The 111,799-nt window shown below is 40.3% G+C and overlaps 1 protein-coding gene and 1 pseudogene across 4 annotated transcripts; both read right to left on the bottom strand.

The window, feature by feature from the left end:
- Positions 1 to 885: 885 nt before the first annotated feature.
- YEATS2 (YEATS domain containing 2) lies at positions 886 to 104,953 on the bottom strand. 4 transcript variants are annotated; one of them, XM_047787542.1, is made up of 31 exons: positions 104,758 to 104,953; positions 85,538 to 85,655; positions 83,704 to 83,801; positions 83,126 to 83,218; positions 77,166 to 77,411; positions 74,696 to 74,811; positions 63,488 to 63,649; positions 59,527 to 59,638; positions 55,106 to 55,150; positions 52,571 to 52,751; positions 51,393 to 51,635; positions 49,768 to 49,926; positions 47,962 to 48,065; positions 46,239 to 46,346; positions 45,608 to 45,790; positions 34,933 to 35,191; positions 32,404 to 32,565; positions 30,685 to 30,902; positions 29,777 to 29,935; positions 26,301 to 26,477; positions 23,085 to 23,271; positions 18,532 to 18,660; positions 17,711 to 17,809; positions 11,846 to 11,948; positions 10,589 to 10,662; positions 9,118 to 9,197; positions 8,220 to 8,421; positions 5,877 to 6,103; positions 4,985 to 5,059; positions 4,073 to 4,146; positions 886 to 2,644 (listed from the first exon to the last, which is right to left on the bottom strand). In XM_047787542.1, exons 2-31 carry the CDS (start codon positions 85,635 to 85,637, stop codon positions 2,536 to 2,538), a joined length of 4,284 nt encoding a protein of 1,427 aa, XP_047643498.1. In that variant the 5' UTR covers positions 85,638 to 85,655; positions 104,758 to 104,953; the 3' UTR covers positions 886 to 2,535. The 4 variants fall into 4 exon arrangements, with proteins under 4 accessions (XP_047643498.1, XP_047643522.1, XP_047643515.1 ...); XM_047787566.1 differs by having other exon boundaries at positions 51,393 to 51,632; XM_047787559.1 differs by lacking the exon at positions 104,758 to 104,953 and adding an exon at positions 104,514 to 104,677.
- Positions 42,306 to 44,891, bottom strand: LOC125131239 (proliferation-associated protein 2G4-like; annotated as a pseudogene).
- Positions 104,954 to 111,799: the final 6,846 nt, after the last annotated feature.

Raw genomic sequence — 111,799 nt, 5'->3', positions numbered from 1 at the left:
CCCATTACAAATACTAATACTTCCATACCTGTAATAACTCCAGGATTTTAGGTCAAACTCCCAAAATCAGCTGCTGAGAACACCATGGCCCTGTGCCCATCCTGGGGCAGACAGCGGACCTTACCCTTGAGCAAGGTCAGCCCCATTGGCCCCATCGGTCAGGAAGAGGGCGTCTCCAATTAAGGTACTGCCTGTGACACTAGGCTGTCTGTCCTGTGGCTGCTGAAACAAATAACATTCAGGAAGGGGGGCTAAGCAATGGCCCCTCTCCTCCTCCTTTCAGACCACTCAACTCCCTAAAGACGGACACTAATCAAGTCTGGTCCCAAAAGAGCCACATATCTGGACTGTGTCACATGTCATTCTCTCCGCAGGACTTCTTACCTTTCAAGAACCAAAGCTATCAAAGCCTTCGGTTCTTATTAAGGGTGGCTATAAACAGTAGTCATTTCTGAACTATTTCTGCACTTTCTGTAACTTTTTAGCCACTGTGACAGCAGCTGGTCCCAACAGGACTGGGTCACTAGAGTAATTCTTTGAGGCCTCAGCACAGACCCCTTCTCTCTTGCCACTCAAACCAGGGTGTTTCTTGGTTAGACAACAGGAGCTTTGAGGTCTGGGCTTGACTTTGAGGGGGCTCTGAGCTCGTTAGGTAGTTCTCCATTGCCCCAAAGCTGTCAGAAATCACTATGTCCACACATCTTCCAAATTTTCTGCAGATTTTTATATATCTGTAATCCTTTATTTTATTTAGCTGCAAATTCTTTTTGGAAAGAAGTGGAAGAATTCATTTAAATAAACACCTTTACCTCTGCCCCATCCCAGCTCTTTGTAACCTAACGTAAGAAAAACACTACCCAAGTGCAGTGCTCCAAACTCAGAAAATCCCATCGCAAATAGTCAAAGATTTATTGTAGGTATTTTTGTTCCACAATTATGTTACACATTATGATACAAATACATTGCAAACATTGACATATATGGGGACTATTATACTATTTTTTTTTTTTTGCAAAAAGATAATTTCTTGGGGTTATTCATATCTGTAATAACAATCTGTAATATGGATCAAATCTTCCATCCTGCAGATCCGAGTCACAGTCCACTGCTGAATGAATTTTTACACTTATCCATTAACCTTGTCTGGAGTATTGATATATAGAAGATCTGAGCCTTTTTAGCAACACTATTTTATTACTAAGCCAGGGCCCTCCCTCTCCCTTACTGAACAGACAGATCCTCCTGCACCTGCCCTCCTCAGATGCTGCATAAAAAGGACAGGCTTCTGGTCACTGCCTCCCTGCCTTTTCCCGACTCAAACATCTAGAGGATTCATGAAAACACGGATTATCCTGCTTGGGTAAGTTTCTCTGACTCTGACTCATAGGGTTTCAAATTCTCTTGGAGCAGATTCCTAACTGAGAATAAATTCTTAACTTCCACACAGACTGTCAGAAAGATCGGGGCAGAGGTTCTTTAATGAAACTGGACATCACACAGGGTGCTGCTAACCTTCCTTCTTCTGTCCATGCCTGCTTCCTGAGAGGGGCTCTGCTTCTGACACAATTCGTTCTGCTTCCCAGCACTGACATCCCTGTCAGCTTCAGCAGTCATTTCTCTACCTTTAAGGCACTCAAAGGGTTTGTCTGAAACACTTCTTGGGAAAGACTCCTTGACAGAGAAGAGGAGGACACCAAAATGACTGATGGGCTGCTCCCCACTGGCCTCTCCACACAGATTTGGCTGCGGAAGCTCCGGCAGACGGTGCAAATGGTGTGAAACCAGCTCTCCGCCCGGCAGCACTCGAGGCTTGTGTACGTCTGCAGAGTGTCTGGGATTGGTGGGTGTGTCTACTACTAACAAAGTAAGACCTTTCCTGGTTGTAGTCAAACCTCTTCCTGACCTGTGCTGGGTTCTGCCCATCCCTTGACAGTGCTCTGAGGCTGGGTGCAGTAATTCTCTTGTGCTCCAGGAAATTCTGCCCAGCTTCAGCCTCCCAGGCCTGGGTGTTCTCCACACAGCCTCACCACTTCCTGAGCTGACTCCCGAGGGCTGAGTGTGGATTCTCCTCACCACAGCCACTGCTGAGTGTGAAGCCTGACCCTCCTTCCAGATGTTACCAGCTGCCTATAACCCCAGCCCACAGGATGGGTGGAATCTCTAGCTTGCAAGACCCCTTTTCCACCTCATGCAAGGAGTCTCGGGTCCAAGGTTGCCCCTTGGAAAACACCCAGAGGAGAGAAGGGCCTGGTATACATGGCCTGCCCCACTCTGAGACTGACGGAGTGTGCACGGTGAACAAAAGCCAGCTGCCAGAGCGTGCACCCACTCTCGTCTTCACTCTGCAATCAGGAAACAGACTTCTGTCCTAAAGGGATCTGACCTGGGACTGACGCTCTGGTGGTGTTAGGTGGAGCCAACAGTTTGGTGGCCATGATATTCTGACGCACAGAGAATGACCTGCTCTCCCAAACAGAAGAGTCATCACAGTTCGAGGCTTTGAATCCTGCTTTCCTAGGGCCTTCTTCGTTCCATTCATTGATCTTCATTCAGAATCCCCATATGTTTATTTGTGAGGAAGTCCAGAAAAGGAATGTTACAAATGGCCTGGTGAATATTACTCACTGTAATTTCTTTGGGAATCCTGGTCCAAAAAACAAAGATATGAGGAGTGATTCTCTCTCTACATAATTTAATCAGTTAAGCTACCAAAAGGACCATCTGTGTACAGGCCCTAACAGGCGGGGATAATGATGGTTTGGTGCTACTCTGGGGATGGGGAGCGGCCAGGTGCTTCTCTTCCTCCCTTTCTCTTCTTTCCCACTAATTCCTTTGACTCTGGTGAGATGTGACCTCTTCACAGCCAGCTCTATTTAGGGCTCAAATGGGACTTCCCACTCATAGGCAGGAGACAGATTTCAAGAAGTTGATTGAATGATTAAGGAAAAACAAACCAACAAAAAAAGACTTTGAGGACTGAGAAAAGATAAAGGAAGTAAAGTGGAGCGCAGAACAGAACGATACTATAATTCAGTCTTGGCCAGTAAAAACGGAGTCAAAGCACCATAGAACACAAGGGCCACATTTCCCGTCCCTTGGAAAGATGGGAGATGGCGTTATGCTGGGGTGTGATGTTCGTGTTCTTATCAAAAGCAGTCAGGTCACTCTGTGTCTCCACAGCTGGGACCATGGAGGTGAGCAGGGGGCCAGAGGCACTCAGCCCACTCTCAGATTTCAAGTAGGACAACAAGCAGCATTACTGGAACTCCTCTGTCCCCTGCTTTTCATAAAGGACTCTCTAGACTGCCCCATGTGTTATGTTCCTGTCCAGTCTGACCTAATAATATTCCTCTGATTCAGGCCTCCTCATGTCTTTGGGTACGCTGTTAAAATTCTATTAATTTATGGCAGCCTTTACATGCAATGGAATACAGTTAATGTGTTTCCTTTGAAGGGAACGACCAAATGTAGAACAAAGGCCTGTATACCATTCTGTCAGGGCCCAGGAAAAGAGCAAAATGCAGAGTCCCAATCAATGACAATGAGAGAGGCTGCAAAGAGCAGTGGTGAGCTTGCAGGCTTTAGGGCCAATGAGATCTAAGTTTAAATCTAGGTTCTATCATGTACTTGGCTAGGAAAGCCAAACAAGATAACCCTTCAGAACCTGGGTTCCCGATTTTTAAAAAAGGGAGCATGAGTTCTGCAATGATAAACAAATTAGGTAATATATGCAAGTACCTGGCCCCAAGTCTAACATGAAGTGGACACTGCTGTTACCTTTAACTGCAAAGGGCTGGTATTTACTCAACCTTGTAACATACCAGAGGCCAACTGAACAGTGTCTAAGCAGTGGAGATGGGGAAGTTATAGAGCTGGGGCAGCGGGGAGGCACAACCAAGAAATTCTCCCAAAACCATCAAGCAGACCCGCCTCAGTCTGGCTCTGAGAATGTCCCCAGCCCTGACACCCCTACCTCCCACTGGACTGATTTAGGTACAAAACATCTTTGTGGGCAACTAACTGTCCGGAAATATCTGTGAGCCCAACGCCACTGATTAAAGAGGTACGGTACCTGTTGTGAGATGCTGCCTGGTATCCAACCGCCAAAGCCTGTCTCAGGATGTCACTGACCAGCTGCTCCGTCGCCTACGACAGAAGATGCTGTTACTCTCAAAATGGCCATCTGCTTGCTGGCAAGAAAGGATGCAGCTGACCCCATCCCAAACCCTAACAACTGTATCTAAGGACCAAAAGTCCCTAAGGAAAAATTAAAGGTTCAAATAATAGATTACAAACAGTAGGCCACAGTGATAGAGACCATGACTCTGAGAAATTCTGAATGATCAGAAATTATGTCCAACTATAGTTTTCATAGTCAGATATTATTTTTGTTTGCTTTTTCCTGCCTGCATCATGCACAAGTTCCTGGGCCAGAGAGTGTAACCTGAGCCACAACAGTGATGACGCTGAGTCCTTAACTACTTGGCCACTAGGGAACTCCAAACACAAACTCTTGATGTTGATGCTTTGACATTCAGAGGAACTACAATTTGGTTCGTTTAAAAATCAGAAGAAAAAAAAAAAATCTTTGGAGTTCCCATTGTGGCTTACTGGAAACGAACCTGACTAGTATCCATGAGGATGCGGGTTTGATCCCTGGCCCTGCTCAGTGGGTTAAGGTTCCGGTGTTGCCATGAACTGTGGTTTCGGTCACAGACACGCTCAGATCCTGAGTTGCTGTGGCTGTGGCTGGCAACTACAGCTCTGTTCAATCCCTAGTGTGGGAACTTCCACATGCCACAGGTGCGGCCCTAAAAAGCAGGGAAAAAAAGAATCTTAAAGCCTGTCTGTCATCTTTGTTCTACTTCTGTCCTTGTCCCTTACTCAAGGCAGCCTGAGATCCAAACTGTCCTGCCCGGCCGGCCCCTCACTGCTTCAGCCCCTGGGGCAGTTCACAGCCCCTCCGCTGCCCATAGGCACCCACCTTTAAAATCATGTCCTCCACCACCGATGCATACACATTCCTGTGAAGTGCCACAGGCTGCAAGGTGATTCCAATCTGGAAGAGCAGAAGGAAGCCATTTGTTCCTACTTCTACATTAAAAACAAGCACATTCCTCTGATATGCAAGGATATCTGGGTGGAAGAATAACCCTCCAAACATTCTAGATAAAACTCATGGAGAAGAAACACAGAATATAGCAACTGGAACCATTTGCTGTTCGGTCACTCCATGTTTCTGAGGGATTGTTAAAAATGCTATCATAATCCTGCTCTTACTCCCCAAATCTACTTGCTGGGAGAACACAGGATTTGCCATGAATTCTGATGGTGGGGGTCAACACATTGTAAAGCCTGGAATCGGACTCTGAGGCCCTACTTGCAAAAGGTGGTGAAGGGATTATTGGAAACTGCCCCGTTTTTCATTTGCTCTTGTAAGTGTAAGCAAACACTGAGGCACGGCCGAGTTCCCTCACGGGTGGGCTGGTAATTCTCTGCTGTCCCGTAAGGGCAGTGGGTGCCACATCCACACCCAGGCAGGGCACCTGGGAGCTTTAGCAATGTCAGGGAAAGCTCATTATGACACACCTCATGAGGGACAGGTGCTTCTACTGAGGCAAACGAGAGACAAGATGAAAAGTAAAAAACTGCCTGTATCTAGCTGCCTTTGCTTCGATTCCACGTTCAAGGAGCAACATCTACAATGTAATTCGTGTTCTTGCCTCAGGGCCCTGATGTGGGAAGGCAGGTGCTCAGAGCAGAGCCTGGGTTTACTGGCAGAAGGAGACCACACATCTACTTCAGCAGAATGTCTGCTGTCGGTTCTAAGGCCAAACCTGGTGAGGGATCCAGCAGCACAGGCCTCAGCCCCCTACCTTCTGTGTGATGTCACCAATAAATTCAGAGCCTGGCGTTGGTGGCAGGTAGAATTTCATTTCTTCCTGTTTCTCTTCCTGTTCCTTTTTGATGTTTATCTTTAGTGGCTCCGAGAGGCTGAGGATGTCCACTTCCTCCTCATTCTCCGGCTCGCTCTTCTGAAACTGCTGCAGGTCTTCCAGTTTCCGGCAGAGGTTGTCAGCAGAGGAGAATGATGATGGGCACTCTAAATGAGAGGTGATCAGTCTTACGGCAGCTGTGGTGACAAAAGAGAGGGACTTCCCCTCCCCAAAAGACCAACAGCCTGAGAGCCAGAGAAGAAGGGTATCAAGGAAGCTGACCTTCTTTCCAGTTCTGAAATTCTACGGATCTATAATTATGAGAACTAGGAAGTCATAAGGCAGACAAGCAGCAAGACAGGCATCTTGTGTAAAGGTAGATGTGATGATGTTAAGGGCAACCTAAGTCAAAGCAGCACACAATTCTGACTTACGCCACCAAAAATGAGGTCATCTTCCCACCCCACGGAGTTTCTTTTTTTCAAATTTTAAATCTGAACAATTTAAAATGCATAATGGAGAAATTATAAGTCACCCCTCTTGTCACTGCTCAGAGATAAGTACTATTAACATTTTAGTGTATACCATGCATCCAATCTTTAATAAGTTGATTTATACAAAGCCCAACAAAGAGTATTATAACTGTAAAGCCAGGGGAGCTCCCATCGTGGCTCAGCGGAAATAAATCCAACCAGTATCCACCAGGATGTGGGTGTGATCCCTCAGTGGGCCAAGCATCTGGTGTAGCTGTGGCTGTGGTGTGGACCAGCAGCTATAGCTCTGATTCAACCCTTAGTCTGGGAACCTCCATATGCCATGGGTGTGGCCCTAAAAAAGCCAAAAAAAAAAAAAAAAGAACTGTAAAGCCTGGAGGGGCTCTGGGAATCTTCTAGGGCACACCTTTCACTTTATGGCTAAGTAACAAGAGGTCCAGAGCAGCTACACGAGGGGGTTAAGGGTACCCCGCAGGGTGGTGGCAGAGCATCCAGCTCCTGGCATCCTGTGCTACTGTAGGCCGGGCACTCACAGGTTAATCAGCCACAGTAATAGAAGCCCTGGGCCGGTTCTGCGTATACTACCGGTGAAGCACAGAAGTACGGACATGGTCTCTGCTTGCCAAAGAGCTTAGATATGTAAGTCTGACAAACCCTTAAGGTTCTGACATTAGATGTCACTGCAGATAAGACAAAAGAGAGGTCGCCTTGCCTTTGGGCTCTCAGAAAAGTTTCATGGAGAAAATGGGACTTAAGTCTTAAAGGCCCCCCTGTGTTTCTAGTTCTCCCAGACTGGGGGAATGGAGCGCCTATTTTTCTGTAGAAATGGGGTTGAGAAGAGAAAACAACCCTTCTTATTCTTTAAGGTGAAACTCAAAATATTCTCCCCACGTTTGTTTTATGCATAGCTCCCCCTTGACACCTGCCCACTTAGAGCTCTGTTATTTGTATCTTTATCATAAAACAATTCATTTTATCTGCAACAGGGAGTTCCCATTGTGGCTCAGGGGAAACCAACCTGACCAGTATCCATGAGAATGTGTGTTTGACCCCTGGCCTCACTCAGTGGGTTAACGATCCAGTGTTGCTGCGAGTTGTGGTGTAGGTCACAGACATGGCTCGGATCTGGCATGGCTATGGCTGTGGTGTAGGCTGGCAGCTGCAGCTCCCATTCAACCCTCTACCCTGCGAACTTCTATATGTCAAGAGTGAGGCCCTAAAAAAAAGCTTTTTATCTGCAACATTATTAGCTGTTCACACCTGTGCCTCCAACACTTCCTAGCTAGGTTTTGGAGAGAAAGTAACAGATAAGACCTCATCTCCATCTTTAAGGAGGCTGCAAAGACTTGTCTATGTGGGGGGTGAATATAAGGTCACAAAGGAAGAAGTTACTTCTACCTGGAGGAAAGGAAGTGGTCAGGAAAGTCTTCCAAGGAGAAATGATGCTGAGGAGGGGGAGCTCCTGAACGAAAGGTGTGTGTCTGGTGCATGCCATGGGCTGGAACATGCCTGGCCGGGACACAGCACTTGGGACACTTGGGCACAAGTAGTTCTGTAGGGGGTGTCCTGGGGGGCAGGTGGGACACACGGCCAGAGGTTAGCAAAGGCTCCTGTTTTCCAAGGCAGCTCCTGGAGTCCTTGGGTCCCTTCACTTCAGCTCAAGGACAGAGCACTTGAAAATTGCTGGGGCTGATGAGGCCCAAGAACTGTGGAGGCTGAGAGATGAGTGCGTGTAACATGGAAAAACCTCTCGGCCGTGGTGATGCTCTGAGTCTCCCGTGACACTTACCTGGCTCACTGTCGATCTGGGTCAGCACATCCTCAATTGAATCCCCTTCACTCCTCAGGCTCTCAGGGTCAGGTGGGGTGTAGCCGTGGCAGCGACACCAGTGAGCAATGTGCTTGGTTTTAAGGGGAGTCAGGTGGTGAAACCGTGGATTCTTTTCCAGTATTTCTTGTAAGACTTTTCGCATTGTCATTGCTCTTTGCCACTTAAAAAAAAATTGGGGAAGTGGGAAGGGAAACCATAATCAAATTCTTCCACTTTAGAAGTACGTTTAAATAAATCACCCAATTGTAAATTACCATGCTAACTTGTTAGAATCATTTTTTTCTAAGGAAAAAAAACCAAAAAACAATGGTGTTACTCCTCGGTCAAAAAAAAAAAAGTAAAAGAACTTCTGCCCAATGCTTATGAAATAAAACTAATATTCCTAGGTTTGGCCTTTTAAAGTTTTTTACTTGGTGTCTACCCATGGTCTCCTACTTCCCCTCCCTCTCCAGCCTCCTCCAATCCCATTGCTGACGTTTTCAAGGCTTCCTAAGCATGCCTCTGTATAAGCTGCTTCCTCTTATAACCCCACTGTCTGGCATTGTGGCTCCCATAGTGTAAGTACTCAATAAGTATTTAAGTTTAATGTATATAATTCTTTTACCAATTTTTAGAAATTTTTACCAATGCAGAAGAAAGTAGATCTTTCAAAGACTAGCTTATTCTTTGAAGAATAAGATTTTTAACTAAGGAAAAAGTTCTACCATCATATACTCAACAAAACATGCTGCAAATGTGATCACTCTTCCATATGACAAGGTTTATGGGAGCAGCCAGAATACACATGTGCTTTGGTTATTTTCTCCCATGGGCTCTCATGGTGGCCTGCACATCAAAGAGGCAGACATGGGATTACCTCAGCAGCTCTCCTCTTCCCAATGTTCCAGCCATAATACTGTTCCACAGATTTTGCAGAAAAGCAGCTGGCATCTTCACCTAGAATGTACATATCAGCAAACTTTGAATAGAGTTATGATTTAAATAAAATCTTATTTGCTGGAGGCATGTCCAAAAGTTTCCTTACATCGCTTTATTGGATTTATTCATTACTGGGCAAGTTCAGATGCAACATAACACAGAAGGCCTTCTCCTTAAAAGAGAAGGCATCTCAGTTGTGTGTACGCAAAACATCACCCCTTCTTGGAAGACCAACTTCCCTGGTAGAGAAAGCTTTATGGCAGTACTGTCTATTAAAATAAGTGGAAATTGCATTCATTGGAAGCGGGAGACCTGAGATCTAGCCCTGGCCTCACCATTAACTAAGATGCCTACATCATCTCTCTTGCCTTCAGTTTCCTTAACTGTAAAAATAAGACCGCAAGGAAAGATGGTTCCTGAATTGCCTTTCAGCTCTAATGCTCTCTATCTGTATCTAAATTTTTTAAAAAGAGAAAAAATTTTTTTTCTGCTGGGGTAGAAAAATCACTGAAAATTTACTTTGAGCTACTTCAAAATGACCCCTTGAACTTGGAGAAAAAGAAGAAATAATTTCTTTGCTATTACAGCTGGAAAAAAAAAAAGTTGGATAGTCTCTACTTGGCCTATCATTTTCATATTCCCATGAATATAAAATGTAACCTGCTTCATCCCTTCCCTCTAGATCAATGTTCACAGAGATCCTGCCTGAGAGCAGGCACCTGCATAGCCACAGGCTGTGGGTCATGCCCTTGGTGAGGGCTACTGACCTTGTCAGAGACATTGGGGCTGAGAAGCAAACTTCAGTTTTGCTAACAATGGGCAGTGAGAGAGCATATTTCACTGCTGGAGGACTTGAGAGTTGTGCATCTCTACAGAGTGAGTGACAGTGAGTATGAGATGGAAGATCAATGAATCAAATAAAACTGGGTTGGTCTCCTGCCTCACAACCCATAGCTAGTCATCTTGAGCAAGTTACTCAACCTTTCTTATCTTTAGTTTTTTCATCTGTAAAATGCAGATGACACCATGTATCCCATGAGAGACTATGATTAAGTAGGACAGCAAATGTAATAAGCCTGCAGAGTCTGGCACAGTGCAGGCAAATGCAATTTCTTTCCTTATTAATAAACATTAAAAACAAATGTAACTTTATATTCAGAAAATAATTATGATTTATGTACAACAAATGCTGATCAAACACAGAGAAATCAGTAAAAGACTAACCTACTGACCATGATATTGTGAATTCTAAAACCCTGCTGCATATAAGCTACAGCTGTAGCTAAAACCCCCTAAAATAACTACCATGTCAGTATTAATTACAACACCTAGAGATTCAAGTTGACTCAATACTCCAAGTAGTTCACAGCTTTAAAAAAAATGCATCCATATATTCAGTATCGTCTTACTTTTTGCAGTGATTAATGGGATCTTCTTTACTATTGCTGTTAAGAGCTGCTGGACAGTCTCTAAATGGTCTATCCTGAGAAGGATAAAGAAAATTAAAACAGGAATAACATAGCAGTTTGAAACTCTATATATGTGTGTGTGTGTACATAAATTTATGTATATAGTTCCCCTTTCCAAGGGAATTAAAATTTAAACCAATTATATTAACATGTCCTTCTTTCTATACAAAGGCTTTTTATGAACCAAAAGGATTCAATGCTTAAAAACAAAAAGTCAAGAATAACCAGGAATGATAAATTATGCAAAACTGACATTTTATTACCTCTATATTTTAAAATTAAATAGCTGTGTAATCTTTTTTTTTTTGGTCTTTTTAGGGCTGCACCCCTGGCATATGGAAGTTCCCAGGCTAGGGGTTGAATCAGAGCTGCAGCCGCTAGCCTACGCCACAGCCTCAGCCATGCCAGATCCTGAGCCATGTCTGTGACCTACATACACCACAGCTCACAGCAACGCCAGATCCTTAACCCACTGAGTGAGGCCAGGGACTAAACCCATGTCCTCGTGGATACTAGTCAGATTTGTTTCTGCTGAGCCATGACAGGAACTCCAATAGCCATGTAATCTTTTTGCAATGTGACTGTCAATAAAACAGAGAATTCTGTCATACAAATGCCTATCTTAGGTGACAGCATGCACTGTAATAACTCTCTCATACAAATGTGGCTAAGATTCTACTGTTCCCAGCAGTTTGAGAGATACTTCAAAATATGCAGTCAGAGGTAGGTTCTCAATTCAGAAATTAGAACATTTCAAGGAGTATTTTTAGAAGAGGCACTGAGTATGCACAGGCCATGAAAAGGCAGCTGTTTAAGATCAGACAGGTGTGTGGAAACTCAGACAGAGAATATACACACCTGAGGAATTACGTCATAAGACATTTCATATGCAAAGTTTCAGCAGAGATACACAGTGGCAAGCTCAAATGGAGAGAGATCTGTAAATCCACCTGAGGCTGCTGAGGCAACAGATTAAGCGCAGCTCCAAGGTCACATCAATGTGGTCAACAAAGACCCCTGAGCTATGTAGCAAGCAGTGATACTTGTTCACTGCACATGGGGGCTTTCCACCCAACAAGGGGCTTAACTCACACACACAAATGGACACACACACAGCTGTGAGAGGGATGGTTTTTTTTTAAAGTATCATAAAAACATGGAAAGCACAACTCTCTTAGAAAGGACTGAAATAATTACTTAATGACATAGCTTCCCAGCTCAGAACTTTCTTCTGTTTTCACTGATGTCTGACCATCCTGAGAGAGGCAGCTTGGCCCAGACGTTTCTGGTTCAGTCTTCACTACAAGGGAAGAGCAACAATGAGAGAGCTGTTAGGGTTCAATGATGGAAGGACATGTGCAGGCTGAAACAAAAGCTCTTCCATGGGACTCAGTGAGGAAATTGCTGCAGCAGCTGCTGAGGGGCACGGCCAGGGCACTGAGAGGCACCTACCGTCACGGGATCAGCAGACAAGGGGAGAACTGTCAGCCTGGGTCTCATGACAAGGCGGGGCAATAAAATGGCTTTTTAGATATTTCTCAGAGGACCAGCCACACTGCTGCGAGAGATCACACAAACACACATGCGCGCACACTTGAACAATGCTGGCCTGTCCTAAGTTCTGATAGCCTTTTGGATATCCTCTCTCCAGCTAAGCTTATCAACTTTTAGCATTATCTCAGTGTCCTGAGACACAGGGCAAAAAGCAAAAATTAGATCTGTTGTGTTTGGAAAAAGCCAAGCTGATCACATGAGGCTTTAGTATCACCAAATCTACTGACAGGAGACAGTGATGTCTCAGCAGCATGTGTCTTCCTTTACTTCCACAGTCATCTTTGATCAAAATACCACGACCACACACTCACTGCTTCTACATCAGCTTTCCCCGGCCCTCAGTCTCTTCCCTCACAACACATCTTGTATATGAGCATCAGAAAAACTTTAAAGCACCCTTTAAAGTGACATTTTCCTACTCAACATCCTTAAGTAGTTTCCTATAAACAAGGATCTACAAATGAGATCTACTAGTATATCTTCCCCTTTTGAAATGATGCATAACTTGCACAAAATGCACAAATATTAAGGGTACTGTTTGATAAATTTTACCTATGTACACACCCATGCCCCCACCACTCCAATCAAGACACAGAATATTTCCAGTCCTCAACCAGGCTCCCTTAGGCTTTTGAGGTTCCTCCCTGCCAAAGATAACACCTTGGTCCACTTAAAATTTCATATGACTGGAATCATACCGTGCACACCTTTTTGCATCAGTATCTTTTTAGTGATCAAGAATGATAATGTGGGAGTTCCCTGGTGGCCTAGCAGTTAAGGATCCGGTACTGTCACTGCTTTGGCAAAGGTTCGATCCCTGGCCTGGGAACTTCCAGGTGCAGCCAAAAAAACCCCAACTGATCAAACAAACAAAACCAAAAAACAATGTAACAGAACTGTTTGTATATTTCTTTGGGCGGACATAAGCATACATCTCCTAGAAATGTATTTGCTGGAACATAGGGCAGATATATGTTTAACTTTATTAGAAACCACCAAACTGATTTCCAAAGTGACTACATCAATTTGTAGTCCTAGAGCAGTGTATGTGAGTTCCAATTGCTTCATATCCTTGCCAACACTTTGTAATGTGAATTCTATTAATTTTGGTGATAGAAGAGTATCTCACTGTGGCTTTAACATGCATTTCTCCTTGATGACTGATGAGGCTGAACAACTTTATATTTCCTTATGAGGTATTTCAACATCTTGTTCTGGGGAGTTCCCGTCGTGGCGCAGTGGTTGACGAATCCGACTAGGAACCATGAGGTTGCGGGTTCGGTCCCTGCCCTTGCTCAGTGGGTTAATGATCCGGCGTTGCCGTGAGCTGTGGTGTAGGTCGCAGATGCTGCTTGGATCCTGCGTTGCTGTGGCTCTGGCATAGGCTGGCAGCTACAACTCTGATTCGACCCCTAGCCTGGGAACCTCCATATGCCACGGGAGCGGCCAAAGAAATGGAAAAAACACACATACACACAGACACAAAAATCTTGTTCTGTGAAATACCTATTTATATTTCTTGCTCTTTTAAAAAAACTAGTGTCAGTCTTTTACATATTGATTTTTAGGTCTGTATATATTCTGAATGGAACTCCTTTGTCAGATGTATCTACTACCAAAATCTCCCAGGATGTGGCCCGACCTTGACTTTCAAATTTGTCCCTCTAATAAAGTGAGGTTCCCAGTGTTAACAAAGTCCAATTTATCAATATTTTCTTTTATGGCTAATTTCTTATGTATTTTGTTTACAAAATATCTCTGCCTACGGTTATGAAGATAATATTTTCATATTCTCTTCTAGAAGCTTTATTGTTTTACCTTTCACATTTATGTCTATGATCCAACACAAATTAATTTTTGTTTATGGTGAAAGGTAGGAGCCAGGGTTTGCTGTTTCCCCAAATGGGTACATCCAATTAATCTAGCACTAGTTATTGAAAAGAACATCCTTTCCCTAGCGAGTTTGTCATGAAATCAGGTGACCCTATATGTGTGAGTCTATTTCTGGGCTCTCTTTTCTGTTCAACTATTCTGTCTATTCCTTAAAATTAAAAAAAAAAAAAAACTATACAAATTTTAAAGGTTATTTTCCATTTACAGTTATTACAAAAGATTGGCTGTACTCTCTGTATCAACACATCCTGAGCCTATCTTACACCCAACAGTTTGTACCTCCTACTCCCTCATCCTATATTCTGTCTATTCTTGAAACAGGACTATATACACCATCTCAATGGCTGTAGCTTTATAGTATATAGTAACTATCTATGTATCTAACTATCTAGATAATAGTGGCCAAAGTCTCCTGGCTTTTTGCTCTTCAAAAATATCTCGGCTGCTCTAGGCCTTTGCATTTCTTTTTTTTTTTTTGTCTTTTTGTCTTTTTTGTTGTTGTTGTTGTTGCTATTTCTTGGGCCGCTCCCGCGGCATATGGAGGTTCCCAGGCTAGGGGTCGAATTGGAGCTGTAGCCACCGGCCTACGCCAGAGCCACAGCAACACTGGATCCGAGCCGCGTCTGCAACCTACACCACAGCTCACGGCAACGCCGGATCGTTAACCCACTGAGCAAGGGCAGGGACCGAACCCGCAACCTCATGGTTCCTAGTCGGATTCGTTAACCACTGTGCCACGACGGGAACTCCTGCATTTCCATATACATTTTAGACTTAGCTTGTCAATTTCCACACAAACACAAGAACACTGTAGAGATTCACTGTAGGGACTGGAACTGTACTGAATCTATGCCATTTTGGGGAAGAGAATAACATATCAGGTCTTTCAATAAATTAATATACTTTTTTTTAATTTGTCGTATTTGTAATGGTATATCCTTCCATTTAGTTAGGTCTTAAAATTCTCTCAGAAATGTTCAGTAGGTTGTTAGTAGTTAATTTCTATATAGAAATCAAAACGGTTTCTGAATGAATACTGACTTGTATTGAACGGATCTTGCTAATTTCACTATGAATACCACCTCTTCTTCCCCCAATACTCAGTGATTCCAAGACATCAAGAAATAGAAGGGAGGCCTTAGGAAAAGTTCAGATACTCCAGTTCTATTAGGTGTACATATACTCACTTTAATCTGGCACTCAAAAAATTACAAAATTCTGTTAATTAGCATTTCTATATTGGGGCAGCTAGTCTAATGGAGAAATAAGAACATATGCTCTCAAAAACGTATACACAATAGCCCTAAACTAGAAACAACCCTAATGTCCACTAACAGGAGAAGGGATAAACAAGTTACGGTAAAAATCCATACACCCCTACTATGAGGAATTACTCAACAACGACATGGTTGAATCTGAAAAACATTACAGTGAGTGAATGATTTCATTCACTCATTAGAAGAATGCACATGCTTCCATCCACATAAAGTTAAAACACAGACCCAACTAATTTATCGTAACAGATATCAGACAGTGGCTGAGAACTGACTGGAAGGGGGCACAAGGTGATGGAAATTTCTATAGCTTGAATGGAATGTTGCTTTTTGGGTTTACATATTTGTCAAAACTCATCAAATAGTGTGCTTAGTATCTTTGCATTTCACTATACAAAATTTTACCTCAATTAACATCAAAACAGAGATGCTCTGGCTTCAGTCCAAAATTAAGTGACTCAGAATCTGTATGAAGAAGGCCTATGGTATATACCTATTACTGAGGAGAAATGCTGGTCTAGATTAATATTGATTCTTTCATCAGCTATCTTTTGATCAGGGATTGGCACACTCTTCCTGTAAGGAACTCATTAGTAAACATTTTAAGCTTTGTGAGTGATATGGTCTCAGCTGGAACTACCAACTCTGAGAGTGCAATAAACCCAAAGACAATATGTAAATGAACGGGCATGGCCATGTGCCAACGAAACCTTGTTTAAAAAACAAGCAGCAGACTGAAGTCAGCCAACCCTTGCTTTAGATGGTCATGCTGTGAATTCCAAATCTATTTCTTCTCAAGACTGTTATGAGAGATCCTGGCATGCCTGAAAAGCGGAAGTATTTCAAATGCTGACTGCATGACTTTCCAGTTTTTTAGACTTGGGAAGTATAGACTTACTATCTCCAAACTTCAGTACCCTCATTTGAAAAATGGGAATAATAACTATCCTAAAGTTATTAGGATAATCAGTGATTTTTATACCTAAGTAGCTGGCATGGTGCCTGGCACAATTTAGGCTCTTAAACATGGTAATTATCATTATTGTAACCGACGTTATAGATGGCAAAATGTATTGTTCTAACTCACTAGACTATCTCCATCTACTCAACAGTCAGAAATATCCCCATTGCCAGGTGCCAACATCTGGCCCTACCTACAGCTACTTTTACAAATATACACCATAGATGAGACCCTTTAATTGGTCTGTTTCCCCAAACAAATCCTCTTAGTCTTTGTCTCTACTGCTCCCTTAATCTGGCATGACCCTTGACCACTCCACAGCTGAAAATGCTTCACTCTTTTCCAAATTACAGTTGATTTACAATGTCGTGCTAATTTCTGCTGTATAGCAAAGTGACTTATACACATATATACATTCTTTTAAAAAATATTATTATTATTATTATTATTTGCTTTTTATGGCCACAACCACAGCATATGGAGGTTCCCAGACTAGGGGTTCAATCCAAGCTACAGCTGCCGACCTACACCAGAGCCACAGCAATGCAGAATCTGAGCCGTGTCTGTGACCTACCTCACAGCTCACAGCAATGCCAGGTCCTTAACCCACCAAGTGAGGCCCGGGATCAAAGTCACAACCTCATGGTTCCTAGGAGGATTCATTTCTGCTGTGCTGTGATAGGAACTCCAAAACTTTTTATTATTATTTTAAAAACATTTTTGGCTGCAACATGCAGCCGCTTGATGTGGGATCTCAGTTCCCAGAGCAGGGACTAAACCTGGGCCTCAGCAGTGAAAGCACCGAGTCCCAGCCACTAGACCACCAGGGAATTCTTTATACATTATTTCTTCTTTTTTTGGCTGTGCCTGTGGCATGTGGAAGTTCCTGGGTCAGGGATTGAACCCGAAACTCAACAGTCACAAGCCGGGTCCTTAACTGCCAGGCCACCAGGGAACACCTATATATTCTTTTTTATATTCCTTTCCATTATGGTTTATCCCAGGAGACTGGATATAGTTCCCTGTGCTATGCAACAGGACCTTGTTGCTGAAAATGCTTCACTCTTAAAGTCCAGGTTATAATCTGTGTCTCAAACAAAGTCCTACCCACTTCCACATTCCCTGACCAGACATCCTAGATTGAAATTATTTCAGCATTCATTTTCCAGATCAATCACTGCATGTGGTCTACTGCTACTCTCTTCTTGGAGGGCTAAAATTAAGCTTTATACACCTCTGTATTTCCCTCAACGTCAAGTCTACACGTAAATACGTATTTTTGAAGTGACTGATTGATAGATGCTTTAATTCAAGGGATTCAGATTACAGTAATGTCTTACATAAAACTTCTGGGCAAATATACTGTGAGAAACTACATACCTTTTGTAACAGTGGCTGGAGCAGAGCTGGGGACAACTGGAGCTGGGGTGGCTGCGGGCACAATGGCAGGTGATTTGCTGGCAGAAAATGATTGAACCACTTCAGGCAAAAAGGAGGGGAAGATTGAAGAAACAGAAATTATTTTAATGAAAATAATCTAACTCCCACTTGATAGTCCCAGTGTAGACTACTAGCACAAAAACAATCCCAGTGTAACAGAAATGGTAAGGTCCTTTGAAAATACAGTGATCAACAAGACGGGCTGTTTCCTATCAGTGCCAGGGTTACTGAGCTGTTATCTTCAACTGTGGAAATGGGAGCCTGTTACTAAACTCAGAAAATAAAAATCCAATTAACCTGCACTCTCATAAATGCTTAAAATGTTCCTCCTTACTACTCAACTGCAGAAACGGCAGTTATTTTTAAATTTTTTTTCTACTTAGGGCCGCACCCTTGGCATATGGAGGTTCCCAGGCTAGAGGTCGAATCGGAGCTGCAGCTGCTGGCCTATACCACAGCCACAGCAATGTGGGATCCCAGCCTCATCTGCAACCTACACCACAGCTCAGAGCAACACCAGATCCTTAACCTGCTGAGCAAGGCCAAGGACCAAACCCGAAACCTCATGGTTCCTAGTCGGGTTCGTTTCTGCTGCTCCATGACAGGAACTCTGAATGGGCAGTTATTTAGAAGCTAATGGATACTGGGTTCTACTTTCAGCCCTGGTGCTGGTGCCAGGGAGTGTACACAAGGGAGGAGCAGCCACCAAGTGATGGAATACAGACCTTCCCCCCAGACAGACCAGAGACAAGCACACGCACCTTTATTCACAGGCATCAGTATAGTCTGCACACCTCCAGATGTGTTTACACTGAGTGGTTTGAGCTGGCTGGGGATCGTCAGGACAGCCTGCTGGGGATTGGATTGACTGGAGTGAATCTTTAACAATCCTAAAATAAGTTGGAAGATAAGGCCAAGCTGAAGATCAGATGCTTCCTTAAAGTTTCTGCCCTCTATAGCATTCATATTTTCTCACAGGACAATTACCCTTTCAATAAAGAAAGAGCTGGAAACATGAGGCAGCAGACGTCTGAATAAAACAGTGATGTGACAATAATGATTTAGTTCTACCCTGCAATCCTAACATAATACAGAAATTCCCGGAAAAGCAGAAATAACAGAAAAAAGTCACCCAGAGTCCTACTGTAGAGACAAACAGTATCAACATTTTGAGATAGCTCTTTTCCATGTCTGTTTTTTATGACAATGTATCTGTTCTGTATATAACTGTGATACATATAAACTGGACGTAAAATTTTGTATTTTGATTTGGACAATTGTCATTTTCCTACTTAAAAACCTTCTCTGGCTGTGGACTGCCTAAAGAATATTTCCAAAATACCTCAAAGCATTCAGTGTCCATTTTAATCTGGTCTTAATTTTTCTGTATCTCCTTCACAACATCCTTATATATCTAATATTTCATCTGCCTACTCACCATACCTTCTAATTTCCTATCTCTGTGCAGCCCTTATTTTTCAAACCAGATAATCTCCACTTATTTTAGAAAGGGTCACACTGTCTCATTTTCCTTTAAAGACCAAGCTCCACACTCCCATTTCCATTACAAAGCTCTTCTAGGCATTCAAAGGGCCAATTAAAAAAAAAAAAAAGACAAAAGGAGAGTACACAAGACAAATCCATGCTATAACCTAACAACTACTTAAAACAGCATCAGAGGCTAAAGATACTTTAAGACACTGGAATACAGTTGGCCTTAAATTAACAAGAAAATCTTTCTTTAGAATAAATGAATGCTAGATGGGTCAAAGAGTACTTGCTTACTGAGATGTGCCCTCAAGAGTACAATAATAGCTTGGTTTCTTCCTACTTTAAAATTTCTTATTTCTATCAAATATTACAGGCTTATATCAGTTGAAAAGTAAAAAGTGCTAAAAGGCATATAACTAAAAACAGCCATCCTTTGCTCCACCGTCCTGTCCTTATCTAGTTCCCCAGTGGCATCCACTTTCAACCTTTTTGGTATTGTAATATTTATCTCAGCCTATTTTAAAAGGATGTGTATGTACAATGTAGGCCTTGATTCATTCTGATGTAACATTCTGATGTTATACAGTGACTTAATATTAGGGTAGATAAACATTTTAAGGCACTGATACCCTCCAGTCCCTCTTCTCCAATAGTATTTTCTTTTGATACAAAGAATATCATGATACAATGACTCCATTTCATTTTCTGGAGTTAATTTCCTTCTTTTTCACTTGCTTAGTTTTCTTCCAACATTTTACAAAAGCCCTCTCACATCCTTCAAAAAAATGCTATAAACCATCCCTTCATACAATTCTCTACACAGTCCAATCTCCTAAATAATTTACAGTTCCATTTTTCAAATAAGACCTACCCTTCCTGGGGTGCTCAATCTGCTCCAATTTGGGCTGTTCTTTTCTAGGCCTTTTGCAAAGCACTCATCCAGGAAGCATCCTGCACAGTTACCCTGGGAATTCCCTTTGGCTTCTTTCTTTTTGTCTTTTTAGGGCTCCATGTGTGGCATATGGAAGTTCCCAGGCTAGGGCTTGAACTGGAGTTGCAGCTGCCAGCCTACACCACAGCCACAGCAAGGCAGGATCTGAGCTGCATCTGCGACCTACACCACGGCTTAGGGCAATGCTGGATCCTCAACCCACAGAGCGAGGCCATGGGTATTAGCTGGGTTTACCGCTGAGCCACAACAGGAACTCCCTAATTTCTGTTTTCTTTCTGGAACTGCTTTTAGCCTAATGTTGCCAGGCCTCCTGAATGCATTGTCCAATTTCCTTAGTGTCTACTTCTTGGTCAGTCCCTGCTTCCACCTTGTGCCCTACAGTTTAGTCTAATGCTGTAGCCAGTGGTCCTGTTAAAAGGTAAGGAACACCACATCACCCCTTAATAGAAGACCCTCCAGCGGCTTCCCTTCAAGTAAAAATTGGGTGTTCTGACAATGACCTACCAAGGCCCTGTATGACCTGGCCCGCATCCCACAGACTTTCCCTCCTAGTGCTCTTTCCTTTGCTCACTCTGCTCCAGTTACAATGGCGACTTTGTTCAAAACAGTTTATAATGCACACAAAAATTTTAATTGAAAAATTAAAGGTTATACCTCAATTAAAAAAAAGAATACACATACAATTAGTCAGTAGGAAATAGTTTGATTCGCTTATGAAAATATAATACGGAAAGTTTCATCACCAGTTATTTTAAGAAACTACAAGTTAAAGCAGGGAGACTTCATTTATTGTGCTTTAAAAATCAGAAAAAAGAGAGGGCATTCATTTCTTATAATAATTACTCCTATTTCTACAATGTCTACTTCAGTGCTAACACAGTACCTCCAAACAGTTAGTACAGAACAAGCACTCCTCACATAAAAACTTGGTTAATTTTAACTGGGAGGGGGAAATCATGGGAAAAATAAACCAGGCTTAATCTGTTGGTCTCTAACCACCCCAAATGCAAATAAAATACAGGGTCTTGTTTTGGAGTCTTGTATGGAATGCAGTGATAATAACAGTAACAATAAGAATATCCACAATATTTATCCAAAGACACTAAGGTATGTTTGTTCATGTGCGTGTATGTATGTTAGCAATACTCAGTTCTTTTTCCCCTGTATACCAGTGCCAGTTGGTAGACTGTTATTAATCTGCAACAAGGCACTATAGATATTAAGAGCATTCAAAAACTTCTGTAGGAGTTCCCGTTGTGGCTCAGTGGAAATGAATCCGACTAGGAACCATGAGGTTGCAGGTTCGAGCCCTGGTCTCGCTCAGTGGGTTAAGGATCTGGCATTGCTGTGAGCTGTGGTGTAGGTCACAGGTGCAGCTCGGATCTGGCATTGCTGTGGCTGTGGCGTAGGCCGGTGGCAACAGCTCCAATTCGACCCCTAGCCTGGGAACCTCCATATGCCACGAGTACGGCCCTAAAAGGACAAAAAGACAAACAAAACAAAACAAAAAAACAACTTCTGTAACATTTTGACTTTGCTGTGATATTTTTATTACATTTTACAGAAGTATCTGTCTGTACTGGATTGTAGAAAAACAAAACTGACCTTTCAAGGTTGAGAAGTAATGCTGTATATTAGATTAGATAATGCTGTATATTAGATTGGCATGTGTGACAGCATGTAATCAAACACATTATTATTTGTGACAAAATATGAATACTCATATCAAGTAGTATAACTAGCTCGTCAGGAGTTCCCCATCATGGCTCAACGGTTAGCAAACCCAACTAGCAACCCTGGGAACCGCCATATACCTGCTGCAAGTACGGCCCTAAAAAGACAAAAAGACCAGAATAAATAAATAAATAGCCTGCCAATGGAGATCAGATTTTGCCCTAAAGTTACTTACGGGTGAAAATAACAGCAAACGCATGTTTGGTTTTCACAGCTTTTTCAATTTTAGAATTGCAGATAGGGAATGAAGACCTACAGTAACAAAAAACTAAAACTGATAATAGCAGCAATTATTTATAGAATGGCTACTACATGCCAGACAGTATTTGAAGCATCTTTATATCAACTCATTGAATTCTCTCAACTTCATGAAGTAGGTATTAGGCAATCTGGCTCCAGGATTTGTGCTCTGTTACCCAAAGAAGTAAAAGGGACACTTTTCTGGGGTCGTTTAGTGTTAGGATACAACTTACCAGATCTCAAGCACATCATACTAATACTACCCAATATAATAACTACTGTTAACAATCATGCTAGTTTACATTTTATTTTAATTTTTTATTTTTGTCTTTCTAGGGCCACACCCACAGCATATAGAGGTTCCCAAGACTAGAGGTCAAATCAGAGCTGTAGCCACTGGCCTACACCACAGCCACAGCAACATGGGATCCAAGCCGCATCTGCGACCTACACCACACCTCACGGCAACACCGGATCCTTAACCCACTGAGCGAGGCCTGTGTCCTCATGGATGCTAGTCAGATTTGTTTCCACTGAGCCACGACAGGAACTCCTAATTTACATTTTATATATTTTGCTTATGAAGGCCAAAAGAAATGTATGACATTTTATGAGTTCCATTCAAAACTGACGATAAATACCCAGAAGAGTTCCATATGGCTGATGTTTTATTATATCAATTAAAAATTGCTTTTCAATCCATAAGAACATCTTGGTCTTAAAAATTTGTTCACAGATTTTTAAATAAGAGTAATTTCTCTAAAACGCACCTGTATGGAAAACGTTCCTGAGTTAATGATTTTTAACACTTTATTATACAAAAATATTGTTTAAGACATTCCAAAAATACTCTACCCCAGAGAAGGGAGGGAGAAATAATATTATGATACAACTGACCTGACACTGTGGCCTTTCCAGAGATGGGGTTGGGTGTGGACACCAGGGATGTGGCGCTGATTACGGAGGGGGCAGCAGCCTTGCAGGTTCCCATGGCAGCCTGGCTCACACACACTTGTTGCTGCCCAGAAGTTTTCATTACAGCACCCATAGTAGATGATGAACTCGGAGCCGCTCCTTCTGACTGCTAACCCACAGGACCAGAAATAATAGAAATTTAAGAAGAAAGCAGTGTAACTTGCTTAAACAATGACTGCCATGTAGCATACTCAATAAATACTAGCTATTAGCTATGATTAGCTACCTGTTCAATGGCATGCCATTTAAAAACACTGCTTCTCTAGTTTGGTGGTTCCTATATGTTCAGATTTCACAGACCAGGAAAATATTTGGATTTTAAAATGAGGAGGTATCCCAGGGTTACCACATTTTAAAAACTCACCACTTATTCTATCACTATAAAAGGATATGTCAAATTCCCCCCATCCCTAAAGAGGAGGACATAATCTCAGAATGTAAAAATGGGATAATATGATTTTTAAAAAACTCACTATAATGTTTTAGTTTTTCTTTTCTTTTCTTTTTGCTTTTTAGGGCCACACCTGCAGCATATGGAGGTTCCCAGGCTAGGGGTCTAATCGGAGCTAAAACTTCTGGCCTACGCCACAGCCACAACAACACGGGATCTGAGCCGCGTCTGCGACCTACACCACAGCTCATGGCAACGCCAGATCCTTAACCCACTGAACGAGGACTGAACCTGAAGCCTCATGGTTCCTATTCAGATTTGCTTTCGCTGCAACACGTTGGGAACTCCTCTAAAGTTTTCCATATTATTCAAAAAACATCTACTATAGGGCAGGCATAGAGTTAAATGTTAGGGCCCAGAGATAAACCTTGAAGGCGAGGGTTACCAAACTCTGAAGAATGCTGCAGCAGGCACAGATACAAGGCACCATTACCACTGAGAGGAAAGCTACTACTTCAGCCTAGGGATGGAAGAGGAGAGTGCTGAGAAAGGCCTCAGGTAGAAATAATGCACTTTAGGGAAATCTTCAAGACTCAAGAAAGGGAAAGGAGAAAAAGAAGGGTGTTTCCTGGCAGAAGAGAGCAATGGAAAGTCAGAGAGGCATGAAAGAATGTGCTATGTTGAAGGGACTGCAAAGTAGAGTGGGGTGAGTAGGCCTGAGGGGAAGCAGCACTTGTAGGAGATGAAGCCTGGGAAGTAAGCAAAATCAGATTATAAGAGTTCCTGAGAGGTGCCAGGACAATTAAAAGGGGAAACAGACTTTTTAACAAATGTTGCTGGGCCAACTGGATATTTACATACAAAAGAATCAAGTTTAGCGCCCCCCATCTCAGACTAACTCAAAATGGACAGAAGACCTAAATATACGAGCTAAACTAGAAAACTCTTAAAAGAAAACACAGGAGTTCCCGTCGTGGCGCAGTGGTTAACGAATCCGACTAGGAACCATGAGGTTTCGGGTTCGGTCCCTGCCCTTGCTCAGTGGGTTAACGATCCGGCGTTGCCATGAGCTGTGGTGTAGGTTGCAGACGCGGCTCGGATCCCACGTTGCTGTGGCTCTGGCGTAGGCCGGTGGCTACAGCTCCGATTCAACCCCTAGCCTGGGAACCTCCATATGCCGCGGGAGCGGCCCAAGAAATAGCAACAACAACAATAACAATAACAACAACAACAATAAAAGACAAAAAAAAAAAAAGAAAACACAGGCTTAATTAAATTTTGTGGCTTTGAATTAGGCAAAAGTATCTCAGCTGTAACACCACAAACATAACCAAAAAAGAAAAATAGCAACTTCATTAAAATTACAAATCAAAACCATAATGAGATACCACTTTATACCCACTACGATGGCCAAAATAAAAAAACCCAAACAGGAGTTCCTGCTATGGCTCAGTGGAAACAAATCTGACTAGCATCCATGGGGACGCAGGTTTGATCCCTGGCCTCGCTCAGTGGGTTAAGAATCTGGTGTTGCCGTGAGCTGTGGTGGTCACAGACAAGGTCTGGACCTGGCGTTGCTGTGGCTGTGGCATAGGCTGGCAGCTGTAGCTCCGATTCGACCTGTAGCCTGGGAATTTCCATATGCTGCGGCTGCAGCCCTAAAAAGACAGAAAAATAAGAAATAAAAAGGAATGAAGTGGAGTTCTCCTGTGGTGCATCAGATTAAGGATGCAGTGGTATTGCCACTGCAGTGGATTAAGTGGCTGCTATGGCACGGGTTCAATCCCTGGGTGGGGAACTTCCACATGTCCCTCCTCCCCTCCAAAAAGGAATGAAGTATTGATACATGCTACAACATGTATGAATCTTGAAAACATGCTAAGAAAAAGAAGCCACGTCACAAGCAAGTAGATCAGTAGCTGCCTAGGACTGGAGGGAGGGAGGGGATGGGAGTGGCTACTACTGGATGGTGAGTTAGTTTTTGGAGTGATTAAAAGAAGTTCTAGAGGAATTCCTGTCGTGAGTCAGTGGTAATGAACCTAACTAGGTTGGGTTCAATCCACGAGGACACAGGTTCAATCCTGGCCTCACTCAAAGGGTTGAAGATCCAGCACTGGCCATGAGCTGTGGTGCAGGTCACAGAGGTGGCTTGGATCCTGCATTGCTGTGGCTGTGGCATACGTCAGCATCAACATCTCCAATTCAACCCCTAGCCTGGGAACTTCCATATGCTGCTGGTACAGCCCTAAAAAGACAAAAAAAAAAAAAAAAGTTCCAGAATTAGACTACTGTGACTGTTGCACAACATTGAGAATATAATAAAAATCGCTGAACTGTATACTTTAAAATGGTGAATTTTATGGTATGTGAATTATATTTGCTTTTTTTTTTTTTTTTTAAAGAACAATATGGAGTTCCCATCATGGCTTAGCAGGTTAAAAACCCGACTAATATCCATGGGGATGTGCGCTCAATTCCTGGCCTTACTCAGTGGGCTAAGGATCCAGTGTTGCTGTGAGCTGTGGTGTAGGTTACAGATGCAGCGTGGATCCAGCATTGCCATGGTTGTGGTGCAGGCCGGCAGCTGCAACTCCAATTTGACTTGGGAACTTCCATATGCCATGGGTGTGGTCCTTTAAAAAAAAACAAAAACAAAAAAAAGGCCCAATAGTGTGCCTGCTGAGTATTTTATATTTTTATTGCTTTTATGCTTCATTATGATTTTCCACTATCATGCTACTTCTCACCTGTTGTGCAGGACCATTTGCTGAGAGGGCTACAGCTGGGGAAGTGGCAGTTGTGATAACCCCTCCTGCTACTCTCAGCATTGTGGTTCCAGGCTTTGAGAGCTGTGAGGTGGCTGGCACAGACTTCAATGTGCTATCAGATATTTTCATTAGAGATGCCTGTCCCCCAGGGGCTGCCTGGAGAAACAAAATGAGTTGGAGTAATAATGTTACTCTGGTTAATAGGCACAATTTAATCCTTACCTACATATGCTCCCCCCACCCCCACCCCCAATAGCACATCCCTAAGAAAGTCTTGCTAATTAAAACTATATGAAGTGGTTGTGCACTTTCCAACAAGTTGTCAGGTGTGTGACATTTTAATTCAAATGTTCCTTTATCTCTGATGTAGAACAGGTAACTGAATTTGCAAGTCTCTATTTGACAGCTGAAAGAAACCAGGCATTTGTTATCAAAATAACTGAATCCAAAGTACTCCTAAATGTATACGTGATCTGTAGACAAGAAAATCTAACCAAGAAGGACCAGCTTTAAATGGGTAAGTTAATGGTGCTCTAGGCTAGTACAGGCTTAGCATTTTTGTACCAGAGAATCATTAAGCAAATTATAGTTTTAGTGGTTTAAGTCAAGGCTCAGCAAACTTTTTTTGTAAATGGCATAAATAAGCATTTTCAGCTTTGCAGGTTGGCAAAACCACTGCATGAAAAGTCATGATTAGAATCCAAAAGCAGTAGCCATGACATTATTATATATTGGAGTCTCACGCAAATTATTATTATTATTTTGTCTTTTTGTCTTTTTAGGGCCGCTCCAGCCACTTATGAAGGTTCCCAGGTTAGGGGTCCAACTGCAGCTTTAGCCACCTGCCTACACCACAGCCACAGCAATGCAGCAACCAAGCCTCGTCTGTGACCAAAGCCATAGTTCCCAGCAACACCAGATCCTTAACCCACTGAGCGAGGCCAGGGATCAAACCCACGTCCTCACGGATGCTAGTTGGGGTTGCTAACCGCTGAGCCACAATGGAAACTCCCAGTCTCATACAAATTAAGAGCAAACTAAGATATCACTCACAAAAATGGCTAAAATTAAAATGAATAATGATACCCCATGTTAGTGAGAATGTACAGTAACCGGAACTGTCCCACATTACTTATGGGAGAGTCAAATGTACACTCGCTTTGTAAAACTATCTGTCAATTTCTTAGAAAACTTCTTATAAAGGTATATTTACCCTATGACAGAGCTATCCTACTGTACAAATGATCTATTTGAGACTGTTCATAACAGTGTCATTCCTCAGTCAAAAAATGGAAATAGGAGTTCCCGTCGTGGCGCAGTGGTTAACGAATCCGACTAGGAACCATGAGGTCGCGGGTTCGGTCCATGCCCTTGCTCAGTGGGTTAACGATCCGGCGTTGCCGTGAGCTGTGGTGTAGGTTGTAGACGCGGCTCGGATCCCACGTTGCTGTGGCTCTGGCGTAGGCCGGTGGCTACAGCTCCAATTCGACCCCTAGCCTGGGAACCTCCATATGCCTTGGGAGCGGCCCTAGAAAAGACAAAAAGACAAACAAAACAAAACAAAACAAAAAAATGGAAATAATCCAAGTGTCCATCAACAGAATAGATCATGCAACAAAATATTACTCAAGAATAAAAAAGAATAAGTAATTATACACATATGGATAAATCTCAAAAACATTTTGTTCAATAATAGAAGCTATCATAAACGACTATATACTACATAATTTTATTGATATGAAGTTCAAGAACAGACAAGAGCTAATCTATGGTGACAGAAAAAGAAAAATGGTAATAGAACAAAAGGGAAAAGAGAAATGAAGGGTATGTTTTAGTGTGATGGAAATGCTGAATATCTTGATTGGGATGATGCTTGCAAGAGCATATACATTTGCCAAAACTCACTAGGCAGTACCCTTGTGATCTGTTCACTATTCTATGTAAATTGTACTTTAATAAAAGGCAACAGAAAACATCTCAGCTTTGGAAGAACAGAAAGTCACTGCATTGGCTGCAACATAAGCAGGATAGAAGAAATTAGCTAAGAGTTTAGAGAACTGCCTGAAGAATTTCAGGGCCTCGCATCTGTTTGAAACAGCAAAGAGCATCTGACCAAAGACAAATTAGTACTTAAGGAAACCAAATGCTGGTAATTTGAAAAGATCATAAAATTGATAAATCTCCAGACAGACTGATCAAGAAAAAAAGAGAAGATACATAATTATCAAAATTGATAATGAAAAAGGAGACATCACTAAAGATTCTAAAGACATTAAAAAAAAGGGAAAATTATGAACAAGTTTGTGCCAAGAAATTTGACTACTTAGATGTAATAAATTCCTTTAAAGATATAAACTACCAAACTTCCTCAAGACAAAATAAATAACTGGAATAGTCAGTCATGTGTGTATTAAATAAATTGAAATTATAGTTAAAAACCTTCCCAATTAGGAAAACTCCAGGCCATTATGGTTTTACTAGTGTACTCTAAAGAGTTAAGGAAGAAATAATACCAAGTCGACATAAACTCTTCCCAAAAAAGTAAAGAGGAGGTAAAAGTTTCCAACTCATTTTATAAGGCCAACATTACTCTGATACCAAAAACACATAAACTACAAAGTCGGGTTTAATCCAGGAAGGCAAAGTTGGTTTAACATTTAAAAAATCAATGTAATTCACCATATTAACAAACTGAAAAAGAAAAATCACATGACCTCTCAAGAGAGAGAGAAAAGGCATTTGACAAAAATTCAATATTCGTTTCATGCTTTGGGAACTGATCTACATACAGTCATAAAAAGTGCCCTGTTTGTTGATAATGGCATTATACCGTCTATAGCCTTCCACACCTTGTTTCATGTGTAAGTTCTTGAGGTTTAGCTAGAGTCCCCTGAGGATGATCATGATTTCCTTCACCCGTTACAATTCCCTGTCATTCTTCACCTATACGAAAGAAGCTGTAGAAACACACACCAAACTCCCTCAGTGTTTACTTTCTATATGGACACTGTGGCTGAAGTTACCTATAGCACTAATCAGAATCTCCTATATATGAAGTCCCTCCAGAGACATTTTGGAATGAACGGTCAAGAAAATCTTCATTTCTTCTAAGAAAATATTATGTGGTTATTTTTCTCCTCTCACATATAGTGTGGATTTTATAAAGTGATCATCCTTCTTATTTTGCTTTCACAAATTTTATTCAATATATAGGTCATTACTGTTTGCATAGCTAAATTACTCCCTGGTATCATCTTCTCATTCTACTTAAATTTTCCCAAATCTTAAGATTTTACTCTCATTTTTCTTTACTATTTTACTGCTTCTTTTCTTATGCAACCATAATTTGTTTGTGGAAAGAGATAAGCTTTAAATATTTAAATAAATGCCATGACTACCACATATTTGGGTGGGTGTGGGTGTGTGTGTGTGTGTGTGTGTGTGTGTGTATTTACCTGGGTAAACAAAGTGGTTTTTTGTCCAGAGATAACTTTTAACGTTTGCTGTCCTTGTGCAGAAGATGTGCTGACTCCCAGTGTTCCTTGGACCACTGACCCCGTAGTCAGCTGTTTTCCAGATGTTTGCGGTGATGGCTGGCCAACTAAAAATGTGCCCTATGTTACAAAGAAATGAAGACTTAATCAGTAATTTGTTAAATTCAAATGACTTATTCTGATCCTTTAAAACACAAGGTCCCACATTATAAGCTCCCCTTCAACTCAATTAAAATAACTTAAAAGAATACCTCTGGTCTCAGTGTCACTGCCACTAGTTATCCCTGCTCCTCGCATTTTGCACTGTTGTTAGAGGGCAGGCTGTTGGAAACTGAAGTTTTACAATCTAGTCCTCATAGGTGGATTTAATTGTTCAGACTGTTAACTATCCACCTGTCTAAGAACATCTGGAACCAAAATTCCATTACCTTCCTGAGAGAGAAGACAAGACTAGCAACGAGGGGAAAGGCGGCAGAAACCTGTTCCTAATATTGAATCCAACATAGTTCTGAATACCATAACTTTATACTATTTCTTTGGTTATTTCCATCTAAAGAAAAATTTCAACTGCACATTAATGCTTTTCCAAATCCGTAAGAGGCAAAAGCATAGCAAAAACCTTTCAGAAAGATCTGGGTTTAAATCCAAACTCTACCACTGGCTTAGCAGTGCAATCTTGGATAAGTTACTTAAGTCTGAATCTGCACTTACTTTCCTCTGAAAATAAAGCAAGCCTAAAGTAACAGATTTCTAACATGGCTAAAATGTTAGTACTGACCCTTGATCCCAGAGCTATAAAGGTAAACCCACTATAATTAAAGGCAGATAACAAGTAACTAAATGATTTAACAGATCAGAAATGACCATACCTGGGGGGTTTGCTTGAGGATGTAAGACGTGTACGTCAGGTGCTGGGATATCCCTCCAGGGCCTGCGGGGCTTTGGGCTGCTGTTCCTCCTCCTCCAGTGTTGCTACTACCTCCACCTCCACCTCCACCACCGCTGCTGCCGCCGCCGCCACCACCGCCACCACCACCGCCGCCACCACCGCCACCACCACCACCACCAGCTGAGCCAGACTGGAGGTCTAAAGACACAACAAATGATAGCATCATCAAAAAAGTATTTATAGAAGGCTTAACAGAAAAAAACAGATGAGCCCAGAGAGATGTTTCCTTTATGGCTCCATTCCTTTTCTTTCCTTCATTTCTTCTTTTTTATAATAAACTAAGTGTGTGACAAGAGAGAAGATTTCCTAGTGCTAAAGACAAATTTATTTACTTTTGACTGAATGATGGTCAACTAGTTCGGCTCTCAGTGCTGCAATGAAAACTTATCTTTGACAAGTGTTTTGGCTTAGCTGAGGAAGATCAAGAGAGAGTCTGATACATTTCCTAACCCAGCGCTTTTAATCGACACTTAGAATGTGTTCAGTTAAGTGCTCTCAAACTTTCTGGCATCTGATTCAATTTCAGTGAAACTGCTGGAATTCAGTGTAATTTTACAGTACTCTATCTTTTCTGTCTCCCCCTGCTCTGGAAAAAAAATTTAAGACTTTCCTCATATTCAGAATGACTCCAGAGCCCCATTTATCTTTCAAATTTCCTTTTTTGGCTGCCCTGTGGCATACGGAGTTCCTGGGCTAGGGATCAGATCCGAACTGCAGGCGAGGGAACTCTGAGCCCCATTCTTTTTTGCTTTTCAAATTCCACTTTGAAGCCTTTGGATTAACTTCCCTTCTGGTAATTTATGTATTATACATATAAATGAAAATCCAAGTAGCTCTCTGGATGAATTTTGGAATACTTTTTCTTTTTCTTATATATCTAAATTTTTGATACAGCATTGCTTAGGTAGGAGGAAAAAATACCAGGGTGAGAGCAGAAATCGCCCGTTACAGTCCATAAACAAAATGGTAACCAGCTTTTGAAAGGGAGTCTTCCTAACCCCCTAAAACTGAGTTCCTCTGTTGAGTTTATGATGAATCTCACTATCCAAAATTTTATTCCCTTTCTTGTCTCCTCTGACCTCAATCCTGTGCTAAGTGAACATTAATCAACCAGGGTCAGGTGATTAAAACTGCTGTTGTTAACATCGTTAATGTACTAAAATTGCTCTTGTCAACAACAGAATTAATGTATTAAAATCACTCTTGGAGATAACATCGCTAAGGTAAAAACTCAGACTGATTCTCCAGGGCAAGATGAACTAATAGACACCTAAGCCATGGACCACCTGGCCAGAGAAAGATAAACCACAGACATCTTGATTCCCCAAACTCACAGAGACAGCATTCTCCCAAAACTGCCTCACTAGCTGTACTTCTTTAGTGTAATTTGTTCCTGATCCCACCAAACTGAATAGATAAATCTAAGACAATAGTATCACCTCCTAAAACTATGATTATTTAAAGCCACTTCTAGTTAAAATATGTGTACTATTTTAAATACATCTGGACAAATGCTAGCATTCTACCACCAAAGAGAGCTATGAATATGCTTCCTGGAACAGGTAAGAAATGCACTTCTGGTGGATGAGATGAACATACCCAGAGACCAAAGAACCAAATGATATAATGATGGACTAACTAGCATTGTTGGTAGCCCGCAGGATGGCTCCTTGAGGGATCAGCAGCAGTTTGCCTTTTCCTGAAGGGTTCTTGCTGTTCGTGGTAAGGTAGAGTTTAGTGCCAGGCGGCAAATTTGCCAAGTTGGCCAAATTAGTGGCTGGTAGCTGCAGCGTTGCCATTACTAAAAAGGGGAAAAAAGAAAAGAAAAAACAGTAAGATAAATTGGAACTGAGGGCACCGTTATCTCTAAAATTAAAACACACACAGTAATAAAATACTTACCTAAAAACACTAACAAGCAATAAGCTCTACAGTTTGCTTCCTAGATGCACAATGCTTTAAAGGCTGATATTCTTAATTATTAATTAAAAAGTTTACATAATAGAAGAGCTTGCTATAAACTTTTAAGAAATTCATATCTGAGAGTTCCCATCATGGCTCAGCAGTTAATGAATCTAAGCATCCTTGAGGACTCAGGTTCAATCCCTGGCCTTGCTCAGTGTGTTAAGGATCTGGTGTTACCATGAGCTGTGGTGTAGGCTGCAGATGTGGCTTGGGTCCTGCGTTGCTGTGGCTGTGTTGTAGGCCAGCAGCTATAGCTCTGATTCAACCCCCAGCCTGAGAACCTCCATATGCCGCCAGTGCGGCCCTAAAAAGCAAAAAAGGAAAAAAAGAAACTCATATCTGTATGTAAGTGGGGGACCATATGTCCTGGTTTGCCCAAAACAGTTACAATTTATACCTATGTCCCAGTGTAATTATAAATATGACTCTTTTTACTGTTAACAGTACTGTGCTTTAGATGATCAATGAAATGATCACAGACTCTCTATGGATGAGTACACCCCCTCCCCATTGTTTAAAGACCCTTTATGTCAATTTCTAGTAATGGTTGAATCTACTGATTTGAAACAACTTCTAGCTTTGCTCACTTTCTAAGAACTAAAAAAAATGCTACAGTCAACAACTAGCACATATCCTGTAAAACTATAATCCATTTTTTTAAAGTCTCACCTATGTCAAGGTTTTCGCTTACCCCTTAGAGTTTAATTCTCGATGTACATGGCTGTAAAACCTCTAACCACGAAAACTTTCTGCAGTCACTGTGAATTCGAATCTCCGTGAAATGAAGCCTACAGAACCGTGGGTGTCGCCACAGGGAAAGGACTCTCAGTGCCTCATCACCACTTCATTGTCAAAGCTTTGGGAAGCAGGGACCCTGGAAGCTGCCCCCAGATACCAGGGACTGATATTAAACTGAGGGTCATCCCTCTCCGTTATAACCACCCCATCTTACACACTGCATAGCAGCCATGCCACCTGCACCAGCAGTCCCATCTCCGCACTGCTCACAGTCCCTAATCTGAACCCATCTCCTCATTCGTTCCTTCTTCCCTAACTTATTTACTGCGCCCCCCTCGGAATTCCTGTTGTGATCATAACACCCTCTAGAACCTCCATCTCCTTGAACATTATCTCTTTTTTGTGGTAATTAAACATGTCAGTCACCTGAAGGTAGGACTCCCCCAGCACCCCTCCAGTAGGAGCTGTTTTCTGTCTTACCCCAATGTCTGAGGGCTAGGACCAGGAGAGACTTTTTGCTCTCCAGCTTGGCTTTCAGACCATCATGACCCCTCACTCCGGAAAAAAAAGAAAAAAGGCCCCACCTCCTTTGAGGCTCATACTCAGGGACTGATAATAAACTGAGTGTCATCATCTCAGTTTAACATCATCTATATCATCTTCTCTCTCTTATTTATTGAACTCCTAAGTCACTTCCCCCTCAATTGCTAAAGGCGGACTCCTGCCTCAAAGAACCGCATTCTCTGCTAAAGACCAACCTTTTCAGTGACAGCATTGTAGACAATGTACTCAATCCTCTGCTTTCTCAGAGCTTGATCTTCCCAACTCCAAAAAGATCACTTGTTCCAGTCCATCTCACTCACTTTTAATGCCACAAGCTTGTAATCACCAGTTCTTCACCTCTGAAATCTTTATTTTGACATCCACTACCTTTCTATCCTTCCAACCCACTGCAACCATCCTTTGGTCTCATCAGGACCTTCAAATATGAGTAAATATCTAATCCCTTAGAGGTATTTCTTCATGCTCTCACAGGAATAATCAAGGACTAAAACATATTTAAAATGTTTAAACTTTTGTTTAGTAGAGAATGCCTTAATCAAGTATCTTAAAATGCTGCTCGCAAATGACCACACCAAGATTTTAAGTCTGAAATATAACCCAAAGCGGAAATAAGGACAAATGAGAATTACTCTTCAGCTCTGAAAGCAGTATCAAGAAATACTCTCTATTTTTATTATTCTTGCTAAAACACACAGGCACACACACACACCTCTTAATGTAAAAGCCCTAAGGACCTCTACATAAGATGTTACATGGAAAAGATTAACATGTTTTTATATACTCTTTATAACATCAATTTACTAGGTTTTCCTAGAGAGAACCAAACAGCATATCAAATCACTAGCACAGGGCATTTTGCAAGGGGCTGCTGCTGAAAGGGCGTCAAACTAGTAGCAGTTACCTGAACCCTGGGATCCACTTTTCTGAGGGCCAGCAGCTGTGACCTGAGCCTTGGTTAAGGCTTGCACCGGCTGGGCGACAATGGTTCCTCCACCTCCGCTCACGATTGCCTTGGCAACTCCTTGGGTCACAACTTGCTTTGGACCAACTGCTTTGGTGACAGATGAGCTCGCCTTAGCTACCAGGATCTGGCCACCACTGATTGCCACTGCCTGCTTCACTGTTGAAGGTAGAGTAGACCCAACTGGCACCCCAACGACCTGTTCAAAATAGAGGAGAATCTAGCACTGCTTCTCACAGTACATTGAGGTCTTAAAGTAGCATAGTCACTCTGTTCCAGCAAAGAACAAAGCAAAGTCCTAGCGATAACACAAGGACTCTAATTCAATCATCTAGAAATGCTACCTAGGAGGTGAACAGCAGTATTTCTTACAGATTGAAGACTATTACAATAAAAGGTTACAGCTTTTGTCTTAACTCCAACAACTATCTATAACTTGTTTTAATTATAAAAAGTAATGTGTGTGTTTTTTTTTTTAAGAAACTTAGGAAATACAGAGAAAAAACTCTACTCATCCAGAAATAATCTCTTAATATTTTAATGTAGTATTTACTTCTGATTCTTAATATATAAAATAAAAACAATATATAATATAAAAACAAAGTTTTGTGATTTTTAAATTTAGCATCATGTTACAAGCATTTCCAAAATTAGTTTTCAAAAACATTTTTAAACAACCAAAAAATAATTATTAGAATAAATATATCATAATCTATGTAAATATTTCACTACTGAATGGATACTTAGGTAATTTTAAATTTCACATTATGAACAACTATGCAATAGACATTCCAATATTCAAACTATAAACTCCACTATACACTATTTTTATTTTTTTTAGTGAGAAATTACATTTATTATAATATATGTACCACTAAAGTAACAACAAAATTTGTCAAAGGAAATAAGTTCATGGTTTCCACAATGTTTTGCACCGCTACATAAACTAAATTTTCATCAGCAATATTTACAATGTGAATGAAGTTATCCACTAAACACTTTTAAATATCACCTCTTCAGTAATCCCTTCTGTGTTATCCCCATCTGAAGCAATTATTTCTTCATCTCTATAACGTCTAATAATTCATGTCACTTATTATATAGTTTAACAGATGACACGTCTTCCAACTGACTTTTAAGAAAAATTATCTTTTTCTATATCCTTCTAATCATTCCTTTCCTTGAAAGTAAGCTAGTAAATTTTTAATTGAATTAAAAAAGGAAAACATCCTGGCACCCAAATTATGAAAGCTAGAAATACTTGGCTCTGAAAATACTGTACAGTGAACTCTCTCAGGTAAGAAAATACTATGGATCTCTTTTAAAACAAAGTCAATAGCAGGAGGTTAAATTAGAAGAAACAAATACGGAAAACTGGGGCAGTGTTTCCCACTTCTCAATTCTATTTCATAAAAAGAAGTTCTCGGCAAAAGATCTACCTTCTAAAGGTAAAAAAGATAAAAAAGGAAGTAATTTTCAACCATCAGACCAGAGGGGAAATCTTTAAGGCCTGGTAATACCAAAGCTAGAGGATATGGGAAAACATGAACTTTTGTTCACTGCAGGTATAAAGGTAAATTTGTACAGCCACTCCAGAGGGGTACCAGGTTATCCACCACAATTGAAAATTCACAAACCCCACTATTGCAGCAACTCTACTTTAAGGAATATATCCAGAGAACTCTTGGACATGTGCTCAAGGGAACATACACACAAAGTCTATGGTAGCATTATTTGTAATTTGTAAACAATTTTAATGTCTACAACATGTAACATGCTTAATGTCTATAGACAGAAAAATGGATAAATTCAGGTATAAGAAATGGAATAACATACATTAGTAAAAATGAACTGGAAATCACAACAGACTATGAAAGTACTAATACTGAGTGAAAGGAGAGTTGCAGAAAAATATGAGTATAAATATCTTTTACGCAAATCTTCAAAACACGCAACACTGAAAGTTACCTATGGCTATATGCTTATGATAAAAAGTATGGCCTATAAAGCTACACATCCAAATTTATGACTGTTGCTTTGGGGAAGAACAAAGTAGACTTCAACTTTATCAGTCATGTTTTATTTGGAGAAAAAAATGATTTGAACTAAGTACAAACATGGTAATTTATGGTGGAGGATACATAGGCATCAATTATATTATTCTCCATATTTTACTGAAATTTTAGAATCTTTCCAAATTAAAAAAATAACAGGAGTTCTCGTTGTGGCTCAGTGGTTAACGAATGCGACTAAGAACCATGAGGTTGTGGGTTCGATCCTTGGCCTTGCTCAGTGGGTTAAGGATCCAGCATTGCCATGAGCTGTGGTGTAGGTTGCAGACGTGGCTCAGATCCCGCATTGCTGTGGCTCTGGCGTAGGCTTGGCAGCTACAGCTCCCACTAAACCCCTAGCCTGGGAACCTCCATATGCCGCAGATGCGGCCCTAGAAAAGGCAAAAAAACAAAACAAAAAAAGGATTCCGGGAGTCCCCGTTGTGGTGCAGCAGAAACGAATCCAACCAGGAACCATGAGGTTGTGGGTTTGATCCCTGGCCTTGCTCAGTGGGTTAAGGATTCAGCATTGCCATGAGCTATGGTATAAAATAGGTTGCAGACATGGCTTGGATCTGACATTGCTGTGGCTGTGGTGCAGGCCGGCTGCTACAGCTCTGATTAGAACCCTAGCCAGAGAACCTCCATGTGCCCCAAGGGCAGCCCTAAAAAAAAAAAAAAACAAAACCAAAAAACAGGATTCCTTAAGAGGTAAAACAAAATGATAGATCATAATGCAACTTTGAATGGGATTTTTAAGTTAAAATAATTACTAGATCACACATGGTTCCTTTTCAAGGAAAGCAAATACAGTAAAATACACTTGCCATGTGCTTGGATTATATGGCTGATGTAAAGAAAATGGACCTCTAATCATTATAAACCATAGTGCAACACAGAAGAAAAGAGTCTGGGTTTTTATTAGCAGTCAGTCAGTCATGCTTTCCCACTTTTGTTCCACCAGTTAGTAGCTGGATGGTTACTTAACCTCTTTGAGCTTTGGCTCTAGATGCCTCATCTCTAAGATATGGATAATATTTATCTCATAAGATCATGAAGCATAAATGAGAGTAAGCTTCTAAAATGCCCAGCAGCATGATGTAAACAGTAAATGAAATGACAGCAGCAGCCAGCACACTTGTTACTATTAACTGAAGAATGGTCATCTTTGAGGCTACAGAGAGACTCAGGGCAAGAGCTGAAGCATAAACATCGGTCACGGTCTTCAGGATTTGACCAGGGCAGAAGGCTGTGATCTTAAACCCTGGATTCAGTTAATACAACAGAAAACAGTGTAGATAACATCTGGTACCTGCTTTGAGAAATGCTAATATCTGCTGAGACCGAGTAATGGACATGAAGGATTAGTTACAATAGTCTACTTGTGCACAGATTTAAGGAAGGTGAAGGAAGAAGGAAGAAACAAAAGAATCAGAGACTCAATTGGGGGCAGGAGGTGGGGGGAAGCAAGTTTACCTAGAATGGAGAAGACAAATTCTCCCAGCTAACCTGTCTTGGTTAAAGCAATCCCTGATGATTATCCGAATCTCTTTATTCTGACTGCATAAGCCTCATTCTATAGACTACATGGAGTGTGGCTGTGGCTGCAGAGCTGGCTGGGCATACTCCTTCTCCCTAGAAATGTGGAGGTAAACCAACTTCTCACTAATCAAGAACTTTTCTGTACATTAATGAAAACAAGTTTCTTAATGGAGAAAACTATTTTTAAGGTATGCTAGAAACTGCTAGTTGAACCCCAATATGTATTCTTTGCTTTTCTCCCACAATGACAGAGCCCCCAATTTTCAGTTAGGCACATGGTCACACAGAATACCAACTATATTTCCCAACCCCTTTACACATGGGTTTGATATCTAATTTCTGGCTAAAGGGATGTGAACAGAGTAATGAGTGCAACTTTCGGGTTATGGCTCTCTCTGGCCCCCTTCCCCTTCTCTCTTCCTGCTGGCCAGAAATGTGAATATGGTGGCATGAGATGAAGTGGCTACCTTAGCGCATAAGCTGAAAACCAAAATTTGAAAACAGAGCAACAAAATAGAGTCTTTTTTTACATTTCCTAAATATTTCAAACTTAATAATGTACTGCCTAAGGTAAATTACACATAATCTACTTTCATGTTCCTAAATTAACAAAGAAAGCAAAGATCTTAAAGGATAATAATGCTTACATGTGATATCACTTGTATACGGAATCTAAACAAATACAATGAACTAGAGAATAGAACAAAAAGAAGCAGACTTGCATGTATAGAGAACAAACTGGTGGTTACCAGTGGGGAGAAAAAAGGGAGGACAGGCAGCGTAGGGGTAGGGGATCAAGAGGTACAAATGGGAGTTCCCTCGTGGTGCAGTGGGTTAAGGATCCACTGTTGACACTGTTGCAGCCAGTGCTATGGTACAAGTTCAATCCCTGGCCCAGGAACTTCCACATGTCATGGGCATGGCCGCAAAAAAGAAGTACAATTAGGTATAAAACATGTACAACATAGTGCAGTAAATATTTTAAAATAACTGTAAATGGAGTATAACCTTTAAAAATTGTGAATCACTACATTACTACCTGTAACTCATATAATATTATACACCAACTCTATTTCAATTTTATTTTATTTATTTATGTCTTTTAAGGGCCATATCCCAGGCTAGGGGTCAAATCAGAGGTACAGCTGCTGACCTACACCACAGCTCGACAAAGCTAGATCCTTAACCCACTGAGTGAGGACAGGGATGAAACCTGTGTCCTCTTGGATGCTAGTCAGATTTGTTTCCATTGTGCCACAAGGGGAACTCCATCTACTTCAATTTTTTTAAAAAAGGAAATTAAGACATATGTGCACCTAATTTCTTTCCCCAAACCCTATGCATCTGACTTGCTTTTCCCTCCTTGTGCCAACCTCTATTCTCATAGTCAGCTGCTTCAAAATGTCCAGAATATGGCACATCCAATCTCTCCAAGAGCCAAATAAAGCATGGTGTCCCACGCTGGCCACAGGAGGACAGTTTTTATTAGCAGAGCTTGTCCACCAGGAGCAAACCACTCACAAGATGCACCAACCCACCCCTAATGTTTATCCTAAAACACCGAGAATGAGGAAGTCTGGCAATCTACTGGGAAAAACCCTATGACAAGCTGTCTAGAGACACTACAAGGAAGTCTCCTAAGTAGGACACTGTAACTTCAACTTACTATTATTTTTTTTTAAACACAGCATTTTGGCCTAGAGCCCGAACTCACCTACCAACTGTTCTCTTCCTCTTCCCACAGCTTCCACAGCTCTTCTCTCTGCATTCTGAATTTCCCTCTAGTTTCACAGAGCAGACATCTTTGTTCTGTATGTTATATATACTTTGATTCAAGCTTTGATTCAGTATTTCTATTCCTGTCCTCCCTGTGCCCTGTACAGACCTGTGAATGTCAGAATCTACTTTAGCGGAGTTCCTGTCGTGGCACAGTGGTTAACGAATCCGACTAGGAACCATGAGGTTGCGGGTTCGGTCCCTGCCCTTGCTCAGTGGGTTAACGATCCGGCGTTGCCGTGAGCTGTGATGTAGGTTGCAGACGCGGCTCGGATCCCGCGTTGCTGTGGCTCTGGCGTAGGCCAGTGGCTACATCTCCGATTCGACCCCTAGCCTGGGAACCTCCATATGCCGCGGGAGCGGCCCAAAGAAATAGCAAAAAGACAAAAAAAAAGAATCTACTTTAGCAACTTAAAGGTGAGGAGTCTGTATGCATCATATTTTCCTCTAGATGTTGAAAAATGTAGCCACTTATGATTTAGTTCTCAATGACAGGCACTATCACATGGTACTCATGCACATACACACAGGACTGGTCCTCATATAACATCAGCTGTTATCACTTAGTACCTGCTCTGTGCTACGTCCTCTGTACTGATTTTTAATTCTCCCACAACTCTGCCAAGCAGAGGATATTTTCCCCTTTTATTAGATGAAAAAACAAGGTTGAGAGATAAATATGCTCAGCTCACATAATGAGTGGCTGGGATCTGAAATGGTAGCAAGCTCTAATTCCAAAGCTCACGCTCTTTTAACTATACCACACTGCTTCCTTCCCATATGAACCCACCCCAATTCCTCAGTTATTTCTTTTCATGTCAAAAGCAGTACCTCTCTCTACTTTTATGAAAAAGGTAAGTTGTGCTTCTATTACTCCGAAATTGTGCATTAGGTAAAACAGTACTATTCTGTTCACCCTTCTGTTTTCTGGCATTCTTTCTTAGACTGCACCTCAGCAACAACCAGGGACAGTCTTGCAGATAGCTCCTACTCTTGAGTCCAAAGCACGTACTAAATTTCCTGGGCAGACAGTGATGTCTTTTCTCACGGTCTGCTGCTTCTCTGCAGTTTTGTTCACAGCCCTCTGCGGCTTTTCTTATCAGGTGCCCTTGCACCTTATTCAGGGCATTCTAGCACAAGCCTATCCACTTCCTCTTGGTCCTACTCTGCCATTAGGTAGGAAGCAATGTGATAAGAAAGCCAATTCAGTTGTTCAGCATTACTGAGTGAGCAGATTTGCAAAATGCAAAAAGTGGCAAAAAGTAGAAACTTATCAGAGCTTCTGAGCATAAAGAGCAATGCTATAATCATTCAAAAACTTAAATCAGTAATACGCCATGCACTTCTAAGGGAAGCAAAATAGATTTTGAAGAACACACAGGATGTAAAGTCCAGGTGACAATAACCGATTAACAAAAGGACTTCATCGAAATGCTTATCCCTGAGGCCAAGTCAACAGAGGGAGCATCAGGAAGTAGCTGGGAGTTGCCTGTCTTAGTGATTCTGGCTATGGAGCCCCAGAGTCAAATTTGAGGCTATAGTTCTATGGTTCCTAAATTTGCCTAATCATATGAGTCAATAGGAGAGTTTGTTAAAAATCCAGATTCCCAGGGCCTCCAAGAAGATTACGATTCAATAAATCTGAGATAGGGGCCTCAGTACCTGCATATTTTAAATCATCAGTTAGTCTTATGACCAGATAAGTTTGGCAAAGTGGTTAATGAACTCCTACAGATTTTAGAACTACTTATAAAACCATGAATTTTTAACTTGATCTATAGGTAGCTATCTAGACTAAAATGTCTAAAACCTTTTCTTATTTTAAATTTTAAAACAAGCACTTCACATAATATTCTTAATAGCTTTAGGATATATCTTCCCTAAAAGTGAGATGTTAACTCTGCATGTTCTAAAAGCATGCTTTAGGTTACAGATAATGGCTCACATTTTTTTTTTTTCTTTTAAAGCTGCAGCATGCAGTGGTTTGATGTGGGATCTCAGTTCCCAGACCAGGGATCTTTTCACTGCCACAGTGGTCAAAGTGCCAAATCCTAACCACTGTATCACCAGGGAACTCCCAAATTTTAATAGTTCTGGAATGGGGAGTTTCTGAGTCAGAAAACCTGGGTTTAAATTTTCTGTCACTCACTATTATTATTATTTTAACAAGCAAATACAAAATTTTAACACCATGTTATTTCCAACATGTTTAAAAATCCCCTAAGTTAGGGGGTGCCTCGTTTCATCCAATCCAAGTCCACAGCTTCAGAAAGCCAGGAGCTATGTCTTTTCAGCCAGTCTGCTCCTCTGCTTCCTAGTCTTTCTTTCAAGGAAGGGAGGCCAAAATATTTCAAACAGGGAACAAAACCATAGTTAAGCTTCCAGTTTAGGTTTCTAAGGTGGAGCAAGGGAAGAACCCCACTGACGCCAAAGAAATGGACAAGGCTAAGGTGGATTACTTCTTTACAGCTTTGTGGAGGGGAAAAAAAGTCCTACCGAACAAAAATGAGTACCAAGATTTACTAAGCCTGGATCACAAAAGGAATCTGCAACCTCTGAAGAAAAACAATCTGAAAAAGAGCTATTTTGAGGCCTGATAAAATACTGGGGGGAGTGATTAAAGAGAGGAATGAGCTCCAACAGATGGGAAAATGCTCACGATGGAGTGGTATAAAAACTTCAGCCAAATTTTTGGTGGTGGTGGCTACTTTATCCTCCTCCTTTTTCTGCTATAGAGCCACACACCAAGCAGAGACTAGCAGAAAAAGGCTAGAAAGAGGGGCTGGGAGATGATGGATTCTGACTCTTGATTTTATTACTCGATTTCTCTTTTCTATTTCAAGTAGTCTTCAGTGGCTCTAAGACTAGCCTCCCAAGACCAAAATCAGTTGTTGTTGGGAGGGGACTGGGCTGGGGAACTGGGATGAGGACAGGCGATTCTGCACAGAGAAGATGAACTGCACTTCACAGAGCCTGGGGTGTGCGGGAAGGGACGAGGCAGCAATGACATGCTGAAGAGATGGGACCCGCCTCTGTTCCCAGCCTCATTTTCTTCTAAAGTTTCCTCACTGGTGGCATTCTTGGCAGGCTTAGAGGCTGCCTTTTTTTCTTTTTCTGGGTTTTCCAACTTGTAGAACCCTAGAGGAGGACCTTCAACTCTGTATCCTGGACCTCCACCTCGGACTCATAAAGGTCAGGCTCAAAGGGATCACTGGTCATCCGTGTGGTGCCACTGAGTATGAGCAGAACTAAAGTTAAACCTGGCAACATATTCACCCTCCTTTTCAAAGAGAACATTAAATGGCTGTAGAAGTTCATGTTTGGCGCACTCTACCACACCCATGCCGGCCTTCCCATCTTCGGTCTTAAAGTAAAGGGCATGGCATCAAAACACCTTTTGACCTCACTGAAGAGGCATGTGAAGTTTTCATTTTTAGATCTTAACTACTCAGAAGGGTCTCATTTGTAAATGGCAGTTCTCTCTCTGTCCTACATCCCTGGCCTTGACCTGGCCTAAGCTGACAAGAACATCCACAATATCTACTTCATGTACCTTAAATCTGGGTTTTTCATGGTCCTTCTGCTGGTCTATGGGATTCTGGTTAATGGTTTTCTCTCCCTCAATGACATGCTGCTTCAACTGGTGTGACAGCACATCTTCCATCAGAGTGCAATTAAATGAGTGGACAACTTGTGGGTTCTGGTTTCCAGGTCTGACCGGGTATAGGGCAGCTTCAGCACAAAGGTAAGCTGCCTTAATGACATCTGCTTTCCACCAGGTTACTTTGGTCCCCAGAGCTACATCAACCATGGAAGTGTGAGCCACATCAGCAATGCAGCCATCCACATGGACCCCCATGTCCATTTTTACCAAGTCACCTTCCTTGACAATACAGTCCTGGTCACTCTTCAAAAAGGAGAAGTAACATACACAGTTATTTACTGAAATGCTGGTGGGAAAGGCAATATCTTTCTACATTCCTTTATCTTTCTTAAAAATCACCCCCGTCTCTTCCATCATCATGGCATCACCTTTCCCTCACATAGGCTCAGTACCGACACACCTGAGCACGATGCTTCCAACCAAAGACTGAAGTACCTGGTTGTCAGTGAGGCCCCTCACTTCACAGTTGGTCATAACCAGGTCCTGGGCAATAGTTTGCTCAGGCTGCTCGTTCTCACCTGACATCTCCCCACCACTACCACCACTGCACCTTCATCTCTCTGTCACCCTTCCCAGCCACAGGCTATGGCCAGAGCCCCCCAGTCCACAAGGGGAGCGTGAGCAAAAGCCTCTCTATCACTTATTAGCTGCATGCTCTCAAGGAAGTTGGCTAACCTCTCAGAGCCACAGTTTCCTTATTTGTCAAATAGGGGTAAAAACATTCACCTTGCAAGGTTGTTTGAGGATTACAAATAATGTATAAAAAAGAGCATGCTATAAACTCTGGCACTTTTTAGCACAAAGGATGCAGGAAGACATGTAGCTCTTTTTTTGTTTTTTCTTTTTACAGCCATACCTGTGGCATATGGAAGTTCCCAGGCTAGGGGGTGAAGTGGAACTGCAGCTGAGGCCTAGGCCAAGCCAGCAACACCAGATCTGAGATCCATCTGCCACCTATGCTGCAGCTTATAGCAATGCCGGATCCTTAACCCACTGAGAGAGGCCTGGGATCAAACTTGCATCCTCACAGAGACAATGTCAGATCCTTAACCAGCTGACCCACAACAGGAACTCCCGCATCTGTTTTACAGTTCTCCCAATAAGTAAATTCCCCACGTCTCCAAATTATAAAGAAAATAAACTCCCTAAGAGGTCAAGAATCATTTAACAGATCATACAGCCAGAGCATCAGAGGTGCAAACTACAGCATTCTCCTATCAAAAATAAATACGTAAAACAGTGGACTCTGGACTGGTCAGTTATCCATTTTAGACTTGAATCAAGTGGAAAATTGTCTCCACTACATCAATCACCTTCACCACCAGAAGGATAAGACAGCATCCCTTCACCTCTTGGACTATCCCTGGTCCCTCTATAAAACACTTCCCCACCCTTGTCAAAAGCTACTGCAAGAACAGATAGGTTTAACTTCGATTGATTTGCTTTTCCGATGCAATTTTCATCCACAGGTTTTCCTGGGATCAGCAATGCTGTCATCCTAAACCTCTGCAGCTCTTGTCAATTACTTAGGCAAACAACATTCATTAACATGTTGACTTCCCCATCCCTACCCAACACCAACCTTGGAGGGCTGAATCTTTGGTGACTGGGCAGTTCCTTCTCCAGCAGTTAGGACCTGTTTCTGAGGGGACACAGCTATCATGTGACCCCCTTTCACAGTCACATACTGAGGGAGTGGTGACTGGCTAGCAGCTCCTGTTGTGGGTATATGAGAGGCTTCGCCAGGTTCCTGTTTGATGATTACCTTGCAACAAATATGATAATGACACTGAATAAAGAGCCATGAAAAATGCTACTAGTATCTGAATTTATTCTGTTTATAGGAATTAATGAATGACTCCACCAGAAGGGTAAAAATAGTGCTTAAGTACAGCTCACAGTGGCTGTTTAAGGGCTTGATCCAGTGTATCTGCAAACCAAACCAACCTCATCATTTGTTTTCGACATTAGTGGCAAAATGGCAGCAGAGAGAAATGCACTATTCCGGCTCTCAGAAGTTCCCATCTTTCTGGACTCAAAGGGCTGCCCTGTGAACATCACTAAACAAGTGGAAGCATGTCTCAGAAGCTGGATCTGGTCTTAGAAATGAAATATAACTAAAAAGTTTCATGTTGTGGGGTAGCATCACCCAACATAAGATCATGTAACAAGACCACACTGACTTGTGGGATAATCCCCTCCTGAATACTCACTTTTGTGAAAGCTCCAAGGCCTCCAGTTATAGGTTTGGGGCTTTGAACTTTTGGGTGACTCCCAATTGGGCAAAGAGGTGGCATAGATGCAAACAAAGAGTCCTCCTGCTGTGTTTGTAAAAATACATATTGTACAGTTAGGATAAAGTGAGTGATTTCCAATGCTCTAATCACTGATATTTAATACAAATTTGTGACATTCTCTAGCAACATAAACAACCAAAAAACCCAAACATACACCTGCATTTTAATATTATCTTAGAAGCAAATTCAAAGTAAGGCTATTACCTGGCAAAAATCTGCCCATCTGTGCCCCATGGTATGCTGGAAAGACTCCTATCACAATACTTCTAATGTTTGATTTGTTGGCTTCATGTCTAGTCCCCTGCCAGATGCTACTAAAGGACAGGCACTGTATTCTACTTCTTTTCTATCCCTAGAGTCTAAGCACTAAATAAATAGATGAATGTAACAGATAGTTACAGTGTTTCAGCATATACACCCTTTTAATAGTACTTGCAACTTGATTTATTATTCTTACTTGGAATAAATACCCAGGATGCAAGGGGATAGTTTTCAATAAGAATTTTTAAAAGAATACAACAGGAGTTCCCATCATGGCTCAGTGGTTAATGAATCCGACTAGGAACCATGAGGTTGTGGGCTCAATCCCGGGCCTTGCTCAGTGGGTTAGGGATCTGGCATTGCCGTGAGCTGTGGTGTAGGTCACAGATGCAGCTCGGATCCCGTGTTGCTGTGGTTCTGGCGTAGGCCAGTGACTACAGCTCCAATTCGACCCCTAGCCTGGGAACCTCCATATGCCGCAGGTATGGCCCTAGAAAATTAAAAAAAAAAAAAGAACAAAAAATTTGAACAGTGAACAAAGACAACAGATGTCGAAATTCAAAATTACTGCCATCTGCCTCTAATTCTCAAATACAAAATCCAAGTCTCAGAGGCAATTTTCCATAAATAAATGTTGAGGGCAAGAAACAAAGTTAAGGAGTTCCCGTCGTGGCGCAGTGGTTAACGAATCCGACTAGGAACCATGAGGTTGCGGGTTCGGTCCCTGCCCTTGCTCAGTGGGTTAACGATCCCGCGTTGCTGTGAGCTGTACTGTAGGTTGCAGATGCGGCTCGGATCCCTCATTGCTGTGGCTCTGGCGTAGGCCGGTGGCTACAGCTCCGATTCAACCCCTAGCCTGGGAACCTCCATATGCCGCGGGAGCGGCCCAAGAAATAACAACAACAACAACAAAAAAGACAAAAAGACAAAAAGACAAAAAAAAAAAAAGAAAGAACGTTAAGACCACTGCTTAACTATATAACAAAAGATCATCAAAAACATCCAACAAGTCAGATCATATTTGGAGTTCTATATTTCAAAAGACTTCTTACCCTGAAGAAGGTGGGAGTGGGGAAAAACACATTGTGGAAAGATAGGAATTATTACTTTATAAAGAAAAATGTATAACAAAGCTGTCCAAAAAAATATACACGTCATAGTTTTCAAAGAGATACTGGGTATTCGACTAGTAGAAGTGTCGAGAGACATCTATATGAGGAAAAGATCAAGGGTAAGGTTGGGAGTTTGGAGTCATGATCTTTAGGACACTATAGCTTGAAGATTCTACTTTATGAAATCTGCATTATCATCTGACAAACTCTGGCTGAATTTGACTATATCATCTTTAGAAACTAGCAAAGTGCAGTGAGAGTGTTACCTTGACAGTAGATGTCACAAAACTACTTCCATGAATTTTAGGAATCGGGGAACCTGTTCCTTGGGAAGCCTGAGAGGCAGTTGAGAGCTTGCTGGTAGGACTTCCTGATAAGCAAGATAGATTTAAAAGTAAAATATAAACAAAATAAATAAAATGGAATTTTAGAGCCATTTTCCACCACCCTCCCCTTCTCCTGACTATTTATTGTTTTGAAGAGTTGAAAACTCATAACCATGAGACTGTACAGAAAAACCACTTAAGGATTCATCCTATGAAGCTGACCACTTTAACCGAAAAAGGAACAAGAAGCTAGTAAGGGTGTAGATGAATAAGTAAGGTAAGTAGATACAATACATTCTGTACTTATAGAGATAACATAATGTATCCCTTATGTAACAAAATGCTGTGGGTTATTTAACAATGCGCCAAAACCTATGCATTCCACTGAATGCTAATTCCCTGAAAGTAGTCTCACTTGAAGGTTATACCTATTTCAAAACACTGCCAACATTAAACATTTTAAACTCCATCAGTACAACTGCCTCTAGGGTCCAGTAAAAATAAGTCACATTATCTACAGTCAACAGTAAGTGAGGACCAAAAATGGTATTTGGTCACCTACTCCCTTTACCAAACTTGCCTGCAGAGGCTTTTGGCTGATTCCTAAAAGTAAACATCCTCAAAGGACACCTACCTGGCATCCCTAAGTGCATTCAAAAGGGAATCTCTGAAAGCAGCATTTTTTGAAAGGAGTTCCACAATTAGCCATTGTTAAAGGATATAACTTCCAAAAACTATTTGGAAAGGCCTAACATACACTAATGTGCATTAAAATCAAATAAGAAAAAAAAAATCAATGTCATTACTTTATAGTCATTTCTCTTACTTCATTTCTCTTTTTGCTATTTCTCTTAATTAAAAATGAAAGCTATAGGGAAGTTTATACTGAGGAGCACATGTTTAAACAGTTTAACTGAAATAAAATGTTAGAGTACTTAAAAAAAATGTTGAGTACTTAAAAAAAAAAAAACCTGAAAGGTATTTTGTATTTATATGAGGTTATGATGATAAAGAATAAAGACTTTTTATTCTTCCTATTATTTTTTTTTTAAATAACTAAATAACCAAACAGAGTTTGGTTTCCCTCCCACCTGCAAATTTTATCTTATTCACAGAAAAGTAAAGATAACTTTTTTAATGTCAGTGGGAAGAATATACGACTCACAAAGCTTTTTTCCCCCCACCTTGGCCTCACTTGCAGTATATGGAAGTTTCCATGCCAGGGACTGAAGCCAAGCTGCAGCAGCGACCTATGCCACAGCTGAGACAATGAGAGAGCCTGAACTCACTGTGCCAGGCTTGGGATCGAGCCTGCACCGCAGTAGCAACCCAAGCCACTGAAGAGACAACACCGGATCCTTAACCTGCTGTGCCATAGTGGGAACTCCAGTTATTCTTGCTCTAAAGCTTAATTTGAAAAAGTTAATAACCATGCTGTCCAAAAATAATGCAATCTAAATGAGAATAAAATCTACTCTTTTTTTTTATAAAGAAAATTAAATTATGCCTCACTTTCTATCTTTAGAAATTAAAAAAAAATTAAGTAAATTCCTGGAAATATAATCTTTACAAAAAGTTAATCTTCCCTCAGAGAAACAGCACTGGCATTAGTCTTGGATATTCCCTCCTCTTGTTCATGGTTGAAGATTTCATTTTTCCATTATATGGCTACTAAGTCATGCTAAGATTTCACCTTTAAAAAAGATCAAATCTTGGGGATTGCACGAACATTGTTCAAACACACACCTGCAGTAGGAGTGGTGGCTCCAATAACCTGCCCTGGCTTGTCCACGATAACATAAGGATTATTAATAACAGAACTGGTAGTGCCTTGCTTCACATGGACTGGAGTGGAAGTTGGGGTTCGAGGCAATGGCGATGGACTTGGGGTTGATATAGGGGAACCTTTATTAATAAAAAAAGAGAAAATAAACTAAACAAAATAGATATATTCAGCCCATCTAAGAGGATGCTAAAGAAAATGGAAAAGGAGCAGGGCCACCAGGACAAAGGTGACAAATTGGGAAAAGAGAATGGGACTATAGGTTTCAGGTACTGAGAGCAGCAGCAGCTGAGGCCAGGGATTAGTGCATTTCACTATCTACATCCTTATCCTTGGACTAGCAGCAGCAGGAGCAGCAGCAGCAGCAGGGAGCCTGTTAAAAACAGCTTCTTAGATCCTACCCCAGATCTACTGAATTTAAGTCAGTATTTTAACAAGATCCCCCAGTAAGCACATTAGAGGACAAAAAAAAACAGTGCTTTACATAAGTGTGGAACTGCTGAATCCCTAGGTAATAACATCTTGGGCAGGTTGCTATAATACTGTTTTCACCTGAAGACACTACAGTTAAATGAGGAAATTTACTAATAAGTCAACAGCTAGACTTAGGAGTCAAATCTTGATTTGCAATGAATATCTAATAGGGGGAAATATGAAATTTACCCACCAAAAAGTCCGTGCACAGCCACAATCCAGAGATTTATGTTCCCACAGATTATTCTCTAAGGTTACTAACAAACACACCATTAAACATCCTCAACTGTTACTGATCAAATTTGTCAGTAAATTTGTCAAATTAAAACTTCAAAACAATGTATGCATTCAGCCTATTCTGCTTCTAAAGCAGCAAGCTCCAAAATGCTTCTAAATGATAGGTAAAACTGCACATTCTTGACCTTTCACCAATTTCGAGGTCTTGGATCATATTTCTGCTTAGCTATGTTTTAACACCGAAGACCACCCCCTCATTTCAGTATTATATAGAAGCCTCCCACTGCATGGATATTTCTACTGACTCTCTTTCATGTCTTTTCTGAGGTGACACAGTCAAAACTAAAGCATGCTTCTACTAGTTTACCTAACATAAATGTAAAACTGCTGTAAGACAATGGTCAATTCAACCTCAAAACCAAGGCTCAGAACTATCTACGAAGCATAGGAATGAGTACATTTCTAGTGTGGTTAGATAGTATAAAAGATATCTCAATGCAAACCAATTCCAACCCTTGAAGCTTAACTACAAACCAAAGGACAACTAAATTTTTTCTATTACTAGTCATTCTGGTTTCCATATATAAGCCCCAAACTTTATTCCTAACTTAGTTTCCACTATATCCTAGTAAACAATTTACCTGTGATTCTAGACGAAAATTTGACTGCTTTGACTTTCATTTCTTTCCTCTTTTAAAAATTTTCTACATGAATGACTTTTTGTTTTGTGACACTTTTGTTTTGCTAATCAGTAGTGATTAGCTTGCTTGTTAACTAAACAAAAACCCTGTCTAGAAGGAAAAAAAAAAGCCATAGTACTCTGTTTTGTCATTCTGACAACTGTTACACACACTAACTGCACATATGCAATGTATACCTGAGACAATCTTGCAGCTCATGGTGATAGGCTGGAAGGATTTTCCAGGTGACTCAGGATTAGGAACTTGACTTTGCGGCACAATTTTGCAACTTGATGCTATTGGCTGAAAAGCTGAATTGCCATGAGAACAAAAGGTAACCTTCTGGGATGTTGTCATTTTGGTGGGTGTTCGTTCCACTGAAGATGGCAAAGAATAAAATGTCGTGTGTCTCTCAGCTTCAGTACTGGCTGGGAATCCTTCTTGAAATGAAACAGGCAAATCTAAGTCATCAATCACTCTGAAATCCCTTATCATTTCAACAACCATTTAAATGATTTACAAACAGTAAAATAAACACAGTTGACTGGTATTTAATACTGCTTTATGTATTTTAGGATGAAGTGTAAATATCATGCCTAGAATCATGTTTCACTGAATGTTTCTTTCAAAAAATTAGAAAACATTAACAGTATGTAACAAAACTTACGCAACTTCTTTTATATATGAATTGAAAAACTATTCAGAGAAGAGGAAAAACTCAAATGAAAGTATTCACTTAATCTAATGATGTTCTATTTTATTAAATGCCCATAAAAAAGATGCAATTGAAATTTAAAGAGTAATAAACGAGATTTTTATAAAAGAACTAAAATAGTAACATCGCATTAAAATGTAGGCTTATAAATTAAACTTACACCATTTAGAATCAATCTTATATATGTATGTTATGTAAGTGAAAACTTAATTATACATTTATATGCTTATTAAATGAAAAAAATGCCAGTCAAAATGCATTTTTGATGTTATACTGTATTTCATATAAGATTAGATACTTAATATTCAAGTTGCTTGTTCACACAGTGAAGGACCAAATCAGAAAGTCTTCCCATAACATACCAGAAGAAACCATTATATCATCAAAGAATAAAAATTTAATGCTTTTCGGTGGCTTACTTTGGTGTTCTATAAGACGTTGATAAAACTTTATGAAATAAAATTTTCTGAAAAGAGTAAAGATTTGACTATTTACAAAATAGGTCTGTGTGGGAAAGCAACATGCCTACTTACAGAAAATTTATTTTCCATATACTCAAGTCTCTGAAGACAGGAATTCAATACCAAGTAAGGGAAAAGAATGCCCCATGACTCCTGCATACAAGGTAAAATCACTTCCACACAAGGAAAAATGCACTACCTTTCTCGACGGAGCTATCAGGTACTGGGTCGTGTGACGGTTTTATCGGTGAGGAAGCCTTCACAGGGGCTGGAATGGTCAAAGGCAAAGATGGTGGGGCATCTGAGATGTCTGACTCGGATGACCGAGGGTAAGCAGAGTCTTCTCCAAGAGAATGCCGGTGGAGCTCAACATCCACCACCTACACAATCAGGCAACAATGGGCTCGTGAATCCATCATCAACATCACAGAAAGCCCCAAACCTGTCTCAGAACGTGGTACTCTAAGAGGTGGAACAAATTACAAAGGCAACTTCAATCTCATTAAGGATTTATCCCTGAATGTAATCTAATCTAGTTGAATAGATAACTCAATGAAACCAATCATAAAACTGGGGTCTTTCTAGTTAGTGTCTCTGCTGCTTGGAACATTCTTTCCCCAGTCTTTGCCTGGCTGCTTTTTCTCACCATTAGGTCTCAATCAAATGCCATCTTCTCAGAAAGGCCTTCCTTAACCAACCTAGCCAAAGCAACCTCCTTGTCCCCCAGCTACTTTCTTTACAGCACTTATCTGTAAGTGAAATTACCTATTTGCTTCTATATTTACTATATATCTTCTCCCAGTTTTCAACATAACCAAGAATATAACTCCTTGAGAGTAGTAGCTACTCTCATTTGTTCATTTCTATATCCTTAGTGCCTGAACAATGCCTAGCATCAAGTATGTGATCAATAAATATCTTCTGCCATAACACAGCACATTTCCCTAAAGAGAGGAAGGTTTAACTTAGCTAGTTCTAATTATAATGGCTACTGCTGAGATATCACAAATACCAAAAAGGGAGAGGGGTGGTTATGGGGTGGGAAAACAAAGTTGAAGGTCCTATACTTCCTGATTTCAAAATTTATTATTATAAAACTATAGTAATCAAGAAAGTGTGGCCCTGGCATAAATACAGACAAAGAGACCACTAGAACAGAATATACTACTCTTACATACATGGTCAAATTATATCTGACAAGGGTGCCAAGACCACTGATGGGAAAAGGACAGTCTTTCAACAAATGGTGCAGAGAAAACTGGATATCCATATGCATTCAAATGAAAGTGGACCTTTACTTTACACCATGCACAAAAATTAACTCAAAATGGATCAAAGACCTAAACATAAGACCTAAAATAATAAAACTCTTAGCAGAAAATACAGGAGCCAAGTGTCGTGACATTGAATTTGGCAATGATTTCTTAGATATGACACAAAAGGTACAGATAAAAGAATAAACAGATAAATCTGACTACATAAAAATCTAAAACTTCTGGGCATCAAAGGACACAATAACAAAGTGAAAAGGCAACCAGCAAAATGGGAGAAAATATCCGCAAAAAATATATATGTTAAGAGATTAATATTGATAATATAGAGAGAACTCCTAAAAATCACCAAAACCCCAAACAACCCAAATAGCTAATAAACACATGAAAAGATCCTCAACATCAATAATCGTTACAAAAATGTATACCAAAACCACAATGAAATACCACCTCACACCCAGTGAACAATATCAAAAAAAGAGAAAATGAAAAGTGCTGGCAATGATGTCAAGAAATTGGAATCCTTATGCACCGCTGATGGGAATGTAAAATGGTGCAGCTGCTATGGAAAACAGTACAGCGCTTCCATAAAAAATTAAAAATAAAATGACCAGGAGTTCACACTGTGGCATAGCAGGTTAAGAATCTGGCATTGTCTCTGCAATGGTGCGGGTTTGATTCCTGGCAGGGCACAGTAGGTTAAGGATCCAGCATTGCTGCAGCTGTGGCTCAGACTCAATCCCTGGCCCAGGAACTTCCATATGGCGCAGGAGCAGCTGAAAAAGAAAAAAGTAAAATAAAATAAAATGACTATATGAGCCAGCAACTCTACCTCTGGGTGTACACCCTAAAGTACTGAACACAGGGACTCAAAAAGACCCATGTTCTTAGCATTACTATTCACAACAGCCAACCAAAATGTAAGCAACTCAAGTGTTAACTGACAGATAAACGGATGAACAAAATGCAGCGTATACATACAACAGAATGTTAGCCTGAAAAAAGAAATTCTGAAACATGCTAAAACATTGATGAACCTTGAGAACATTATGCTAAATAAAGTATGCCAGTACAAGCACACAAACACTGTACAATTGCTGAAGTACAGTGATACCTAGGGTAGTAAAATTCAGAGAGACAGAAAGTAGAGGGGTGGTTGCCAGGGGGTGGGGGGAAGAGGGTGAGTTAGTGTAAAAGGGTACAGATGCGGTTTTCCAAGATGAAAAGTGGTTTTCTGGAGATAGATGGTAGTGACAGCTGCATGAAAATGTGAATATATTTAATACCATTTAACACTTAATGGTAAATTTTATCTGTATTTTAGCACAACTTTTAAAAGGAACAAAAAAGGGGGGAGATAAACTTCTTTTAAAAATTTAGCTCTATTTTTTTCCTAATTAAAAATGAAGATTAATTTTCATTCTATTTATTCCTAAATAATGCTATAGGAAAAAAAAACCTACCGTCTCTGCTCCAAGAGTCTGTAAGCCAGTGTAAGTTCTGTCCAGCTATTGAAAGACAAAAGCAAGAGCATTAAGTTTCACTATGCTTACCAACAATGCTTAGGATACAATCTTATCTAAAACCCCTTTTATTACAAGTATTCATACCATGAGATCTACTTTTTCATAATGTAAGCTATCAACTCATAACTTTAATAAAAAACCTCGATTTTATGAGAGAAAATCTGAGGAAAATAAATAAAAATCTCAGATATATAGGTAGGTATTATAAAGACAGGGTTATAAAAATATACATGCAATGTGATGACACAATTATATTAGAGTATATTTAGTAAGCCCTCTTAAAAAAAAATGAATGAAAATTTAGGCAATACTAATCACTTCCAGTATATTAGCAACATGGATGATTTATCTTAAAGGAGACAAAGGAGTATAAACTGAGGGAATGTTAATAATATTTTTAAAAAGTTTATGGAGTTCCCCTCATGGCTCAGCGGAAATGAATCTGACTAGTATCCATGAGGACGCAGGTTCCATTCCTGGCATTGCTCAGTGGGTTGGGGATCTGGCATTGCCATGAGCTGTGGTGTAGGTAGCAGATGCAGCCTGAATGTGGTGTTGCTATGGCTGTAGTGTAGACCGGCGGCAATAGTTCTGATTCGACCCCTATCCTAGGAACCTCCATATGCTGTGGGTGTGGCCCTAAAAAGACAAAACAGACAAACAGTTTACTATTACATACAAGGAGGTTAAGTCCTTATTCTTATACTTTAATTTATATCCTATCAGTTTATTTTATTTTGCCTGTGCCCATGGCATACAGAAGTTAATGGGTCAGGGATCGAACCCATGCCACAACAGTAAGCCAATCCACAGCAGTGACAATGCTCAGTCCTTAACCACTGGCTACTAGGAATTCTGCCTATCAATTTAAGAAAAGGATTGTGGCAGCCTACCAATACAAACCTAATACAATAAGATCAACATGTAAAAAATTATTAAGTTGGTTAGAAAGGAAAGGAAGGATGGGGGGAAAATATGAAGCCAGGGATGTTGGTAGATAGAAAATTCTAAAGACGTGCAAGAGGTAGGGATTTCAAGTTTGGCTGAGTTCCGTAGCAACCAACACAGAGAAGACAACTCAATGGAGACCTAGTGTTCATAACAGAAAAGCCAATACATATGTAGAGGTATTGTGGCCCCATGGAAGAGATCTGGAGTTTTAATACTTAAACTTTCACCAACAGTATGACTGTTAAAAACATACATGCAATTTTAGGCTACATCCACTTTGACATTCTCCAGAGCATAGAAATAACAGTTTCTCTGAAATCTGCACTGGTCTATGTTTTACACTAGGGACCACATTTCAAGAGAACACTGACAAAAAAGAACTATTATCAAAATGGCGAGAGGAACTGGAAAGAACAGCATAAAAGAACTGTTACAAGAACAGGTTTTGGCTGGAGAAGAAATGATTTAAGGAGAGACATAAAGGCTATCATTATTTTAGAGTTCTTACAAAAACAAATCAAAGCTTGTTCTTTGCTACTCCAAAAATCAAATCAGGATAAATGAGATCAGGTTCGGTGTGTGTGTGTGTGTGTATAATTTTAGGTATATTTATGAGAGAAACTTCCAAAACTTTATTTACTAAACAGATAAATGGATTGTTTCGGGAATTATTCTGCTCTATGGTGATGGTTGAGGAGAGGTTAGGTGACTCTTAGGGATGCAGGATAGGGGATTTCATCCTGGAAATTTAAAATTTTACGGAACTCTTAACCCTTAGAGTACTCAGAATTTAATGTAATTACTACAGTATCAAGTATAAGTTGTTAGACACTACAGAATTTCAGAACATAGAGGAATCACTATGGACTTTAATAGCCAGGAAAAGTTACATAGGAACCTGAGGAATGGAAAGAATCCACACAGGCATCCAAGGAGGGGAAGAGCATAAAAAAAGACATGAGAGAAGGCCCATAGCATTTCTGAGACACAAACAGGCTGACCTGGCTGGAGCAGGAATGTTCATGCAGGGGATTAGTGTGAGATAATTTAGGGGAAGAATGCTGAGTAAAATGTGAAGAGTCTTGAACAGTACACAAGGGAGTCTGAGCTTGAATAACAGGAATGCAATCAGGGCTTCTAGGAGAAGAACAGCGTAATAGTTCTCCTATTTTAGGAAGACTAATCTGATGGTGGTGTGCAGAATGTACTGAGGGAAAAGGAGAGAGACTGGAATTAGAGAAGCTAATCAGGAAACGGAGTAGAATAACAGCCTAGTAAGAGTGGGAAGGGAGAAGGGTAGACTGTAAGAAAAATTATGAAGAAAAAAATACCCTGCAACTGAACAAATACGAAGAACACAGAGAGAAGAATCAAAGGTGGTTCTCAGGAGTTAACGCAGAAAGAGCAAGAAAAATGATACTCCAGTATAAGGATCAATGGTCACCACAGAGATGCTTAAGTTCTCAAGGCCAATCAACACATAGTAAGTAGTGAAGTGAAGAAAAACCTTCTAAGAACTATTTTAAATATTTTCATTTAAAATCAACTGTTCACCAGGAACTCTAAATGATAAGGACAACACAGCATGTATAAAAACTATGTAAACAGGAGTTCCCGTCGTGGCTCAGTGGTTAACGAATCTGACTAGGAACCATGAGGTTGCGGGTTCGATCCCTGGCCTTGCTCAGTGGGCTAAGGTTCCGGCATTGCCATGAGCTGTGGTGTAGGTTGCAGACATGGCTCAAATCTGGTGTTGCTGTGGCTCTGGCGTAGGCCAGCGGCTACAGCTCCCATTAGACCCCTAGCCTGGGAGCCTGCATATGCCGCAGGAGCAGCCCTAGAAAAGGCAAAAAGACAAAAAAAAAAAAAGGAATTTAAAAACTATGTAAACAATTCACTTTATTTCAGGGATTTAAGGCTGGGCTCAGCACAATATAAGACAGTCTGTACACTCCTTAAAATAAGTTAAAAGGGAAACAAAACTATTTTAGACCTTCCTCTAAGTAAGTAGGAACATATCCTGCCCTTCACAACAAAGTAGCTGTATGTTTTTTATTTGGTTTCAGTTCTTCTCTGTGGTTGTAAATAAGGCAATCTTGTTTTACAGTAATCTCTAGAAAATAATTTAAATATGAAGTTAAGCAGTGCTGTCTTCCACCAATGAAGGGCAAATCTCAGCCTGTCTTGAGGTTGAAAAAGGTGCATTAGTAGAAAAGGAATGAAAAAGGAATTCTGAAAATGTACTCAGATTCATTTGGGAGAAATTAATGGGAACAAAGTGGTAAACCCACAGAGCAAGGGCACTTTGGGAGAAGTTCAATATTGGAATCGTATCTTAACAGAGAGAAATATACATGAGACTACTACAGAGAGGGCCTAGGGGAATGCTAAAAACAATGGTCTATTTTCTAACTATGAAAGTTAAAATATGTTTATTATATAAAATTGGAAAAGAAAAAAAAAATCACAGAAAAAAAGAGTAGGAGAAATTGTCCACAATATCATTACTTCAATTACCTTAACATTTTAGTATACTTCTTGTTTTTTCCCACCTACTGAAAATCTCAGGTGAACTCATACTAAACATATAGTTTCATACTTTGTGCTTTTCACTCAGTTTTTCCCCATGTTACAGAAAACACTTTGTAAAGTAAAATTTATATTGGTTATAAATTTTATATTGGTTATAATAAACTATGCAGATACATCAGTGAAAGATTTTTAAAGTATTACAACCTATGTTCGCCTCTGTCTTTATCCTTAGGAGATAGACAAGGCTAATTACCTGTTCCTCTTTTATAGAAAAGTAAAATGTCAAATGTATAATATAATTAAAAAGAAAAAGGTTTCAGTTACTTAGCCCCAAGTAACACAGAAACAAGGAGCTCTGATCAGAGATTCAAGTCTTCTGATTATCTGACCTTTTTTTTTTTTTTTTGGCTTTTCTAGGGCTGCACCTGAGGCATATGGAGGTTCCCAGGCTAGGGGTCCAATCAGAGCTATAGCTGCCAACCTACACCAGGGCCACAGCAACTCGGGATCTGAGCCACGTCTGCGACCTACACCACAGCTCACAGCAACACCAGATCCTTAACCCACTGAGCGAGGCCAGGAATCAAACCCGTAACCTCATGGCTCCTAGTCAGATTCATTAACCACTGAGCCACAACGGGAACTCCCTATATGACCATTTCATCTTCTTAAAGAATATACATTCTGCCATAAGGCTACCCTTCCCGCAACCTTCAGAGGACGAAGAAGTGTAGCAATAAGCAAAACACACTCAAAGAGATTCATCTTACTTTCACTATTCCTGGTCACTTCTCTCAGAAGACCTAACGTAATATTCCAAGTGCCAGGTGAAAAGGGATACTTCACTTCTGAGGAGAAATGTCTTGTTACAATACCTTCAGATTATGTATGATATCTATCCGCTTGTTCTGGCTGTCCTTAAAGTGAACTTGAACTCTGACAGGAAACTCACCCCAGCCTCTCCTGGTCAAGTGAAAAGGAGGTTCTCTAGGGAAAAACAGATATTAATGTATTAGTCCATATTTATGCTGTCTTTCTAGAAAGGAAAGTTTTCTCATAATGGATAAGTTACAATATCACATCCTTCCAGTAATTATTTAGATTGCCTCACTTGGCGCTAAATCAATATGCTGAATTTTGCTAAACTGTTAAACTATCAAAGAAAAAATTCAACTCAAACCTACATTAAACTTTCATCTACTGACTACTTAGAGCTCAGACACTTATACCATATAATCCATTGTCCTTATTTTCAAAGACAGGGAACTAAGGTGATTTCATGAATGTCACAGTACTAAAGGATCTGGTGTTGCCATGAGCTGTGGTATAGCTTGCAGACTCGGCTTGGATTTAGTGTTGTGTTGCTGTGCTGTGGCGTGCGCCAGTAGATGCAGCTCGAATTCAGTCCTTAGCCTGGGAACTTCCATATGCTGCAGGTGAGGCCTAAAAAGCAAAAAAAAGAAAGTGTTATGTGATGAGTTTTTAATCTCACTTTTGGTAAATCTGATGTTTATCATCAATAAAAATGATTATTTTTAACTGATTCACATGCTTTACAGTAAATAAAATGTTTTCCTAAGTTAGTGCGCTTTTTTTCCTACTATTTAAGGGACTTTCTTGCTGGTCTGGACATTAAAACATACATTCTTTTTTATTATTTACATTTTTATAGACATAGTGATTTTTACACACGTCTACTATTTCTTACCAAACTCACTAAAATATTTTTACTGAAACATGGGCTAACTTGGAGTTGGGATATCTAAACTCAGAAAATACTGTTACTTTATAAACGGTCTTTCAACTATAAAATCTTGTTATGATTCCAAGAATTCCAGTAAATAATCAATTACTATAACTTAACTACAGTAGGAAAGTAGGGCAAAGAAGGATTCATTGAAAAAGTAACCTCTGAGTTATGTCTTGAAGGATAAACAGCAGACCTTAAGAAAGACAGCCATGGTGCATGTGTACGTGCATGTACGTTTGCATATGTGCATGCACGTGTGTAAGTGAAGAAGACAGGCAACAGGAAGACAGCAAAGAAAACCAGTCTAGGTCACCAGAGGAATTCTAGATGAGGTAGGTAAGCTGTACTGGGCACTTCTGAAAGATTCGTGAATTGGGTAAAGACTGAAACAAAATCACAAACAAGGTCTTTTCAACACAAATGTTTGAGAGTCTAAGAATGAAACTGCTCCTTCATTCTCTACCAATCAAACTCTACCATTAGAATAAAAGAGAATACAAATTTCTGAGGTTCTATCCAGTGAAATATGTCAAGAAAATGAAGGAAGTTTTGTAAACAGTAAAAGAAAAAAATTTTTGTTTGTACTGGAAAACTCCTATACTAATTGATTCTCCTAGGTAGACAGGATCAAAAGATCCAGTATCATAAAAAATGTGAAAATTAACCATTAATTCAATAAAATTTCAATCCACAACTTGACACTTAGATTTTAAGTAATCTGGAACAACATATATACTCAAGAATGGGCAAGAAAGAAATTGTAGAATAATAATAATCAGGGGAAGATATGCTACCAGCTATCAGAATATGCTATAAAGCAAAATAATTACAATAGTATAATACTGGTACAAGAATCAAAATTATTAACAATATCTAGGATTCATGTTTAAGTGGGAATTTAGTGTGTGTTAAATGTAGGGAAAGGTACAGCACAGGGAACTCTACCCAATATTCTAAGATAATCTATATAGGAGAAGAATCTGAAAAAGAATGGATGTGTATATGTTCACTGAATCACTTTGTTGTACAGGAGAAATTATCACAACGTTGTAAATCAACTACACTTCAATAAGATTTTAAAAAATAAAAAAAAAATGTAGGGAAAGGATGGATCAGCTGATAATTGATGTATGTATAACTATCTCTATGAAAAAGATAAATGTACCGTACCAGTTATAAAAAAAAAATCTCATTTCCAAGTATTCCACTTTCTGGCTGACTCCCATCTTTCTAGCTTCATTCCTAGTCCAGCTATTTATTATTTGACCCCACATAGATTTCCATTTCTTCCCATACTCATTTTCACTACCCATCACTGCTACTATATAATCTGCTCTCCTTACTCAGCATAGATTCAATGGTATACCACCACTACAACCTCATTGTTAAAGTGAGCAAATCAATGAACTGGGAGGCCAGGGTTTTGGATGAACTGTCTATATGCAGGTCAAAGTCCTTAGAATGACAGCAAGATTACTGTCAGAGGGAAAAATCAATACATTAAGTGCTTAAACTGTTTTTGAAAGAGAGAAGCAGAGTTCCCTTCGTGGCTCAGCAGAAACAAATCTTACTAGTTGCCATGAGGAGGCAGGTTTGATCCCTGGCCTCACTCAGTGGGTTGAGGATCCAGTGTTGCTGTGAGCTGTGGTGTAGGTCGCAGACGCAGCTTGGATCTGGCATTGTTGTGGCTGTGGTGTAGGCCTGTCCTACAGCTCCGATTTGACCCCTAGCCTGGGAACCTCTTTATGCTGAGGGCACGGCCCCCCAAAAAAAGAGGAGTGACTGGGAAATCAGCATATGCCTGCAAGGAGAAGCAGCAAACCTTATGATGCTTCAAAAGAGTTGGGCTTTCTAGGGAAAGGAATTTGGGAAAAGGTCTGAAAGCCACGAATATGAGCAAGAAAGACATGCGCCCCACCACTAGACCCGATGGCACATGGTTTGTAAGGGAGAAAAACAGCTACCACTAGAAAGTTTTCTCAGAAGTGGTGTTCCCTGGAGACAGCCATGTTTTATTTAAGAGTCAGGGGTGGAGAGAATGTTCTGAAGAGAGTTGAGGATATAGGAGATTTCGCTGATAATAAACCACAACCACTTCTGTAATACATTTATATAATGAGTGTGTACATCACATAAAGATGTAAAGAATATGGAGTTTCCTTTGTGGCTCAGTGGTTAACAAACCCAACTAGGATCTATGGGAATGTGGTTCGATCTCTGGCCTTGCTCAGTGGGTTAAGCATCTGGCCTTGCTGTGAGCTGTGGTGTAGGTTGCAGATGCAGCTCATCTCCCCTGTTGCTGTGGCTGTTGCATAGGAAGGCAGCTAAAGCTCCAATCTGACCCCTAGCCTGGGAATCTCCATATGCCTCAGATACGGCCCTAAAAGAGCAAAAAAAAAGTAAGGAATACACCTAAATGAAACAACTTTCAGAACAGTATATATATTATCATTCCACCTCTACAAAATAACAAAAAAAAGCTCAACAATTATACTATGTTAATAAAGGAAAAGTATCATCAAGGGTTTCTTCTGCAAAAGAGTGAGATCATGTGGAACTTTCAACATTAAATATTTCTGTAATGTTAGAATTCTTTATTTAATTCTATTATATTCTGGTAATCATAGAAACAGTAACATTTTGGGAGCTCCCCTTGGAGCAGCATGTTAAGGATCCAGCATTATCTTTGCAGTGGGCTGGATTGCTGCTGTGGCGCAGGTTCAATCCCTGGCCTGGGAACTTTCACATGCTGAAGGCTTGGCGGGCCCAAAAAAACAAACAAAAAACAGTAACATTTTAATATTTATCTCTATCTATATAAACAAGTTAAGGTATTTCCAGAGGCAAGTAGAATCAGTTAACATAATTCATATGGTAACAACCTTATAGGAGAGGACAGTGCCTGTTTAGTGAGATGGAAATCTATAAGAGGGAATCACAGCTAAAATTATATTGTGACTAAAAGCCGAAGCTGAGTAAATTATTAATAATTCAAGAATTATGAGGGAGTGTCTGCAAGTTAAATCACTTTTCTTTCACTTCAATAAACTTGTATTTCTTAGGTTTAATAACTCAAGTGTGCTCACCTAACTTCCACAAGGTCATTTGGTTTATAGCTGGGATGAAGAAAGAACCAAACTTTCTTGACAAAATGATTAATGCTAGGTTCTCTGCGAGACCCTCGGACATATACCATCCACTTGTGAGTCGACTGGTCATTTTCTTCTCTCTTATCAGGAGGTATATACCTAGAGTAGGGAAAAAAAAAACACCTTGACATTTTTTTCCTAACAAGCCAATTAATTACTACTTAAAACAAGATTAAAAATCAATTTACACAAAGAAAACAGGAAAATTTACATACATGTGAAGATTAAACATCATGTCACTTACCAACCAATAGGTAAAGAAAGAAATCAAAAGAGACCTGGGACAAATGAAAATGGAACTGCAGCATACCAAAACTTAAGTGATGCAGCAAAAATAGTCCTAAGAAGGAAGTTTACAGTGATAAATGCCTACGTCATGAAAAAAGAAAGATCTTAAATAAACAACCAAACTTTACACTCCAAGGAACCAGAAAAAAAAACAGAGCCCAAAGTTAGTAGAAGGAAGGAAATAACAAAGATCATAGCAGAAATAAATTAGAGATTAAAAGCACAATAGAAAAGATAAAAGAATCTAAGTTTTTTGAAAGGATAACTAAGATAGACAAACCCTTAGCTAGACTTACCAAGAAAGGTGAGTGGGAAGACTCAAATAAATAAAATTATAAAGGAAAGAGAAGACATTACAACTAATAACATACAAATATAAAGGATCATAAGAGACTATGAACAATTACGTGCCAACACAATGGACAACTTAGAAGAAATGAATAAATCCTAGAAATATACATCCTACCGAGACTGAATTGTGAAGAAACAGAAAATCTGAACAGAACAATTACTAATAAGGAGACTAAATCAGAAAATAAAAATCTCTCAGAGTTCCCATCGTGGCTCAGCAGTAACGAACCTGATTAGTATTCATGAGGACATGGGTTCAATCCCTGGCCTTGCTTAGAGGATTAAGGATCTGGCATTGCCATGAGCTGTGGTGTGAGTTGCAGACACAGCTGGGCTCCCGCATCACTGTGGCTATGGCACAGGCCAGCAGCTACAGCTCTGATTCGACTCCTAGCCTGGGAACTTCCATATGATGTGGATGTAGCCCTAAAAAGACAGACAGACAGACAGACAGAAAGAAAGAAAGGAAGGAAGAAAAGAAAAGAAAACAAAAACCTATCAACAAAGTAAGTATCAGGATCAAATGGCTTAAAGGGTGAATTCTACCAAACATTTAAAGAATTGATACCAATCTTCAATCTCTTCCAAAAAACAGAAGAGAAGGGAACACTCAACAAACTCATTTTACAAAGCCAACATTACCCTGAAAACAAAGCCAGATAAGAATATTGTGTAAGAAAATTACAAGTGAATATCCTTGATAAAAGTAGATGCAAAATTCTTCAACAAAACATTAGCAAACAGAATTCAACAGTACATTAAAAAGTCATACAACATGATCAAGAGGAATTTATTCCAAGCATGCAAGGATAGTTTGATACCCACAAATCAATCAACATAACACACCACATTAATGAAGGATAAAAATCATATGGTCATCTCAGTAGATACAGAAAAAGCATCTGACAAAATTCAATATCCATTCATGATTAAAAACCCTCAACAAACTGGGTATAGAGGAAGCATACCTCAATATAATAATGGGCACATATGACAAGCCCACCAACATCATACTCAATGGCGGAAAGCTGAGGGCTCTTGCCTCCATGATCAAGAGCAAGACAAAAATGTCTACTGTCATCACTTTCATTCAACATAGTATAAGAAGTCCTAGCCAGATCAATCAGACAAGAAAAGAAATAAAAGGCATCCAAACTGAAAGGGAGAAGTGAATCATCTCTATTTGCACACAACATATCATACACAGAAAAACCTCAACACTTCACCCTAATAATGCTAGAACTAATGAACAAATTCAGTAAAGTTGCAGGGTATAAAATCAACGTTAAAAAATCAATTGTTTCTATATGCTAACAACAAACTATCAGAAAAATAAATCAAGACAATAATTTCACTTACAACAGCATCAAACACAACAAAATACTTAGCAATAAATTTAATCAAAGATGTAAAACACCTGTAGACTGAAAATTATAAGACACTGATGGAAAAAACTGAAGAAGACACATATAAACAGATATTCTATGTTCATGAATTGGAAGAATAGTTAAAATGTTCATACTACCCAAAGCAATCTAGATTCAATGTAATTCCTATCAAAATTCCAATGGCAATTTTCATAGAAAAACAATCCTAAAATATGTACGGAACCACAAGAGATTCTGAATAGCCAAATCAATACCAAGAAAGAAGAATAAAGCTGGAAGCATGACACTTCCTGATTTTGAATTATATCACAAAGCTACAGTGTTGTATTAGCATAAAAACAGAGCCATAAATCAATGGAACAGACTAGACAGCCCAGAAATAAACCCATACTTACTGGTCAATTAATTTACAACAAAGGAGACAAGATATACAATGGGGGAAAGATAGTCACTTCAGTGATGCTGGGAAAACTCAAAAGCCAAATTCAAAAAGAATGAAACTGGACCTCTACCCACATCATACACAAAAGCAACTCAAAATGGATTATTAAGTTAAATTTAATACCTGAAACCATAAAAGTCCTAAAAGAAAAGAGTAAGCTCCTTGACACTGGTCTTGGCAATGATCTTTTTTGGATTTGACACCAAAAACAGAGGCAACAAAAGCAAAAGTAAACAAATGGAACTATATCAAATTAAAAAGCTTTTGCTCAAGAAAGGAAACCATCAATAAAATTAAAAGGAAACCTATGGAATAGGAAAAAATATTTGCAAATCATGTATCTAATAAAGAGGGTTAATATCCAAAACATATGAAGAACTCATATAACAGCAAAAACCAAACCAAACCCAAAACCACACAACTGATTTATAAATAGGCAGAGGAGGCATTCCCACTTTGGCTCATTGGAAACGAATCTGACAAGCATACATGAGGACACAGGTTTGATCCCTGGCCTCACTCAGTGAGGGTTAGGGATCCAGCGTTGCTGTGAGCTGTGGCGTAGGTCACAGATGTGGCTCAGATCTGGCATTGCTGTGGCTGTGGTGTAGGTCGCAGCTACAGCTCTGATTTGACCCTTAGCCTGGGAACCTCCATATGCTATGGGTGCAACTCTAAAAAGACAAAAAAATAAATAATAAACAAATAAATAAATAGGCAGAGGAACTAAGTAAACACTTAGTTTCCATTGTGGCACAGTGGGTTAAGAATCCAACTGCAGGAGTTCCCTTCATGGCCTAGTGGGTTAAGAACCCAACACAGTATCTATGAGGCTATGAGTTTGATCTCCGGTCTCGCTCAGTGAGTTAAGGATCGGGTGTTGCCACAAGCTGCAGCATAGGTGGCAGCTGCAGCTCAGATCTGGTGTTCCTGTGGCTGTGGATAGCAGCTGCAGCTCTGATTGGACTCCTTGCCCAGGAACTTCCATATGTTGCAGGTTCAGTCTTAAAAAAAAAATCTGACTGCAGTGGTTTGCGTCACTGCAGGGGGCGGTTCAATCCTTGGGCCAGCACAATCGGTTAAAGAATCTGGCATTGCCACAGCACAGCTGTGGCTGAAGTCAATCCCTGCCCTGGGAACTTCCATATACCGCAGGTGTGGCCATAATAAAAATAATAAATAAATAAATAAACACTTTTCCAAAAAAGACATACAAATGGTCAATAGGTACATGAAAATGTGCTCAACATCACTAATCATCAAGTAAGTGCACATCAAAACCACAATGAGTTATCATCTTACACCTGTTAGAATGCCCATCACCAAAAACATGAAATGAATTCCCTGGTAGCTCAGTGGGTGAAGGATCCACTGTTGTCACTGCTACGGCTCAGGTTACAGCAGTGGCACAGATTCAACTACTGGCCTGGGAACTTCCATATACCGCAGGCGCAGCTCCCGCCTCCCCACCCCACCCCAAAAGAATGTAAGACATAAGAACGGTTGATGACAACATGTAGAAAAGGGAACCCTTATGTACTGTTGGTGGGACTGTAAATGTAGCCACTATGGAAAACAGTATGGAGGTTCCTCAAAAAATTTAAGACTACCCTGTTTCTGTGTATATATGCAAAGAAAGAACACAGGGTATCAAAGACATACCTGCACTACCATGTTCACTAAAGCATTATTTACAATAGCAAAGGCAGGGGAACCTAAGTGTCCGTCAAGAGATGAATGGATATACACTATAAAGCTACAGTAAGCAAAATAGCATAGTACTGGCATAAAAGCAGACACATACAGATGAACAGAACAGAGAGCCCAGAAATAAACCCACACTAACTGGTCAACTGACCTACAATAAAGGAGGCAAAAATATACAATGGGTAAAAAATAACTTCTGCAATAAGTGGTGTTGGGAAAACTGGACGGCTGCATGCAAAAGAATCAAATTGGACTTTTCTCATACCACATACAAAAATAAATTCAGAATGGATTAAAGATTTAAATGTGAGACCTGAAATCATAAACCTCCCTGGAGAAAACATAGGCAGTATGCTCTTTGACATCAGTTTTAGCAGTATCTTTTTGAATATGTCTTCTTAGGCAAGAGTAACAAAAGTCAAAATAAACAAATGCGCCTGCATTAAACTAAAGATTTTGCACATCGATGGAAACTATCAACAAAACAAAAAAGCAGGAGTTGCCTTTGTGGCTCAGTGGTAATGAATCCAACTAGCATCCATGAGGAGGTGGGTTCCATCCCTGACCCCGCTCAGTGGATTAATGATCTGGTGTTGCCAAGAGCTGTGGTGTAGGTCCCAGACTTGGCTTAGATCTGGTGTTGCTGTGGTGCAGGTCCCAGACTTGGCTCAGATCTCGTGTTGCTGTGGCTGTAGCTAACAGCTACAGCTACAATTCGAACCCTAGACTGGGAACTTCCACATGCCATGGATGAGGCCCTTAAAAAGACAAAAAAAAGTGGTTTTTTTTTTTTTGGCCACACCCATGGCATGTGGAAGTTCCTGGGCCAGGGATCAAACCCGTCTGCAGTTGCAACCTGCACCACAGATGCGGCAACATCAGATCTTTAACCCAATGTATCACATGGGAACTTCCTAAAAATGATTTAATTGAAGTATAATTGAAACTAATATAATGTTAACTCAATTATACTTCAGGTAAAAAGAATTTTTAAAGAAATGGATGAAGATATAATGACACACACACACACACGGGAATACTAATGTTATTTTTCTTTTCACAGCCATACCTGTGGTATAGGGAAGTTCCTGGGCTAGGGGTCAAATCAGAGCTGCAACTGGGGCCCACACCACAGCCAATCCACACAGGATCCAAGCTGCATCTTTGACTTATACTGCAGCTTGCGGCAACGCTAGATCTTTAACTCAGAGTGAGGCCAGGGATGGAACCCGCATCCTCACAGGGACAAGGCTGGGTCCTTAACCCACTGAGCCACAGTGGGAACCCCTGGGGAATATTATTTAGCCATGAGAAAAAAAAGAAATGCTGCCAATGGTGACAACATGGATGAGCCTTGAGGGCATTATGCTAACCGAAACAAGCCAGACAAAGACAAATAATACTTGGTATCACTTATATGTGGGATCTAAAAAAAAAAAATTAAACTCATAGAAGCAGAGTAGAGAAATGGTTGCCAGGGGCTGAAGGGTGGGAGAAATAGAGTTTGGTAAAAGGTTACAGATGAATAAGGTCTGAGAATCTAGGTGTAACATGGTAAATGTAGCAGATAACCTGCATTGCATAACTGAAATTTGCTAACAGATTAGATTTTAAATGTGAAGGGATGATGGATGTATTCACTAGTTTGATGTGAAGAATCCTTTCGAAATGTGTACATATACCAAATCACAATGCACATTTTAAATATTTTAAATGTTATCTTGTCAATTACACCTCAATAAAGCTGAAAATATTTTCAATTTAAAAAACCTGTAAAATTCAGGCAATATTTAAGTTAAATCACCTAACCAAATAAAATGAATCTTTGCAGTTAACACTTTTAAACTTTTTTTTTTTTTTGAGGGAACTTATAGTTTGTTTTATTTTCTATCACCATGCAATTAAAAAAAAAAATCAATCTTGAAATTCCTTTTGTGGCTCAGAAGGTTAAGGTTAAGGACCTGTCTCTGTGAGTGTGTGGTTTTGATCCCTGGCATGGCTCAGTGGGTTAAGGATCTAGCATTGCCATAAGATGCACCTCGGATCCAGTGTTACTATGGCTATGATAGAGGCTCCGGTTGCACTTCCAATTCAACCCCTGGCCTGGGAACTTCCACATGCCCCAGGGTGTGGCCATAAAAAGAAAAAAAAACAATATAAAATTTTTTTGGGGGGGCTGCACCTGTGGCATATGGAGGTTCCCAGGCTAGGGGTCAAATTGGAGCTACAGCTGCTGGCCTACACGACAGCCACAGCAAGGCCAGATCTGAGCTGCATCTGTGACCTACACCACAGCTCATGGCAATGCCGGATCTTTAAGCCACTGAGCGAGACCAGGGATCAAACCCACAACCTCATGCTTCACAGTAGGATTCCTTTCCACCGAGCCACAACGAGAACTCCTAAAATAAAAAATTTTTAAAAATCAACCTTGCTGGAGTTCCCGTCGTGGTGCAGTGGTTAACGAATCCAACTAGGAACCATGAGGTTGCGGGTTCGGTCCCTGCCCTTGCTCAGTGGGTTAACGATCTGGCGTTGCCGTGAGCTGTGGTGTAGGTTGCAGATGCGGCTCGGATCCTGCGTTGCTGTGGCTCTGGCGTAGGCCAGTGGCTACAGCTCCGATTTGACCCCTAGCCTGGGAACCTCCATATGACTCGGGAGCGGCCCAAAGAAATAGCAAAAAGACAAAAAAAAAAAAATCAACCTTGCTTTTCCTGAGTAATGAGGTAGAAATAGAGTATCTAAATATTAACTTAGGGAGAAGTGATTTTTTTATTATATATTTGAGCTTTCCTATTCATGAACATGGTATACTGCTCTAATTATTTGTTTCATGTCTTTCAATAAAATTTTTATACATTTTTATCAAAGGCCAGCATATCTTTTATTATGTTGTATTTTTGTATTGCTATAGTAAATGTATCCTTTAAAAAATGTTTACTGGAGTTCCCATTGTGGTTCAGTGGAAACAAATCCAACAAGTAACCATGAGGTTGTGGGTTTGATCCCCAGCCTTGCTCAGTGCGTTAAGGATTTGGCGTTGCTGTGGGCTGTAGTGCAGGTTGCAGATGCAGCTCAGATCCTGTGTGGCTGCGGCTGTGGTGTAGGCCTGCAGCTGTAGCTCTGATTCAATCCCTAGCCTGGGAACCTCCATATGCCACGAGTGTGGCCCTAAAAAGGCAATAAACAAATAAATAAAAATAAAGAATGTTTACTAAGTCTGTCATACAGAAACAATGGACTTCTGCGTACTGATACTGTATTTTGATAACCTTGCCAAGCTCTCTTACTAATTCAGACTATCAAAAATTGTTTTAGTTCCTGTCAGGGCTCAGTGGTTAACGAAGTCGACTAGTATCCATGAGGACTCGGGTTCGATCTCTGGCTTTGCTCAGAGGGTTAAGGATCCGCCACTGCTGTAAGCTGTGGTGCAAGTTGGAAATGTGGCTCAGATCTTGAATTGCTGCGGCTGTGGCATAAGCCTACCTGGGAACCTCATCTGCTGCGGGTGCAGCCCTAAAAAGACAAAAAAAAAAAGGTCTTAGATTTTTCTGTGTAGACAATTATATCACCTATTAATAATAATATTTTCTTTTCTAATCCTTATTAAGATTTTTTTAATCTGACTGAATTAGTATCTCCAAGTACAATCATTAATAGTAGTGATACCAAGCATCTCATCTTATTCCTGATCCTAAAGGGAAGTGTTTTTTAATAGTTTTACCACTGAGTATATTTGCTGCAGGTTTTCTCAGATATTTGTTATCTGAGTTAAATAAATTCCAAGTCTGCCATCAGGATTTATCACAAATAGATGCTGAATTTTGTCAAATGCTGTTACTACATCTTCTGAAGTGTCATGTTTTATCCTCTTTAATGTGTTAATGTGGTTAAAAGCATTGATTTCTATCGTTAATCCAAATTTGTATTTCTTAGTCATCAAAAATTATCATTTCTATAGTTGCTGACTTCAGTTTGCTAATGATTTTGTTTTGCTTTTGCATCTATATTCATGAGTGTCAATATCCCATAATTTTCCTTTTATTAACTTCCTGCTTAGCTTTATGAACAAAGTTACGTTACCTTCACAACATAAGATGACAAGTTTTGTCTCTTTTTCTCCAGAAGATTTTGAATACAATTAGAATTAGCTGTTCATTCAGCCTTTATTTATTTTTACTTTTTTTTTTTAGGGCCACAGGTTTGGCATATGGAAGTTCCCCAGGCTAGGGGTGGAAATGGAGTTACAGCTGTTGGCCTACACCTACAGCCACAGGAACACCAGATCCAACACCTCAGCTCTTGGCAACATTGGGGATCCTTAACCCACTGAGTGGGGCCAGGGATTGAACCAGCATCCTCATGGATACTAGCTGGATTTGCTTCTACTGAGCTATGACGGGAACTCTCATTCAGCCTTTAAAGCAATCTAAGCCTTGTGGTTTAATTTGGTTATACAAAGAAAATGTTCTAAAAATCAATAATTAAGCTTACCTAGTAGTTCTAAACTATTTAAGGTTTTTCCTTTTTTGAATCATTTTAAGTTGTAGTATTCTAGGAATTTTCTGTCATCTAAATTTTCAAATGTATTAGCATAAAGATGTTATTCTATCTCAATACAACAATTTCTTTTAACTAGATACTTAAATCCATATACATTTTTATGATTGTTGATACATTCAGACTTACTGCTACTAAATTATTTTATACTATTTGTCTTTTTTTTTTTTTTCCTTTTCTTCTCTTCCATTTCCTCCTGCCCCTGCTTATCTTCTTTTGGAATCGGGTTTGGTTTTTTTTTTCCCCCTCTTCTTCATTCAATCCCCCTCACCCTCTACTACTTTTAAAGTGTAAATCTCTAACAAGCATTCTAAGTCTAATCAATATTTTTACTCTCTTCTAGAACAAACAAGGACTTTGTAACTCTCATGCCCATCATTCCTTTCTACCTAAAATCCATAGTTAACCAGTATTTTAAGTTCTAGCTGGTCTTAAACCCCAAAACCTACAAATTAGATGTAATTGTTTAAAATGTCAATGACTATTTCTCCCCAGTCTTCTCATGGCCTGGTGGGTCTACTGAATTTCTAGTTTTGATCTTTTCTGGGCTGCTCTGTCTTGTACCATAGATAAGACCCCCAATTCTAATACCACATTAGTCCCCTTAGCTGAATGCATGCTAATCCTAAAATTATCCATAAAATGGAAATCTAATTGCCTTAATCATACTATTAATCATGCTTCTATTTAAATACAATTACCTAGACCATTGAGAATCTTTGTTTTCATTATCCTGAGGTGTGTTATTTTTGGTCTTGTTTTTTTAGGGTCGCACCTGCGGCATATGGAGGTTCCCAGGCTAGGGGTCAAATCAGAGCTGTAGCTGCTGCCTACGCCACAGCTACAGCAACACAGGAGCCAAGCCACATCTGTGACCTACACCACAGGTCACGGCAACACTGGATCCTTAACCCACTGAGCAAGGCCAGAGATTGAACCTGTGTCCTCATGGATGCTAGTCAGATTCGTTAACCGCTGAGCCATGATGGGAACTTCCTGTGATTTTTGTATCATACTCTCACTTGTTATCAGTGGTCCATTAAATGGAACTTGGAAGACTCCTTCCACATCTGATTCTCCCTCCTCAGCTATTCACTGTAATTCTGAACCCTTTATTATTATTATTATTTATTTATTTATTTATTTATTGCTTTTTAGGGCTGTACCCATGGCATACAGAAGTTCCCAGTCTAGGGGTTGAACTGGAGCTGCAGCTGCTGGCCTATGCCACAGCCACAGTAACTTAGGATCTGAGCTTTGTCTGTGACCTACACTGTAGCTCGTCGCAATGCCAGATCCTTAACCCACTGAGCGAGGCCAGGGATCAAACCTGCATCCTCATGAAAACCAGTCGGTTTCATTTCCAGTGCCACAATGGGAACTCCTGAATCCTTTATTTTCAATAGTCAAATCTAACTACAATTTTTATCAATAAATCACTTCATCATTACTGAACACCAACTACTGAAAGATACAAAAACAAACAAGACATACTTTATACCCTAAAGAGATTTCAGTCTGATTTGGAAAAAACATATGAAAATAGGAAATAACTATATAATATGAGAAAAATAACGAGAGCATAAAGGAAATATGCTTAATGAGGAGGGAAAATAAGCCCTTATGAGAAAATAACATTCTTATGCTGTTTGAAGATTTATGATGTCTTTATCCATTTCTAGGTACTTCACAAAAATGATGAAGCTCCAACAAGGTAGCATGAGATCACAGTTAAAGAAATAGCCCTTTATCTTGAAGGAATTCTGTCAAGACCTGCTCTACAACCTTTTGATACAAATTTAAAACATTTGATTTGGGCAACCAAATAAACATTTTTAGGAATTAGGAAAGGCTCCTAAGGACAGAACAAGGTAGAAGAAGCCAAAAGTTTCTCCAAACTTATCCATCCATACTTACGTGCTTGATGAAACACACCATTTGCATAAAAGTTCATGTCTTCTACCAAGCACAATTTTATCCTATGTCGAAGATTAGAAGACCCATGGACTTTTGATTACTTTTATTTATTCATTTATCTTTTGTCTTTTCTGGGGCTGCACCCACGGCATATGGAAGTTCCCAGGCTAGGGGTCAAATTGGAGCTGTAGCTGCTGGTCTACACCAGAGCCACAGCAACGCAGGATCCGAAGCGCATCTGTGACCTACACGACAGCCCATTGGCAACGCCAGATCCTTAACCCACTGGGATTGAACCCACAACTTCATGGTTCCTAGTTAGATTCGTTAACCACTGAGCCATGATGGGAACTCGTTTACTTTTAAAACTAAGAGTTTGGGAAAAAGAATCCCCGAGGCTTATTCCTACCGTTATACTATGATAAGAAGAGTATGCCTGAATATTTCCATAAATAGATGACTGAAAATGAGATAATTCAACTGGATACTCACTTAGACACATTGCCTACTACTATTGTTTTCTTTACAAAAAGTCGTGAAGTCTCATCTACTGCAAGATCAGCATTCCGTTGCTCTGTTTTATGGGAGCCAGTGATACTAGATGTGTCCTGGGGGAAAAAAAAATCATAATCAATTTTCATTTTCAATTTGGACAATTTTCAGTAAGCAGAAACCACAAAATCATACAAAGTATGAATGGAATAACTCAATAATTGCAAAATTCTCTGGCTTTGTTGCCCCTCTGAGAGCATGAAAGAATAATTTTACTATAATTTTATTACTTCTTTTTTTTTCATTTTCTTTTTAGAACCGCACCTGTTGCATATGGAAGTTCCCAGTCTAGGGGTTGAATCAAAGCTACAGCTGCTGGCCTACACCACAGTAACAGCAACGCCAGATCCAAGCAGTGTCTACGACCTACACTGCCAGCTTGTGGCAACAACGGATCATTAACCCAATGAGCAGGGTCAGGGATAGAAACCACGTCCTCTTGGATACTAGTCGAGTTTGTTATCACAAAGCCACAACCGGAACTCCCCCACTATAATTTTCACATTAGTTTATATAAGTTTGTACACCGTAATCCCCTGTGTGTGTGTTTAATAATCACACACAACTGCTTTGTATATACAAACAGGATATGGAAGAAACTACTACAGTGGTTACCTACAGGAAATAGGAATGGGGAAAGGGGTCAATGGAATTTATTCTTCTCAACCTGCTGTACTATTACACATTTTTCAATAAGTAATGTAAACATAATGGTTAAGTTTCACTATGGAGATAGATAGCCAGTGTATAAGCCTTGACCCTTATATCTACTAGATGTGTAACCTTGGGTATAATTACTTAACTTCTATTTCAATTTCCTCATCTATAAAATAAGGATGATAATGGTATCTAAGAGGACTGTTTTGTACAGTTCTTAGAAACTGGTACACAGTAAACACTATATATTTGTTACATAAACATGAGTGTTCATATTACATAAAAGACGGTGGGTTTCTAAGCCCTATGACTAGCATGATCTAAATTCCTTTTAATTAAAAAAAGAAAAACAGGAGTTCCCGTCATGGCGCAGTGGTTAATGAATCCGACTAGGAACCATGAGGTTGCGGGTTCGGTCCCTGCCCTTGCTCAGTGGGTTAACGATCCAGCGTTGCCGAGAGCTGTGGTGTAGGTTGCAGATGCGGCTCGGATCCCGAATTGCTGTGGCTCTGGCGTAGGCCGGTGGCTACAGCTCCGATTCAACCCCTAGCCTGGGAACCTCCATGTGCCGCAGGAGCGGCCCAAGAAATAGCAACAACAACAACAACAAAAAGACAAAAGACAAAAAAAAAGAAAAAGAAGAAGAAAAACACATGCACTATCTCCCCAGAGATTATACTAAAAGGAGGCAACTAAACCCAAACATTAAGAGTTCTGATTTTGGGTTGCGGCACTATGAATGACTTTTCTATTATCTTTTACTTTTCTGTAGTTTAAAATTTTCAACAATGAACATACATGAACTTGTAACCAGAAAGTATTTTTAAATTTTATCAAAAATAAATCGAATCCGGAGTTCCCATTGCGGCTCAGTGGTTAACGAATCTGAATAGGAATCATGAGGTTTCAAGTTCAATCCCTGGCCTTGCTCAGTGAGTTAAGGATCCACTGTTGCTGTGAGCTGTGGTGGAGGTCGCAGACTCAGCTTGGATCCTGTGTTGCTGTGGCTGTGGCATAGGCTGGCAGCTACAGCTCGGATTCAACCCCTAGCCTGGGAACCTCCATATGCCATGAGAGCAGCCCTAGAAAAAGGCAAAAAAAAACAAACAAAAAATTTTTTAATTAAAAAAAATAAATAAATCAAATCCTTGATATGTGAGTATTTGAAAAACAGCCTGGAAATGTCCTCTATCACAGGATATCCGGTTGAGAAAAACCACTGGTCTCAACCAGAAAGGATGCTAAAGCCAAGTATTATACCGAGAAGTTGAGCACCTTGAGGTAATGACTCAAATAACAAATTGACAGGATCAAAGAGCAATAACTATCTTTCAATTCTACTTATGATTTATCAAATTTCTTCCAGCTATTAAAGCATCTCAGAATATAAAGTTTCAAAAAGAAAACTACTGAAGGGTCACTGCCCTTGAGAGAATAAACATTATAAAAAAGACGACAGCATTGCTAACTCCTCAAGGTTTCTTTCATGTCTACATGAATGCCATGTAGGAGGTGTGCAGTGCACAGGAGGCTTTAAGTCTAAAATCAGAAAGACAGGTTTAATTCTCAGTTCTGATACTTGTGGACAAAACTTTAACCCCATCGAGACTCAATTTCCCCATCTCCAAAAGGGATATAATTAACTTATTTCCTAAGGGTCATACAAAAATTAAATGAGATAATATGTGCATACTTCATAATACTGGTTCCCTTTTCCTCTGGCTCCCTCCCCTCCATCCAACTATATATATACCCTTCCAGTATTTCGGCTTGGTCTTTGCTCCGTGTTGTTTGAGAGTCTTTCTTCGACGTCCATATTGCTGTTAGTGTCTTTGTCAGATAAGAAGTCATTGTGTTGAGATAAAGAATCACTTTCTGAATGATTGGCTGATGGTGTTTCTGATCTCTGATTGGCAGGAGATGATGACCTAGATGGTGATTCCAAAAATTTCTTGATAGCAGGATGATTAAAAACCATTGTATCACATGTCTTTGATCCCTGCAAAAATGAAAGTAGGCAAAACAAACTTGTACTCACATCCACCAAAACCAGATCAAAGTTTCATACTTTCCAAACTCCTTATTTATTTTGGGATCATGCTTAAAAATCCTTCCAAGTCTCCCCATACCCATAAAACAAAGTCCAGACTCCCTAATGTGGTTCAAATCAACACAACAAAAACTAGAGAATGATAAATAATTATGCAAAGGTCCTAACACTAAAAAACTTAAAAATGCAAGCCCTCAGAAGGTAAAAGAAAAGATAAATATGTGATAACATATGGAAAGTCAGAATTGGCTTAAAAAAAAAAATCTCATATTGCTTGACATAAACACATCAACCGCTCTAGATAAAACATTCCTGTAAGAAATATAAAGGTTTTTTAAAGAATGTGTACGGTACAATGGCTCCCATGTAGGAGTAAAATGTAGCACAGAATGCTTTAAAATGATTTATACTGACATAGAAAGTTTGCCCTTAGTCTGGCACTAAAGCCAGCCTAGGGTATTTTTCTATATCTTGTTACTTGTATATAAAATGAAATGTGTTCTGTTATAATAGAACACACTATAGTTACATTCCTTGGAAGCCCAGCTTTTAGAACTTGCGCTATTAAAGTACTTGTTTTAGTGAATAAAAGGGAGCCAGAGGCTAATGTTTTGGAGCCAAAGCAACAAAGGTGCTGCAGTTCAGTAATAAAAGTATATTTCAGAGCTATAAGTATATTTTATCAGAGCAAACTAAAAATAATTAAATGGCAGATTATAGACAAAAATATACCTAAATATTCTTGAGTAAATCTTAATCCGAATACAGTAAGCACATTTCTAGACCATCAAATAGTACAGTTCACTACTGCTAATGTTTTTAAAAAAAAAAAAAGACATTAAATGAACAGTCAGCTCTTCAGAGTAGCTACAGTCCTACATCATGCAGCTGCTAGCTCATGATGTCCATCTTTTTTAATCCAATAGCAAGCCATATAACAGATAACATTAGAATCTGCCCTTCAATGAACAGTGTCTTCCAAAAATTTTTGGTCCCCCAAAACCTGTAAATATGACTTTATTTGGAAATAGGGTCTTTTCAGATGTAATCAAGTTAAGATGACTTCACATTGAATTTGGGTAGGACTTACTCCAACATCTAGTGCTCTTAAGAGAGGGAAACTTGGATACAGAAAGAAACAGAGAAACAGAAGGAAAAGTCCATGTTAAGTTAAAGGCAGAAACTGGAGTGATGCAGTTCCAAACCAAGAAATGCCAAGTATTGTCAGCAACCACCAGAAGCTAGGAGAAGACAAGGAAGAATTCTGCTCTAGTCTTCAGAGGGAGCACTGCCCAGCCAACACCTTGACTTTGGACCATTAGCCTCTAGAATCACAAGATTTATTCTAGAGGCCTCTAGAATAAATTCCCATTGTTTTAAGCCACCAATCTTGTAATCATTTGTTATGGCAGCTCTAAAATGTAGCTGCAATATGGAAACCACTGCAGTAGAGGAAAAAATTATCTACCATCAAAGATTAAATGCCCAAATTGGAAAAGAAGTAAAACTATCACTGTCTGCAGATGACATAATATTAAGAAAATCCTAAGGATAGCACCAGAAAACTGAACTCATCAATGAATTTCGCCAAGTTGCAGGTTCCAAAATTAATGCCCAGAAATCACTGCATTTCTATATATTAACAATGAAAGACCAGAAAGAGAAATCAGAGAAATTACCACATCAAAAAGAATAAAATACCTAGGAATGAGGAGTTCCCGTCGTGGCGCAGTAGTTAACGAATCCGACTAGGAACCATGAGGTTGCGGGTTCGGTCCCTGCCCTTGCACAGTGGGTTGACGATCTGGCGTTGCCCTGAGCTGTGGTGTAGGTTGCAGACGCGGCTTGGATCCCACGTTGCTGTGGCTCTGGCGTAGGCCGGTGGCTACAGCTCCGATTGGACCCCTAGCCTGGGAATCTCCATATGCCGAGGGAGTGGCCCAAGAAATAGCAACAACAACAACAACAACAGACAAAAGACAAAAAGACAAAAAAAAAAATCTAGGAATGAACCTACCTAAAAAGACAATAGATTAATACTCTGAAAACTATAAGACGCTGATAAAAGAAATCAAAGACAACACTAACAGATGGAAAGATATGCTCTTATCCACCATGCTCTTGGATTGGAAGAATCAATACTGTCAAAATGACTATACTACCCAAGGCCATCAACAGATTCAATGCAATCCCTATGAAATTACCAAGGACATTCTTCACAGAACTAGAATAGAGTATTTTCAAATTTGTATGGAAACACAAGAAACCCCGAATAGCCAAAGCAATATTGAAAAAGAAAAACGAAATGAAGGAATCAAGCTTCCCAACTTCAGACAATACTACAAAGCTACAGTCATCAAAATAATATGGTACAGGTACAAAAACGGAAATATAGATCAATGGAACAGCACAGAAGCCCAAACACCTATGGTCAACTAATCTATGACAAAGGAGGCAAGAACATACAGTGGAAGAAGAAAGATAATCTCTTCATTAAATGGTGCTGGGAAAACTGGAAAGCTACATGTAAAAGAATGAAAATAGAATACTATCTAATATACACAAAAATAAACTCAAAATGGATTAAAGACCTAAATATAAGGCCAGATACTATAAAACTCCTACAGGAAAACACAGGCAGAATGCTCTTTGACATAAATCACAGCAACATCTTGTGTGACCCACCTCCTAGAATAATGACAACAAGGACACACATAAACCAATGGGACTTAATTAAATCAACTTGAAAGCTTCTGCACAGCAAAGGAAACCATTAAAAAAATGAAAAAACACAGAATGGGAAAAAAATATTTGCAAACAATGCAACAGACAAGGGCCTAACATCCAAAATACACAAACGATTCACACAACTCAGCAGCAAAAAAAAACAAGCCAACTGAAAAGATGGGCAGAAGACCTAAATAGACAATTCTCCAAAGAAGACAAATAGATGGCCAACAGGCACATAAAAAAATGCTCAACATCACTAATTATTAGAGAAATGCAAACCAAAACTACAATAAGGTACCACCTCACACCAGTCAGAATGGTCATCATTAACAAGTCAACAAATAAATGCTGGAGAGGGTGTGGAGAAAAGGGTACCCTCCTTCACTGTTGGTGGAATGTAAACTGGTACAACGACTATGGAAAACAGTATGGAGGTACCTCAGAAAACTAAATATAGAACTACCATAGGACCCAGCAATCCCTCTCCTGGGCATGTTATCCAGACAAAATTTTCACTGAAAAAGACACATGTACCCCTATGTTCACTGAAGTGCTATTCACAATAGCCAAAACATGGAAACTACCTAAATGTCCACTGACAGATGAATGGTACATGCACACAATGAAATACTACTCAGCCATAAGAAAGATAAACTAATGCCACTTGCAGCAACAAGGATGGAACTAGAGATTCTCATACTAAGTAAGCCAGAAAGAAAAAGGCAAATACCATGTGATACCACTTATTTGTGGAATCTAGAAGATGGCACAGATGATCCTATCTACAAAAGAGAAACAGATCATGGCCAAGGAGAGCAGACTTGTGGTTCCCAAGGGAGATGGGGGAGGGAGAAGGATGGATGGGCAGTTAGGGGTTTTTGGAAGCAAATTGTTATATTGGAATGGATGGGCAATGGGGCTCTACTGTACAACACAGGGAATTGTGTAGGATTGGGTCACTTTGCTGTACAAAAGAAATTAAAGAAACACTGCAAATCAACTATACTTAAAAAAAAAAGATTAAAATAGCCACCAAGTGAGCAACATTGTCCCACTCTAGATCTAGAATTTTGAACCACAAAATGTTAAAATATTCTGTCTTTATACTATGTACTTACTTCATATTTAAGGCTTTCAAAGAAAAAATAAACAGCATATTTCTGGTAGAAACAGATCATTTAAAAAAAGGAAGATTAAACACAAATAATGCTTCAGATTTCTGTAAGACAACAATAAGAGTTTAGCCAGCACCAGATACCCTAGAGCTCCATGGGATGACAGAAAGCCTACATGACAGGCACCTCTTATCTGTAAAAATCATGGGGAGTGATGCGAAGTGGTAAGACACCACGCTCCCCTGAGTCCTTCTATTAGTCTCACTGAGCCAGTGCCATCTAAAAGGAGAATTATCTAACTCTAATGGGAAAAAACTTAAGAAAACAAACAAAACTTATGCTCCAATTATCAGAATGTCAAACAAGGAGAAATACTTCTGCATCAGTTGAACCCTAGCCCCATCCTTTGTAATGAGCAATCACGTGGTAACCACATTAACCAAGTGACTAAATTTTAGTATCACTAACAGTAGTACAGCCTGATATTATGTCTCCTAATGTGATACAATATGAAGTACACAGCATCATCTACAAAGGATTATCACCAAAAAGATTTAATCTTAATCTAATCAAACCTTTAGACTTGACTCTCATTTTACAGGAAAAGAGAGGGAATGAAGGAATAACCCAAGAAGGGGGAAAATCCAAAATGTAAACATTGTACAAGATAAATGGCCTGAACTCTCCAAGTAAGTCATATCACAGAAGAGGTGGGAGAAGTGGCAGCACTGTTCTAGATAAACTGAGGCCAGAGAAACAAAACAGTCAGACCATAAACCCTGACTGGATACTGGTTCCTCAGAAAAACATCTTTAAAAGATATTTTGCTGAACAACTGGAAAAATCTGACTATGGATTGGTTATCAGACAATATTAGGGAATCATTCTCTTAAGTAGTGATACACAAAAGACTGTCCTTTAGGATTTAGTATTTAAGAATGAAATATTATGATGCTCAGGATTTACTTTTTAATGTTTTTGAGAAAAATAAGTTAAATAAAGCAAATATGGTAAAACGTAAAATTGTTGAAGCTAAGTGATGCATTAACAGTACTTATTTCACCTTTTCTGTATTTTTGAAAATTTTCACAAAAAATAGGAGAAAGAAAAATCGAGGATTTTTTTTTTTTTTTTTCCATTTCTAGGGCCGCTCCCGTGGCATGTGGAGGTTCCCAGGCTAGGGGTCAAATCGGAGCTGTAGCCACCAGCCTACGCCACAGCCATAGCAATGCAGGATCCGAGCCATGTCTGCAACCTACACCACAGCTCATGGCAACGCCGGATCTTTAACCCACTGAGCAAGGCCAGGGATCGAACCCGCAATCTCATGGTTCCTAGTCGGATTCGTTAACCACTGAGCCACGACGGGAACTCCCGAGGATTCTTGAAATGGGTAAATCTAATGAAACTAAAAATTGTCATTCATTAGCAGTAAAAGGTCAGAGAAAAATCAATCTATCTATAATTTACTCCAAAGCCAACCATAACCAAATGAAAAGGAATAAGGCCAAGTTGAGACAGGGTTACACTCATCTTTGTATCTGCAAAGCCTAGCAACAGTGCTAACAACTAAAGGAGAATTAAGCAGAAAAAAAAAAGTTCCTTAGGATTATTGACAATGTAGAGAAGCAAGATTAAAGGATTATGGTTGAACACAATGATAAATCATGTATTTTTCCAGGAAAGTAGGCTAGGCTTCTTGAATTCTAAAGGTCTATATAAGAAATGTTTCCTAGGCACGGACTGCACAACAACACTAACTGCCCTTCATACAACAATATACGTGGCCAGAAATGAAAGCACATGAGGAAAACTTACCTCAGAAACTTTCAGAAGCCCTGCAGAAGCATAGTAGTTTGCAACAATGCAGGCACGAAGTTTATCCATCATCCTTCTTGCCTCAATCAGTCGCTAAAATAAATGTTAATTCATGACTTTAAACAAAAAGGCAGAATATACAAACATTTCATTAGAAATGCAAAAGACCCCAAAAAGCTCTAATTCTCCAATAATCAAAGAAAGATAGATATAACCATTTTTCCACCTATCAGACTGGCAAAACATTTAAAAGGATGGCAAAATATGATGTTTGCAAGACTACATAGACATACTGATATACATACTTATGTGTATATATGCATATTCATTGAGAACTGTCCACAAAGATACTGAGCACAAGAGCAAAGAGGAATTATCTTTTGGGATGGAATGTCAAAGTGATTTTTTTTTTCTTTATCTTCTATAATCTCATGTAAAGGGGAAAAAAGCATAGGTCTTTTTTCCCAAAAACAAGAAAGCTCCTTTAAAAGAACAGCAAAGGGGAAAATACACAATAATTCTATCTCAATAGATATTTTTCAATAGCTTTATTTATTTTTAATTGATCATTATCATACCTGGTCAATGACCTCAATTTCATGTTCCTTATTCTTCATTTCAAGTGCAAACTGTTCCTTGATAATAGTCTCAATCTTCTGCACAGCAGCATCTCGAGCTACACAAAGAACATACAATAATCCAAGGTCTAATTAAACAGTCACTGTCTTGATTTAAGTCAGCGAGCAACAAAAGAAACCCTGGAATTATAGCTCTGAAGTGGAGAAACCTAGTGGTCATCACTTGAACCAATGATGAAAAGTTAACATCACTAATACTCGGACAAACTGACCTCAAGAGTTTTCTGCTACGATGACTGGCAAGACTTCAAGACTCTGTGGCATTCCTGCTAAAAATGCCAAATCTAATCACAACGTACATCAGATAAAACTAAATTGAAGGACATTCTACAAAATAACTAGCCTGAACTATTCAAATATTAAAGTCGAGAAGACAAAGAAAAGTTGAGGTGATTAAAAGAAACTAAAGAGATGACAACTAAATGCACTGTGTAATCCTGGAGAGGGGGATATAGTTATAAAATATTGAGACAACTGGTAAAACTTGAATATGGACTGCAGATTAGATAATGTAATGTATAAATGTTAAAATTTTCTGCTTCCGGAGTTCCCGTCGTGGTGCAGTGGTTAACGAATCCAACTATGAACCATGAGGTTGCGGGTTCGGTCCCTGCCCTTGCTCAGTGGGTTAACGATCCGGCGTTGCCATGAGCTGTGGTGTAGGTGGCAGATGCAGCTCAGTGAGTTGCTGTGGCTCTGGCATAGGCTGGCAGCTACAGCTCTGATTAGATCCCCTGGGAATCTCCATATGCTGTGGGTGCAGCCCTAGAAAAGACAAAAAGACAATAAGTAAACAAACAATAAAGAATTTTAGCAATTTTTTTTTTGTCTTTTTGCCTTTTCTAGGGCCGCTCCTGAGGCCTATGGAGGTTCCCAGGCTAGGGGTCGAATCGGAGCTATAGACGCCGGCCTGCGCCAGAGCCACAGCAATGCAGGATCCAAGCCACGTCTGCAACCTACACCACAGCTCATGGCAATGCTGGATCCTTAACCCACTGAGCAAGGCCAGGGGTTGAACCCGCAACCTCATGGTTCCTAGTTGGATTCATTAACCACTGAGCCATGACGGGAACTCCAAGAATTTTAGCAATTTTAAAAAAAAATTCAAATAGCCACTTTTTTGGAGACACTTGATATACAGATACAGCTGACAATTTGGTCTTCAACTAATCAAATGATCTTGGGCAAGTAATTCAACGCCTCTGAGCCTTAACTAAACCACTAGCAGTTACGCGCAGGGGTCGACGTTTCCCAAATTTCCATCACTCTTATACCACTTTCAAGTTACCTGCCACATTTCAGAACCAAGTGAAACATCGAATTAACGCCATTAAGTAGCGCTTTTTTTTTTAATGTCAGCCTTATCCTAGGCCGTAGCCATTAAAATACAAGTTTGATGAGACCATTATCTTTTCTAGAGACATTTAACTATTAAAATAAAAACCTTAATTCATGTACCATCTATAATCATCTTATAAAATACCACACTGTAACAGACACATCACTAAAACTCTAGGATTGCAGCTACCATACAATGACAGCCAAAACTTATGGCCTATCTCATGACTGGTGCTTTCACAGTCTACCTGGTCGTGTTTCTGCCTTTTATGCCATACATGATACATTACTATTAACCAGGGCACTTAGCTAATCCCTCTCACAAATTTCCAAATGTACACAATAGTGGAAATGCACTTCATTTTATTCCCTATAAATCTTATAGGGAGGCATATGTCAACAAAGAAATAATTTCCTAAGGCAGGTGAATTTTTACCTGAATTCTCAATTGCTTTATGCCGCTTATTTGGAAGGGCCACAGATACATCCTCATAATCAGGATCAGTTTCTTTAACTGTTCGCTTGATTCCAGACATGATGACATTCGTTCTTCACTGTGAAGCAATAATACATTAATAAATAACATTGCTTGACAGCAATACTTATATATATATATATATATATATATATATATGTACACTCATACAAAGGGAGTAAATAAATATTACATAGTAGTGATACTTCTAAGTCTGTGTATATATGTACATATCCCTTTTAAAGCCAAAAGCATAACCAACTTCAAAAGTTTACTGAAAAAAAAAAAAGAATCATCATCATCTGTTACAAAGCATGGGTTTCCCTTGCAAGAGAAAATCCTTTAACAAGGCAGCATGCTGTTCAGACTTTCCAAAAGGAACCAGGCTTTCACAGAAGGGCTCTCATAAGGAAAGGAACAAAACCAGATTTTGATGAAAACATAGTAAGCCCATACAGTATCCTGGAATTCACAATGCATCAAATATATTACAGAATATCAGCAATATATCTCAAATAATTCATTATACAAATTCTCTCTCTGGTACTTACATATTACATAACACGTGCTATAAAAAGGTACTTAATAAATATTGCTACTGTTCATTTACTATTATTCATAATAAACACAAACCATATAGACTTATATTAAACTAACAAGTTTGCAATATGGTAAACAAGGCCTAGGTATACAAGTCTTTGAATAAACTATCCCATAAATTTTAGATCTGCACTGTCCCAATACATTAGCCACTATCTGCCAGCGGCTACTTTTTCAAACTAAAATTAAACAAAATTAAAAATTCAGTTCCTTTCCCAACATTTCAGAACACCAGCCACAGTTCAGGTGCTCAATAGCCATCAGTTGCTAGTAGCTACTAAATTGGACAGCAAAGATACAAAATACTCTATTGCTGCAAAAAGTTCCACTGGACACTGTTCCTCTTCCAAATGGTGCTTCATTGAGCAATTATTAATATTTCACGAGTCAGCTTAGGAAATGCCATCCAGATCAACACTGTCCAATAGAAACATAATGTGAGCCACAAATGGAATTAAAAATTTTCTAGTAGTCACATTAAAAAAAGGAAAAAGGGGAGTTCTCATTGCGGCTCAGGGGCAACAAACTGAACTAGTATCCATGCGGATGTGGGTAGATTCCTGGACTCACTCAGTGGGTTAAGGATCCAGTGCCGCCGTGAGCTGTGGTGAAGGTCACAGACACAGCTCCAATCCCACATTGCCGTAGCTGTGGCACAGGCTGGCAGATGCAGCTTCTATTCAACCCCTAGCCTGGGAACTTTCACATGTCACAGGTACGGCCTTAAAAAGCAAAAAGCAAAAAAAAGGAAAAAGAAATGGGTGAAACTAATTGTAATAATGTATTTTAACCAATATACCCAAAATATTATCATTCCAAAGATATAATCAATATAAACAAATCAGCAATAAGATAATTTACATTCTTATTGTTATATTAAGTATGGTATGCATTTTACACTTAGAGAATGCCTCAATTTGTTTTTTTGGTTGTTTTTTTTTGTCTTTTTGCCTTTTCTAGGGCCGCTCCCGTGGCTTATGGAGGTTCCCAGGCTAGGGGTCTAGAACCTACTCCTAGAACACTGTCTTGCAAACACATCATACAAGATATAGCTGGGAGTTCCTGGCATGGCTCAGATGTAAGAAACCCAAATAGTATCCATGAGGATCCAGGTTCGATCCCTGGCCTTGCTCAGTGGGTTGAGGATCTGGCATTGTCGTGAGCTGTGGTGCATAGGTCACAGACAAGGCTCGGATCCTGCATTGCTGTAGCTGTGGTGCAGGCCAGGAGCTGCAGTTCCCATTCGAACCCTAGCCTGGGAACTTCCATATGTTGCAAGTGCTGTCCTAAAAAGCAAAACAAAAACAAAAACAAAATATGGCTAACTCTTGGGAGAAGGAATACACTGATAAGTAAGGTTCTTGGAAACTGGCTGAGCTATCTCCACAATAGAAAATAGAAAATCCTATGAACCTCACAGCATTTGAATCTCATCAGAACCACTGAATTTTGTGCTTTCATTCAAAATGACTTTTTCCATCTGATTTAAGAGGGGAGACCCTCCCTGGTGGTCTAGTGATTAGGATTTGGCACTCTCACCACCACAGTCCAGGTTTGACTCCTGGTCAGGGAAGCCTTTCTTCTAGAGTCCTGCTGTGGCTCAGTGGTTGACAAAACTGACTAGCATCCACGACGATGTGGGTTCGATCCCTGGCCTTGCTCAGTGGGTTAAGGATCCGGCGTTGCCATGAGCTGTGGTGTAGATCACATATGCAGCTCGGATCCTGAGTTGCTTTGGCTGTGGCGTAGGCTGGTGGCTACAGCTCTGATTTAACCCCTAGCCTGGGAAACTCCATATGCCATGGGTGCGGCCCTAAAAACACAAAAGACAAAACAAAAAGGGGGTGATGGGAGGTGCAGCACAATCATTTTCCACTTGCCTCCACACGGATGTTCCTAAGATGTTAATTATTTTATCATCCTTTAGCCGTGTCCTTTCTATATTTTTCATTTCAAACAAAATATTTTCCCTTTTGTAAAGAAGACCACTAGTGCTCCTTTATTAAACATCCGAGTGACAGAATCCATTCTCCTCTATTAGAGAAATACATTTCAAAAATGCTTACAAAAAAACAAAACAAGAGAATGAGTAAACAAATTGTAGTACACCCACTGAACTCCTGATCCAATCAACAAGAGGAATCAATCTCAAAATCATTATGGTAAGTAAAAGAAGCCAGAACCATGATAAGAGCACATACTGAATGACTATTTATAAGAAGTTCAGGAACACATGAATTAATCTATGGTGAAAGAAAAGAGAGGAGGTGAAGTGCCAGTGGTAGGTAATGACTGAGAAGAGGAATAAAGAATATTTCTGGGAGTTCCCGTCGTGGCGCAGTGGTTAACGAATCCGACTAGGAACCATGAGGTTGCGGGTTCGGTCCCTGCCCTTGCTCAGTGGGTTGACGATCTGGCGTTGCCCTGAGCTGTGGTGTAGGTTGCAGACTCGGCTTGGATCCCACGTTGCTGTGGCTCTGGCGTAGGCTGGTGGCTGTGGCTCCGCTTCAACCCCTAGCCTGGGAACCTCCATATGCCGAGAGAGTGGCCCAAGAAATAGCAACAACAACAACAACAACAAAAGACAAAAAGACAAAAAAAAAAGAATATTTCTGGGGTGACAGAAATATTTTATATCTTAATAAAGGTGTGGGTTACTTGGGTATATGCAATTGTTAAAAACTCATTCCAACTGTACACTCAAAAATCTGTGTATTTACATATTCCCATTGTGGCGCAATGGAAATGAATCCAACTAGGAACCGTAAGGTTGTGGGTTCCATCCCTGGCCTTGCTCAGTGGGTTAAGGATCCGGCGTTGCCGTGAGCCGTAGTGTAGGGCTCAGACACAGCTCGGATCCCATTGTTGCTGTGGCGTAGGTGGGCAGCTACAATTCCAATTCGATCCCCAGCCTGGGAACCTCCATATGCCGGGGGTGTGACCCTAAAAGCAAAAAAAAAAAAAGAATCTATTGCACTGTATGTAAACTATACCTTGGCTCAGGAAAGGACTAAACAAACATACCTAAACATGCCCTCCCCTGCCTGAAATCTTCCAATGGTTTACCATAACACTTCAAATAAAATCACACTTCTTAACATGACCTATAAGATGTTACATGAATTGGGCCCTGCCTGCTTCTCTATCTTTAATCATTAAGACCCACACACACTGGTTTTCTTTCTATTCTTCAAATACACCTCAATCTCTCCTTAGTTTCTGGATTTCTGCCTGGAAGGCTTGTCCCTCAGGTTGGCTTTACCAGACCCCAGCTCAAATGCCTGCCTTATCAGAGAAGGCATTCCCTGATCACACCAAAGAGCTCTCCCCATACTCCCTCTGCAAAGTTCCTAGAAGCTCTCAACAAATTATTTGCTGAATAAATAAATGAAGGGATAACTAAAATATATGCCAAAATATAAATACCCACAGGGAACATAACTACCAGCTTTCTTTGCTCTTTCTATATAATTTACAAGTCTATTTGTTGATATTGCTATACCTTCACAGGTATTATACCTAAATGTTTAAAATAAATGAACCCATTGTGGCTCAGTGGTTAATGAACCCTACTAGTATCCATGAGGATATGGGTCCGATCCCTGGCCTCACTGAGTGGGTTAGAGATCAGGCGTTGCCGTAAGCTATAGTGCAGGACACAAACGTGACTTGGGTCCAGTGTTGCTGCGGCTGTAGCACATGCCAGCAGCTGCAGCTCCAATTCAACCCCTAGCCTGGGAACTTCCATATGCCATGGGTGCAGCCCTAAAAAGACAAAAAATAAAATAAAATAAAATAAAGGAATGTGCAAAGTTATTATACACAGACACATGCAAACAAAAAAGTAGCAGACATACCAAGATTAATAACAGAGAAAATAATTTAAAGAACAAACAATTAACACAAAAAAGATCATGTTAGGAGTTCCCATTATGGCTCAGTGGGTTAAGAACACAACCAGTATCCATGAGGATGCTGGTTCAATCCCTGACCTCACTAAGTGAAATACGGATCCAGTGTTGCCACAAGCTGCAGTGTGGGTCACAGATGTGGCTTGGTTCTGGCATTGCCTTGGCTGTGGCGTAGGCTAGCAGTTGCAACTCCAATTCGACCCCTAGCCTGGGAACTTCCATAGGCCATGACTGCAGCCTTAAAAAATAAAAATAGGAGTTCCCGTCGTGGTGCAGTGGTTAACGAATCCGACTAGGAACCATGAGGTTGCGGGTTCGGTCCCTGCCCTTGCTCAGTGGGTTAACGATCCGGCGTTGCCCTGAGCTGTGGTGTAGGTTGCAGACGAGGCTCGGATCCCTCGTTACTGTGGCTCTGGCGTAGGCCGGTGGCTACAGCTCCGATTCAACCCCTAGCCTGGGAACCTCCATATGCCGCGGGAGCGGCCCAAGAAATAGCAACAACAACAACAACAACAACAAAAAAGACAAAAGACAAAAAAAATAAAAGAGATTGTTACTATTAAAAGACACTATTGCAAAGTCATAAACTATACAACAAACTACATCACGTTAAAACCTACAAAACCAGAAATACAAGAATTTAAGAAAAATAACAATAACAGGAGAATGTGAACATAGCTCCTCAAAAGGATGATGCCATTTACAAGCCAGATTTAATAGATACATACATACCACTCATACATAACCTATATGAAATATCTGTAAAAATTCGTTACAATTAAGCCATATAAGTTATACAAGGAGTCTCAATTATTGCAAAATTAGGAAATACTACAGCCATAGTCTCTGATTTTAATAAAATTAAATATGAAATTAACAAAAACTATGATATGAAAGAAGGAAACTAAAATGACAGACTATTTAAAAACTACCAAAAGGAAGGATACAATATTTCTAAAACTATGGAGATTTGGTCAAAAGGCTTCCTCAGAAAACCAAAGACCAATTTTCAATTGTGAATGTATGCAGATACAAATCCAGTCTAGCAGGGCATTAAAAGAATAGTGCACCATGACTGCAAGATTTTTATTGCTTTAGGTGAAATGGTGAAATATCAGCAATAAATCAAGTATTGGGGAGATCCAGAGCAAGGTGATTTGTACTGCATATGTCTAACACTGGACATTTAGGGATATATTAATGTAACTGACTTTCAGTAATTCAAATAAACATGATTCATTTGCATGATACATTTTGCAAAGTAAAAACAGCAGCAGCTTTACACCAACACTATCCAGACTTCCCAAAGACTGCTCAATGTGCATGGTAAGAAAGAATATCCATTTTATATTATACTGACAAAAATCATTAGGCATAAAGTTCTTTCAAAAGAATCAAAATGTGTATTTCAATGTCAACTTAAATTTTTTCCTCTATTTGAAGATTACTCATAGAACTGTCATCTCCCACAGATAAGTAAAAATTTTCTTTCTTAAAAGTATGTTTGTTTTTCATAATATAAGCAACCTGAAGTAGCCTATTATAGTAGGGAAAGACTCAGGATTAAAGGGAAACCTTAAAAGGGAGAAGATTCTGCTCTGATTTTCATTTAAGTTAGTACTGACATAAACTCTATCCTAGTTATTCTAAGCTAGGTCTTATACACAAAACCACTTGGGTAGCCCCCCTTATCTGTGGGGATATGTTCCAAGACCTGCAGTGTATGTCTGAAACAGAAGACAGTACTGGCCCCTGTTTTCTGTACATCTTCCACCCAAAATTTAATGCCTTTTCTATCTTACCTAGGTATTCATTCCTCACACATTGTAGCCATAACTTTTGCAATATGAGGTGTGACAACAAAACTAGTATGAATTTCTTTTTCCTTCTTCACAATTTCACAGATGGAAGATTCATTCTTAGCAGAAGTCTTAGCAATCTCAGTGGAGAAATTTTTTTCATTTTTTATTGACTTTCACTGTTTCACCAAAAGCAAGCACTTAACGGATTCTCTTTGACGGATCTGAACTGCCAGCATCACTACTCTTGCACTTTGGAACCATCATTAAGTAAAATAAGGGCAACTTGAACACAAGCGCTATACCTCCACAACTAATGTGATAACTGAACCAGCTACTAAGTAACTAACGGGAAGGGTACACTGGCTAAAGGGATGATTCACGTCCCAGCTGGGACAGAACAAGGATGCCACGAAATTTCATCACGCTAGCTCAGAATGGTGAACAATCTAAAACTTATTTCTGGAATTTCCCATTTCATCTTTTCATACCGTGGCTGATGGTGGGTAACTGAAACCATGGAAAGCAAAACTCTGGATAGGAAAACCATGGGGAAAGGGGAACTACTGTCATTTGCTGGCCAACACAATCACTGTTTCTTCAACTCATCTGGGATGGAAGAAAGGTCTTTTAAATAAAAATAACCACAGTTTTACAATGGACCAGAACAGTGGTAAGCTGACAGAGGTTTCGCATCAAACTGACGTGAACCACTCAATTGATTTTGCCATCCCCAATGTGACATGTGAAGAGCTGAGCAACATAGGAACAGCTAGACAGCTGAGCTCAAAAAAACTGTTGCATTATTGAAGTATTACATTATTCCAGGTCAAAAACTGCTACTTTCTTATAAATAAAACTGCTTAAGGTCACAGATGTTACTATATTAAGTTCTGTTCGAGGATCCATTCAGGACAGTACTGTCTCCAATCTTATAAAGGAACAAGAAAAAGCACTGAGGATCAAACAGCTATTCTAAAATTATCTGCACCCTGCTTCCATCCATTAGTGCGACAACTGAAGAAGTGGCCTTAAACAGGTTTTACCCTTAGGTTATACCACTTAAGCATACTTTTTCTGGGCAGACTGAGCTATCTAGGATGTTTATGGGTTTTGAGATATTTATGGAAAAATTTTCTTAAGTTGACAGAAGGAAGACCATATAACATTACAGTAACTTCCTTGGAGCCATTTTTGGACATACACACAAAAAAATCACTAGAATTATCTAAAGTGATAGTTCTGACTCATATGACAATCTTGCTGTTTCAGTTGTGAAGGCATAAAAGTTTCCTTTCCAAGAGAAGCAAAAAGGTAAAACAGCAAAAACAACAAACACAATGTCTACAAATTCAAGTTGACAAGGAAATGAAGGAACTGGACCAGACCAAGACTGTGTCAAACTCTTGGGCTTAAGTCACTGAGAACACATAAATCAAGCAAAATCCTCCACACTTCACTGAATGGGGAATTTTTTCACTGGAGTTTTCAAACTGACAATAAATCCTATGGGGATAAGTCACATATCTTTATCTGGAGCTGAAATTCAAGAAAGAAAAGTACCTTAAAACATAAGACATTTTTTGGAAAATTTGTCTTTCTTTAGATCAACACTGCCTAATCTAGAAAATCTATCTATTTACAAAAATCTACCTACTGATGAAAATTTTCTGAAATTAAATATGGTGATGGTTGCACAACTTTGTAGCTATACTTAAAAAAGAAACTGAGTTTTATACTTCAAAAGAGTGAATTTTATGGGATGTGAATTAGAGCTCCACAAAGCCATTATAAAAAATAACAACCCCAGTATATATTAACCTTAAAATCTATTTACAGATTATCCTTCTCCAAGTATGCATGTGCATGCTATGCATACAAGTGCAGAAGGGCAGGGCAGTCAGCAAGGGAGTCAACATTAGGAAGACCAGTTGGGGGCAGGGGGGAGGCATGGATTGTTAATACTTTGAAATTTAATTTTTTTCATCAAATAGCTCAGATATTCAAAAAAAGTATAAAGTAAGAGTTCCTGTCATGGCGCAGCTTAAACGAATCCAACTAGAAACCATGAGGTTTCGGGTTTGATCCCTGGCCTTGCTCAGTCGGTTAAGGATTCGGCGTTGCCATGAGCTGTGGTGTAGGTCGCAGATGTGGCTCAGATGTGGCGTTGCTGTAGCTCTGATTAGCCCCCTAGCCTGGGAACTTCCATATGCCGAGGAGTGTCTAAAAAGACAAAAAAAAAAGATATAAAATAGAGTTTCCGGAGTTCCCGTCGTGGCGCAGTGGTTAACAAATCCGACTAGGAACCATGATGTTGCGGGTTCGGTCCCTGCCCTTGCTCAGTGGGTTAACGATCCGGCGTTGCCCTGAGCTGTGGTGTAGGTTGCAGACGCGGCTCGGATCCTGCGTTGCTGTGGCTCTGGCGTAGGCCGGTGGCTGCAGCTCCGATTAGACCCCTAGCCTGGGAACCTCCATATGCTGCGGGAGCGGCCCAAGAAATAGCAACAACAACAACAACAGCAACAACAACAACAAAAAAAGACAAAAAAAAATAGAGTTTCCATTGTGACTCAGCAGTAGTGAACCAGACTAGTATCCATGAGGACACAGGTTCGATCCCTGGCACCACTCGGTGGGTTAAGGAGTGGGTGGGTTAAGGAGACCAGCAGCTGCAGCTCTGATTCGCCCCCTAGTCTGGGAACTTCCATGTGCTGCAGCTACGGTCCTAAAAAGAAAAAAGAAAAAAGAAAGAAAAAAAAAGGTATAAAATGATCAGTTCTCAGAGAAGAGTACAAAGAAGTTCAAAATTAAGTGATCTCCTATTTTTTAAGTTGGGTGGTGGCTAGGTATTCATTACTTTATTATTATTATTTTTTAAAACTTATTTCCTTATTATATGTGCTCTTAAGTATATGTGATGTATTTCACAATTTTAAAAAATACAAATTTAAAAATAAAGAAATTATGTACATTCATTCTGTGGAATATATCAGTTCCATTCTAATGTGACATATGCATTCCTAAAAATCACCATGCTACATAAAACTGCATGATAGAAATCAAAAAGCTTATGTGAAAAATTAAGTTTAGGCACAACACTTTATTGTGACATTTTTAAAAAAGAATCTAACAAAAAGGGAATCTAATAAAAATGGTAGCATAGCTTTACACATTAAATGGTTAAGAAATACATAAATGCTGCAATAAATACAGCACTTTACCTTGAAAAGGACTTCAAGTTTGCTTATGGAAATGAGCACTGAAATGTTACCGCTTGAGAATTACAGAAAAGTCGTAAGAAGCTAATCTGAAATCAACAGAATAAACTAACACCAGATGTGGATGGGCGTGGCTCATAACACAGCAGTAAACTGAGGTTACCAGAGGATGTCTGAGGTGTATGCCTGCGGGTGGCTCGCGTATTTCTTCTGTGGCTCAAATTAGCAGGGCGAAGTTTTCTGCATTCACCTAGCATTTGATGTAGATGACATCATACATAAGCAAATGTGAAATTCATGTTATACTCAAAAAGCTCAATATATCAATTGCATGTGAACAATTTTGAGTTTTCTTACAGCAAAACTGGCTGTTGTGTTATGCAGCCATTTAAAAAATCTGTTGGAGTTCCCATCATGGCGCAGTGGTTAACGAATCCAACTAGGAACCATGAGGTTGCAGGTTCGGTCCCTGGCCTTGCTCAGTGGGTTAAGGATCTGGCGTTGCCATGAGCTGTGGTGTAGGTCGCAGACTCGGCTCGGATCCTGAGTTGCTGTGGCTCTAGTGTAGGCCAGTGGCTACAGCTCCGACTGGACCCCTAGCCTGGGAACCTCCATATGCCACGAGAGCAGCCCAAGAAATGGCAAATTGATGGGGAAAAAAAAAAGTGTTGATATGGAAATACCTCTAAAATAAACTGTAAAGTGAAAGAATCCAATGTGCAGAATGGTATGTGTACCATTTTTTTTTCTTTTTGCTTTTTAGGGCTGCACCTGTGGCATGTGGAGGTTCCCAGGCTACAGATGCCAGCCTACACCACAGCCACAGCAACACCCGATTCAAGAAGCGTCTGTGACATACACTACAGCTCATGGCAACACCGGATCCTTAACCAACTGAGCAAGGGCAAGGAATCAAACCAGCAAACTCATGGTTCCTAGATGGATTCGTTTCCACTGCGCCACAAAGGGAACTCCTGGTAGGTGTACTGTTATTCTTCCCATATCAACTAGGGGAGAGAGAAGAGAGACAAGAACAAAAAAAAAGCTGTAGATGCCTTTGTAGGTTTTTCTGGAAGAAAGGATCAAAAACAACTAACAATAGTTGCCTTTGGGTAGTGGTTTTGCTTTTTACTTTATTCCTGAATACAATGTTTGAATTTTCCAATCATGTACATGCATTATTTGGGGGAGCCAAAAGGACCAATCTGGGAGATGGATTATAGGTGTCTTTATGTCCCTTTCTGCTTGCTTCTTACCTCGCTATATGCTGAAAAGACACAACTACAGAGAACGTGGAAAACTGGAACCTGTATGCACTGGTGGCGAGAATGTAAAATGGTACAATCACTTTGGAACACAGTTTGACAGTTTCTTAAAAATTAAACATATCCTACCACATGACCCAGCCATTCCACTCCCAGGAATTACCCGAGAGAAATAAAAGCACATGACCATACAAAAACTTGTACGCAAATGTTCAGAGCAATTTTATGTGTAATAGTCAAAAACTAGAAACAACCCAAATGTCCATTAACAACTGAATGGATAAACAAATTGTGATATATGATAGACCCATACAATAGAATATACTCATCAATAAAAAGGAATGAACTGATGCACGACAACAACATGAATTAATTTCAAAAGGATGCTGAGTGAAAGAAGCCACTAAAGAAAAAACTACTACAATGATTCCACTTATATAAAATGCAAACTAGTCTACAGTGACAGAAACCTGATCAGTGGTTGCCACAGCATGGGGCAACAACGGGGACGGGGGCGAGAGCAATCACAAAGAGGCATGAGAAAAATCTGGGGGATGATGCATATGTTGTTGTTCTCCTTCTTAACCTTGATTTTTTTTTTTTAAGTATAAATGATTTACAATGTTGTGCGAATTTCTGGGATGAGGCATACGTTTACTGTCTTGATTGTGATGATGGTTTCACAGGTGTATAAATATGTCAAAACTTATCAAGGTATATACACTTTATATATGTGCAGTTTGTAGTATGCCCATTGTACCTCAACAATGCTGTTTAAACATAAACACACAACTATTACATACAGACTGTCAAAAAATGTATAAAGAATATACAGTGGGAACCCTCATTCATTGTTGGTGGAAATGTAAAATGGTACAGCCACTATGGAAAATAGTTGTGCAGTTCCTTAAAAAGTTAAAAACAGAATTATTATGTGACTCAGCAATCTCACTCCTAGGTATACATCCAAGCTAAGTGAAAACATACGTCCACACAAAAACTTCCATTATGTGAAAATTCACAACAGCATTTTTTAAAAAAAATTTATTTACGGCCGCACCCATAGCACATGGAAGTTCCGGGTCCAAAGACTGAACCTGAGCCACAGCTGAAGCAACGCCAGATCCTTTAACCCACTGTGCTGGGCCAGGGATCGAATCCGTGCCTCTGTAGCCACCGGAGCCACCAACAGTCAGATTTTTAACCCACTGTGCCATGGTAGCGTTATTCATAAAAGTGAAAAAAATGGAAGCAACTCAACTGTCTATCAACCGATGATCAGATAAACAAAATGTGATATATTCATACAACAGATTATTAAGCAATAAAAAAGGAATGAAGTACTGACACATGCTACAATGTGCATCAACTTTGAATATACCGTACTAATTAAATGAAAGTCAGGTATAAAAGGCCACAGGTTTTATGATTATATCTCTATGAAACATCTGGAAACAAGCAAATCCACACACAGCAAGTGGTTGCCAGGTGAGGAAGAGAGGAGGGAACTGGGACTGACAGCAAGTAGGTATGGCATTTCTTTCTGGAGTTATGAACATGTTACAGAATTTGATGCTAGTAATGCTTATACAACCTTGTGAATATACTAAAAAAAAAACAAACCACTAAATTATACACTCTCAGATGATGAATTTTATGTGAATGATATATCAATAAAAAAGTACACATACTCTGAAACTATATTAATTTTAAAAAACCAAATTAGATAACAATCCCCAAGGTATCCACAACTCTATAAATAAAAACATTACAAATAAAGTTGAAGGCCCTGGTATTCTGGACACACCATCAGCCTTCTTTACCACCATATATCAGGTCTCCCACACGTCAACACCATAGCTCACTTTTCAGATAAACAGAATAAACAATCTGTAGAACTAGTTCTTCTACCTCTCCTTGTCTAGTCATCTAAGTCCACCTGCCTAAACTTCTAATTACCTTCCAACAGGTTCACATTTCATCCCTACCTTTTCTCCACTTACTGAAATGCTGTTCACCCTTCAAGAATCAAACTAAATCCCAACTCATCCAGGAAGTGCACTCTAGCTTTCAAAAACTTTTTTTTCCTAACTCCCACAAGAACAGATAATGCAGAAGCAATCTGCTTCCTAAGTCTTGTTTTCTATGCGGGAAAAGTGCACCAATCCTGACCCTCACTCTGCATCAGCTGCACTGTGGAAAACGGACTGAAAGAGGGGCAGCATTAGAGGCAGGGAGGTGGGGGCCAACTTAAGGAGATGGCAATAAAGAATTCAATTCTCGGAGTTCCCGTCTTGGCTCAGTGGTTAACAAATCCGATTAGCAACCATGAGGTTGCGGGTTCGATCCCTGGCCTTGCTCAGTGGGTTAAGGATCCGGTATTGCCGTGAGCTGTGGTGTAGGTTGCAGACTCGGCTCAGATCCGGAGTTGCCGTGGCTCTGACATAGGCCAGCATCTACAGCTCCAATTCCTAGCCTGGGATCCTCCATATGCCACAGGAGTGGCCCAAGAAATGGCAAAAAGACAAAAAAAAAAAAAGAAGAATTCAATTCTCTATTACTGAATGAGAAGAGAGAAGAATCAAGTATTTCTGAGACTCTATCCTAAAGAAACACTCTCAGGGATGGTGACGTACATCATATGTGCGCTGTACTTACAGATCTACAACTTAAATGTCAGTTCTCTTTCTATATTTTATAATAAAAAACTAAAATAGGAGTTCCTGCTGTGATCAGTGGGTTAAGAATCTGATTGCAGAAGTTCCCCTTCATGGCTCAGTGGTGAACAAATCTGACTAGCATCTATGAGGACTCAGGTTCAATCACTGGCCTTGCTCAGTGGGTTGAGGATCCGGCATTGCCATGAGCTGTGATGCAGGCCAGCAGCTGCAGCTCCGATTTGGCTCCTGGCCTTAGGAACCTCCATGTGCCACGGGTGCAGCCCTAAAAGGCAAAACAAACAAAAAGAATCTGATTGCAACAGCTTGGGTTGCTGCAGAGGCACAGGTTTGATCCTTGGCCTGGTGAAGGGATTTAAAGCACTTGGTGTTGCTGCAGCTGGAGCACAGTTTGCAGCTATAGCTGATTCAATTTCTGCTCTGGGAACTTCCATATGCCACAGACATGGCCATTTAATTTAAAAGAAATAAAGAATAGTTGCCATTGTGGCTCAGTGGTAAGGAACCCAACTAATATCTAGGAGGACAGAGGTTCAAAACTTGGCCTGACTCAATGGATTAAGGATCCAGCATTGCAGTGAGCTGTGGTGTAGTTGCAGATTCAGCTCAGATCCTGCGTTGCAGGCCAGCAGCTAAAGGTCCAATTCGACCCCCAGTGTGGGAACTTCCATATGCTGCAGGTGTGGCCCTTAAAAAAAACATAGCAAACAAACAAAAAACAACAACAACTAGAAATAGCCCATAGCAAATTATAGTATATCCACTGAATGAACAGGAAGGTGTTTTAATATTGGGGGGACATGATCTTATATGTAGGAAACCCTGAAGATTCCACCAAAAAAATTGTTAGAATAAATGAATTCAGCAAAATAGGAGGATACCCACTCAACACATAAAAATCAGTTGCATTTCTATACATAATGAACAATATAACAGGAAATTGCAAATATATTTCCATCTTTATCATCAAAAAAAATAAAATACTTAAAGACTAACCAAGGAGGTGAAAGACTTACATACAATGAAAACTACAAAATATTACTGAAAAAATTAAAGAAGACATAAATATTAACACATCCCACATGCATCAATTGGAAGAGTTAATATCATTAAAAAGTCAATACTAGCAATGAGATCCTGCTGTATAGCACAGGGAACTATATCTAGTCACTTGTGATGGAACATGATGGAGGATAATGTGAGAAAAAGAATGTATATATATATATGTGTGTGTGTGTGTGACTGGGTCACTTTGCTGTGTATTAGAAAACTGACAGAACATTGTAAACCAACTATAATGGAAAAAGTAAAAAAAAATTTTTTAAAAAGTCAATACTGGCCAAAGCCGTGTACAGATTCAACGCAATCCTTGCCAAAATCCCAATGACATTTTTTGTAGAAACAGAAATACCCATCCTAGAAAAATTTATACGGGATCTCAAGGGACCCTGGATAACCAAAACAACCTTGAAAAAGAACAAAACTGAAGGATTCACATATCCCGATTTCAAAGCTACAGTAATCAATACAGCGTGGTACTGGCATAAACGGATATATGCAGACCTATGGAATAAAATAGCCCAGAAAAAAACTATTGCATATATAGTCAAATGATTTCTGACAAGGGTTCCAAGATCATCCAATGGAGGGAAAAAAAGGTCTTTTAAACAGTGCTAGGAAAACTGCGTATCTATACGTAAAAGAATGAAGCTGGACTCTTAACTAATACCATGTACAAAAATTAATTCAAAATGGATCAAAAACCTAAATACAGGAGTTCCCATTATGGCTCGGTGGGTTAAGAACCCTACTAGTATCCATGAGGATGTGGGTTTGATCCCTGGCCTCATTCAGTAAGTTAAAGCATCCAGCGTTGCCCGAGCTGAGGTGTAGGTCACAGACGTGGCTCAGATCTAGAAGATCTGGAGTTGCCATAGATGTGGTGCAAGCCAGCAACTGCAGCTCCAACTCAACCCCAAGCCTGGGAACTTCCATATGCTGTTAGGTGCAGCCCTAAAAAGAAAAAACCAAGAAAGCAAAAAACCCAAATACAAAACTTAAAACAATAAAACACTTAGAAGAAAACATAGACAAAAGTTTCATGAAATTGGATTTGGCAATGATTTCTTGGCTATGACACCAAAGACATAGGTAATGAAAGAAACAGACAAACCAGACTTCCTGAAAATTTTTAAATTTTGTGCATCAAAGTACACTATCAAGAGAGTAAAAACACAACCCACAGAAGAAAATATTTTCAAATCAAAAAAAAAAAAAAGAAAATATTTGCAAATCATATATTTGAAAAGGGATTAATACCCAAACATAGAATTACTAAAACTCAACAACTCAGTTCTGGAGTTCCTGCTGTGGTGCAACAGAATGAGCAGCATCTCTGGAGTACTGGGATGCAGGTTTGATCCCCCACCCAGCACATTGGGTTAAGGGTACTGTGTTGCCACAGCTGCAGTGTAAACTCAGTTCTGACCCCATATGCCATGGGGTGGCTGAAAAAGAAAAAAAAAAAACAAAAAAAAACCCCTCCATTCAAAAATGGGCAAGGAAGTTCCCACTCTGGCACTGTGGGTTAAGAATTCAACTATGGCAACTCAGATCAATGTGATGATGTGGGTTTAATCCCCAGCCTGGAAACTTCCATTTGCTGCAGGTGCAGCAATTAAAAATTTTTTAAATTGTTTTTAAAAATGGGCAAGGGACTTGAATTAACATTTTTCCAAAGATATACAAATGGCCAATAAGCACATGAAAAGGTACTATCACTAATATTAGCAAAGTGCAAATCAAAAACACCTCACACGTTATGATGGCTGCTATTAAAAAAAAAAAAAACAAAAAAAAACAAAGGAGTTCCCATTGTGGCGCAGTGCTTAACGAATCCGACTAGGAACCATGAGATTGCAGGTTCGATCCCTGGCCTTGCTCAGTGGGTTAAGGATCCGGTGTTGCCGTGAGCTCTGGTGTAGGTCACAGACTTGGCTAGGATCCCATGTTGCTGTGGCTGTGGCACAGGCCAGCGGCTGCAGCTCCAATTAGACTATTAGCCTGGGATCTTCCATATGCCTCAGGTGCAGCCCTAAAAGAAGAAGAAAAAAAAAGACCAGGAAAAAAAAAAAAGGCAAATACTGTCTGATCCCACTTATATGAGGTTATTGAGAGTAGTCAAAATCAGGGACAGAAAGTAGAATGGTGATTGCTACAGGTTGGGGGTAAGAGGAAAATGGAAAGTAATTGCCTAATGGATATAGAATTTCAGTTTTATATGATGAAAAGACTTGTGGAGACAGACACAACATTATGAATGTATTTAATCCCACTGAACTGTATATTTAAAAATGGTTATGGTGGTAAATTTTATGTTATATGGATTTTACTACAATTGAAAAAAGTATATGTAAGAGTTAAATGATAAGTATGGTATTAACCATGTCCTTCTTGATGGAACATATGTAATAAATTAATTTATTCCCAGGGAGTGGAGGGAGAGGAGGACACACAAGGAGGAAAATTCTGTGAACTCTATCAAGCCACATATTTTTAGAATCTAAGGAACTCCTGACATGAGAAAACCAATGAGTTAGAAAAATGACAAACACAAATATACACAGATGATAGGACCAGAAATCCACAAATGGCCAATAACCATGAAAAAAATGTTCAAACATACTAGGAATTAGGGAATGAAACAAGCAAGCCACCATTTTTCATCTATCAAATTTAGTATGGGTGGAGATGAAAATAAGGTGTCTTCAACAAGGGCCATTTGTTTCTAATTCATCCTCACTGTCTTCATTTCCTCTTGTCCCATTCAATTATTCCAATCTGTTTACACCTCCCACTTCTAGAACTCTGGATAGTAATACCAATGTCCAAACTAATAACATCCATGTTGCCAAATCCAATTGAGTATCTCATTAAAAATCTCATTGGCATTGACAGAGCAAGTCTCCATCTTCCAGAAGTTCTCTCGTGGCTTCCATGACACCAGTCTCCTGCTTTTCCTCCTACGCCACTGGCTGTTTCTTCTGTCCTGTGCTCAATCTTCTTCCTCAACAAGACCTCCAAGCATTAGAGTGCCTAAGCCTCACTCAACTTTCACTTCTCTACCTACACTCTTTCCCTAAGTTATCTCATATAGTCCCATAATTTTGAATATTGTCTATATACTGAGTACTCTGCCGATCTTTTTTATCTCCAGCTCTAGGCTTTCTCTTGTGGGAGCACCAAACCTGCACGTCCAACTGCCTCAACATACCTACTTCATATTTAGTATACATTCCAAATTTAATAACCCCCAAATGGAACTCATGGTCTCCCCCACCTCAAATTTCTCTTTTCCATTCTTCTCAGTAAATGCCTCCATCTACTCATAGTTGCTCAAAACAATTATCAAAAAGCAGAGTTCTCCCTTTCCCTCACCAATCCATTTCCAAGTCTTGTTCATTCTACCTCCAGAATATCTGTTAATCATTCTACTCTCCTCCATCTCCACCTCCATGGACCTAGTCCAAGGTACTGTAAACTAACTGATTGCCTAGCTTCCACTTTTGCCCTCTTTCTCGGTATAGTAGTCAGATTATGCTACTTGCCTTAAAATCTTCAAAGGTTCTCATAAAAACCCAAATCCTAAAAACAGCCTCCCTCACCTGCTCCTATCTTAGAACATTTACAGCCAAAAATATGCATGCAATGATAATATCTCTAGACAGTAAAAACAAGGGTACTTTTCCTCACTTTCTTGCTTGTGCTTTTAAATTTTTCTATGATGAATACGTGCTCCCTGCTTATTAAGAGCAAATTATATTGCTGAACATTACATGCTATTACATCACATTTTACATGTTAATGAGAAAAGGGAATGGAAAATTGTATTTAAAACTCCTTAACTGTTATAAGCTTAAAAGAAAATACTAGCAAACATATATCAAAACCCTAAGAATGATGTGTCAGGGCTGTAGAATTACTGGTGATATTTTCCTCCTCTACTTGCTATTTTTGTTAACATAATAACTTTCATAATAGGAAAAAAAAAAAAAGAAAAAGGTTATAATACAAACCTCATTGTTTCCTGCAATCTGGCCACAACCCACCAAACCAGCCTTTCTTCCGAGTACTCATTTTCCCAAGCTTTCCACTCCAACCCCGCACTGTCTCACACCTTTGGTGCTTTAAACTCGGGCATCATCCCTGGAATATCCTCCAACCTTTTTACATCCTGTTCATCCTTCACGATGGAGGGGGACAGTAGGGAAGGCGACAGGTTGGAGAGAGATTCCAGGATTCTTGCTAATAAATCCACAACTTGCTTGTCCTGGGGCCAAATCTCATCCCCAATCCCATCACAGGCCACCGCGTTTAACACCCTAAAAGCTCCGGCCACTGGGGCTCAAGGGACCGCTATCCCCTGAGACAGTACGGTGCCGCTAAGAAAAAGATATCTCCACACACCCAAATTCCGGGTTCCCGCTTCGGAGACGCCTCCGCCGCACACAGTCATCCGGACCCAACCTCCTCCTCCGGATCCTCTCCCCGCCAGTCACCCGCCCCCTCCTTCCCCTCAGCCGGGGGGGGAGGGGGGGCCCGGCGGAGTGGGGGAGGGGCACGCACGTGCCCGCGCCGCCCCCGCCCAGACAATGCCCCGGAGAGCGGAGCGCGCGCCAGGCGGTCCCATCCTGCTCCCGCCAACACTCACCCTTTTTCCGGGTCTCCGGTTGAAGCGCAGGCCCCGCCGGGCACCGCGAGAGGGCACGGGGGAGGGGAGGGAGCAGGTCAAGCCCCCGAGGAGCCGCCCCGCCACGAGGCTCCGGCGACCCCAGAACCCGAGGAAGCACACGGCTCGGCGAAGCCCGCCCGGCCCGTTTGGCTCGCACGTCACCAGCAGGGGCGGGGCGGGGCGCGCGCTGCGGCGGCGGCAGCGGCGGCGGCGCGCGCGGTTCCGGAGGCGGAGCTCGCAGGGTTATGGGCGGGGCCGGCGCCGGGGCGGAGCTGGAGCTGACCCAGACTCTCACCCCGCCGCCGCTGCGCAGCCCTGCTCGGCACCGCCCCTCGCGGCCACTCTGCCTGGGGAGACTAGTCGCGGGTTCTGGTAAAGGCACCACCGTGTATCATTTTCCTCTTTAGAGGAAGATAGCGAGTTTCAGCCCAAAGACAGAATATTCGTTCTCCCGGCAATTATGAAGCTAACATAGCAGTAACAGCAGTAGCTATGATTTGTGTGTGTGCTTGTACCAAGCTTTGTGCTAGAGATACAAATAGCTATAGTTGTTAACCTATTTTACAGATGCAGAAACTGAGTCTGGGAAAGGTGAGGACTTATCTGGGTCATACAACTAATAACAATCCATAAAGTATTGTTTGCCACTTAAATATCTCTTAAGCGCAACCTTGCCTTGTCCTCTCTCTGTCCTACCCTGCCATAGACCCCATCATCTCCCCTCCTGAGGATTCTGTAGCCTCCCATTTGGTCTCCAGAGATTTGTTTCTGTCCCCTTCAATCTATTCTCACTATGTAAAGATTTATCGCTGGGTTTACCAAGGTTTAGAGGGAGTTCGCTTTATATATATATTTTTACTTATGTATATGTTATCAATTTTTGGATGTATTTAATGTTTAATAAAAATGTTTTAAAGGATTTACTCCTGTGTCTCCAATAGCAAGCCTAGTGCACTGCACATAATGCGCACTCAAAAGCCTTTTTTTACATTTTTTAATTATAGTTGGTTTACAATTTTGTGCCAATTTCTGTGGTACAGCAAAGTGACCTAGATATATATATATATATATATATATATATATATATATATATATATACACACACATTCTTTTTCTCATATCATCCTCCATCATGTTCTAACCCCAGAGATTGGACTCAGTTCCCTGTGTGATACAGTAAGACTTTTCACTGCTTATCCATTCTAAATGTAATAGTTTGCATCTACTAACCCCAAACTCCCTGTCTATCTCATTCTCTCCTCTCCTTGGCAACAGAAAAAGTCTGTTCTTCATGTCCTGAGTCTGTTTCTGTTCTATAGATAGGTTCATTTTGCCACATATTAGATTCCACATACAAGTGGTAGATGGTATTTGTCTTTCTCTTTCTGACTTCACTTAGTATGAGAATCTCTAGTTGCATACATGTTGCTGAAAATGGCATTATCTTGGTCTTTTTACGGCTAAGTAGTATTCCATTGTGTATATGTACCTCATCTTCTTAATCCATTCATCTGTCGATGGACATTTAGGTTGTTTCCATGTTTTGGCTATTTTCAGTAGTGCTGCTGTGAACATATGCGTGCATGTATTTTTTTGAATTGTAGTTTTGTCTGGATATATGCCCAGGAGTGGGATTGCTATATCATATGGCAGTTTTATATTTAGTTTTCTGAGGAGTATTTGTTTTTTTTTAAATCCCCCCCCCCGCCGCCTTTTTTGGCTGCACTGCGGCTTATGGAAGTTCCCAGACAAGCTGCAGCTGTAATATAGGCCACAGTTGTGGCACTGCATCCTTAACCCACTGTATTAACCCAATGGATCCTTAACCCACTAAACTCACTTAACCCATTGCACCTGGCCAGGGTTTGCGCCCACACCTTATCATCGACCCAAGCCACCACAAAGACAATATTAGATCCTTAACCCACTGTGCCATATCTGGAACTGCTCAAAAAGTATTTGTTGAATGCATGAGTAGATGAAGAGCTGGGCCAGGAACTTACTCCTAAGCCCTCCATGATAAGGGAATAGAGGGGTTTATAAATGTCACTCTTGGCCTCCTAACTTTCAGGTCTACTAGGGGTAAAGACAGATTAGCTATAATTGGTTCAACAAAGTTTTATTGTTTCTATTCTGTGTCCTGGCACTCTGTGCCAGCACTATATTAGATACTTGGGTCAGAAATGAACAAAACGGTTCCTGATCTTGTGAAATTTGCAGTCAGTCCAATCTGAAAGGCCAGGAAATGACTCCCTGAGCCTTAAGCTAAAACCCAAAGAGAGACTAGAAATTGGAGAGATAAAAATAAATTTCATGGAGGAAGAGGTAGGGTAAGTAGTCAGCCTGAGTGTCTGTGTTGTCCTACTTTGGGGCTTTAACCCTGGACATATCCAGCTAAGTATGGAGGAGACTAGAAGCCCACTTCCCCTGGCCCAGTTTAGAAGGGTGCCCAATTCTAGCAGAAGTCTCACTTTGATTAGAGCTCAGGAGCAGACAGTAGCATTAGGGAGAAAGAGGAATCTGAGGTAGTGTTGCTGCATGTCCATGATTTGAGGATGGTGTGCCAGAAACCCAGACTTCTCTGTATGACTTCTGCCAGGAAAGCAGAAAGTAGCATGGTTGAGAGCCATGGCCAGGGCAGTGGGTACTCTGCCAGGGGCCAGGTGATCCTAAACCAGAGGTCAGGCCTTGTGGTGGATTAATTAGCAGGGAATAGCTAGAAAATGTGGCCAATACCCCAAGGATGGCCAGCACTGAAATGCCCAGCAAGAGCCAAAGTGCCCCCAAGTCAGGTCATAAGAGGAAAAGGGATGGAGGAGTGAGGGTGGGAAGGTGAGACATCAGACTCTCAAGGTGCTAAAGCAACATATCATGAGCTTACCAGCCAACAACCTCAACACCTTATACCACCAGGGCCCTGGTGACTAGGAGTGACTAGGCACATGACTGGAGAGGCCAGGGAGGACCCAGGCTAACAGCTCAGAGCTCTGCACACAGATCTGAGACCCCTCTGGCCACTGCCTCAAAGCTTCCCTTTGATCCTGCAGACCATCTTGGGAAGGGATGGGAGTGGGGAGGGGAAAGTTCTGATAGGACTGCAATTTTGTTCTTATTTTTTTTAAATCTTTTTGCCTTTTCTAGGGCCGCTCCCGGGGCATATGGAGGTTCCCAGGCTAAGGGCCTAATTGGAGCTGTCGCCACCGACCTATACCAGAGCCACATCAACTCTGGATCTGAGCTTCATCTGCATCCTACACCACCGCTCATGGCAATACCAGGTCCTTAACCCACTGAGCAAGACCAGGGATGGATACTAGTTGGGTTCATTACTTCTAGGCAGCCATGGGAACTTGCCAGAATATTTTTTTTTAATTGAATGAAAGATTCATTAAATTCTGTAGTGCTTTACAATTTTCTAAAGTTTCACACACAAGATCTCATGTAATCACACAATAAACAATTCCTTTTTTCCTCTACCCCGATTTTACCCCTCCCCCTTCCCTCTCCACACTGGTAACCACTAGTTTGTTCTCTATATCTGTGGGTCTGCCTCTTTTTTGTTTTATTCACTAGTTTGTTGTATTCTTTTATTTTTTATTTTTTTATTTTTATTTATTTATTTTTTTGGTCTTTTTGCCTTTTCTAGGGCCGCTCCTGCGGCATATGGAGGTTCCCAGGCTAGGGGTCGAATTGGAGCTATAGCCGCTGGCCCACGCCACAGCCACAGCAACGCAGGAGCCGAGCCTCGTCTGTAATCTGCACCATGGCTCAGGGCAAGGCCAGATCCTTAACCCATTGAGCGAGGCCAGGGATCAAACCTGCAACCGCATGGTTCTTAGTCAGATTCGTTCACCACTGTGCCATGACGAGAACTTCCAGTTTGTTGTATTTTTTTAAATTCCACATATGAGTGATGTCAAACAGTATTTGCCTTTCTCCGTCTGACTTATTTCATGTAGCATAATGTCCTCCAAGGCTATCCATATTGCTGCAATGGCGAAATTTCATTCGTTTTTTGTGCCTGAGTAGTATGGCAAGTTTAAATTTAGCCCAGTCCTCAATAGGAATGAAAGCCCTCAAGAAAGTTTGCATCATTTAAAGAGAATTAACATAGCCACAGATTTTAAGACATATGCACCCACTGTGTGTATTTCAGTAACAGAAATAAGCTCTATGAAGGAAATGGGCAGGATCCTAAGAAAACACATCACAGGAGGCACAGTTAATATGGAGGTAGAAAAGGCCTCCCTGAAAAAGTATTCAGTGAAACCTGAAAGCAGTAGGAGCTGTTGGGTCACGGTAAAGCCCAAGACAAAGTGAGAGACAGCCAGAGTAACTTAAGCAAGAGCAGAGCGGCTGGGTTTGGGGCTGAGAATTAGACAAGAGCAAGATCTGGATCCTTTACCTTGAGAACAACAGAAAGTCATCAAAGGGTTCAAGTAGGGGAGTAATGTATTCAGTTTGCCCATTTATTTATCTTTTTGTTTATTTTTTAGGGCCGCACCTGAGGCATATGGAGGTTCCCAGGCTAGGGTTTGAATCAGAGCTGTAGCTGCTGGCCTACAACACAGCAATGCTCTATCCTTAGCCCACTGAGCAAGGCCAGGGATAGAACCTGCGTCCTCATGGATGCTAGTCAGATTGCTTTCTGCTTAGCCACAACAGGAACTCCTCAATTTGCCCTTTTAAATTAGTGTCTTCCACCTGGCATGGGGTGGGGTGTGATTGGAAGGGTGTGTGAACAAAGAAGCAGCCATGCAGTTAGTTGGAAAGCAATTCCATTATCCAGGTGAAAATGAGGGTGTCTTACATTGGGCAGTGAAGATGGAGGGAAGCAGAAAGATTCAAGAATTGTGGCGAAACTATCAAGAGACTTGATATCGAACTGGGAGAAGACCAGGGGAAGACAGAAAGGGATTGGCCTCTGCTAAGCCAAATGGCCGTGAGCAAAAGCCACGCTATACTTCAAGTACACACTGCCTGTGCTGGGGCACACAGCTGGAGACTGGATTCCAGGCCCTTTCTTGGCCAGGCCTCCTTGGCAGCATTTACCTGCACACCCCCTGGAGGTGGGCCTGAAGGAGAAGATTAGGAGAAGAAGTGAGGTGACTGGTTTCTGGCGTTGGCAGATGGTAGTGGCATTTACTGAGGAGGGGGAGACTGAGAAAAGAATGGATTTTCTATGTTGGGGAGGGAGGTGAATGAATCAAGAATGCTTCTTGGGACATTTTGAGTCATCCACTTGAAATGATTAAACAGGCATCTGTATACCAGTTCTGGGGCTCAGAGAACTGGTAGGTGGTACTGTCAACACACCCTTGTCAACAGGTAGTTCTGAGGGTTGGTGAGATTGCAGAAATGATGGCACAGTTCAGAGGGCTTTCACAGTCACAGCTCGCAATGTCACACTTTGTGTTAAACCAGCATTCCAAATGTTGAGAAATTTCACATAATAACCTGGATTTCTCCTTCTATGAAAAATCAGAAGCTATGGAGACCTGGACCCACACTGCTATAATTAGATATTAGCTAACACTAAAAACCAGGCAGTGTTCCAAGCACTTCACAAATTTAACCTAAGTAACAACTTATTATTATTATGCATACTTTAAAGAAGAGAAAACTGAAGCACAGATAGTTTGAGTAACTTGTTAGACAGCTAAGAAGTGATGGAGCTGGATTGCAGACCCAGGCAGTCTGGCACTAAGGCCTGAGAGTTAAACACCATGAATGCAGCTGGAAAGCTACAGCCCTTTTTAGAAAAGCTCTATTCCCTATAGGGCACAGTCCCAGCACCCCCAGAACCCCTGTTGTTCTCCTGCCCCTCCCTGCAATCCCATCCCAGCCTGAGCATCAATTGCCATTTTATTTGTTCTGCTGCTTTCTGATATTGGAGAATTATTTCTCTGTACCAGTAAAATATTAAAATTGAGACATCTAATTTCTATGAGTAAGAATTTAAAAATTATTGTGAAATTTCTGTGTATATGTTATCTGGTCAGATAACAGTGGTCAAAACAGGTTAATACTCAGATTAAATATGTATAAGAAACTCATAACTGTATTTCCACACTTCTGACATAATCATACTTCTGAGGAAGTCTATCATTCTCAAGTATAGGAGATGAAAACGATAGAACAAAGGCAACCAAAATGTTAAAATAAGTTTTTTTTTTCTTTTTTGGCTGCCCCATGATATATGAATTTCCCTGGGCGGGGATCAGATTTCAGCCACAGTTGCAACCAACACAGCAACTGTGGCAATGCAGGATCCTTTAACCCACTCTGCTGAACCAGGCAGAGAATCGATCCTGAGTCCTGGCACTGCAGAGATGCTTCACATCCTATTGCACCACAGTGGGAACTCCAATAATTAACTTTTTAATTTCGAACACTTTTATTTAGGTAGGCTTGATCTCAGACTGAGGTGGGGGAGATTTTGACAACATACTTAAACTTAGCTTCAAGTCTTGGGGGAAAATACGGTTTCAGTCAGTTTGGGGTCTTACAATCTCTTAACTGGGAAAGGAGTTTGGGTGGTTTGGATTGCTCACCAGCCTCTTTCCCAGTAAAAGTGTGAGAGGAGGGAGGCAGGGCATGGATGTTAAATCCATATATTAATGCTAAATCCAGTATTATGTTAAATTCAATATTAATGAAAGGAAAAACAACACATTATAGTCAAGAAACTTTGAGGAAGGGAGTTCCCATTGTGGCTCAGTGGTAACGAACCCAACTATTAGGCCTCAGATTCAATCCCTGGCCTCTCTCAAGGGGTTAAGGATCTGGCGTTGCCGTGAGCTGTGGTGTAGGCAGATGTGGCTCAGATCTGGCGTTGCTGTGGCTGTGGTGTAGGCTGGTATCTGCAGCTCTGATTCAACCCCTAGCCCTGGAACTTCCACATGCTAAGGGTGCAGCCCTAAAGACAAACAACAACAAAGAAGAAAGTTCTAGTAATGATGGCACCGATCCAGGGAAAGGAGCTGGTATTTGAGAGGGGGGCTTACTCTGGGATCTGCAG

Source organism: Phacochoerus africanus, chromosome 1, assembly GCF_016906955.1.
Source record: "Phacochoerus africanus isolate WHEZ1 chromosome 1, ROS_Pafr_v1, whole genome shotgun sequence".
In the NCBI taxonomy this organism is placed as follows: Eukaryota; Metazoa; Chordata; class Mammalia; order Artiodactyla; family Suidae; genus Phacochoerus; species Phacochoerus africanus.
Note: the sequence above shows the minus strand (reverse complement) of the source record. Positions and strands in the feature narration are given on the sequence as shown.

What these genes read in the sequence shown, in the direction of transcription:
- YEATS2 (XM_047787542.1), bottom strand. Translation starts at nt 85,637, where the DNA reads ATGTCTGGAATCAAGCGAACAGTTAAAGAAACTGATCCTGATTATGAG. An exon ending in GAGCTGCAAGATTGTCTCAG is followed by an intron (nt 49,927 to 51,392) that starts GTATACATTGCA and finishes TTATTAATAAAG; the next exon opens with GTTCCCCTATATCAACCCCA. An exon ending in TGGAAAGGCCACAGTGTCAG is followed by an intron (nt 18,661 to 23,084) that starts GTCAGTTGTATC and finishes AACTTATTTTAG; the next exon opens with GATTGTTAAAGATTCACTCC.